Source organism: Notechis scutatus, chromosome 2 (assembly GCF_049901735.1).
Source record: "Notechis scutatus isolate UNSWTSFEM ecotype Mainland chromosome 2, rNotScu1.2, whole genome shotgun sequence".
Lineage (NCBI taxonomy): Eukaryota > Metazoa > Chordata > Lepidosauria > Squamata > Elapidae > Notechis > Notechis scutatus.
The window spans coordinates 16,649,789-16,789,730 of NC_142010.1; the positions used below are offsets into that span (position 1 = coordinate 16,649,789).

Sequence of the window (139,942 nt, forward strand, 5' to 3'; positions counted from 1 at the left end):
TCCCTAACAAGCAATTGATTATTAATGTGATAATTGGTGACTAACCAGTTTTAGTACTGACACAATGCCTCCGGTCCTTTCAGACAAAACTCCTCCAAGCGTTTTCTTAGTTCAGTAGCTGAATTTGGAGGGATTTTTTTTTTATCGCTGTTCTTCTGGTTGGAAAACAATTGTGAGTCAAAATCCATATCACCAAGTTATCTTTCCTTCTAGGTGCTAGCGTGGTTATCAAATAGCCCTGGAGTCAGCTGAAAATCTAGTCACCAAAGCTCAACGAGCGGTAGAAGAATATGCAGCAGAAGTGGTTGGTTACCACGATAAGTTCATACACTTCTCCCAAAAGGAACAGGAATTACAAGATGGGATAAACGCCATGAATCAGAAGATCATCCAGACCCAAATCCAATGTGATGAGCTGCTTGCTTTCCAAGGGGATGTTCTAATGAAGCAATCTTGGATCAGAAAATGCCTTGCACTGCTGGATGTACTGGCAGGCAAGGTTCATGTAGCTGCAGTCATGTCTCACCATGCTTGTTTCCCTGAGCTGCTGGTGGACATCTTAGGAGATATTGCACAAGTGATGGGTGAGAAGGGTGGGGAAGCATTCCTTGAGAATCAGAAAATCCAGGATTCAGTTCTGGAAATAAAGAAAGCAGTGAAGACTCTGAAAAGCAGAGTAGGAAAGAGCACATTGCAAGATTATTAATGTTTCCATGCCCTCCTTCCTGCTTTCATTAACATGACTGGGTAGAGGTGGTCCTCAACTTATCACCACTTGCTTAACAGCTAAACTCATGATCGATCCCCCCCAAAACTACTTATGACCCAGATTCGAAGTTCTGATGGCTGCCCTTCCCCTCAGTCAAATGACTCCATTTTAAGCTCTCAGCAATCCGCCCACATTTGTGGCTATTTGCAATATCCTGCGGTCCCGTGAACATGTTTTACAGCGATTTTACCAGAAACCAGCATTTCCTTTCACAAAACTGGCCCAGAGTAAACCATTGGGCAGGTTCCATTATAGTAATAGCATTTAGACTTGTATACCATTTCACAATGATTTACAGTCATCTCTAAGCAGTTTACAGAGTCAGCCTATTGCTTCCAGCAATCTGGATCCTCATTTAACCAACCTCGGAAGGATGGAAGGCTGAGTCAATCTTGAGCTGGTCAGGATCGAACTGCTGTCAGTTGGCAGAGTTAGCCTTCAATACTACATTCTAACTACTGTGTCCCCATGGCTCTGATTGGTCATAACTCAAGGATTACCTGTGTTCATTCTATTTACAAGTTTCTTATAGAGTGCCAATATGGAACTAAACATTGAAATGACCTACAAATTTTGTATGCATTCTGCTGGCATCGCTTTTCTCACCTATTTGCTTTGTAGCCATGTTGAAATACAACTTCAAGATAGGTTATCCATGAATGAATATTTTTCTAGCAGGTGCTTCCAAGATTAGATTTTTATTATACAAATATCCTCTTTATCACGGAGGTAGATGCTACAGTCTTCAGTTTGGAAACCTCTTGTGTTTCCTGGCCACTTGTGCCTTTTTTTCTTCCAAGAAAATACTTCTTTTCAGGCAAGAAATGTAGAACAAATGCAGAGTGTCTTTGTATTCCCACCCATGTTCTAATTCACTTTCCCTAATCTCCTTTCTGACTTAGCGTTTTTGGAAATACAAGTCCAACACTTCTGAACTTCCAGATGGGGAAGTCCATTGTAATAAAAATTGTATAGTTTGTACTTTTGATAACCCAAATGTGACTGAATGCTTGCATTTACTGGTTTATTTGCATTCCTCTGAACACTGAAAAGCGGTTTTCGTATATTTGTTGAAGCCTGCTTGCACAACAATAAATATGTTGGTTTTTAAAATGTCAAGGCTATTTGATGGAAATACTGAGGCTTTGAAAAATGCCAGATTTTCAATGACAAGCTCCCTCTTGCTTTATGAACATATATCCCTCTGCCACACCTTAACCTATCGACCCAAGTATCTTTTAGATGCAACTTCAACATTCCTTCAAGAGAGGAACAGTCCCATATTTGGAAAAATATCAGGTAATTTGACAGGTGACTAAAAGTGCCATCCCAGGCTCCTTTCACTAAGTCCCAACACCCATAAAACAGTATTTTTTTCCCCTCAGCAGATAAAACAGTACCTGCTAGGAGGAAAGAGAAAAGAGGTTCTCCATCAATAGCTTTAACTTGGTGTGTTTCAAACTTGGCAACTTTAAAATGTGTGGTCTTCAGCTCCAAGAATTCCCCAGCTTAAAGCTGCCAACTTTGAAAAACATTACTTTGTCATTCTCTGAATGAATAGCAACACCAGCAACCCTTAAAGGGAAAGGTGACTACAGAGGAGCATGGTTTGGAAATAAAAGATGGTTCATGTTGTTTATTCAGTTTATTAGATAAACTTCTTGATCATCCATGCAATGCTTGATGACACAAACCATTTAAGAGAGAAAAATATGTTCAATTTGGCTGGCATACTTTTCTTCTAGCTAAAGGAGGAAGGCATATTACAGACACTGACTATTTAAAGTGAAAAAAATGGGCATTCTGGATTTTGGAGCAAAAATGGGCATTCTGGAGTTTGTTGACCTCAAATGCTAAAGAGGATCTTACTTACATTATAATGAATCCCTTTTATCAAACTTCACATTGCTTTCATTGAATGATACTGAACAAAATTGCTGATTAAACGTTAAATGTCATAATGGATGAATAACTCAGATTCTTAGCAACAAAACTGTAATAAGTCATGTGCTATTTATTGCAGTATTACCAATATGACTGTTGTCAATGCTGGGCATCCCAGCCAGGTGATAGAAAGCAGAATTACAACACAACAATAATGAAAGTCAAAGAAGCGATAAAATGCATTTCAGGAATGATATTTTCTCCTTTTGCAAAACTCTTCCACCCACAGCTGTGCTTTTTCCTAATGAAAGCAAGCAAACTGAAGAGTCCACTGAGATTAGAAGTAGATTACAACTAGACAAACTAGATTTGGAATCCTCGTGTTCCCCCGATTAGTTTCTGGTTAGTCTTTTAAAAAAGTATTGTTTCTCAAACTTGGTAACTTTAAGACTTGCGGACTTCAACTCCCAGAATTCCCCACAGAGCCATGCTACCTCAGGATTTTTGGGAGTTGAAGTCCACACGAATTAAAGTTGTCAAGGATGAGAACTACATTTTTAAGAGAATAAGCCACACTTCCTTTTCTCTTAATTCACCGTTTTGGATCAGAACCATGGAAGCGGCCGTTTAAATATAAGTGTGCTGGCTGGAGTGTATATTTAGCTCAGAAATTAGGTGCTATCTCTTTAAGGCATTGCCTGCTGGGAAATGTAGTTCTTTATCACGTGGTTACATCTGTACCTCTGATTGACCACTGGGTCAGTCTTTTGATTGGCTGAGGAGCAGCCTCGATTACGAGTAAGCAAGCGAGGCTTACTTGAATTCCAACTCACCGATGGCTGCACGTTTCTCCATGTGGGGATGAAATCATTCTCTTTTTACCTACATGACTAAGATCAGAGTATTGATGCCTTCAGAAGAATCTTATCGTTTGAGTCATATCTACGAGAAGGATGCCTGAAATAAATCTAATTTGGATAATATCTTTCATGTCCAGGGGTCTTCAAACTTGACAGCTTTAAGACTTGTGGACTTCAACTCCCAGAATTCCTCCTCCAGTCATGTTAGCTCAGGAATTCTGGGAGCTGAAGTCCACAAGTCTTAAACTTGCCAAGTTTGAAGGCCCTTGGGTTAAACTGTCACGAGAAGTATGCAAGCAGAAGCAGAAACTTGGAGCAGAATAATAAGGTTCTCTTATTGGACGGGATCTATTCGTTTCACCCATCCCCGCCTATTTTAGTGCCCTTATATTTGCTCTTCTCCGTTTTCATTGGCTTAGCACTCGCAGATAGGCGGAGCTACTGCTTCCTCTCTTGGCAACCGAAGCTTTCCTCCCCTCCCCCCCCGCCTCCAAATTCCAATCCGGCCCGCGGCACTATGCGCATGAGCAGTTTGAGACCCTCGTCTGTTGACCGAACGTTAGAGACCGTTTGGTGAAGATTCGAAAGGGGCGGAGAGCGGGGGGGACGGACGGACGAGGAACTAACCAATGAAAAGACGGGAGGATCTGAGCAACCGGAGTTCCAGCACCTCACAGCCAATCAGAACACTCGCGCGTGCTGGGTGGGTTGAAACGTGGGAAAGGTGTGTCTTTAAGGGAAGCTGCTTGGAAGGGCGGACGTTGCCTTGAATCGCCCGTGTTTATTTCTTATTTGGGTTTATTGTATCTCTCGTTAAGAGTTGGGGGACAAAAATTGGAATTGAACTTAATGAGGCTTCATACGCAGGTAGCTATGAAATGTACAGCAACATAGCTAAGCAAAATACATTACAATTTAATGTGGGGGCATTGGGGCTGTCTGAATCGCCAGTACTGGTTAAGGGTACAGTTTATGCTGGATTTGCTAACCAGGATCAGAAATATATAAATTAACTGTGAGCCCAAAGCACTGCATGAAATGAAGTGATTGATGTTTTATCAGATTGTTTTAAATAACTGACGCTCATAAGATTCAGAAAGTTTAAAAATCCAATAAATGGGGTGGGGGGGAACATCCTGGAATTTCCCATATAGGAACTATAACTGAGAATCATGTGGCTAAAAGTAAAACCATGTTCCCCAATGTGGAGACTGCAGCTTCCAGTCATGTGGAGTCCCAGGTTGGTTGGCATAGCCTAACTAAAGCATCTGAGATTGTGAGGTTGGTGAGGCTCTGGTTTAGAGCAAGGGTCTTCAAACTGGGCAAGTTTTCAGACTTGTGGACTTCAACTCCCAGAATTCCTGAGCTAACAGGACGGGAGGAGGAATTCTGGGAGTTGAAGTCCACAAGTCTTAAAGCTGTCAAGTTTGAAGACCTCTGGTTGAGACTCTAAACCAGTGCTTTTCAATTTTTAAGATGTGTGGACTTCATCTCCTAGAATTCCCCGGTCAAGACACTCAAATCTGTTTGTTATCCTTCCATAATGGAATGATCTCAGCCAGTGTTTGTCTACCAGCAATAATAGGCTCAATGAGAAATAAATTGGAATGTATTCAAGCCAACTGGAATATTTATTTATTTTTGTAAGGGGGCATGATCTGGAAGATGGAAGCCTGCTCCTTTTCCAAAGAAAAAAATATATATGTGAACTCAGTGTTTCAAGTTGAGGCTTTTATCGGCTGAGGTTGATTGGGTAGCTCGTCTTTTTCTTGAAAATAACTGATTTTTAAACTGATGCATCATAAGGTTTCCTGCAGAATGCAATGTTGCAATGTGTGCTATATATGAAATATGTGGTATACGTGAAGTATGTGTGATATTTGTTTATAATCCTATAAATAAAATTTTCTGCCACCTTACTGAAAATTACACGGTATATGTGTACACACACATGTACACACATACACACATATCTGCATGTAATTTTCAGTAAGGTGGCAGAAAAAAATGTGTATAGGTTTATTTAGGAAAAAAAGGTGATTTGTCTGTTCTTAAATAGTTACACTGATTTCCTGCAGATTTCCAGATAAAATACTGTATAAAGCATTGGCTGTCCTCTTAGATACTTAAATTAGTTTAATTTTATTTAAGAGAAGAAAGATCATTTTTATATAATCTCCACTGCTCATTGCAATAACAGGAAAGTAAGCTATTTCTCTATGTCAATGTTTCTTAAATGTTTTTTCTTTCAGGATTCTTTCCCATTTTTAAAATTATGGAGAACCCCAAAAGAGCATTTATTTGTATGGGTTATATTTATTGATATTTACTATATTAAAAAAAACTAACTCTATACCCATACTTTGCTACAAAACTATGTGATCGGGCTTCGTTTTGGGGGAGGAAAATAAGGGGGGGGGGGGGAATTGTGCCATCAGTATTCATCTGGCTAGCATCCTGTCAGTGTATGAGAAAGTTGAGGGTTGTTTGGAAACTGAAACAGTATTTGCTGTGTGAGCAAGGAGGCAGCAAGGAGCCTGGGCATGGCTTAGCTCAACTGTTCTGTACTAAAGCTGGTTGCTGCTGTGAAAATAAAATGGAAACTGAAACTCCTTTCCTCTGCTTGTGTTTTGCATTTGGAAGAGATTTCTTTTCAGGTGGGAAAGGGGAGTAGAACTCCTTAGCATCAGAGCGTGTTAATAATAATATACAAAATACTAATGCTCTGGTGGTCATGTTGAAAAATCCTTTCCTAGTGAGCACCTAGAAGCCAAGAGGAATATATGTGCCAATTTTCAAGTTTATAGGCTTTACAGTTCTGGAGATTTTGTGATGATGCATGAGTGGTATTTTGCATATATATATATATATATATATATATATATATATATATATATATATATATTATATATGTATGTATGTATGTATGTATGTATATATATGTATGTATGTATGTATGTGTATATATATAGTATATAGATTAAAATTGATGCATTCATTGTTGTTACGGCTTCTCACGATTGTTTGATAGGATTTTAATATTGTATTATCTTTCAATATAGGCTGGCAAATAATTTTGATTTCATGGACCACTGAGAGGATCTTGGAATGCCAGGATCACCCTTTAAGAGACACTGCTTTATGTAATCCTTCTCAGATAGTGGAATTACCTGGAAATATACTCCTGAGTGCCATCAACTCACCAGATTGTGACTTGTGGTACATCTTCTGTCATCGAAGAGTCATTTGGTCTAGGGGTCTCCTGCTTAAGCAAAGGGTTTGACTAGAAGACCTCCAAGGTACCTTCCAATTCTGTTATTCTCAGTCATTGCCTTTAGGGTTATAGGGCATTTTTCCTTAATCAGGAGTCTAGCTTCTTTGGAGTCGTGCAAAAAGGCCTTCAATTGTAATAGATTTAATTAATTTTCACATGAATATTTTGTTCATTTGATAGTGAAATTTTCCTTTCTCTGTCGTATTCCTTTTCCCTTTTGTTTACTATCATCATATTGATTTTGCACCTTATTTTTCCCTTTCTTAAATGTTTTTTAGATCTTAAGTCCTTTAGTTCTCTCTTTTCTCTCTTCCTTCTTTCTTGATCAAATTCTGAGATTTATTAAAAATGGCTCCTTCCTTTCTTTCTTGTTCCTCTGCTGTCTTCATCTGTTGTAATGTTTGTTGATAGTTAGTAAGCGCCATTTCTAAAAAAAGAAAGCTTCTTCCACACCATCTTTACCATTTTTTTTTGCTTGTTCATATTCTTTTCTTAGTTCCTCAACAGAAAAAGCCATTATAAATCTTTTCTTTCTTTTCCCCTTCTTTCTTCTTACAACAACCAGAATATTCAAAAGAAAATAAAAAAATAAAGCAGTCCCAAAGTTATCAGTCAGTCCAAACCAAGGCAGAGTTCTCACTTTCTCCTTCTGGGGTAATATCAATCAAAGAGAAAGAAAGTCCAAATCTGTTTAAAATCTTATTGTAATATATTCTAGTCTTCAAATCCTTAAGGCATCTCCTCCAACAAAGTCTTAGCATACAAATATTTTCTTTTTAATCCTCTCTCTTCCCACTCATCGCTTAAAACCAATTTTCACCTAAAAAAAGGTTTCTTAATATCCAGTTATTTATTCCGTAGGAAAAGAGGGAAAGCTATCCTTTCAGCACCATCAAACTGCCGCTTTTTTCCTCTTCTGGCAGGTATTATTCAGAAAGTCATACTTTTCAGGAATTTTATTAAATATGTCTTAGAGTCCTAGGAGCCAAGAAAAACTTTCTCCTTTCAAGCACTTTCTCCACTTCCTCCTGCGCATTCTTACCCAGCTGCCAGCTTCTTTGTGGCGGCCATTACGGACCGCCGCTGCACCGCCCTGGGAAAAGGGGGTTCTACCGGCCGGGAGGGGTCTGCAACACCCCAAACCCCTCTCCGGATCCCCCTACCTTCAGCTGCCCTGCAGGGTGCCTAGCTCGCACCCGTCTGGGTCGGAGCCCCAAAGCGGCTAGCGGGCAGGGATCGCGCAGCCGCAAATCCCTGCCGCCGCGAAGCCGACAAACCGGAAGTCTCCAGTAAGGCAGAGGCTAGAAGAAGGGGGGTAGAAAGGTTTGTTGGGAGAAGAAAGAAAGGGAAAAGGTGGAGAAAAGCTACAATGTTTTGAAATTAAATGAAAAAAAGGAATTTTTTATAGATAATGGATAAAGTATAATTTTTTAAAAAAGATTTTGCGGTACATAAGATGAGATGGTAGTATTGTAATGGTTTAAGAGTTGATAAGAGATTAAAATGTTAAAATGTTTAAAAATGATTGGCTTTAAAATTTAATAATAGGGAGGTTTAGAATACTGTTTTAATTAAAGAGTTTAATAAGATTATGGTATTGATGTTATTATAAAATTTTTATTATAGTATTTGTTTTTAATATTTGGATTTATTGTCTAATTATGTATTTAATTATTTTGGATGTACTAGTTAGATAGAATGTACCAAGCAAAATCGGATTGGGTACTGGATGTTATCTTAAAGGTTAATTTGATTAACTTAGGGAGGAGATAGAAAGGCATCATACTCCTATTAATGATTTCAGGAGAAACTTATTTTCTTCTTTTTATAAGGAATGAGACAAAGGGATGATAAAAATGGACAAAAGATACAAATATAATGATTCAAACTAAGATGATTAATTAAGATAGAATTAAGAAGAGTGAAATATGTGGAGAAGTTAATATAGAAGGCTTAGAATGGTAAATAAAATAAGTAATGATATGTAAGATGAGTATGAATATAATTGAAGTCCATGAAGAGAGAGATACCTGGGTCCAAGTTACTTTCCAAAAGATTTTTTTATGTTTTGTGTGTTGTGTGTATATGTTTTTTTGGGGGAGAATTAGTAAAAGCTTGCAGAAATATAGAATGAGAATAATGGTAACTAAGTCAGAAAGAAATAGACAAATAATAATAATGATATTGAATAAGAGTAAAGAGAAGTAAAGAGAAATTGAATAAGAGGTTTTTGTATGTTATATGGAAATGGTTTAAAACAGAATCATAATTTATCTGACTTGTTAAATTTACAATGAAAAAAGGTTTAAACATGTAATGAATAATGATAATTTGTGTGTTTTAAAAATTGATAGTGAAATTTTGTTTTAATAATGTGTTTAAATAGTCATGAGTAGAATTCAAATTATTATTGCTCAGTGTATTTGTACATTTTGAAGGACCTTGAAGTGAGACCATGGACAAGAGGAAAGATTCAAACAAGCACCTGGACCCCCCTGCTGTGTTCCAGATTACAAGGCCAACTGGTAAAGAATCAGCAAATTCTTTCTTAGAGATAACCTAACCATGAGTTATTGCTATGGTTGCAACTTCTAAGCTAGCCTACTTAATGGATTATGTGTGTTCTGTAGAAATGTACCTGAAATCCACTAAGTAAATTTTCTAGATTATTTCCTGAGACTATCTACAAAGAGCATAACTTGCCAATTGTTATATTATGAGACTAATCCAGTTCTGGTTGCAGTTTAAAATGGTGCCTATAAAACCTTTACAAAATCAATTTGGCATAGTTGTTGAGGCACCAAGCTAGAAAATAGGAGACTGGGAATTCTAGTCCTCCTTTAGGCCCAAAGCCAGCTAAGCAACCTTAAGCTAGCCATTGCCTCTCAGCCCTAGGAGGCAGGCAATAACAAACTGCTATTGAAATCTTACCAAGAAAACTGCGGGACATGTCCAAGAAGTCACCAGAAGTCAATATTGACTTGACGATGTGTTTGTGCGCATACACAGACACGCACACCATACCCTTTAAGAAAACAGTCCTATCTCTGACCTCTGAAGATTTTCTGCTACAGTGTGAGAAATTGATCAGGTGGCCAGAAGAGCAAAGAGATATTTGTGTTTTCCATTTCTTTCCTGATTTCTTTCATCAAATAATTTTCTTTCCTTAAACTAGCACAACTGTTGTCTGTGTAAAACTTAAGATCCCCGTTCTGTGCTTTCATGAACAACTAATGGTTTTTTATCTGGTGTGAGCCTGGCTTAGCATTACATATCCAAATAGAAAATCATGGTCTTAGGTCTTTTCTGTGTTTTTTCCCCTCCTTAGGATTTACAGAATTGATTCCACCTTCACATTTCCAGAGCCAATCAGCACCACCTCCAATAGTATCTACTACTGGGCTCTTGGGGGCCGCAGCTTACCCTAACTGGGAGGAGATTGCTGAACTCCGACGAGAGAATTTGCGTTTGAAAGATGAACTCCAAAGATGGAATACAAAAGTAGATACGACAGAAGACCCAAAAGATAAAACCAGGTGAACAATTCTGTATTTTATTCATTTTCTCTGAACTTTGTTAATTCTGTGTTGAGCTGGGAGAGGAAACTATTAAGAAGCACATTGCTTTGAACTGTTTCTTAGCTAAAACGATGGAGAGCGGCACCTTCATTTTTCTCTAGTTTTGTTCTCTTTCCTTTGGACCCTATACAGGTAGTCCTCCACTTACTACCAAAATAGAGCTCAAAATTTCTGTTGCTAGGACAGCTGTTAAGTGGGGTATGCCCCATTTTACGACCTTTCTTGTCACAGTTGTTAAGTGAATCGCTGCAGTTAAATGAGTAATATGGTTGTTAAGTGAATCTGGCTTCCCCGTTGACTTTGTGAGAAGGACACAAAAGGTGATCACGTGACCCCAGGACACTGCAACTGTCATAAATACATGCCAGTTTCCAAGCATCTTGAGTTTTGATCACATGAACATGGGGCTGTGGGCAATGGATGTAAGTATGAAGAAAGAAAGAAAAAAACGGTTGTAAGTCACTTTTTTCAGTGCCATTGTAACTTTGAATGGCCACTAAACGAATGTAAAGTTGTGGACTACCTGTACAGAAGATCAAACCACTTATGGTCTCTTTGACTCGTGGCTTTTAGCGGGGAAATATTATGTATTCTGTTTCTGTTATTGAGTGAGCAGTTCCTAGAATTGTCCTTCCTAATGTAGAAAACAGATAATCAGAGTTGGAAGGGACCTTGTAGGTCATCTAGTCCAAACCCCCCCCCCGCCGCCCAAGCGAGAGACCCTACACCATTTCTGCAAATGTCAGTCCAATCTCTTCTTGAAAGTCTCAAGTGATGATGCTCCCACAACTTCCCAGGACAAGCTGTTCCATTGGTTGATTGTTCTGTCAGAAAGTTTCTCCTTATTTCCAGGTTAAATCTCTCCTTGTTCAGTTTCCATCCATTATTCCTTGTCTGGCCTATAGGAGCTTTAGAAAATAGCTTGACCCCCTCCTCCCTGTGGCAGCCCCTCAAATATTGGAAGACTGCTATCCTGTCTCCCCTGGTCCCTCTCTTCACTAGACTAGCCAGGCCCAGTTCCTGTAACCATTCTTCATATGTTTTAGTCTCCAGTCCCCTAATCATCCTGGTTGCTCTTCTCGGTACTTTTTGTAGAGTCTCAACATCTTTTTTATAATGTGGTTACCAAAACTGGATGCAGTACTCTAGGATTTATAGAGTGGTATTAGTACCTCACTTGATCTCAATTGTATCCCTCTGTTAATGCAACTTAGGATAGCATTAGCTTTTTTGGCTGCTGCTGCACACTGCTGGCTCCTATTTAGCTGGTTGTCCGCTAAGACTCCAAGATCCCTCTCACAGTTACTCTCACAGATGCCCTTCAGATTGTATGGACATCCAATACCTGGATTCACGGCAATAGTTATGCCGGCTGGACAATTCTATGAACTGAAGCTCACAAATCTGGAAGGTTGCAATCCAGATGGAGAAGTCTGCCTAGAGCAGGCGTGTCAAACTCAACACCTGTGGGCTGGATGCGGCCCACAGGGTGCTTAGATCTGGCCCATGAGGCCTCCCTGGAAACAGCAAAGGACCAGCCCACAGGCTGAAGGAAGGGAGGGAGGAAGGGAAGGAAGGAAGAGAAGGAAGGAAGATAGATAGATTATATTGAGAGGGAGGGAGGGTCTGAGGAAAATCCTGCCTTAGCACTTGGCCACCACAAGTGCCCCTGACACAAATGATGTCGAGTTGGCCATGCCCAGCCCGGCTACCCTCCCCTGCTCCCCCCCCCAGTCAAACACAACCCTGATGCAGTTCTCAGTGAAATAGAGTTTGACACTCCTGGCCTAGAGCATTCTCCCTTGAGATAGGAGAACATCCTGACATTTCCTCTCTTCTATTCAAGGTCCTTGGATAGGTTGGCTGAGCCTTCAAATGTGACCCTGGCAATGTCTCAACAGGCTGAAATCATCGCCCATCAGCTCCACGAGATCCAGCGGTTGGAGTCAGAAGTTAGTGCCCTCCGAGTGTCCTCTGCCCAACAGGAGGCAACCATAGCTGCTCGGGAAAGTACCCTGTCCAATCTCCAAGGAGAACTAACCTTCCTCAAAAGCCAGAACCTTACTGAAGTTGCTCTCCTGAAGACCCAACTGGAAGAAGTCAGGAAAAGTAGTCAGCAAGAGAAAGAGGCCCTAAGGAATGAATTAGAAGAGCTCAGGAAGCAAAATCAGTTGAAAACAGATTTCCTGAGGGAGGAACTGGAGTCAACCAAGGAAAGGAGCAACCATGAAATCACCCTGGCTCAGGGAGAGCTGCAGCAGATGAGGGAAGAGAGAGAGGTGGAGCGGAGGAGGCAGGAGGCCATGGTTCAAGAATGCCGACAGTCAGTGCTGAAAGAGTACCAAACAAAGGTAACTGCAGAATGAAAAATAGCAATAGCACTTAGACTTATAGGCCACTTCACAGTGCTTTACAGCTCTCTCTAAGCCAGGGGTCTCCAACCTTGGCCACTTTAAGACTTGTGGGCTTCAACTCCCAGAATTCCTCAGCCAGCTTTGATGGCTGAAGAATTCTGGGAGTTGAAGTCAACAAGTCTTAAAGTGGCCAAGGTTGGAGACCCGTGCTCTAAACGGTTTTACAGAGTCAGCCTATTGCCCCCAACAATCTGGGTCCTCATTTTACCCACCTTGGAAGGATGGAAGGCTGAGGCAACCTTAAGACCTTTCAGGATCGAACTCCTGGCAGTTGGCAGAGTTGGCCTGCAATACTGCATTCTAACCACGGCTCTCAACAAAACATGTTGAGAAATGATATTTTTTTTTTAGAAAAGGCATCAAATAAAATAAGTTGCAAAGCTCTCTGGAAAAAAAAGCATTGGAGAGCAGTTACAACAGTTTGTTACAACAGACTGCTGTAACTGCTTACAACAGTTTATGACTTACAACAGTTTGTTTAATGACCATTCAGAGTTACAGTGGCACTGGAAAAAAAAGTGACTTAAGACCATTTTTCCATACTTAACAACTGTTATAGCATCAACGTTGATCGAAATTCACGGTCTCGTTATCAAAATTCAGACGTTTGGCAACTGACTCATATTTACGATGGTTGCAGTGCCTCAGGGTCATGTGATCTCCTTTTGCAACCTTCTGACAAGAAAAGTCAATGGGGAAGCCACATTCACTTAACAGCCATGTTACTAACTTAACAATGGCAGTGATTCACTTTAACCACTGTGGCAAGACAGGTCACAAAATGGGGCAAAAGTCACTTCACAACTGTCTCGCTTAGCAACAGAAATTTTGGGCTCCATTGGTAGCTGTAACTCGAGGACTACCTGTAATTTCAAATAGAGTGATAGAAGTGAGCTTATGTACCAAGTCTACCAGCATCTCTTTTTCCTCCCACAGTTGGATAAGCTATCTGAAGTCTATGAAGCTGAGGCGACTTCCTTGAAGCATCAGATATGTGCATTCCAGCAGGATTTGGAAGCTCAGCGTAAGGAAGCCAGTCAGTTAAGAGAGAAAAAAGATACGCTCCAGAACCAACTCAGGTTGCTTTATTTTTTCTTCACTGCCTCTTCTCACAATTTTCCTTCCCTGGTACAGAGATCTTATTCAAGGTAGTCCCTGGTTTCTCTCTTCCAGTGTGACTGAGGCAGAACTGGCTTCCCAGAATGCTTTGGTGCTGCAGTTTAAGACCTACGTGGGGGAGCAGAAGTCAAATAAACCTGGTTTTGAACAGGAGCGGCTGATAAATCGAATACAGGTGAGATTATAAGGGCGACTGGTTTGGTCCTCTGACCCATCTGGTCTAGCGGTCTGCTCTTTTGATCAGCTCCACTAGGAAGCCCCTTAGGATTAGCTCCACTAGGAAGCAGATGGCCTTCGTGTCAGCCCTGAAGCCATTTTCCCCTGGCACCTTCAGGGCTGCTGATCCTGTGCCACCTGATCCTGTTCTTCTACCTCCTCCTGTGCCTGTTCTACTACTTCCTCCTGTGCTTCCTCTTTAATGGCTATTTGTGGTTTACTGATTTTATCTTTAGGGACTATTTGGGTGTCAATAATAACATCATTGCTGGATTCCTGTTCCAGTTTATCCCATCCAAGGTGCTCTAGAAATTTTGCATTAGCACTACAATAAACATGAGCTGTGCCTTGATCCCAAAATCTAAACGATCTATGGTTGGCCTCATAACCCACAAAAAATAACTTCTTAGCTCTATGTTGCCCTTTCAGTCTTACTTGTGAGGGAATATGCACCCATGCTGGAGCTCCAAATGTGTGTAAATAACTTAGATTTGGTTTTCTGCCATGCCAACGAGTGAATGGCAATTCTCCAGTTGTTGTATTAACTACATTGTTTAACACATGATTACTACACATTATGGCCTCACCCCACAGTGTTTCAGGTAAACCTGAATCAGATAACGTAGTGCGAGCCATGGCTTGTAATGTTTCCCCTCTTCGTTCTACAAACGAGTTATGTTGTGGTCTGTAAGTGCAGAACATTTATGTTCAACATCAGCCAATTTCAACATAGTTTGGAATCTTTTGTTAACAGACTCAGTCCCATTATCAGTTACTAAAGTAATTACTTTACTCCTCATTTTTCTCTCTGCAAGCCTTAGCCAGTTAAAGAAATGTTGGAATGTCTCTGTTTTGTTTTTCATAAGATAGCAGAAACCGTATCGTAATGGTCCATAATACTCAAAATATAACAGGCACCTCCTAAACTTGGTTTTTTAGGACCAATTATGTCAGCAAACACAACCTCTAAAGGTTCTTTGGTCTTAAATCCATTTAGTCTGTTTGCAGGAGTAACCTTACTTTTTTCTTGGCTACAAGCATTACAGTTTAAATACTTGATACAGGGTTTCAATTTTACTCCCTCTGACAATTCAACAGTTTATTTCAGCATTTTGAAATTAATGTGCCCCAGATGTCTATGTAATAAATGTATACATTCATCATGTGGCTTAACATTGTTATAAACTGAGTAAGCCATCTGCAATTGGTCATCATATATTACATATAAATCATTCTCTAATGTAGCAGTAATACTGTTATCCTGTTTCTCTATTATACAGTTATCTCCCCTAAAGGTTACTACATAACCAATATTAACTAAAGCCCTTACTGATAGCAAATTAAATTTCAGTTTAGGCACATGTAACATAGTTAAATGTTCACTTATACAAGAACAATATGCAGTACCTTCACCTGATGCGTTAATCATCCATCCATTTGCCAATGATACATGTTGTCTACTTGTGGACATCTTTATAAACCTGTTTCTATCTTTAGTAATGCATTGTGATGCTCCACTATCAACAACCCACAAATCATGATTTACAGTTGAATTGCTAGACATAGCTAAACTAACATTCTTCTTAGCCTTCTGGTGATTACCAGTATTGTGTTGTTTTCCCTTCTTACAGAATCTAGCCCCACAAGAAAAACATTTCCTAACAGTATAGGCAGTTGAAAACAAATCCACTTCTTGTGCTTGTTCCTTCCTCAGTTGGTCCCTACCCAGCCGTCTTCTTGCTTCTTCTAACAACCTTCCAGTTATGTCAGTCAATGTCAGTTTATCTCTGGGCAGGACTTCCAGTGAAGATACATAGTCATCATAACTTTCATCCAATGAGGAAAGAATGATGTAAACTTAATGCAGCTCTGAAAATATCAGTTCCTTTTCATGTAGCTCTTGAAAAGTTATTTTCATGAAGTTTAAATGAGCTAACATATCTCCACCTTTCAGAAGACGTGCTCTAAACAGTTTACGTGTAAGATGTATGTGTGCACCTACACTGTCACGAACATAAATCCTCTTCAAATTCTCCCAACACTTAGCAGCAGACTCTTCTCCACGAATATGGACTAGCTGCTGGTCACTCAGTGTTAGTCCAATTATACAAAGAGCTCGTTCGTTGTTCTGTTTAAAGTCAGCAAGCTTCTTGGCATCATCCTCATTAGATGGATCCCAAGCATTTACTTCCGGTGGGTCTTGAACTACATTTCATAAACCTTCTCTACGCAGAAGTAGACTGCACTTCATAGACCAGGAAACATAGTTTGTTCCATCCAACTGGGTTATCAGTGATAGACTTGTTGAAGTGACTTGTGCCATCTTTACCAGGATAGTAAACCACAATTAAACAGTAAACAGCTGTCTGTATACAGTACTGTGTATTCACAGTAATTCTCAGTTATCTGAGCTTGGGCCCATAACCAGTGTTGAGGTAATTCCCCGTTAGGAGAATGAGCGCATACAGGGAGACGTATTTGAGAGTAGTGTTTGAATAATACACATACACAGAACACAGATACACTGTACAGTAAATGTAGGTTTTTACTTCCAGAAACGTTAAGCAAAGTCCAAACAAGCAATCCAAAGTCATTCACAGGTAAGATCAGTCAGTTTTTAGTCCAGGGATAATCCAGTAACAAAGTCCAGTGTCAAAAACAGTTCAGTATCAGACTTACATCAAATCCAGAAAATATCAGTCAAGTAGGAAAAATGGAGGAACGGCAACTCTTTCCAACAGAAGGAAACAGAGATACACTCACACTCTCTTCTGAGACTAAGGCTAAACAACCCAGGTTTCTGGCTCCATCTTATGGCCGTTTGAGAAACCACACCTAATTGCTCTTAAAGATACAGTTTTAAAATGTTTATCCTGGTTTATATATTTCTAACCCAAATATCTGTTTGGTGACTTATATTCCTAACAGCTGCCACAACGGAGATGAGTAGTGCTGTGGGAACAGGAGGGAGGGAGGTAGAGATAGCTGGGGGATTGTAGCCAAAATAAAATTCTTTCTTTTGAGAACCAGGGACGTTCCCACCAGGTGCGAGGAGGTGGGATCTGAGACCAACTGACCCTTGGACTGTGACCGGATTGGACAACGTGATGGATTGCATAAGCAGGAGAAAGAAAACTTTACTTTTAACTAGGGGGAAACCAGAAGGGGGTTTAGAGTCGGGTTTCCCCCAGATGTGCCAATATGACATGACTAATAAATCGATACTTTGAGGAAGATGCCTGCTTTGGAGTTTTGATTCCGCTAGGTGTGTTAACTGGAACCCTGCCACTTTGAAGGCAGTCTCACTTCTGTTAAAGCTAACAGTCATAACGTTCCTTGAATTCCATGCCGATGGTTGTATGTGAAAATTGGTCAAAACTCACTTTTTCCCCAGTGTTATTGTAACTTGGAACGGTCACTAAATGAAGGATTGTAGAGTTGAGGACTACCTGGGCACCATTTTTCTTTCTTTTTGTTTCAGCAACTTGAGGATGAGAAGGGGGCTCTGAAAATGACAGCTGAACTTCTGCAAGTTCGTGTGGCTTCGTTAGGCGATATCTTGACTCTACAGGAGACCGAGCTTGGTAAAAAGGTGGTTTCATTTGATCGCTTTAGAAAAGTCCGATGTCTCATCTAATCGGGGTTTAGAATATAATGATCCATACAGCATTGCTGTAAAACCGGTACTTGTAATGGAATATAAAAGCCTACACAATGTAAGATCTGGATACTGTACTGCAGGGTTGTCAAACTGGATTTCATTGAGGGCCGGATCAGCATTGTACCGTATTTATCGGCGTATAACACGCACAGGCGTATAACACGCATCTTCATTTTAAGAGGGAAATTTCAGGAAAAAAAATTAAATTTCTAAATAAAAACTTTGAAGCAAAATAAGGGTAGCTCAGAACTTTTTTTTTTATTAATATTATTACCACTTATAAGGTAAATCAGTGGTCCCCAACCTTTTTGTACCAGGGACCGGTTTCAAGCAGAAAATTTTTGCAAGGACCGGGGGAAGAGAAGAGAAGGAGGCTTCGCTCTCTCGCTGCTCCACCATCCAAGGAAGAAACTGCTTCAAAGAAGCGGGGGCTTTTCCTGTCGCCGCAGCTATTCCGAGCGCCCGCTTCACCCCCACTCCCACCCGCGCGCTTCAATCCACAGTGTCCCATTCTGCCTGCCTGCCTTAGTTTCTGGTTGTTTGGGAGCAGCTTCGGCTGAGAATAATAACTATTCGCCTCTTTTACTCAGCCAAGCTGTTCCGATTCAACCATTAACGAAGGCAGGCAGGCAGGCAGAACGGAGCACTGCGGGCGGGCGGGCGGGCGGACGGGGTGGGGTGGGGAGAACGGGCGCTTCAGGGAAGCTGCGGCGACAGGAAAAGCCCCCGCTTCTTTGAAGCAGTTTCTTCCTGTGCTGGTGGAGGAGCGAGAGCGACTGAGAGAGCTGACCCAGAGAGAAGGACAGGCTTCGGTTGCTTCCTCCCTCCCCTTCTTTCATTTGTGTCCTTGATCCCCGATCCCAGCAGCATTCACCGAAGGCTTCTTAACATTATCGGGCGTATAACACGCATACATCATTTGCCCCCTATTTTCAGGGGGAAAAAAGTGCGTGTTATACGCCGATAAATACTGTAATACTCTTCCATGGGCCAGCTTGGGGGGGGGAGGGGGACAGGATGGATACCTCCTGGAGCACCTTGCTGGCCAAAATGGGGCGGGTGGGGAAGTGCACTCCCTATGCCACACGCAGTTCCACCCCCCCATGCTCTATTTTGGCTGCCAGAAGCATCGAGGGCCGGTCCTTTGCTATTTCCAGGCTGGCACCGTGGGCCAGATTTAAGCATCCCGTGGGCCGTGAGTTTGATACCCCTGTCTGTGGTGGCCCAAGCACTCTGCTGGCAAAAACGAGCTCCTGAGCTCCGTTTTCAGCTGCGATTGCCTCCTGCAACCCTCTGCCAGGAAGAAACAGAGCTCAGTTTTCACTGACAGTGGCATCACGGGCCGGTCCAGATCTGGGCCCCAAGCCTTGAGTTTGACACCCTGCCATAGAATGTAAGAGCTAGAGGGGACTTTGTCGATCGTCTAGTTTTGTGATAGCGAACCTATGCCATGCATGCCAGAAATGGCATGCAGAGCCATCTCTTTGGGCACGCCAGCCGTCGCTTGTTGCTCTCGTGGGTTTGGGGCGGCCAGTCTTCACACGTGCAGGAACTCCAGAAACCGGAAGAGCAGCTTTCTTGCACGAAACATTAAAATTTTGGAGGAAGGGATGTAGCCCTGCTAAAATTGATGGATTCCCAGGGGCTTTCATATCTGGATAGGTTTTGAGTTTTGTTGAATGGAAGCTTTATCTTGCATCTGAAAAGTCTAGCATTTAAGAGAACAAGTCTTTGGCTTTTTTCTATATGTCACCAATGGTACACTTGTCCTTCCTGGTATCTGAAATCATTCCAAACAGAAGGGGATGATGTTGGATGTCTGAGTTTGTGCTTTATCTTCTCAGGTGCATCTCCAGGACCCTCTCCGGTCGGAGTCATCTCAAAAACTTCAGGGCCTGCTGACCAGATGGCGGGAGAAAGTATTTTCTCTCCTGGTGCAGCTGAAGTCACAGGAGCTGAGCCATAGAGATGACACTAAACGTTTGGAGAAGAAGGTATGGTCTATCCATGAACAGGGACTGCGGGCTTGAGCGGATTGGAGTACACACAGAAAACACCAGCGATTGTGCATTTTGCAAATGGGAACTCCTTAACTTATCAGGCTTTGTGGAGGCTAAGTGCCCACTGCCAAGAGTTCGATCCTGATGGGGCTCAAGGTTGACTCAGCCTTCCATTTTTCTGAGGTTGTTAAAATGAGGGCCAAGATTGTTGGGGGAAATATGCTGACTCTGTAAACCGTTTAGAGAAGACTGTAAAGCACTGTGAAGCGGTATATAAGTCCCAAGTGCTATTGCTGTCTGTTTAAATTGATGAAATGAATATACTGATCTTCCCATTGTGTTTATTGGGAAATAAACCCCCAAATGGAGCCTGAGCACTGTAAACTAGAATTTCTAGGTTTGTCGAGAAAGTTTTTGGTGGGGGTGGAGGGTGGGGAGAGAATGCTGAACACCTAGATTTTCTGATGAGATGTGAATGGTGGATACGAAAAATTATAATTGCCTTGGGCAATAAAAGTACTTAACACTATGTGGAAAGGCTCTTTATCTTGCTAGTTTTAATTAATGAGGTTATATGAAAAATTCATGAGTTGAATCTGGTTAGCGGCCAAGAGATCGGACCTGAATCAAGAAATGTATAGATTTTGCCTTTAACCATGATTTACTAGGCAATCCAAACCATGACTTGCTAGGCAAGCCAATTTCAGCCTCAGCTCCTACATTATCTGCATTAGAATACGTTTGAATCAAGAGTGCACAGCCTCTTGACTCCCAAAGCTTCCCAAAATTTTCTGAAAAGTTATCACAGAACTGTATGTTTCAACGTTACAGAAGGGGGGAAGTTATTAAAAACTATTATGGGCTGATCATATTTATACAATTGTTTTCATGTGATAGGTTTTGATCATAGCTGTGCCTTTGGCTTTCACTGGCTCCTGTGTTATTTGAACTGGAGCTCACAATATGCCCCTTAAATTGCCGATCTGGCATTTTGGTTTATTGTTTCTTCTGTTTTATTGTTTTATTCATCTTTGTTTTTATAGTCTGGTGGCAGATGTGTGAGGAGTGAAATATATAAGGCATGTAAAAGATTTCGCGTGCCTTTACATGCTTGGAAGTACATTATAAAACTCAAGTAGCATTGTACCTATTCTTTGAAAAACTGTAAATCCTCCAGAGTCTCTTTGGAGTTGGGCAACCTTGAAACCCTAAAAATAAGAGCCAATTTAGTATAGTGGTTAAGGTGCTGGGCTAAAAACCAGGAGACCGTGAGTTGTAGCCCCACCTTAGGCATGAAAGCTGAATGCATGACTTTGTGCCAGTCACCTCTCAGTTCAACTCACCTCACAGGATTATTGTGGGAAAATCAAGGAAGAAGGAGTATTATGTATATTCACTGCCTTGAGGTACTTATAAGTGGATAATTCACTATCCCCAGGTGAAAGAGATGGAAGAAGACGTGGCTTCTAGAGAACAGAAAGTAGTGTTGTTGCTCCACAGTCTTGAGGACAAAACTGCTGAAGCGGATATGGAAAGAGTAAGAAACAAGGTAATCTATTCTCACACAACCTATCTTGAAACAGAAAGATTTGTGACAACAGATCCCTCTGTATTATTTGGAAATGGTTGTTCCAGGAGTGACCGATAGTAATTGGTAATTGATGGGAGAAAATAAAAGGAGGAGAATTAACTATGTTTTAGGAGAGAATTTCTCAGTGGAAAGTATAACCACCGTAGAGAAGGGCTTTAATTTTGCTTAAGTGCAGTCTACTTATTCTCTACTATTCCATTTGGATAACCAGAGTTGGTGCATTATAATTGTGTTTTATATTCTTGATTGAACAATTCACTTTCCTATGGAGGAAGGTGTTCTGAAAGCTGAGTTGGAGGAACAACTCAACAACATTCACTGCAATGTAGCCAAACTAAAAAGCTTATAACAATCCTTAGATTGAGGGAAAGGTCTTTCTATTCTAGTTACCTTCTGCCTTGCACTAAGAATTGGGGCTTTTTGCAAAGTTCCACATAATTTATTTTCTCCTTGATTTATTATTTGAGCAACATGCTGACTGGCCTTAGCGGATTATTCTGTTACAGTCGTCCACTGTTTTCATTCTTTGGATGTAAGAAGATATGCAGACAAGGAGCTGTCTTCTGTGGGTCTGGAGTGAGTTATAGGAATCACTTGGAACTGACTCCCAGTGCACTGAGGATGGGCAGATTTCAAGCGTGATAGATGAAGAATGGCAGGGCCTTCTTTTGTTAATTCAAAATACTGATAGTCTTCGATGAATGGCTACAATTGAGCTCAAAATTTATGTAAATAACAAATTTGTTAAGTGAGTTTTGCCCCATTTTACCACCTTTTCTTGCCACCATTGCTAAATGAATCATTTGAAGTTGTTAAAGTTAGTAACCCGGTTAATAAGTGAATCTGGCTTCCCCATTGATTGTCAGAAGATTTGAAAAGGTGATCCCAGGACCCCGAGACACTGCAATTATCATAAATATGAACCAGTTGCCAAACATCTATATTTTGATCATAGGACCACAAGGATGCTACAACGATCATAAGTGTGAAAAATGGTCATAAGTCACTTTTTTCAGTGCTGATCCAACTTTGAACAGTCACTAAATAAACTGTTGTAAGTTGAAGACTTACAGGGAAATCAGGTTCTTACAGGTTCTCTTGGCAGCATAAGATTGGAGCAGTTCAGTTGTCACGTTTTCCTATTATCGATGGCTCAGCACCATTTTGGGTCTTTCATTTAAACAAGGAAGAGATTCTAAATGAGCGTGCAATTCTGATCCTTGGTGCTTCCTGCATTCCCGTGAGAGGTGACCCTTCTTTCCTCTCAGAATTTCACCTCTAACATTCTTTCCAATCAAAATAGATGATAGCAGTCCCTCCTCCTGAATAAAGAAATGGCTGTGCCAAGAGCAATCCGTGTACTTTCTATTGCTATTTGTTAGGGAAAAGCTGTTAGGAATTCTTGGTAGCCACCCGAAGGTGGGAGGTAAATAAAATAAAAAAGTAGAATTGATCAAGCAATTGCACTTAGACTTACATACCACTTCAGAGTGCTTTACACTTACGCTCTAAGTGGTTTACAGAGTCAACCAATTGCCCCCAACAATCCGAGTCCTCATTTTACCTACCTCGGAAGGATGGAAGCCTGAGTCAACCTTGAGGTGGTCAGGATCGAACTCCTGGCAGTGACAAGAGTTAGCCTACAAAGCTGCATTCTAACCACTGAGCCCCCATGGCTCTAATAAATCAAGGAGAGTCAACCTTGAGGCGGTTAGGCCACTGTTTCCACTGGCGCACCCAGAAACATGGTTAAAATTGGAACTTAGAATGAGAAAGATAGTTATTTAGAGCCTTGGTGGCACAGTGGTTTGAGTGCAGTACTGCAAGATGCTACTGTCTGCTGGCTGACAGCAATTTGGCCGTTCAGATCTCACCAGGCTCAAGGTTGACTCAGCCTTCCAGCAATAGCAATAGCACTTAGACTTATATACCGCTTTATAGTACTTTACAGCCCTCTCTAAGCGGTTTACAGAGTCAGCATATTTGCCCCCAACAGTCTGGGTCCTCATTTTACCCACCTCAGAAGGATAGAAGGCTGAGTCAACCTTGAGCCTGGTGAGATTTGAACTGTCAAACTGCAGCTAGCTGAAATAGCCTGCAGTATTGCACTCTAACCACTGCACCACTTCGGCTCTCTTCCAGCCTTCTGAAGGTAAAATGAGGACCCAGATGGTTGGGGACAATATGCTGACTCTCTAAACTCCTTAGAGAGGATTGTAAAAGCACTATGAAGCGGTATATAAGTCTAAGTGCTATTGCTACTTATTTAATTATTATAGTTATTTAATTCTAAAATAGGGCCTTGTAGTAGCATTAAGAGTTTCTACCTTGTATGGTATATTCCCGTGATGGCGAACCTATGGCACGTGTGCCACACGTGGCACAGAGAGCCATTTGTGCCAGCATGCGAGCTGCAGGCAAACTTACCTCACTGGGCATGTGTGCACCTCACAGCTGATTTTCGGCGGGTTTGAGGCCTTTTTCGGCCTCCCAAAGGCTTGAGAAAGGCTTCTGCAGGCTTTGCAGGCCGAAAATTAGCCCAGTTTCATCACTTCCTGTTTTCCGAAAATACCGGAAGTGCAGTGCAGGTAAGGGGGAGGCTGGGTGGGTGGGGATTGCGCGTGCATGCGGGGGAGGGCGAGCATTGCCTTCTGTGTGCTGGCACGTGAGCACAAGTGTGCAAGCGCGCACACAATTTTTGGCACAGGAGCCCCAAAAGGTTAGCCACCACTGGTATATTCTGAAGAGATCACAAGAATTCATGTTCTGGCCTGTTCAACAAAGAACCTTCCTTTTCTTACAGACTCTGCAAGCAGAGATGCTGCGCTCCAACGAACAAATGCATGGTTTTCAACAGAGGGAAGAGGCTGGTGAAAAAGCCCTTCGGGAACTGGCCGACTTTGTCAGCAGGTAATGGGGAGAATGGATCCTGGGCTTTTCATCAAACACCGATTCAGTTTATACAGGTAGTCCTCTCCTTACAACAGTTCGTTTAGTGACTGTTCAATGTTACAATGGCACTGAAAAAAGTGACATGACCGTATTCCTGTTTAATACCATTGGAGCATCCCCATAGTCACATGATCAAAATTCAGACGCTTTGGCCACTGACTTGTATTTATGACCGTTGCAGTGTCCCAGGGTTCATGGGGTCACTCACTGTTGGCCACCTTCTGACTAGCAAAGTAATCGGAGGAGCCTAATTCACTTAACAACCCATCGCTAATTTAACCATTGCAATGATTCATTTAACAACTCTGGCAAGAAAAGTCATAAAAAGGGGGCAAAATCTACTTAAAGCAAATGTCTGTCTCACTTAGCAACATCAATTTTGGCCTCAGTTGTGGTCATAAGCCAAGGAGTAGCTGTAGCTTTTTGCTGGCTTTCTCAGCTACATTGGCCTCTACCTGATGCTGTAGGGTGCCTTGCACTCTCTCTCTCTCTCTCACCTTTATCCTTATAAAATTATTTTGTTATTGCAAAATAACAAAAAGTAGACCTTGAATAAGTAGACCTAGAGCAGTGGTGGCAAACCTTTTTCGGCTCCTGTGCCAAAAATTGTGCACGTGCTTGCAAGCTCGCGTGCCAGCGTGCAATGTGCACCCCCCTTACGCATGCGCATACAATCCACCCACCTACCCGCCGCCGCCCCCTTACCTGCACTGCACCTCACAGCTGATTTTCAGCCGGTTTGAGGCCTTTTTCGGCCTCCCAAAAGCTTGAGGAAGGCTTCTGCAGGTTTCTGCAATCTTTGCAGGCCAAAAACTAGCCCCGTTTCGTCACTTCCTGTTTTTCCGAAAATACCGGAAGTGACAAAAGGGGGCTAGTTTTCAGCCTGCATAGCTTGTAGAAGCCTGCAAAAGTCTTCCTCAAGCCTTTGGGAGGCCAAAAAAGGCCTCAAACCAGCTGAAAATCAGCTGTGAGGCGGACACATGCGCAGTGAGGTAAGTTTGCCTGCAGTTTGTGTGCCGGCACAAATGGCTCTGTGTGCCACCTGTCTCACGCGTGCCATAGGTTCGTCATCACGGTCCTAGAGGAAAGGCACAATATACTGTAAATCTGATAACAGATTAACTGTCTTCGGTGGCACCTCTTTCATTTTTGAGACATTTTATTGGACAATAATAAACTATGGGATCCACTGTGATTTTTACTCCCCTTGTTTTTTGGTCTTCTCCCTTCTTAATCATAAGAAGAGCCATCTAGGATCACTGAAGCTGACTCATCTACTCTAGTTTTTTTCTATCTGGAATATTTACAAGGATGGACAGGAGGGCCTAGCCCTTTTCTCTTGTTGCATCGTAGCAGCTGGTATATTAAAAGTATGCTTATAATTTTGGAGATGGTATCAGTAGCATAATGGTTCATGAATTTGTCCAATCTTTTAAAAACAATTCACGTTAGTAAAATAATCCACGTTGACAGCAGCAGATTCCACAATTTAATTATCTGTTGGGAAAAGAAGTGCTTCTGATCCAGAGGGATCCTGACTCTCTCTGCATTTAGTTTCAGTGGATTATTTTAAAAACCTAGTATTGCAAGGGGGAAATGTTCCTAACTTACATATTCTGTATCTTGAATGATTTGATGTCTGTATCCATACTTGCCTTACTCCATGTTAAAAAACTGTAGTCGTTGTAGTTCTTCATTGGAGTACGATAGTCCTCGACTTGCAATTGAACCCAAAACTGTGGCTAAACAAGAGAGTTGTTAAATGAGTTTTGCCACATTTTATGACCTTGTTTGCACAGTTGTTGAGTGAATCGCTGCAGTCTTCCAATATTTGAGGGGCTGCTACAGAGAGGAAGGGGGTCAAGCTGTTTTCCAAAGCACCCGAAGGCCAGACAAGGAATAATGGATGGAAACTGAACAAGGAGAGATTCAACCTGGAAATAAGGAGAAACTTTCTGACAGTGAGAACACTCAACCCATGGAACAGCTTTGCCTTCGGAAGTTGTGGGAGCGCCATCACTTGAGACTTTCAAGAAGAGATTGGACTGCCATCTGTCAGAAATGGTGTAGAGCAGAGGTGTCAAACTCAATTTCATTGAGGGTCACATCAGGGTTGTGGTTGACCTCTGGGGCCAGGTGGGCATGGTCAGATTGGGTATGGCCAGTTTGATGTCACTTGTGTCGGGGGCACCTATGGTGCCCCAGGCGGGCTGGTGGGATCCATTGTCTCCAGCGGAGGAAGGCGAGACCAGGGAGAGCTCCATTTTTGCTGGCAGAGGCACAGCGGGCCAGTCCTTCACTATTTCCAGGGTGGCCCTGGAGGCCAGATCTGGCCTCCAGGCATTGAGTTTCACATCCCCGGTGTAGGGTCTCCTGCTTGGGCTGGGGGTTGGACTAGATGACCTACAAAGTCCCTTTCAATTCTGTTAGTCTGTTAAATAGCATAGTTGTTAAGTGAATCTGGCTTCTGTATTGACTTTGCTTATCAGAAGGTCACAAAAGGGGATCACATGACCCTGAGACACTCCAACTGTCATAATTATATGTGAGATGGGGATCCTACAATGGCCTTGTCAAAACTGGTCATAAGTCACTTTGTTCAGTGTGGACGTAAATTCTAACAGTCACAAAAAGAATTGTCGTAAGTTAAGTTGAGGACAATCTGTACTTCTGAGCAATGTTTTTTTACTTGCCTTTTTTGCATCTTTTCCGACTCTGCAGTATTCTTTTTCAATTACTGACAGAATCAGTCCAATATCTACAATACGTTCTGTCAATTACCAGCTAATCTGGAGATTCACATTCAGTTTTAGGAGATTGTATATACGCTGAAGTGCGGAAGGGCCCAAATTCCCCATCTGGATGTTTGTCACCGTTGGGGTAACGTCTCCTGCACACTGAAATAATTCACTGACTGAATATACCCTAGGGAAGTGTCTCAATATTAGAATACAATGAAAGTGTAAAAATAATTCATTACCATACATACACATCTGTTACCTGCTAAAGAAGGACAACTGGTTAGGAAATCAGTAATTAGACTGTTCTTTACAAGACATTCCCAGTTAATTAGACACTGTACTTTGCGAGAGTTAATTGATTTTAAGTACAGATAGTAACTGGTTTAGAGCCTTGGTGTATATTACGAGCCTTCTACTTTCCAAGTTAGAGATCCCATACTTCTTGGAAAAGTTTTGAAATTCAAACCAATTGCTTTTTAGGCTAAAGCAGCAGCTGATGGGGCAGGAAGAGAAATGGAAGGCAGCTTTGTTGCGGCTTCTGGGCCTGGGAAATAGGGTCAGTTTTGCCACCAAAAGAGTTGATATCATCCAAGGTAAGCTATGGAGCCATCTGGGTATTATTGATCTTCACTGTGATCTTGACTGGCATGTTTTCTTTCATTTATTTATTCAATTTCTATAGTTTCCCATCTCGATTTAATTAATTCTTTATACCAGGGATGGGGAACCATGGTCCTTTTATATCTGGTGGACATCAACTCCCATAATTCCTTAGTTAATATGATTTAACGATTTAGTGATATAGTGATTTAATTGTATAAAGCAGGGGTGGGGAACCATGGCCCTTTTACATAATGACTGGTGGACTTCAACTCCCAGCATTCCTGAGCCAGTCCTGCTGACTTCCCGTAGTATAATGGCTCAAGACTCTTGGGAGTTGAAGTCTCCCAGTCATAAAAGGGCCATGGTTACTCACCTTTGCTTAGTTTATACCAGGGGTGTCCAACCTTGGTAACGTTAAGCCTGGAGGACTTCAACTCCCAGAATTCCCCAGCCAGCAAAGCTGGCTGGGGAATTCTGGGAGTTGAAGTCCTCCAGGCTTAACGTTACCAAGGTTGGACACCCCTGGTTTATACCATTAAATCATTACAGATAGTCCTTGAGTTACAGCCGCAGTTGAGTCCAACATTTATGTTGCTAAGTGAAACATTTAAGTGAGTTCGCCCCATTTTGCGACATTTTTAGCCACAGTGGTTAAGTGAATTGTTGCATTTGTTAAATTAGTAACACGGTTGTTAAGTGAACCTGGATTCCCCACTGACTCTGTTCTTCAGAAAGTTACAAAATGGCCCCCAGGACACTGCAACCATCATAAATATGAACTAGTTGCCAAGCGGCCAAATTTTGATCATGTGACCATGGGGATGCTGCGATGGTCGTAAGTGGGGAAAATGGTCATAAGTCCCTTTTTTGTGCCCTTGTAACTTTGAACAGTCATTAAATGAACATCAGTTGACAACTACCTGTACATTACTTCCCGTACAACAAGAAAAAACAATTCAGCTGTGATTTTACAAAACGTTTGTTTTGAATTATTGCTTTCAAGTAAGCTTCCTCCTCTTCTGGTGGGTGTTATTTTTAGAAATTTGCTGGTATTGTCAGTTGAAGGCACTGAAATGGAAATTCTAAACATTTCTCTTGGCTTATTGCGATACAAATACTAATTCAAATAAAGGAAATTCCCTTTGTGCTTTGTTTTGTTATAATAGTACCGAGTATTGCAACATGTTTCACAGAGAAGTACAGGCCTTCTTCTCTCATTATGGAGTGCAGGACATGAAATTTTAAAACTGATTCCAGTTGAGTAGTATAAAAAGCATTTTAAGCATGAATATTTAAACATTGGATCCAATTATCAAGTGAGGTGGTGGATTTGGATTCCTGCATACATAGATAATCCTAATATTAAACATTTATTTTTGCTGGCTGGTCTGGTGAAGTCAATAAGGAGCAGAAAAATCTGAGTTCTAGTCCTACCTTTACTGGTTATTTTGGATCACTCATTTTCTCTCAGCACCTAGGAAGAAGACAGTGGCAAACCTCTTCCAAAAAGGTAGTCTAGAATATTGCAATTATCCTTGCAATTAGCCCAATCAAGTTTGACTTGCACACATAAATATGTATAAGTATACGTGTATCCTGCCACAATGTAACTATGATCGGTAATTTATAATATAATATTTGTAAACTGTAAAAACAATTAAAATATTTGTGGTGTGATATAAAATAACGCCAGCAATGAAGATAAAAAGCAAACAGGGACAAAAATAAGATAATGAAGATAAAAAAATCAAACAAGGACAAAAATAAGAGATAACTGTGGTGCATTGTGTACGTTAACGATCTCCAAAATAGGTTTGATGGACTACACCTTAACCATGGTGCGAAATAAATGCAAATAGAAATTTTACCTTCTTTATTAAGCTATAGTTTGTGGAAGCCATAATATTAAACTGATATTAACCAGATGACGAACTTGTGGTATGCCAGAAATCTTTCCCTTGTTTAAAACCATTACAGCTGCTTGCTTACCACTTCTTATCCAATTATTAGAGTCACCTTTGGTGAGGTGGGCAGCATTGTTGGATGGACGGATGGTTGGATAATTGCAGTCAGTGATGGCTGTCAAAACAAAACTTGATTACTGTGATCCACTTAGAGTGCTTATTTTTTGGGAGCTTGTCTTTTGGAGTTTTTTTTCACCTCACTGGTTAGATGGCATAGACCAGGCTCCCCCAACCTCTGGCCGTGGCCCACTAGCAAGCTATGAGCTGTTTGCAAGTGGTCTGCGGAAATGGCAGCCGAGCATGTGCCCATGCATCTTTACTTGCATGAGCAGCGGGCGAGTGTGTACACGCACCCTCCATTTGTGTGAGTGGCAGGTGTGCAGGCATGCTGCTCACACAAATGGAGCTGTGCGCATGCATGCGCTTGCCAGCTGCTTGCGCAGAACCATCCCTTCTCCCTCCCCACCAGTCCATAGAGCCAGAAACTCTGTGGAACTCTGGCCTAGACACTGGCATTTGGACATAGATCTTTTTATCATTTATATTTTATTGTGTTCTACTGATTTAGATCAGGGGTGTCAAACTCAAGGCCTGTGGGCCACATCCAGCCCGCAGGGTGCTTAGATCTGGCCCGCGGTGCTGCCCTGGAAACAGCAAAGGACCGGCTCGTGGAGCCTTTGCTGCACATGGCCCCCCAAACTCAAGTTTTCTCTGTCAGAGGGTTGCAGGGGGCCGTTGAGGCTGAAAACGGAGCCCTGGATGCCCACCCTGGCCACGCCCACCGCAGCCACGCCCAACCACGCCCACCCAGCCCCACAAGGTCAAACACAACCCTGATGCGGCCCCCAATGAAATCGAGTTTGACACCCCTGATCTAGATGAAATGTTAACATAGATTACTAGTCCATATGTGATATGCCATACGCTAAATAAATACATAAACGTTGCCCCCTAATTTGGGGTATTTCTTTTGTGGAGGATTGAGCTTATTGTCATTGAAACGATCACTAATTATTGTTTCTTTTCATCTTCAAGTAAAAATAACTCTTTCAGACTTTTGTCTATTCGGGAGTCAGGGATAATTTTCTTTTAATTAAATGTAGTTGTGTAATGAGATGGCTTCCTGAACTTTGGTATTTCTGCATTCATTCAAATAACCTTTCTATTTCATATGATACGCTCCCTTCCCACGCTGCAATTATACACTTACGTACATCTCGGTTCAAGCAGCTTATTTTTACAGTTCAGTTTCTGTTTTGCGTTCTAGGGCTTGTATGTCGGAAAATAGCACTGGCAAAACTTCAGCGAGAAGAAAAACACATCGCAGGGAGAGACCAAGAGTAAGTTCAAAATTCCAGGTTCCAGAAATAACTACTGTAAAAGGCAGGTTGGTTAAGTTCTTAATAATTCTGTATGTTTATTTAAAGGGTCAGTGCCAATTATTTTCTCCACTCTTTTGCATATTACAGATTATTGTGACTCGGGTATTACGTATGGATATTGAGGCTGTTAAATTGAGGCTGAAAAATTCAGCGCATATATGGCTAAAATGGAGTTTTGAGTTCCAACCAAGTGCTATACTTTATTACAAATAGCCCAGCTGTCAGGATTCCGGCAGTTATCCCCATTTAAATCATGAGTCTCAAGCCAAACTTCCAAAACTTCAAAAGGATTTATTGGGAGTTAAAATGTCCAGCGCTGCCTGGGTGTAGCTGTCTCTGAGACACATAATTCATTGTTACCCTTAACCTTGGTTTTCCTCTACCCCCCGGGTGTATATTAATTCATATTCTCCAATGGGACACATCCATAGCCAAGAATCATCAATCATGTTCTCTAGTTAGATATTCCCCGCAGAAACTTCGGTCACCTAGTTACTATCTTTGAAAACTATTTATGGAATGCACTTTCAGTTTCCAAGCTGCCACACTGCTCCTTCCCTCCCTTTCTGTTGGCAACTCTAAAAAGACCATAGAAATATTTTATGAGTTGACCCCATCCTTGTGTTAGACCTCCTGTAGGCCCAAGCACCCATTTGTGCCCTCATACAGCTCTAGAATGGGGTGACATTCTGTAACTTTTAAAATTTCCCCCTCGTATGCAAAAACGTGGCTAAAAGTCCCCATCTGTTGATTTTTCATCCAGATCCCTTTACAGGACACAAATATGGTGAAATCTCGACACCCCGAAAAAGGTTTCCCATCCATATACCCATATGGTGAATTATATCAGAGAGAGAAAAGCTAGAATGAATGCCTCAGATATTTTGAGGGCAGGTAGTCCTCGAGTTACGACCACAATGGAGCTCAAAATTTCTGTTGATACGTGAGACATTTGTTAAAGTGAGTTTCACCCCATTTTACGACCTTTCTTGCCACAGTTAAGTGAATCACTGTAGTCGTTAAAGTTAGTCACATGGTCGTGAAGTGAATCTGGCTTCCCCATTGACTTTGCTTGTCAGAAAGCCTTAAAAGGCGATCACGTAGCTCCGGGACACTGCAATTGTCATAAATGAGTCGGTTGCCAAGCCTCTGAGTTGTTTTTTTTTTTAAATAAAGTTTATTTAACTTTCATACATTTAAAACATTTAAAAAACAAGGAAACAAACAAATATATATACATATATACATTTTGCAGCATAAATTGAACATTTTTTCCCCCTAACATTGGCGTGATCTGCCTCGTTACGGTACCTTCTTCGTTCTTCTAATGCTTTAATTTCACAAAATATTTTATGATTAAATGCACGTGCCAAGCCTCTGAGTTTTGATCACGTGACCATGGGAATGTTGTAACAGTCGTAAGTGTGAAAAACAGTCAAAAGTCCCTTTTTCCAGGGCCGTTGTAACGCTGAACAGTCACTAAATGAACTGTTGTAAGTCGAGGATTACCTGTATTTGGGAGGTAGAGCTAAAAACCAGAACTTCTAAGCGTCGGCGCAGTTAAGTCACAATATAAACATTCACAGACAAGGCCAAATTAGAAAGCCCCAAGTAGGATTCAACAGTTCTCTTCGCCCTTTCTTTCCAGGATTCAGCCATCGTATGAAGACCTACAAGCTGAGTTACATATGCTGCATGACGAACGAGACCGACTCTCTGCAGAGCTTAAACATGGGGCTCAATTGATAGAGAAGAAGGTGGCAGAAGCAAGAGAGAGAGGTGTTTTCTTTACTATTGTATTTCAGACAGTTGGTGAAGGCTGGTGTTGTGGTTTGCCGGCAGCAGGTGCGGACGGCTGAGGTCTCAGAGAGCGAGGACTCAGATGAGGGGCCTGTGTGTGATGCAGGGATGGGGCCAGGACCATCAGGGAGTGGAATGCTGCCTTCGGAGATTGTGGAGGCTGGCAGCAGTGATGAAGAGGTCCCCGAGGAGCCTGTGCCCAGTGCGTGTGCACGCAGGGCTGCTCAAAGGAAAGAGCAGCTGCAGCAGCATGGGTGACTCAGGAGTAAGGCTGCAAGGTGATGGCCCCTCCCTTAAGAGATAAAAGCCAGCTGAGAAACTGGAGTTCTTTGCAGGAAGCAAAGAAGTTTTTGCACTCAAGCCTTGTGGACATTCAGACTATCTTGGCTGGTGTTTGGAGACTCTTTTTGTTTGAAATATTTCTTGGCAACTTTATCTAGTGTTCTTGGCAGCCTTGCACAACCTTGGCAAGGCTCGTTCTTATCAGAGACCATTAGTTTGAAACAGCTTTTTAACCGGGAAGGAACAGAATTTGTAAAGAATCATTAAAAGGTTTTGCTGTCACCTCTATTTCGTGTTTGTTTCCTTAGAACAAGGTTTGGGTTAGAACAGCTGGCAAGATATTCCACACAGATCAACATTTTAAAAAATGGCCAAGTGAAAAAAATATATATGCAGTTTTAGCCTGTTCTTCACCCAGAGATACAAGAAATCTTTCACATGGAAGAAAATTCATCTGTATCCACAGCTGAAATCTGAAATAATGTGGCAGCGAGGCCTTGTTTGTTCACTGAAGCTTCCCTGATTTTAAGGCTGAATTGAACAGCTTTTTCCCAAGTTCTGGGGAAGGGATATAGCAATATTGGTCTGCTGTCTCCTCTTCTCATTTTAACCCTTTCTTTTCTCTCTCTCTCTTCTTCTACCAAACAGTGGAGACTGATCTGAGCAAAATGAGGGGAACATTGCAGCACCTGCAGGAGACGCTAGAGGCAAAGACAATGGTAGAGCAGGAACTGAGGCAACAGTTGGAGGCCACAGAAAAGCAACTGGAAACAACCAACAGTGAGCTCCAGAGGACTGCTGGAGCTGCAGATAGTTTGAGACAGGAGGTGGGGCAATTAAGAGGAGAGTATGAGAGAGGTACGTTAAGTTCTTCAGAGATGGGAAGAATTTATTTCTAGCGATAAATAAAACAAGCTCTTGCATTAGAAGGTTCTTTTTTTTCCTATTATGATGAGTTAGAACTAATTAGAAATTCCTGTAGCTGCAGGAATGCAATTGTAACACCAAAATGCATCGAGAGCTATAGCTCTGTATTAAGATTTGTCTTGTATCTCAGGTATATAATCTGTAAACTGAATTTATTGTAGTGCATCGGAGACTTACTCCTAGACTTACTCCTTCCCAAAATATTGGATCAGTCCCTTCTGTCCTGAATGTGAACAATTGTGGGTTTTTAAAAGCTTTTTTAGCTAAGTTGAAGATACACCTGAGATACGGAGATTTTTTTTTAAAGGTTCAATCTATTTGAAGTCCCTCTTAATGGACACTTGGTTTTTCCCCCCTGCTATTATTCCTTCTGAGATGGTTAGGTCAATTTTTCAGGCTGACAGAACGTGATCAGATTGGAGGGACTTCCAAAGTCTTTTCCAAGTCTTTCATTTTATAGTATTTATTCTGACTTCCCAGATGCAGTAATATTCTCAAAAACTACCAATGATGTAACAACAAAATGGCTATTAATATATTCAATATATATTGAACCACAGTGGTGCTGCGGTTAGAATGCCATACTACAGGCTACTTCTGCTGATTACCGGCTGCCAGTGGTTTGGCAATTCAAGTCTCACCAGGCTCAAGGTTGCCTTAGCCTTCCATTCTTCCGAGGTGGGTAAAATGAGGACCCAGATTATTGGAGGCAATAGGTTGACTCTGTAAAGCTGCTTAGAGAGGGCTGTAAAGCACTGTGAAGTGGTGTATATAAGTCTAAGTGCTATTGCTATTGCCATAATGGGTGCCCCAACAGTTGAATATATATACTAGATGGGCCATTCATTGCTGGAGTCCTTACGGGGTGTATACAAAATCTCTGAAACTGTCCTAGTTAAAATATAAAAATTATATAATTGAGATTGGAGGCTTATTACCTATGAGTGATGGATAGGGGTAGGTATAATTAATGAACCTGATGAACAATTATGTATAACGATAAGGGCTCTATTTCAGTTCAGTAGTTGCATTTGAGCATGGAGAGCAGGCGGTGGCAATGATGAAGGAGCATTCCCCAACAGCAGAAATCACATGGAATCCGGGGTATTAAGTTTAGAAAAACAGGGGTTACGAGCAGTACTGAGGGGCATTTATTTAAGGTCAATGCCATTTTTTCTCAGCCCTGCAGGAAAAGGTATCAGAAGTTGAAACGCAACTGCGGAAGGATCTCTCAGAAATGGAAAAAGCACTTAATACAGCTCGGAGAGAGCACGCCAAAGCAGGTAAGAGTTGTCATACTGTCGTCAATGGGAAAAGGCTGAGGATGTTTTATCTGTGGCAGAAATATTTTAAAAAGCCTTTTGTGGTAAAGGGATAACAAGATTTTTTTACACAAGGCCAAGCTACAGTTAAGGTTGCAAGACGGACTATTTGGGTCCATGTTAAAAAAAAATCTTAAATTTATATGCCACTCGTCTTACTATCAAGTGACTCTGGATGGCAGATTGCAATTCAGAGGGGAAATCTTGGAATGACCTTTATCTGAACTTCCAAAGAGCTACTGTAGATGGCCTGTATCAGTTGACTGACCTTAGGGCAGTCAGGTATATGGTGGCAAGAAGCTTGTGTTTCTCACTCTCAGCAATTCATCTTTAAATGTGCTTATATCTTTAGTGGTTGCCCTAAGGCAAGCTGAACGGCAGGCAGGCAGAGACAAAGCAAGGAGTGAGGAACTGGCAAAGATTCAGGAGTCTGCAACACAACAGGAAATGGCCCGTCTGGAAGGACGGCTAAAAGAGCTTGAGAGGGACAAAAACGTGTTAATGGTATGTTCAAGCAATAAGGGGGAAATGGCTTATCCCATAGCTGGCTTTTCATTAAGATTGCTTCCTTCCTCTTACAGGCCACCTTGAGGCAAGAAGGGCTATTAGCCCAGTATCGACAGAATCGGCTGTCAGCAGTCCCAGCTAAATCAATTGGAAAGACAGGAACTAGTCCTCCATCTAAAGGTATAGATTTGTTGTCTGAGAATTCTATTTTTTCCCTTTAAAAAAAATTATCATAAAAAAGAAAACACAAAACAGTAAAACAAACAAACAAAATGCAACAAACCAAAAGCATATATTCATATTCTATCTATCTATCTATCTATCTATCTATCTATCTATCTATCTATCTATCATCTATCTATCTATCTATCTATCTATCTATCTATCTATCTATCAAAAAGTAGTCAACAGATTAAACTAAACATTATACTAATCTTCAAATCCCTCTGTTATTATATTTAGCTCATAGAAAGTCCACCACCGTTTTCCAGTTTCTTATAAAGCTGTCTAATCCATTATCTCTAAGCAAAGCAGTTAATTTTGTCATCTCTGCTAATTCAGTCAATTTGAAAATCCATTCATTTTTTTTCCTGTGCTATTTCCAGTTAACATAAGTATCACATGTTGCTTCCTGTAATCCTTTGCAATTCTTATTGTTAGCTTATTTGTAAAAGTTTGAGAGTTTTTCCTAAATTTTAGTGTTCCCTTTTTCTTCTGGCTTAAGGATGTTTGATCCAGGATTTTGTTGATGTCTTCCTGCCCCTAACACATATCCTTAAAGATTTTTCTTTTCACAGAATCCCTATTTGCTGTGTTGGGTGACTTACAAACTCTAGGAGCTGCTATTTTGGAGGAGGAAGTGCGTGACAAAAATACAAACATCATTGTGGACATTTAAAAATACAATGGGAAGATATTGGGAGAAGCAAGGATGAGAGAACAGATATTTGTAATAAAATTGATGTAAATAAATTTATATTTGAAATGTTCGGTTTCTTTTATCAAGTTCTGATTATCTCATAAAAACTATTTTTGGATGGGGAAAAATAGTTCAGGACCTGTTGTTACATAACACAGGCCTATTCCTTGCTATATTGTTCTTAACAATAGATTAATCAATTACCTTCAGTTTTAAGGCAACTGGGATGATTTCACCACAGCCACACTAGAAGCAATTAGATGGTTAACTTCTTTAGATATCAAATTATAATATCCATTCCATTATAATTCTATAGCTCCATATTATGGTGATTTTATAATGGTCTTACTTTAATATATTATCTCTTATATTGTATTGTTCATATATCTTACAAACACACACACACACACATTCTGAAATTTTATACTAAATTTGTATTTCAGTGTGCACAAACTCTGTAAATGCCATATGTTCAATAAACAAACATTAGATTCAGTCTGAACACTTACTTTGCTGGACCAGATAAAAAAGAAATAAGAAGTTATGCTCTGAAAGGAATTGTCAGCAAGATAAAAGAGAACCAGTTACTCTCTAGAAAAAACAAATAACACATAGTACCATTTAATTTCTTTAAGACAACCAGCTTTCTATTTTTTGCTACCGCTGCTTAAGAACCTCTGCTAATAAATTAAATAAGCTCACCATGCTTATTTAATCATGTTTACCATTTCCCCACCAAAAAAAGATCATTACAGCTCCAAATTATAAACCTTCCCTCTCTGACCATACCTCTCTTGATTTGTTTTTTTAAGGAATTGTTGCTTTGGGAAAAGCAGAAAGAATTGAAAATGGAGATTCCACATCCTAGTGCTGCCAAGCATTGGGAATAGGGAATTTCATCCTGTTTCTGCCTACTAGAGGGATTGGGATACTTAAACTTTATCCTTAACCATCTTTGGATTTGACTGAATCTTGATTGGTTTGAATGGTGGAAATGTGTGTTCCGATGCTCCTGTCTTGCTTTGAATAATTTCAGTGTGTTAAACATACTAAAGGCTCAAAAGTTGTTAAGCACAGATCATTTTTATTTTCTCTCTAGCATATCCAGCATTTATGACACCTGCTGTATTTTAAAAGTATCTAGGGCCCTATTCCATCTTTTGTACATTACTTTTATAGAGAAATAACTGTCTTCCTCTGTTTACTAGGAAGAGGGCAGGGTGAGGCCCTTTAGAAATGGTTGCCAGCCTGGTATTTCCCTCTTTGCTACTTATTTTTTCTAATAAGAGTGTGGGAAGACAGAAGAGGTTGTTCTTTTGACTGTTGACTGGTGACCCCCCTTAAATAACAAAATAACTGAGTTGGTAGGTCCAACTCTCTGCTCAACTGGGTAAGGAGGGGGGGGGGGGGGGGGGGGGGGGGGGGGGGGGGGGGGGGGGGGGGGGGGGTCATTGAGATTCCCATGTCACATCACCTCCCCCTGACCATCCTTTGAGGATTTCAACTTACAACCCCAATTGAGCTCCAAATTTCTCTTGCTAAGCGAGACATTTCAGTCAGTTTTGTCTCATTTTACTATCTTGCCTCAGCTGTTAACTGAATCACTGCAGTTGCTAAGTTAGTAACACAGTTATGTAAATCTGGCTTCCCCATTGACTTTGCTTCTCAGAAAGCCTTTAAAAGGTGATCACGTGGCCCTTGGACACTGCAATCATAAGTATGAGTCGGTTGCAAAGTCTCTGAATTTTGATTCCATGACCACGGGAATGTTGTAACGGTCGTAAGTGTGAAAAGGTCATAAATCAGGTTTTTTTTACAGTGATCACAAGTCACTGGGACACAGCAATGGTCACGAATATGAATTAATTGCCAAGCAGCTGCATTTTGATCACCTGATCATGGGGATACTGCAAAGGTTATAAGTGTGAAAAATGGGTCATTATGTCAAACGTCTATGGAGCTTCTCAGTCATCCAGGTCATGTCACGGTTGCCCCAAAAGTGCTTTTCCTTTTTTTAAAAAAATATAAATTTTATTGTAATTTTTTCCTTAGTTTCCTTAGTTCCAATTATACAAAGTCTTTGCATACTGGTTACATCCTGTCTCTCTTTTTCCCCCTTCCATCATGTTATACATCTTAATTAAGTCTATCATACAACATATATAACCCAAAGGTCCTTCTTTTCAAGAGGCAACTGGACTTTCTTGGTTTTTCTTTGAAGACCCTGAAGAAGCTTCTTGGATGAGAAGCAAAACGTCTTCAAAGAAAAACCGGAAAATCCGGTTGCCTCTTGAAAAAAAGCACTTTGGGGCCATAAGTCATTTTTTTTCAGTGCCAGTTGTAACTTTGAACAGTCACTAAACGAAGTAAATCGAGGATTCCTGTTACTTGGCAACTTTCTAGCTAGAAAGCAAAGCTCGGAGGGGCGGGGCCAAAGCGGCCCATCCCGCCAATAGCTATCGCTCCTCCCTCCCTCCCCCGCCCGCTTCCCGCCCTTCACTTGCCCGCCACCCAATCGCCTTCCGCCGGCCGAACGCGCCAACGAGGCCGAAGCCCACCCTGACGCTCCCACCAATCAGAGCCTTCCCTCCGCCCCAGCCCGGCGTCGGGCCTCGCGCGCTTATGCTCGCCGACCCGCCCTCGAGCCTTCCCAGCCAACGGGGCAGCAAGGCTTGCTCATCGAGCGGCCAATCGGCATCGGAGGCTACGGCCTCTCCTCCTTCCACCTCGCATCAGCCGGGGCCAATCGGAAGGCAGCGCGCGCCGCTCGGAGCGCCCGGGGAGCGGCTTTTGACAAGGCGAGAAAGCCTCGGGCCGAGAAGCGAAGCGGACGAGGAGGATTCCAGAAGAGGGGAATTCGAGGCGTCGCCAAGGAGACGGCTTCCCTCCCCCCCAAGATCGCTCGTTGCTAGGGCGACGCCCGGGTTCTAGAACCGAACCGCGTTGCCGGGCAGAGCGGGGCGTGGATGTTCCAGAACGCTTGCAAAGGAAGGGCGCTCGACTTCGCGGCCGGGCAAACCGGAGTGCCCGACGACCACAAGACATCTGCAATTCATTCCAGGATCCTCAGCCTGCTGAGAAAGCCGAGAGCCGGTTTCGAGCCGGTCCACCGAGAGATCTGCGTCTTCCGAATTTCCCGAGGATGCTCGAAGAAGCCCGGCGGGGCTGATTTCCACGACCTCGGGACCTGCGGGCGTGGTTTTTAAGGATCGCGGATGATTTATTGTCCTGGCAGTGGAAACCTGGAACCTTCCTGCAGAAGGCGTGGGGGGGGGGGGAGACTTCCCCGCAAGGATTCCCATGGCGAGTTGCAGACACGGGTGTTGTTGGCACCCGCAATGCGGGGTCAGGAGCCAGTTTGCCTCGAAATTGCTCTTGAGGGAAATAATTGTCCTTTAAAAAAAAACGTCTGAAGCCGTCTTGAAACGCGTGTCGGGATGAGATGGAACGGGTTGCAGGACTGGAAAAAAACTTGGTTTTTTTTTTTTTTGGCAGTTAAATCAATGGGGTTTAAATCAAGGAAGCTGTGCTGAGGGAACAATCCACCCTGACTTCCCCCTCCTCTTTCAGGTAGAGATGAACCTGTCATGACACAACAGCCTGGGATTCGGGACATTTTGTAGCCATCCCAGTTTGCAATTGACCTTAATCTCTTACATCCAGTGCTGCTGCTCCTTCTGCTTTTCCCTTAAAAAAACAACAACAAAAAGTTTTCACAGCTGAAAGTCAACTTGCCGGCTTGCAGGTAGAAGTGACTGAACCCCTGGCCAGATCCAGCCATGCTTTCTGAAGCTCTGCCCTGCTTCCAGTTACTCCGGATGGGCCCGGCCTCTTCGGGGGATTTGCCAAACCGGGATCTCTACACTTTCCGACCTGCCACGCCCAGCTGCGTTTATCGTCTGGGTCGCCGAGCTGAAGTGTGTGACATCATTCTGGTGTCCGAGCAGAACCCGGCCTTGATCTCCCGGGTCCATGCAGAGATACACGCAGAACGGGATGCTGGCAGCATGGCGGGGGAGTGGCGAGTGGGCCTGGTGGACTGCAGCAGTTATGGTGAGTTCTTGTGAACGCAAAAGTAGACCTTGACTGACAACAATTCAATTTAGTGGAGTGCTCAAAGCTCACTAAATGGACTGTTTAGTGTTCAAAGTTACAGCAGCCCTGGAAAAAGTGACTGATGACCATTTTTTACACTTCACGACCGTTGCAGCGTCCTGGTGACCAATATTCAGATAGATGCCTGTGCGACTGACTCATACTTATGACGATTGCGGTGTCTCGCGGTCATGTGATCACTTTTTGCGGCCTTCTGACAAGCAAAGTCAGTGGGGAGGCCAGATTCTCTCTTAATGATTGTGTTTGGTTAATTTGACAACTGCAGTGATTTACTTAACGTGGCAGGAAAGGTCATAAAATGGGGCTAAGTTTACTTAACAAATGTCTTGCTTAGCAACATAAATTTTGGCCTCAATTGTGGTTGTAAGTAGCGGATTACCTGTATTGTGCTGCTAAATCCTGGCCTCGTTTGTTTACCCCACCTTTATTGTATAAATAGCTCAAGATGGCCAACACACATAATACTTTTTCAGCCTCCTTATTTTCCCACAACAACAACCCTGTGAGGTGGGTTGGGCTGAGAGAGTGATTGGTCCAACTCAGGCTTTCTTGGTTTCAAGCCTTAACCACAACACCAAAGAGTTCAGACACTTCTTCCTAAATGTGTTGAATTTGAGCGTGGCTGGATATTTTGAGGGTTAAGAATTGCTTTTATTTATTCATTTATTTCGAGGACTTCAAAACAAAACCCACAACTCAGAAGTTGAATAACTGCCTAGACCAGTACAGTTAATATTTATATAAGGGGAGTCAACTTTATACTTTAAAAGTCAAGTTCATTTCTGAAGGAGAAACACACATTCCAAAAGGCCTGAAACAAAATACAATACAGGTGGTTCTCAACTTACAACCATAACTGAGCCCAAAATTTCTACTGCTATGTGAGACAGTTGTTAAGCGAGTTGTCCCATTTTATGACTTTTATTGCCACAGTTGTTAAATGAATCACTGCAGTTGTTAAGTTATTAACATGGTTAAGTTGAGTCTGGCTTCTCCATAGACTTACCCATAGATCAGAAGTTTGCAAAATGGGTTTGTGTGGCCCTGGGATACTGCAACTGTCATAAGTGTGAGTCAGTTCCAAGCGTCCGAATGTAAATCGTGACAATGGGGATGTTGCAACGGTCATAAGTGTGAAACATCATAAATCACTTTTTCAACGCTGCTGTAACTTTAGACGATCACTAAGTGAACTCTTGTAAGTCGAAGACTACCTGTACAGATATTCCTTGACTTAACAATCATAATTGAACTCAAAATTGTGGTTGTAAGTCTTACCTGTCCTTAAGCAGGTCATCACAGGCTTGGCCTAATTTTACAACTTTTTTTTTTTCGCAACAATTTTTAAGTGAATGCTGAACCCATTGTCTGCACCCATTGCCAGAAACTGGAAATCAATGCTAATTTCTCACAGAAAACCATCAGGTCATGTGAGAGTGGGATAGCATTTATTATTGTTGTTATTATTAATTGCACCGTCAGCCAGATGTTCAGACTGGGTTTGGCATTTTTGTCTACCTATTGAGTCCTTCCCAAGGACCTGGGATAGGCAAATCTGGATGTTTGATGGGGTTACCGATATCGCCACAGGACGGAAGCTGTTCCAAGTAAAGCTGCCTTCTGCAATTGACTGATGGCAAATTTGTCAATGCCTATGGTGTTCAAATGGTGCTCCAGTTGTTTTGGGACTGCACCCAAGGTGCCTATTACTATTGGTACTACCCTTGCTTGCCTTTGCCATAGTCGTATTCTATTTCTATTTGTAGGTTTTTGTATTTTTGTTATCTTTTCCAGTTCTTTCTCTTCTATTCTGCTGTCTTCAGGCACTGCCACATCCACTATCCAGACTTTTTTGTCTTTCTTATCGACAAAATAATTATTATTTAATCTTTATTGAGATTCACAGCCTTTGGGGCTGGTTATTATTATTTTTAGTTAATCTTTATTGAGATTCACAGCCTTTGGGGCTGGTTATTATTATTTTTAGTTAATCTTTATTGAGTTGGGGCTGGTCATTATTATTATTATTATTATTATTATTATTATTATTATTATTATTATTATTATTATTATTATTATTTTTAGTTAATCTTTATTGAGATTCACAGCCTGATTGGCAGGGCTGGTTGATAGTTCAACAGCTTAAGTGCTAACCAAGAACCTAGGAGCTGTTAAAGTAGTGTCGGACGATATAAGCTGTTTCAAGTAGGGTAGTTTTTTGTAGAATCAGGTTATTCAAGTCTGATAAATTCAGAATTTCTAAATAGTGAGGTAGCTCTTGAGGTATTGCTCCAAGGGCCCCAATTACAATTGGGATAACACATTATTGTTGTTATTATTATTATTATTATTATTATTATTATTATTATTATTATTATTATTATTATTATTATTATTATATTATCATCATCATTTTTGTGTTTGTTGTGTTTATTATGTTTATTACATAAACCATAACCACTCTGGTCATAGACCAGAGAAAATAAAAACACTCAGTAAATATACAATTTTTAGTATGATAGCTAAAATCTATGAGAAAATCCAGCCTGTCAAATTACACATGGTCTAACTATACTAAAATTAGAATTCATAAACTGTGTCGCCCATAGTAAGTTTAATACTAAAAGAGACAGGAATAAGCAGTGCAAAGGGTTTGCCACATTTTTTGAATAAAATAGCAATGGTGGATTAGTCTTGTGTTTCCGACGAATCCCCCAATACTACTGCGCCGAATCTAACCACCTGCGCTGTAGTTATGGACACAATTGCTTAACAGCCGGTCATACGTTGAGGACTAGACTACACATAACATTTTTCCTCCCTGTGTAATTATCTTTTCAGGTACATACATCAATGCTCTCCGCATGTCCCACGGCCAGCGGGTAGATCTGAACGATGGAGACCTTCTGACTTTCGGCCATCCTAGCCCGGTGCCTGAGGGTTGCGTGTTGCCACCGCCCCACGGCAACTCTGAGTTTTATTTCCTCTTCCAGAAAGTCCGTGTTCGGCCGCAAGACTTTGCAGCTATCACCGAACCCAAAGCCCCGTGGGCTTCTTCCTCTGGTTTCCGGCCAGTGTTGCCTTCCGACAACCATCGCATCCGTCCCCTGTCCCGTCATTCGCCCACCTCCCTCTCGTGCCGCCCCAAAGCCACCCTCATCCTCAGCTCCATCGGCAGCCTTAGCAAGCTGAAGCCCCAGCCCTTCACTTTCTCTCTGAGCCGGAGCCAACGCACAGATCCTCCCGCCCAGCCAAAACCATCCCGCAATCGCCGTAAGTCGGTTCATACGGTCCTTCCTGAACTGGAGGATGAAATTGCCCGTCTGGAAGAGGAACAGCCACCCCCAGATAAAGAGCAGCGCTTGGGGACTTATCGGTGTTGCCAGAGTAGCAGTTTGAGGCTCCAGCGAAGAGTGCAGGAAGGGAGCAAAAACACCCCGGAAGATGTAGAACCAAAGCTTCATATCACACCGAGCGGGTGAGTCCCTTTAAGTTCTATCAGGGGTGGGATTCTACCTGGTCGGACCGGTTCTATAGAACTGGTTGTTATGATTCTGCCCAGTTTGGAGAACCGGTATATTGCGCCAACTGGCTGCCCCTGCCTCTTCCCTCCCTGCCTACTCACTCCTTACCTGGCATGCGCGCCATCAAACTCACCTGCTAAGTTGCTATTTTTCCTCTATTTTTCCCCCGACCATCAGCTGTTCTGCTGTGCCGGGAGATTTAGATTAGCTAGAAAGCAGGAAATCATTGGATTTCTTGCTTTTTAGCTAATCTAAAAGCAGAGCTGAATCTTCCTTAGGACCGAAGCTTCTATTTTTCAGTGCAGATTCTGGTAGCAGATTGCAGAAAGATAGATCTCTAAGTGAATCTGTGATTCTGTGAGCAACTCAATCTGCCTGCCTGCTTTGCCTGATTTTGGGTAAAAGTTGCTCTTTTTTTAATAAAAAAAATAAAAACCAATATTTACATACATGGTGTGTTGTGAGTTAATTTTGTGAGTTTGCTTGTAGCAAATTTTATGAGTTTATTTGCAAGCAAATTTTATGTGACAGACTCAGGTAGCAGATTGCAGAAAGATTGATCTCTAAGTGAATCTGTGATTCTATGAGCAACTCAAACTGCCTGCCTGCTTTGCCTGATTTTGGATAAAAGTTGCTCTTTTTTAAATAAATTAAATATTTACATAAATATTTACAATATTTACAATATTTACAAGCCATGCCCAGTCAGCAAGCCATGCCCAAGTCACACCCACAAATTAGGCCACGCCCACAGAACCGGTTGTTAAGAAATTTGAATCCCACCCCTGAGTTCCATGTTATATGCAACATTACTTTTCTTAAAGGAGCATCGTTAAAGATGCTGAGCGTGTCAGCTGGAAAACTGACAGACTGGGCTCGAGTCCTTGCTCCTGCAAGGAGTGAGCTTCCGTTCCTTACTCCAGCTCCTGCCAACCTAACAGTTCGAAAGCATGCAAATGCAAGTAGATAAAACAGGTACCACTTCGGTGGGAAGGTAACAGTGTTCTGTGTGCCTTTGGTGTATAGCCATGCTAGTCAGATGACCAAAGAAAATGTCTTCGGGCAATGCTGGCTCCCTCGGCCAAGAAACAGAGATGAACACCGTGCCCTGGAGTCGGACACGACTAGACAGGGAAACCCTTACCGTTTTTTATTTCTCTGAACAAAATACTTCTGTCTGAGAGGCACCAGGCTAGAAACCCGGAAACTGAATTTTAGTCCAATCTTGGGCAAGAAAGCTAGCTGGGTGACTTTGGGTTTAATCACCAGAAGGCTGTGAGTTCTACTCCTGTGCTAGGGATGAAAGCTGGCTGGGTGACCTTGGGCCAGTCACTCTTTCTCTCAGCCCAATGCACCACCAAGGATGCCTGGCCTGGGAATGGAATGTGAAACTACTTTAAGAAGTGCCCAGCTTCAAAGCGTTTCCCAAAACACCAAGTAGTGATGCTATTGGACACTGTTGATCTGGTCCAGGGAGAGGGGCCAAGGAAAAGGGCAATACTTTTGCATGGCAATATTCAGATCTAGCCTTACTTTTGATGCAACTACTTGCCTTGGAACCTATCTCTTCAACCACATGGGAGTCGAGGGTCTTTCTTTCCTAAGGATCTAAGTTGGGGCAAGTCTGACACCATCTCGGGAATGCGCTTGGGTTCTCATGATGTGTTACAAATATGTCATCTCTGTTTTTTGGTTCTTTCCAGGAAGCGTCGTGGCCGGCCTCGGAAGAATCCTCTGGGGAGCGCTGCCCAGGTTTTCTCCCAGACTCTGTCTTCTCTGGAGCCATGTGCGGCTCCCCGGTGCCGCCTTCCCCAGGATGAGATAGTGGAGTGGGTTCAGTGCGATGGCTGTGACGCCTGGTACCACGTAGCCTGTGTGGGCTGCAGTTACAGTGTGATGAAAGAGGCAGATTTCCGGTGTGTTGCCTGCCGTTCATAAGGCCAGATAATCCTCCTCAGGATCCCATCAGTGACCGGAAAGAATTCTTTTAAAAATAAGATCCCTGATGGCGACGCATGTGGACTACTGAAAATTTGCACAGGGTAAGCTTTCCTTGGGAAGCAGGTATTGAATAGGGTGAACTGTGAGTACGTGCAAAGGAAACCCCGTAGATGGAATTGGGGTGAGCAACCTTTTACACGTAGTTATCCGTCCTGTTTCTTTGGAAATCATCGCCTTGCTGAGAAACACGCCAAGCAAGCATTTGTGGGAATGTATCATGCTGTCAATTGCTACCCGATAACCACCTGGAGAAAGTCAGTAAGAGCCTGAAGATCAATGAAATGGACCCATTTAGTGCAGAGTCCTCTCCTTGAGGCTCTCGTTTTTCAAGCCCTGCAGAAGATGCGCAGGGAAGAGTAATCCAGATTATCCGTTGACTTGGACAAACAAATTCATAAAACAGCCGAATATTCATTCCCAAGGTCAGACTGGCACCAGTTTTCTGATCGCACCAAATGGATCTGTGCCTTACTTGCAACGGGGGAAAAAGGCGTTTGTGGAAACCACCAGCTGCTTCCTGGAGGGTCAACCCTGTTGGCCCAAACACAGAAGAAGCAAACTTGGGAAGGCAGCACCTAGAATTGTTTCTCCGGATTTGAGATTTGGGGCTTTTCAAATCTTCACTAAGTTCACGTATGGGACGATTTTCCAAGAACAGGGTATATGCTTTGAAAGAGGGACACCTTCTGCTGTCTTCCTTAAGCCTTTGGGCTTGGTGCGATGGCAGATAAGGAAGCAAGCATGGAGTTAAAAAGACGAAGAAGTAAATGAAAAAAGACCCCCACGAGTTCTAAATCCCAGAGAGATGAATGGGTTTACATTCGAATTGATGAGGCTGAGGCTGGTACCATTCACCATCTGCTTTGTCCGTATTTAAAGCGCCTGCGTTTGCTTGAATGTTACACCAAAAGCAACCAGGAAGGAAAGATTTTTTCTTTCCTCTTCCCTTTGCACCCTCTGTTCTTGCCTCCCGACACTGGGCTGAGTCTAGTGGGGAATAGAAGCGGAGGATTATTACTCTTAGCAATCGCTTTTTGGCTTTTAAAAAAAAGCTTCTTGCACTTTATAACGCAAATAAGGAAGAGACACACAATGGAGCGCTCCTTCTAATTTAACGTAGCTCCTCTTTAAAAGAAGCAGGCTGGCCCAGTATTTCTCAACCTTGGCTGCTTTTTTAAGATGTGCAAGCTTCCATTCCCAGAATTCATGGCTGGCTGGGGAATTCTCGGAATGGAAGTCGGCACATCTTAAAGCGGCCAAGGTTAAGAAATACTAGTCTTGTGGCACCTTGGGAAGGCAAGTGTCCTGCTTTGTTGGTCTCAGAAGGTTCCTACAGCATTATCCTCAGGGTACATTGTGTATATTTGCAGGCGGAGAGTGAAGCTACTCTTAAGAAAATGAGAGGCAAGCAGCGAGCCTGGCGGTTTTCAAGGGAGACCAAATCCACAGGCCCTCCCGGATCAAACGATATCACAGGCCCCTCTTCTAGTCAAGATGGCAAACTGCCAAAGTTTAGACTCTCAAAAGTTTGTTGACCAGTGTTTTATTTGTCTAAGGGTTCTTTGCACCTGATAAAGGGGTGAAGTGGGGGGTCAGTTGCTGTTTTTTTTTTTTTTAAAAAAATATATCTTTCTTGAAGAATGCTCAGTAGCCTTGATTTCTAGCATGGAAACGGAAACCCATTTTTTAAAAATCCGCCCGTAAGCCTGTAAAGCAACGTGGCAGGTTTTCCTAAGAAACAGACAGATGTGTGCAGATGTGTATGCCCAAGGCCTCCCAGGTAGATGAGGCACTTCACTGAACAGAAAGCTGGGAGGGGTACCATTTCCCCTTGGGGGAGAAATTCTACTAGGTCCGTGATGGTGAACCTATGGGACGTGTGCCAGGGATGGCAGTGGGTATGTGCATCATCCCCAGATGCTCTTCTGGTTTCTGGTGTGCACATGTGCGTCGGCCAGCTGGTCTTCGTGGGCGCCGGAGCACTGGAAAACGACATGAAAATCGACCAAAAAACAGGCCGTTTTCCACGCCTTTTTCAGGCCACTTTCAGGCTGGGTTTTTTGAGCCAAAATGGCCAGAAAACGGCCCCCAAAACAGCTGGAAAACAGCCTGAAAAATGGCCAAAACCAGGCCATTTTGGTCTGAAAATGGCCTAGAAAAAGGCCCCCCAAATGGCCCAAAAACAGGCATTCGCACATCAGCCAGCTGGTCTTGTGTTTTCCAGCGCTCTGACACGCACACACGCACACAAATGCACACACATTCCGGTTTGGCTCGGTGCAGAAAAGGTTCGCCATCACTGTACTACGTAGTTAGATCAGTGCCAGGGAATCTGTTGGACAGCAGGTCCCAACCTCCCTCAGCGATAACATCTGGGGGCTACACAACTTGGAACGAAGCGAACCGAATCTTCCAGCTTAGGAGTCAAGCCACAGAATGAGGAATCTTCAACCTGGGGAAATGCCAGAAGCAGGCGCCATTTTTGGGGGAATCTGTTCAAATGCCAAATACAAGCCTTCTAGCAAAAGAAATAACAAGATTTAAAAAATGGAACCCGTCTCGAAAAAGGATGTTTGCCATAAACCAGAGTTTCTGCCTTGTTTTCTGAAAATGTCTCAACTTAAAGCACTTTGCAGTTAAAAAAAGGCAGGCGATTCTTAAGCTTCCGTCCTGTTTCCATTCACTATCCGGCTTCACTATCCGGCTTAGCAGCAGCACGTATGCTAGCATTTGCTGCCTCTACCAGCTCTGGGGGTGGGGTGAAAATCTGCTTTTTAATATGCCAAAATGAAAAATAAGCTACTCCTGTTAGGTTCACAGGGAAATTGCTGCCACAGAAGCCAACAAGAAAATCAACCAAAGACTTCTGTAGGTTTAGGAAAGGGGCATTCATTTTTATTATTATTATTATTACTATTCTTGTGCACTTGGCAAGGTTGTTTTTGTCTTTTTAGGGGGAAGGAAGGAAGGATATCCTTTTCCTATTAAAAAAAATGTTTCTCATCTTGCAACAGGCTTGATCTTAGCATTGAAATAAACCTAAATTGCAAACTTAATGGCTGCGTAAATGTCATAAGGCTGATGTGTTCAAACTAAATTCTCTTTCCTTTCCTTGAAAAGGATTGTCAACTCATAAAACATTTTGTATACACGTTTTATAGTTGACAACAGAAAGAAGGGGGTGGGAGTTTCAAAGAGCAGACAGCAGTGTGGAATCGAAAGTACATTCCATTCATATTTTCCTCAGAGAGAGACTGATTAGAGGGCTGAAGCTTCTGCCAGGGAAAAATCTAATTGGAGAGCATAATCAATGACTCTTGGCTATGGACGTGTTTCATTGGATGATACACCCGAGGGGTGGGCTGGGGGAAGCAGGATCAAGGGTGACAGTGAATTACACATCTCAAGAGTTAGCTACACCCAGGTTAGTGCCGGATGGAGAATGGTAGCTTCCTCATTAGTTTTGGGAGTGTGGCTCGAGGCTCATGATTTAATTGGAGTAACTGCCGGAACCCTGACAATGATCTTACGGCAGTAGAATTACGGGGGTTTCACCTGTTGAAAGAACGCTCAACATTACAAAAGTTCACAATTACAGGTGGTCCTTGACTTACGACCACAATGGAGCCCAACATTTCTGCTGCTAAGTGAGACAAATTGTTAAGTGAACCTTGCCCCACTTTATGACCTTTCTTGCCCCATTTGTCGACTGAATCACTGCAGTTGTTGAGTAACATGGTTGTCAAAGGAATCTGGCTTCACCATTGACTTCGCTTGCCAGAAGGTCGCAAATAGTGATCACATGACCCCAGGACACTGCAACCGTCATAAATACGAGTCGGTTGCCTGCATCACAACCATGGGGATGCTGGAACTGTCATAAGGGTATAAAACAGTCATAAGTCACTTTTTTTCAGGGCAGTTGCAACTTCCAACAATGACTCTTGGCTATGGACGTGTTTCATTGGATGATACACCCGATGGGTGGGGTGGGGGAAGCAGCCATGTTCTAAGTCGAGGACTAACTGTATAGAAAACTAAATGTGCTGCACACTGCATTCCTCCTTCACCCCAAAATATAGGCGTCTGGATTCAGACAGGTGTGGATAAACAATGTGGAAGGACAATCATGTTAATCTACAGAGCGGTATTGTAAGCCATAAAATCTATGGCCACAAGGTTTAGCCTAAGGTTGGAGTAACCACTGATGCCTTGATTTGCAACAGTGATCCCATAACCAGCGCTGGTGTTGCATACAAACTAGGCCAGGGGTTATCAAAACTCAAGGTCCGTGGGCTGGATCCATCCCCTTAGATCTGGCCCATGGGGCCCGCCTTGGAAACAGTGAAGGACCGGCACATGGTGCATCTGCCAGAGAAAACAGCTTGGGAGGGGCGCATGCTTGTGTTTTCGGCTGCGATGACCTCCTGCAACCCTCTGCCAGTTAAAATCAGAGTTTTGGGAGGCCGCACACAGGCCGCCCAGTTTAGATTTTAGATATTTTTAGATACTAGATATTTAGATTTTAGCACAGCATTCGACAAAGTAGACCACAACCTACTTCTTTGTAAGTTGGAAAAAAGTGGAATGGATAGCACCACCACTATGGACTCGCAACTGGGTGGCAAATCGTACTCAACGAGTAGTCCTTAATGGGTCTAAGGTCTACATGGAGGGAAGTAAGCAGTGGGGTGCCACAAGGTTCCGTCTTAGGCCCAGTACTCTCCAATATCTTCAACGACTTAGATGAGGGAATAGAAAGGGAACTTACCAAATTTGCAGATGTTACTAAGCTGGCAGGAATAGCTAACACCCAAGAAGATAGGCTCAAGATCCAGATGGATCTTGACAGACTAGAACACTGGGCCATATCTAATAAAATGAAATTCAATATAGAGAAAAGTAAAGTCCTACACTTAGGCCTTAAGAAAAACCAAAAGTACACATATAGACTGGGTGAAACCAGGCTCAATAGCAGTAACTGTGAGAGGGGTCTTAGTGGACAACCAGCTAAATATGAGCCAGCCGCTGCCAAAAAATCTAATGCAATCCTAAATTGTATTAATAGAGGGATACAATCAAGATCAAGGGAGGTACTAATACCACTCTGTAAAGCCACACATAGAATATTGCATCCAGTTTTGGTCACCACGCTATAAAAAAAAATGTTGAGACTAGAAAAAGTAGTTTAAAAAGTAGTAAAATCCCACCACTGCCGGGGAGGGCTCCAGGAGGCTATTGTGGCCGAAAATGGAGCCTCAATGAGTGGCGTCGAGCTGGCCTCGCCCACTCCATTCCCCCCAGGTCCAACACAACCCTGATATGACCCTCAATGAAATCGGGTTTGACACCCCTGAACTAGGCCATTTGAAGTAGTATGATGTCCACAGGACATGAAAACCAAAAAGGGTATTTGGCTGATTTAATTGTGGCCAATGGATTATGATCAGCCAACCTTGATACAAAAATACTTCCGATTTTTCAAATAAATCACCCGTGTCACACTTGATCAGCAATAATTTTTTTAATAGAGGCCTCTTATGTCATGCAAACAATGGAGCAAATTAGAAAAAATCAAAATACAAAGATAAATCATACGAGTTTACGGTTAAAATAACACAAACCACCAACATTCTTCTCCCATGCCAGATACAATAGTAACGTTATGAAAGACAAATGAGGAACGGGGTATGGCTTTGAATATTTATTGCTAGCTTCCTTTCCACGTTTAGTTTTGATGGGTTGGCCTGTTTTTGAATTTGTAGCAGGGCAGGGAGGCAAAATGGAGCACCTGGTGCTTGAAAGAATATCCTGCTCAAAACAGATTTTATACCATGCGTTCTTGTGTCTTAAAAGATTATTGTGGACTTTCAGAGAGGGAGACGATGTGTATCCAGCCTCTTGCATCCTCTAAAACAGGGGTCTCCAACCTTGGCTACTTTAAGCCTGGAGGACTTCAACTCCCAGAATTCTGGGAGTTGAAGTCCTCCAGGCTTAAAGTAGCCAAGGTTGGAGACCCCTGCTCTAAAATCTGGGCATTGTCTAAAATCTAGGTGTTTTTTTGTTTTTTTTGACGATTGTAATGGCAGCCGAGGCCAAAAGGAGAATGTTTTCTGGGGACACCATTAAGGCCTCTCCATCTTGGGGTGTCAGGATGGACAAAGAACCAAACCAAGATTTCAGGAAGCTTTTAAAGACTTGATTGGATCAGACACAAGAATGCTGTTGACATAGCTCCCCTTTTGAATAAATTTTGTACTAAATGATAGGATGGGGAGGGAGAGAAAAAAAAGGGGGTGGGGGCAAGAAAAAGAAAACTCGAGTCCTTTCTACCTGCAAGGGAGATGTGTTCCACAAAGAAAATGACAAAAGCCGTGTGGTTTTGAGGTTCACCAAGAAGTGAACCTCAAAAAATCGCCTGGCTTTGTGTTGGATAGTTATGAGAACAAAACCCCTTTTATAAGCATTACCGTCTCAACATGCGTTGATTAAATGTGGGCAATGATACCCGATTATGGTCAGTTCCCGACTATCTGCTTGGTCCTTTAGGGACAGAAGCATCTGGATTTGGGGTGGGTAAAACTAAATAAAAGACTAGCTGTTAAAGGATCCTAGAGAGACCAAAAAGGGTTGGAAATGAAAGCGGCTTTTAGAAGCAGTTTTTGCTTTATCAAAAGACACGTATATAAAAAAAGCATTGTAAAATATTTTTAAAACCCTGATTAGAAAAGCCTTACCAAGACGTTTTGTATCCCTGAGTATAAAAGAGGGTCAAAGGCCTGAGCTTTTGAGCCCTTCCTTTCCTAAAGGATAACAAAGCCAAGAAAGAAGAAAGAAAATGGCTGGAGGACCTCCCTGAGATTAAAAAATTAAGACGCCGAGATTTGCTGGACCGGCTCTTCAGCTGGAATGCATTGGGTGGCCCATCACAGCTGAGGTCGAGGCGGGAGCGATAAAAACTTCTCCTTCGTGGAACTGGGGCACATAAACAGCAGCAAACGTAGTTGTGTTGTAGCCCTGAGGCGGTGGAGGCAGCTGGTGGACGGGGCCAAGACCATGGGGCGGAGCTTGGAGCGGCCCATGAGGACAAGCTTGGGGTAGAATGGGGCCATCGGACTCATCCCGAGACCCAGCTCCTGAGTTGCGCTTGCCCTTCTGACGGCGGTTGCAAAACCAGACACGGACTACCTACAGGGATGAGAGACAGGAGACAAAGCACATGTAAGTTGTAGTAATAGCATTTAGACTTATATACCGCTTCACAGTGCTTTTACAGCCCTCTCTAAGCGGTTTACAGAGTCAGCATATGGCCCCCCAACAATCTGGGTCCTCATTTTACCGACATCAGAAGGATGGAAGGAAGGCCGAGTCAACCTTGAGCCTGGTGAGATTCGAACTGCCGAATTCCAGGCAGCCGACAGACAGCAGAAATAGTCTGTAGTACTGTGCTCTAACCACTGCGTCACCACAGCTCTTAGCAAGAACACTTGAGACTTATATACTGTCCCATAGTGCTTTATAGCAGGGGTTCCCAACCACCGTCCGCGGACCGGCAGTCCGTGGAACAAGTCCTACCGGGCCGCTGGTTTGCTGGTCACCGCCATCTTTTTGATGAAAAAGTGCTTCCGGTGAGCTTTTCCGGTAGAAAGCTCACCGGAAGCACTTTTCATCAAAAAGATGGCGCTGCTTCCAGTGAGCTTTTCTGGGTAGAAAGCCATTTCTACCCGGAAAAGCTCACGGCACTGGCGCCGCCATCTTTTTGATGAAAAAGTGCTTCCGGTGAGGTCACCGGAAGCACTTTTTCATCAAAAGATGGCGGCGCCCAGCTAATGCCGTACCGGGCGCGCCATAAAAAGGTTGGGGATACCGGGCCGCGGCATAAGAAAGGTTGCGGATCACTGCTTTATAGCACTCTTGATTTACAATGTCCCCAGCACTCTGGGCCCTCATTATACTGACCAAGGAAGGATGGAAGGAAAGATGGGTGGAGCTGTTCAGGATCGAACTCCTGGCTGTGGGCAGAGTTGGCCTGCAATCGCAATTAGACTTATATACCGCTTCATGGTGCTTTACAGCCCTCTCTAAGCGGTTTACAAAGTCAGCATATTGCCCCTCCACAATCTGGGTTCTCATTTTGCTGACTCGGAAGGATGGAAGGCTGAGTCAACCTTGAGCCTGGTGAGATTTGAACTGCCAAATTGCAGGCAGTCAGCAGAGGTAGCCTGCAGTACTGCATTCTCACCACTGCGCCACCAAGGCTTATGGGGAGGGACAGATCACTATGCTAATGCTCTCTGCAATGGCCTTCTCCCCATAGCTCCTTGCACAGCCCATCCTCTAGAAGGGCTCTGCATGGCCTGCCCTTTGAATGTTGCAACAGCAGAAGAAACTCTTGAGGTTTATCTCTGGGTTTAACAACCCTACATCTACTGAACAGGGCGGCCATAGCTCTCTCAACACTTAGTTCCTATCCTTGAAATGGGAGTCATGGGAGATTTTAAATGACAATGCAGAACTGAAGAAGCTTCTTGGATGAGAAGCGAAATGTCTTCAAGCAAAACAAAGAAAATCCAGTTGCCTTTTGGAAAAAAACAAAAACAAAACACCTTTGGGATAGCCATGATCTATATAACTGAGAATCTCCACAGACAAATGTTGAAGGGGACATCCCAATTGGCTTCGCACGTTGCAATCAAGCCTGGTTTATTTCATCAGGTAGAACTTGGGTTTAATAAACCACCAATGATTCCATTTCCAATGAAGGAGAGTGTTTGTAGCTCAGGCTTGAAATGAAGAGTCCTTGCTGGTCTCAAGAGTTTGGTTGTTTTCTTGCAGGCATTTCATTACCCAACTAGGTAACATCATCAGTGCTAGTCTGATGATGTTACCTATTCCGGGTACTGAAACATCTGCAAGAAAAACAACCAAACTCAGAGAGCACCAAGGACCCTTCACGATTCAGTCTGCACCAGCTAAGCAATAATCCATGGTTTCCAGCTGGCAATGATTAGATTCACACAACACAGTAAGCTTAAAAACAACCAGTCATATGGACCGTAATGAAATGTGAACCCAATGAAAACAAGGCCATAATAAAGCTTGTCAGCTTTGTCAGAGTATATTCATGAACTGGAATAGAGCATGGTAACAAGGTCAGCCAATGAATAGGCATAGCAACTAAGTCAGCCAATGAGGACTGTTTGGGAACTGAAACTAGAAGTAGCCTAGGCGTGGCTCTCTATTAAGCTCTGCAGCTATGTTAAGATCTGTCTATTGAAGATGAAACTGCTTCTCTACTCTGCTGTGTGTCTTGCTTGCCTGCTGGACTAAAATGAAACTGATGTCTGTTTCTGAGCTGAAGTTGAGTTGCTGTTCTGTTCCGAACCTGTAACATGTCTGCTTCTATTTGAGTTTGCTCCATGTTGGAGAAATCTACAACTGGTATTGTAAAATTTACTTTATATGTTTATAAAGAAGTTAAATGAAACCTCAGCCATCTGTGTTTATTTTTCTGGTGCTGAATTTACACTGCAATACTCCGAACAAGCTTTCCAAGGGATTTGCTCTCTGCCAGTTTCATCCACCTCAGAATTGTGGTAATGATAAAAGACCACACCAGAGTGCTTTGGACATGCATCAGATACCAACACAACAATTTGTAGCTTGAGTGCTGTGTCATTAGTAAATGAGCAACAAGGATGCAAAATGGCCACAACTGATATAATCCAGAAGACCGAGCACTCTCGGAATTGTCCTTCCTTTCTTCAGGATTAGAATCCAAACCATTAGATGAAAGCAAATTGGGAAAGAGTACATATAGTAGATTTGAAATATATATGCAGGAAGTCCTCGACTTACGACCACAAGTGAGCCCAACATTTCTGTTGCTAAGTGAGACAGTTCTGTGAATTAGGTGGCTGGAAATATCCAGAATGAACTATCACTCTAATCTTCTTTGGTCCCAGGACAGAAAAAGAATTTTTAAATTTCTCATTGTTTGCTAAGGCAAAAATAAATAAATAAAAGTGTTTTGAAATACAACCCACTTAAACCGGTCAATTGGCAACTATCTCCATGTCTGATGACAATGACTTTTACAATTTAACTCTTGTGTGGTGACATGCTACTGAATCTCTCTGCAATTCCTTTCTAAAAGATGATCCTGACCCTTTCCTAACAAAGGAATATCTTGTGTTATGTTCACACTTTTTTCCAGCTCTACAATACACTTTTGGGAGTACCCAGAATGGAGTTGATCACTCTTATCTTCTTTTTTGGCCTCAGGACAGAAAAAGAATTTTAGTTTCCCATTTTTGCTAAGGCAAAAATAAATAAAAGTGTTTTGTCCTTTTGGAATGCAACCCACTCAAAACTGGCAACTGGCAACTATCACCATGTCTGATGGCAATGACTTTCACAATTTAACTCTGGGTGGTGACATGCTACTGAAGAATTCCTTTCTGGCCCTTTCGGAGTATGGGTACATTTGGAATACCCAGAATGGACTATCACTTCTTCTTTGGCCCCAGGGCATAAAAAGAAGTTTAATTTTCCATTGTTTGCTAAGGCAAAAATAAATAAACATATAAAAGTGTTTTGTTCTTATGGAATTCAATTCATTCAAAAATGTCAGTCTGATTTCTTCCAAGCTCTGAATCAAAGTGTGCCCACTTTTGAATCAGACATCAAAATCTGACCCTGGAGAGCTAGGATTTCGTGCACCGAGATGGTGGCTGCTTTGGGGGAAATGCAGTAAGACGGGAGGAAGGGGTCACTCACATCCTTCTCCAGGCAGAGGTCGTCAGCAATCTGTGAAATCTCCTGCAGGTTAGGCTTGGGGCAGCGCAGAAAGTACGACTCGAGTGAACCCCGCACGTTGTTCTCAATGCTGGTGCGCTTGCGTTTCCGAGCCTGGATCATGGCCGACTCCATGGAGCACAGTTGCTGCACAGAGGACGAGAGCTATGTTTGGGATCACCGCTTGGAGCGCACAACAACCCCTTCTGACCCACCCAATTAAGACAGCGCCTTCTCCACTTCCGCTTAAACTTATCACAGCCACGGAGGGAGCAAAAAATAATGGCTTCGGATGTCACAGAACGAAGGCAAATATACGTGTCCCAGGATAACGTTGCAGGATCCAATCTGGGTCGGTCACCGGAACCAGCGGTTTTGTCTTCCGAGTGTTCGGACTCATGCTGGAGACCCTCTGCTGGTTCCGGTGACCGACTCAGATGGGGTCCCGCTTCAGATTATCTCCAGCATCTGCTACTTACAAGATTAAGCAATTCTATGCTGTGATAAGTCCCATTGCAACAATCTAAATGTCTCCCTTGGCTACCTTTTGGTTTTTTTAACCCTCTATCTTTGTCATTTCTGAATAGAGGTAATGTTCGACTTATGATCACAGTCAAATTTCAGCATTTCTGTCACTAAGCAGCACAGTTGTTCTGTGCATCACACTGGAATTTATATTCCTTTTTTTCGCCATGGTTATTAAGCGTAGGGCTGCAGATTCACTGTTAAGTGTGAGCCACGTGGCCATTAAGTGAATCTGGTTTCGTTAACTTTGCTTTCAGAAGTCAGTCGGGAAGGTCGCAAAAGGCGATCACATGACCAAAGGATGTTGCCACCATTGTAAACGCATGATGATTGCTGATGCCTGAAATTTGACCATGTGACCATGGAGGTTGCCGAGGCGGTTTTTAAATCACTTTTTTCAATGCTGTTGTAACTCTGATCACTAAATGAACGGTTGTAAGTCGAGGCCTACCTGTCCTAGCACCCTAACATTATCTCATTACCCCATTCAAACCTGCTGCCCTCTCTCCTCCATTTTGTAAAGCTCTCCCTTTGACCCATGTTTCAATGAGCGACGTATCCAAACTGGATATTCCTTTCACCTTCAAACCTACGAATCTTTCTAGTCGCCAATTTCCTCCACTCTCTCCAATTTTGCAACCTCCTCCTTCCAAAATTTCTTTCACACGTCAAGTTAAATGAGCAACTCTGCTAAATTAAGTCCACCAGATACTTTTAGAAAGCTCACAAGCTCACATAGGTGGTTTATTGCCCTGTTCTACTGTTAATCAACCAGCTGTTATTTAAAATCTGCTACCCATGATTCAGGAAAGAGTAAAGGTAAAGGTTCCCCTTGCACATAAGTGCTAGTTGTTTCCGGCTCTAGGGGGCGGTGCTCATCTCCATTAACAAAGCCAAAGACGCTGTCTGAAGACGTCTCCATGGTCATGTGGCCGCCATGACTAAACAACGAAAGCACACGGAATGCTGTTCCCTTCCCACCAAAGGTGATCCCTATTTCTCCACTTGCATTTTTACATGCTTTTGAACTGCTAGGTTGGCAGAAGCTGGGACCAGTCATGGGAGCTCACTCAGTTACGCGACGCTGGGGATTCGAACCGCTGACCTTTCTGATCAACAAGCTCAAGCGTCTTAGCCGCGACCACAAAGTAGTAACCATGGATAACTTGGGGTCTACTTGAAATTGTCTAGTCCCCTTTCAAAATTATCTAAATTGGCAACTATCACCATGTCTGATGGCAGTGACTTTCACAGTTTAACCCTGGGTGGTGACATATGCTTCTGAGTCTCTCTGGAACTCCTTTCTAAAGGGTGGTCCTGACCCTTTCCTAGCAAAGGAATATCCGTGTCATGTTCATACCTTTGTCCAGCTCTACAACATACTTTTGGAGATTTCAAAGTCGATGCAATATTCCAAGAGTGATCTTTCCATTCGTTGTTACATTTAATTCTAAATTCCATTCTCAGTGATTCCAAGCATAGAATGTCCCCTTTTAAAGCAGCAAACTGTGAGTTAACATGTCATCCACCATGATCCCCAAATCAGGGCCCTCTCAAGTCCCAACATTGGGTGTGCAAGCTGGATTTTTCGTGCCAGTGTGCGTCAATTTTCATTTACATGTATTGAACTGCATTTGCTTCTCTGAAGTCCATTCACCAGCCTGGAAAAATCCTTATGGGATTTTCTGTACTCTCATTTATATTTTTACTATCCTGGATAGTGTCTCATACCGTCAACAAATGTGGTCTCCTTATCTTACTGTTCACCTGAACATATAGAAACTATTTAAAAAGCAATTGAACCATGAAGGACTCTTTTCGAATCTCTAATTTGAAAAAGGTTCATTTTTATTTTTCTGTTTTTCTAGGCAGCATCTCTCTTTTATCTAATGACTGTTGAATTTTGATTATAAACTTTATACAAGAGAAACTCAAAAGCTTTTTGAACACCCAGGTATGCTGTCTATTAAATTACCCCTATCTATATTTTTGCTGACATCTTAAAAAGAAAGTGAATGAGACAAGACTTTGAGGGGGGCATGTTAGTTATTTTTCAGCAAGATTTGTTCGGAAAGTTAAAACTTCCTCTGTCAACTTTTTACCCAGAATGGACATAAAGCTGATTTTTAATTAATCCATTAGGCTTCTCGCTTCATTTTTATTTCAGTTCATCAGATTTCCTTCTTGTTCTACATCAGGGGTGTCAAACTCGCGGGCTGCGGGTTGGATGCATCGTGCACTGGCCACACCCACACCCAGTTTAGCGAAGGGGAAAAATCACGATAAATCATGTGACAATAATGGGATGGTGCGAGTTTCACACCCCTATTCTACATCTTCAAAAATGAAGGCAAGAATAAATACCTTTATTTGGTTTCTCTGTAATTTCTTCTCTCCTCTTTTAGTGCACCTTCAAATTCTGTCTTGACTTCCTGTTCACTTCCCTTTCCACAATATGCATAGCATTTTATTGGTCACTGTGTCTTTTTTGAGTTGAATTGTTTTGTAATTTTTATAAAATGCGTATTTTTGGCTATTTCAGTTTGCGTAATTAAAAAGTGTGGATTTTAATGCTGTGGTGGCATATTTACAGAACATTCGATTGATTACTAAGGAATTAAGGAACACAATTAGAGAGCTTCAAATATTGACATGATCGAGATTCCTCTAGACTGATCATACCCTCCTATAGAACCATTCAGGTCTCAGTGAATGAATGAATGAATGAATGAATGAATGAATGAATGAATCTGCAGAAATACTGAATGGAGGACGCTGATTCGTATAACCAAACTGCATCTTTGCTGAGGAATATAGCAAAAATTCATCCAATTTCCTTTGCCACCGCAACTAAAATCTAGGCACTGCAATTTTTTCACCAGCCTGCTCTTCCCATGCTTAGAACGTAGAATCACAGGACTGGAAGGGACCTGGGAGGTCTTCTAGTCTAACCCCCTGCTTGAGCAAGGGACCCTATATCTTTCCAGACAAGTGGCTGTCCAGTCTCTTCTTAAAAAGCCTCCAGTGATGGAGCAACCACAACTTCTGAAGGCAATCTATTCCATTGGTTGATTGCTCTCACTTGTTAGGTGTAGGATGAGGGTGGTTCATTCTCTGAGATTGTGGGTTGGTTTCCGAACATTTCATTACCAGGCTAGGTTAACTGTCATGCCCCTGTCGGAGTCTGACTCAGAGGAGGAAGCCGAACAGGTGACAGGGAGTGAGAGTGTGGCTCCTTTGGCTGTGAAAGAAACTGGGGAAGGGCAAAGTCCAGCTGGGCAGAGCAGAGCAGGGGAGAGGTAGAGCAAGGAGAGGGAATTCAGAGGAAGACCCCGGCCTACCCCCCTCTTCATCCTAGGACATGCAGGGAGGAACAGAGAAGGGAGCAATGTGAGTGGCATGGCTTACGGGGGAGGAAAGGGCCCTGATTCCCTTCATTAGCTGCAGCTGGGAACACAGTATTTAAAAGAGGAAGCTGCACACAGCAAGCTGTTGGGAGCAAACTTTATCTTTATCCTCTGACTTTATCTTGCATCGTTATGGCTTATCTGTGTTCCTGTCGTCTACCCAATTGTGTGAGTTTTGCTGTGCTTTCAAGTCTGAAATTCCTTCTCCTGCCCTGTCAAGCTAATTACTTCAGCTTGGTTTGTTTGGATATTTAGTTACAGTTTGTATGTGCCTTGTTTTGGACTGAATTTTCTACAGTGAAAGGCTGTTCCTGGGAGAGTTTTTCTCCAGCCGAAGGTAACCTGGACATTGGGGGCAAAATTGGAGATAATAAAGGGACTCTTATTGTTTATATGACTGTGTTGCCTTTGTGCTATGCCCCGGGTCTTCACAGTAACATCTTCAATGGACACTCCTATTCCTGAAGCCTTTATAAGTAGAGGAATACTGACACTGATATCCTACAAACTGAAGATGTTACCTAGCCTGGTAATAAAACATTCTGAAGCCAACCCACAAGCTCGCAGAATGAACTTTCACCCTCAAAATAATATGTATTCCTGCTTTTATTTGGCGTCAATCTCATCATTTAGGAGATGTACTGAAAAACATTCCAATGAGCAGATCCTTTGAAATAGCAATTTTTGTGTGTGATGTTCTGGATCACCCCAATTCTGAATGGTGCTCTTTTCATTTCAAATGTTAAAACAAAACCCTTTAAATTTTATACTCCTTGGGAAAGAGGGAAGTTCACATTTGCCTAGAACTCTCAACAAAATGCCATTATTAATAATTATTGGAACCAATGAATAAAACTTAGTCTCCCAAATGAAGAATTCGTTCAGGTCCTGGAGACAGGATAGCCATCCATCCATCCTAGGAACTCACCTCCTGCAAATTCTCGTTACTGTCAGCCTCTTGAAGCCAACGCTGAAGGAGGGGCTTCAGTTTACACATGTTCTTGAAGCTGAGTTGCAAAGCTTCGAAGCGGCAGATGGTGGTTTGACTAAACATCTTCCCTGCATGAGTTAAGTGGAAAAACAAGAACAACCAGGTCGATATTTAGAACAGGAATCTAGTACAGGGGTCTCCAACCTTGGCAACTTTAAGACTTGTGGACTTCAACTCCCAGAATTCCTCAGCCAGCTGGCTGAGGAATTCTGGGAGTTGAAGTCCACAAGTCTTAAAGTTGCCAAGGTTGGAGATCCCTGATCTAGTAGGTCAGATGTTGACTCTATGGGTCTCGATCTCTCAGTCTCATTGACTTCAAGGGGCTTTTTGTAAAGCGTTCATGCTTTGTAGCAACTAAAGAAAAACAGGGAATATTCAATATTGTTGGCAACTACTTTGCTAATAATTCAAGTGTTGGAAGAATCTTTGAAAGCCATCTAAGCCAACTTCTGGCCCAGTGTGTTTTCCATACATTTTAGATTCAAATGCACCAATTATTTTCAGTAAAAATCAAAATAAAATTAGACTGTCTGCTTCAAAGAAAGGAAGGAAGGAAGCAAAGAAAGAAAGAAAAGAGGGAGGGAGAGAGAGAAAGGAAGGGAGGGAGAGAGTGAGAGATAGAAAAAGGAAGGAAGGAAAAGAGAGAGAAAGAAAAGAAGAAAGGAAGGGAAAGAAAAGAAAGAAAGAAAGAAAGAAAGAAAGAAAGAAAGAAAGAAAGAAAGAAAGAAAGAAAGAAAGAAAGAAAGAAAGAAAGAAAGAAAGAAGAAGAAAGAAAATAGATAAGATTCCAGGTCACAGAAAAATTCCTACAACAAGAGTAGACAGTGAGAAATGCCTCTGAAAGTGCTATAACAAGAGATTTAATTGATTGGATTAACCAACACACTTAAAAAAAATATTTCCCTGGAAATTAGGTGCCAGTTACAACTGTTAATATAAAAGCTATAAAAGGAGCATACTTTGTTAGATAACAATGCCTTTAAAGAAGAGATGTTTCTCACTATGGAACTATTGTTTGGACTAATGGGTCAACCTTATCAGCAGATCAAGATTAATTCCAATTCAATGCAACACATCTCTTTAGGTCAGAGAAACAAAAAAGGCTTCTCTCCAACTCTTTTGTTTCACAAGTTCTATCATTCTGAGCCAGGGCTCTTCAAGTGCCACAGAAAGACTCTTAATCTTAGTTGAGACAAAAAGTTGAGTTTCTTCTCATCCTAGTAAAAAAAAAACCACACACACACACACACACCCAAAAAATGTTCATTTATTTGATAGTTTACAACCCTAAAAATTCAAGAGCTTGTACCTACCATACAGTAAACCCAGAGCCAGTCCTACGTCTGCCTGAGTGAAGCCCAGGGTAATTCTTTTGTGCTTCAGTTCCTTAGCAAATTGTTCCAGCTCTTCTGTGGTAGTTGTTTCCTAAAAGGGAAAAAAAAGCAAAGAAAAAGAAGCACTTTGATTGATAGCTGTCCATTTCAAGACAGCAATAAGGCCTTTTTGATGCACACTCATTTTTCAGAAAAGTTAAAACTTTTGGCTAAATGTCTATGGAGTTTCTCAATCATCCAGGTCATGGTTGCCCCAAAGGTGGGTTTTTTGTTTTGTTGGGTTTTTTTTTGCAAAGGGCAACTGGACTTCCTTGGTTTTTCCTTTGAAAATACTTCGCTTCTCATCCAAGAAGCTTCTTTTATTCAGTTCAGAACTGAATAAGCTTCTTGGATGAGAAGCAAAACCTTTTCAAAGAAAAAAAAATAACCTCCAAGAGAAATCCAGTTGCTTTTTGGAAAAGGAATACCTTTGGGACAACTGCTCTCCCTCATCTGGAATTCGTTTGGGCGATTTTTAAATTTTTTGCTCCTACTAGCTCATATACTGTATATTTACTTATTTTTTTAAATTGTAAAAAAATAAAGGGGGGGGGGCAGGTTCAATACCACCTTCCTATATAGAAGCTCCCTGAGTGATTTTGAACCAGTCACTATTTCTGGTTTGGTTCTGCAACCCAACAAGACAGACACAAACTTCAGAGGATAATTAGGACTGTAGAAAAAACAATGGCTACCTTCAATCGGGACCTGTATACTGCACGAGTCAAAAAGAGGGCTGTGAAAATATTTACAGACCTCTCACATTCCGGACAAAAACTGTTTCAGCTCCTTCCCTCAAAACGAACTGCCCACCAGAACAGCTGGACACAAGAACAGTTTTTTCCCGAAAGCCATCACTCTGCTAAACAAATAATTCCCTCAACACTGTCCAATTACTTACAAAGTCTGCGCTACTATTACTATTCATCTTCTCACCACTCCTTATCACCCATCCCCTCACATAGGACTATCATTAAGTGTTGTACCTTATGATTCTTGACGAATGTATCTTTTCTTTTTATGTACAGTGAGAGCATTTGCACCAAGACAAATTCTTTGTGTGTCTAATCACACTTGGCCAATAAAGCATTCATTCATTCGTTCATTTCTTACCTACAACCATCAGGGGGAAACCTGATGAAGAAGGGATTGACATCTAACCATTAAACAAATGTTAATATATATTATATTATATAAATATATATAAATGTACTTTTATCCTGATTAGTATAAAAGGGAGATTGTATATGTACCTACATGATGCAGTGTGTGTGTGTGTGTGTGTGTGTGTATACACATTACATCATATAGGTACATATACAATCTCACTCTTATACTAATCAGGATAACACCACCAAACTGGTTTTAATTCTCATAATCTGTTGTAAGAGTCTTGAATGAAAAGATTCCGTGCCAGACAATGGGTAGTTTGTAAATCAGAAGAATCCAATGGATTCCTTTCAAATCACTAGAAATCAATCACATCAACAGATCTTCAATGCTTCTTCATACCTGAACCTCTCCCTGCTGGAGTGATTTATTAAATTTCTTGCTACAAGGCAGAGTTCAAGCTCAGGTATCACTTTCATTGTTTCTAATCTATTTCTTTCTCACTCTTTGGAGCAGTCACAGTAGATAAATCTCCAGCAGACAATTCCAATCTCCAGCAGACAATCCCGGGGACAATCACACATTTATGATAAGAAAAGGAATCCAAACCAACAGGCTTGGCTTTTTTGTGTGTGTTGCTTCCAAAAATAGTAACCACCCAATCTTTCTAGCCCGGAGCTTACTTAATTGCCCATCAGAGTTAATCATATCTACTCCAGAAGAAATCTGCCAGGTTTTTTCCCCCGTCCCCTCAAGCTCACATTCTCCTTAACTATCAAGTACAGACTCCAAGGGATAGTTAAAATAAGACTGTGGAAAGAACAACTGCAACCAGCAATTGCCTTCCACGGAAGACTTGTATATTGTGTGGGTAGGAAGGAGAACTGGGAAAATATCTGCAGTCCCCCTCACATCCTGGACATTGAAGTGCTTCAACCTCTTCCCTCTGGACGTTGCTATAGGGCACTGCAGGCCAAAAGCAATGCCATCCCTCTGCTAATTCTCACCATGCTGTCTAATGTCGATGCATGCATACCCTTGAAGTAGGACTGCAATATTATTATTTAGCCTTTTGGTTATCTTCTTTCCTTTCCTTTTTATTGGTATTAAAAAAAATAAGTCTGTGTATCTAATTACAGGTCTGTGTATCTAATTACACTTGGCCAAATAAAGTATTCAATTCAATTCAATCCGATCCAATCCAATCTTGTTTCTGCTACAAAAATAGCATGATGGCTAGCATGATGCTTGATTCTTCAATCAACCAGAATAAGGGAAGGGAACTTGGAGATCTCTGAATCCAGGCCCTTGGCTCAAGCAGGAGGCCCTATAGTGCCGTTTCAGACAGGTGGCTGCCCAGTCTCTTCTTAAAAAAACCCCAGTGATGAAGCCCCCACAACTTCTGAAGGCAAAGCTGTTCCACTGGTTAATTGTCTTCCCTGTTAGGAAGTTTCTCCTTAATTCCAGGTTACTTCTCTCCTTGATTAGTTTCCATTAGTTTCCTGTCCTGCCCTCAGGTGCTTTGGAGAATAGCTTGACTCCCTCTTCTTTGTGGCAGCCCCTCAAATACTGGAATACTGCTATCATGTCTCCTCTAGTCCTTCTTCTCTCTAAACTAGCCACACCCAGGTCCTGCCACCATTTTTCATATGTTTTAGTCTTCAGGCCTTTAATCATCCTAGTTGCTCTTCTCTGCAAGTTCTCAGAGAATCTTTTCTGATTCTGCCCGGTCTGGGGACTGTGAAAGGGGGTTTGCAGAGGGTATGGCTCCTCCTGAGATCTATTCCGCTCCAATGATCTCTTGCAGCAATTAGCAGCCTACATTCTCCAGTAGAGTGTTCTCCACCGAACTCATCGTGAACTGAGACGAGCTGGAGACTGTGAAAGTCGAAACCTCAACCTTGGAGGGTTCAAAATTTGGAAAAATCGAGCAAGGTAACCACGCCTGGAAGCTTATACTCCTTAGAAGTAGCCACCCTACATCGTGCAGGGGTGAAGAACAAGCCAAGGTCCAAGCCCAAGTTCCTTCCATAGGCTGGAGGCCAATCCCAAGGTCTACCTCGCCCGAGGCAAAAAGAGGATGAACTCTTTCAAGGCACCAACAAAAGTGCTTTGAAGTGACTTTAGCACTACAAGTGGCTCCCCAAAATCCTTAGCCAGACATTATTGGGAGAGGGGGATGGTGTTGGAAGCCCCTGGGGGAATGTCGCTTCCAGGGAGGAGGGGTAGGAGCAGGAGGGGTCTGGATTGAAAGCCCCAAAGGCAGGATGGAGCAGACAAGATAAAGCATCTGCAAGGGTTGTAGGGCAGACATCAGATCCACAAGGGTGCATTGTTTGTATACGTTGCCAAAACAAAAAACAAAAGGCCAGGGAAAGCCATAGCAGATCCTCCTGATATGGCAAACTTAATACACAGGCTGAGCTTGAGTTGGCCTTAACCATATGGTTTTCACTGTGATGTGAAAACTAGGTACCGTATAAACCATGGTCTATGGCTTAAGTGAACCAAGATGCTATTGTTTGTTCAATGAACTATGATCTTCTGGTGCAGGTCTACCTTCATTCATGGAAGCTCACTCTGCAAATTTGATCCCAACTCAACCTAATCTCTTCCCTCTCTCTCTCTCTCCCTCCCCCCTCTCCCTTCTCCCTCTTTTTCTCCCTCTGTCTCCCTTTTTCTCCCTCCCTCTCCCTCTTTCCCTCCCTCCCCCTCTTCTCCCCCCTTCCTTCCACCCTCTCTCTCTCTCTCTCCATTTTCCTTTTTCTACTCCCTCTTTCCAGCTCCCTCCTCCCTCTCCCTCCCCCCCTTCCATAACATAAGAGCACCTGTCTTTTGAATTTACATTGTGAAAATCTGCATTGATCTTATCTTCAGTATTGGCTGCGGGATTGCTATTGGGTGACCAAACCTTATCTCTAAACATACTCTGGATATTTTAATATTTAGAAACATAGAAACACAGAACACTGACAGCAGGAAAAGATCTACTAGTGGTTCATCGAATCTGGCCTTTGAGTTTGTTTTGTTTATTTATTTGTTTATTATTTTAATGTTTTATTTTTATTTTACTTTTCATTCCCTTAATATAAGTAGTCCTAAACTTATAACAGTTCGTTCACTGACCATTCAAAGTTACAATGGCACCGAAAAATGTTATTTATGACCATGTTTCATACTTATAACTGTTGACGGCATCCCCATGGCCACATGTGATCAAAATTCAGATATTTGACCACTGGCTCACATTTATGACAGATGTAAGTGTCCCCGGGGTGTGTGTGTGTCATGTGATCCCTTTTTACGACCTTCTGACAAGCAATGTCAATGGGGAAACCAGATTTACTTAACAACCATGTTAGCAATGTAACAATTGCAGTGATTCACTTAACAACTGTGGCAAAAAAGGTTGCAAAATGGGGCCAATTCACTTAACAACTGTCTCACTTCATAAGAGAAATTTTGGGCTCCACTGTGGTCGTAATTGTGGTTAAGTTAGTAACAAGGTTTGTAAGCTTGTGACTAATGGCTTCCCCATTGACTTGGCTTGTCAGAAGGTCACAAAAAGGGGACCCCCCCGGGACATTGCAACCGTCATAAATATGAGTCCGTTGCCAAATATGCAGATTTTGATCCCGTGATTATGGAGATGCTGCAATGGCTGTGTGAAAAGCGGTCATAAGTCATTTTTTTTCAGGGCCGTTGTAACTTTGAACGGTCACTAAATGAACTGTTGAAAGTCGAGGACTACCTGTACAGTCGTTCAAATATTGCAGTAGTTTTTTAGTTTCCCTTCCCTTCCCACTTGTCATTTCTCCTCTAGGCTAACCCCACCAACTGTCCCTCATCCTTTCTCCACAGATCATAATTTTCCACGCTGGTGATCTCTCTCTTGCTCTAAATTCATTACAAATTGTCCCCTTTCCATTTAACGATCTGGAGCCAGACCAAGACACAGAACTCTGGGTAAGGTTTGATTAATGCACAATAAAACGGAATACTTTAATTTGGAAGCTATCTGTCAGGTTTATTCCTTATTCCTCAGATTCAGAATAATGTCAGGTGGTGCTCCATTCAAAATCCAAGAAAGACACGCTTAGACTCCATTAATTAGAGAAAAGATATCTTTTACTGGAAATCAAGTGGTAGCATCAAAGGAATTCTGAATCTGAGGAACTGTGCGTGAAAACCACATATACAAAGTGATGGCAACGTTCCCAACCACAATAGTTCAAACTGTCCATCCGATTAAAGTTGTATATATTGTCATGTGGGGCATCTTCAGGTGGTGATGCAGGCAACCTGTCCGTTGACCTTGGCCTGTTTTGATAAAGAGTTGCGCCTGCGCATAGCACAGCAAAGAAGCATAAACACGAACGTTTTTCCCCAACTTATACAGTTCATCTCTAAACCTCCAGTACATTTCCCACACCCACAAAGCCTGATTATTTCACCCCTCCCCCGTTACTATGGCAGCCGAAAGATGCAAAGCAAAGGAAAGAAATCTTGAAGGCTGATAATATTTAATTTAAAAATGCTAGTATTCTTAACACAACCTTTTTTGCAGTTGGATGGCACTGCTGATTGACATTTAGCTTAATCTTAATTAATAGTCCCAATGTTTCTCCTATTACAAGGTATAAATATTCTTCATCCCACCTCTGTGTATTTGAACATTTTGGGGTACAGGAAATACAGCATTTAAAATTTTTATCTGCTAAACTTCACTTCTTAGTTCAGTTGTTTATTCTACCAAAAACCATAGCATTCTAGATTTTTTTTCTTTCTCTGAATTATATTTAGCAAGCCAAGTTTGGCTTTTTGAGAACCTTCTAACTCGGCCTTCCCCAACACATTTTGAATTACGAGTCTCATCACCCCAGCTATAACTTCAAAGAGTAAAAACAAGCTGCACAGTACTCTAAGACATCTAAATATCCAGACTGAGAAACAATCATTTCAACAATTGATAGAAATGGTGAAGAATACTTTCACGCAGAGAAACTCTCAGTCAGAATATTGCTCAGTTCTGAGGTACAACCCAATGAATCCATCCAAGGTTGACTCAGCCTTCCATCCTTCGGAGGTCTGTAAAATGAGGACCTAGATGGTTGGGGGCAATAGGCTGGCTCTGAAAACCACTTAGACTTATATACCCCTTCAGAGTCCTCTCTAAATGCTATTACTATTCATCCCTGTTAATTCTAATTTGATTGATCCCTGTTCATTCTAATTCTCTTTTTAGTTTTTTTTAATGTTTTTGCAGCTTTTATTTTATTGTAAGCAGCGGATAGCAAGATGGGCAACACACACACAGAGCGAAATATCACTCATGCATCATCACAAAATCTCCAGAACCGTAAAGCCTACAAACTTGAAATTTGGCACATATGTTCCTCTTGGCTTCTAGGTGCTCACTAGGAAAGGATTTTTTGAATTGACCATCAGAGCATTAGTATTTCGTATCTTTTTATTAACATACTCTGATGCTAAGGACTACTATTCACCCTCCCCACCTGAAAATAAATCTCTTCCAAATGCAAAACACAAGCAGAGGAGAGGAGTTTCAGTTTTAGTTTCACAGCACAAAGCAGCTTTAGTACAGAACAGTTGAGCTAAGCCACGCCCAGGCTCCTTGCTGTCTCCTTCTTGCTCACACAGCAAATACTGCTTCAGTTTCCAAACAGCTCTCAACTCTCTCACACTCTGACAGGACACTATGCTGGTAGGCAGAGGCAAAAAAAATTTCCCCTTATTTTCCTCCCCAAAAACTAAGCCCGACCACATAGTTTTGTACCAAAGCACGGGTATTTAGCTAGTAAATTTAATAAAACATCACCACCATCCGAGGTTCATCTACCCAACTGCTTAACCATAGGGGGAACTGGAGAGAGAATATTCTTTTTGTCAAGTTTTTATGCTGTTTTTTTTTTTTAAAGAAGTACACCTTTCCATCCCCCAAATCAGAAATACATTCCTAGGTTTATCTACTGCGATCTGTGTTTTGTTTTTATTGTTTACCTAGAGGAATAAGCATCAACTCTCCAATATTTATAAACGTTGACTTTAATTTCAATACCCAACTCTGATGGATAGCTCTTGGAGTCAAGCAAAATTCAATGGATTTGAGAAGACCGCTCTTCCTGTCTGGTTCTGCAGCAAACAATCTGATTACAGACAGAGATTTGGGAAGATTGATAGTACTCCGTCCAGTTATTATAACATTAGCAAGGGGCTTGAAAATCCATTTGACCAGCTCCTGCTCAGAAATTCAAGTTGGATTTCTTGGCTTTGTTGGTAGATCTTGACTTGAGAACAGGGAAAGGGGGAGGCATTGAGTTGCTTCTTTTCTCTGGAAACAGTGACTTTAAAAAAAAAAAAAAAAAAGAAATGCCACACAATTACTTTCTCTGGGCTTTTGAGAGCGGGATCACAGTGTTTCATTAATTAATGTTCCCCAAGGAATGAGAAACTTCAAAGTGTTTTACTCAACCAGGCCAAGGGCTGATCTGGTCCACCACTCTGTATCTCACAGTAGGCAGTCAATATACATTCCAAAAACACACAAACATGAATAGAGGATTGACAGCCCTCCTACACAGTAGCTCCCCAGCAGCTGCTATTTCAGAATAGCAAACAGCCCTGAAGACCGACAGCTGTTGATTTTTCTTGTCTTTCTCGGACTTCTCCAATCCTCTCCTTAAAAAACATCCACACTGATGACCATCACCACCCAATGGCTGTGAATTTCATACCAGGCATGGCATAAAAAAATATTCTGCTCATTGATCCTGAATCATTCCACTATCCAGAGTGACTCAGGGCAGCTTACATAATCTCCAAATATGATTATGAAGTTAGAAAGAATGCAAAAAGAAAAAAGAAAGAAAAAAGAATGCCAATGAATGAGACAGTTAGAAAGGTTGTCCTATATGGAAAGGCTACAACAATTGTGTTTTCTCTGGCTTAAAAAAAAACAAACTTCGATAGCTTAATAGAACAGAATTCTTTATTGGCCAAGGATGATTGGACACACAAGGAATTTGTCTTTGGTGCATATGCTCTCAGTGTACATAAAGAAAAAGATAAAATATATTCAAGAATCATAAGATACAACATTTAGTAATAGTCATAGAATAGAATTCTTTGTTGGCCAAGTGTGATTGGACACACAAGGAATTTGTCTTGGTGCAAATGCTTTCAGTGTACATAAAAGAAAAGATACATTCATCAAGAGTCAAGAATAGGTTACTAATAAGCAATCAAATCATATTAGGAAACAATAAAAAGTTGTAAAGAGACAAGCAACATGGATATAGTCATAAGTGGGAAGAGGTAGGTACTAGTAAGGATGAGAAGAATAATAGTAATACAGTCTTGCTAAATAGTTTGACAGTGTTGTGGGAATTAGTTGTTTAGCAGAGTGATGGCATTTGGTCAAAAACTGTCCTTGCGTCTTGTTATTCTGATGTGCAGAGCCCCAAAGCATAATTTTGAGGGTAGAAGTGGAAACCATTTATGTCCAGGATGTGAGGGGGTAATACGAAATCAATGAATGATATAGAAAACAGAAATGTTTTATTCCTCCCAGTGTTAGAATTCTGTGTCACCCATTGAAATGAAATATTCGGTGATTCAGGATCAATGAGCAGAATAATTTTTATGCCATGCCTGGTATGAAATTCACAGCCATTGGGTGGTGATGGTCATCATTGTGGATGTTTTTTAAGGAGAGGATTGGAGAAGTCCAAGAAAATACACACACACACACACACACTCAACAATAATGAATGAATGAATTCTTTATTGGCCAAGTGTGATTAGACACACAAGGAATTTGTCTTGGTAACTATCTTGGTAATAATTATTGAGATACTGAGAGCAATGTCACCATGTGACAACAATGCTAAACAGGTAATCCTTGACTTACAACAGTCCATTTAGTGACTGTTCAATGGCACTGAAAAAAGTGACACATGACCAGGTTTCATACTTATAACCATTGTGACATCCCCGTGGTCATGTGATCGAAATACAGATATTTGGCATCTGATTCATATTTATGACAGTTGGTTGGAGTGTCTCGGGTCATGAGATCCCCTTCTGTGACCTTCTGACAAGCCCAAGTCAACGGGGAAGACAGATTCACTTAACAACCAGGTTACTAATTTAACAACCACGTTGATTCACTTAACAACTGTGGCAAGAAAAGTTGTAAAATGGGGCAAAACTCACGTACCACATTTCAATGTAAATTTTGCAACATAAAACTTTGGTGGGCTCAGTTGTGGTTGTACGTTGAGGACTACCTGTACCGCATGGCTAGCTTGTTGCAAAACTGGCACGGATTTCACATCTTGCTGTGTAATACAGATGTCATAAACTATGAACAAATCACAGTCATGTCAAAACCTCCCATAATTCCCTCCACCACCAGCCTGTGGGGCACCAGGTTGGGGGACATTGATGGGATCCTGTCTGTTAGCAAAAAAGGGGTTTTTGTCACAGCTGATATGCAGGAGAACAGTATAAAAGATAAATACAGGGGTCTTCAAACTTGATAGCTTTAAGACTTGTGGACTTCAACTCCCAGAATTTCTTGTGTTAGCTCAGGAATTCTGGGAGTTAAAAGTCCACAAAGTCTTAAACTTGTCAAGTTTGAAGACCCTTAAGCTAAAACTTTTATCAGTCTGCTTGGGGAGGGGGAAACCCCACCCCTTGCTGCAGTCTCTGAATTTTAGAAGCAAATCAGAAGAATTGTAACTCATTTTACAGTGTGGTTTTATACCCACTATAAAGCCTAAAAGGTGGCCCAGAGCACCATAGTTTTCATATTCACACGATGGCTTTTGGTTTTGTTTTGACATGCCAGGTTAGGCTAACTCAATCAACTAGAGATTGATGTATAGCTTATTCACTGATCAATTGAATAAATCCAGCTAACTTGGGTGAGGAAAAAACAGCTGGGACACACAAAAGAAGCAGCAATTAATCAAGAAATCCAAGTCAACTGAGCATATTTCCTAAGAGGAAATCTTAAAGGAGCTTTTTAGTTTTAAAAGGTAGCTAAGAGTTTTAGGCAGAGGTTTGTCCTCAGAGTTTGCCACTTGGCTCCTGGATGGTTCCTTATCAAAATGGGTAACATCTTCAGTCGGATTTGGGGTGAAGTATCTTGTTCATTTATATAGGTCCTGGATGGTTGCTCAGTCTTGTGATTCAACCAGTTACAAGATCAACTGGCTGCCCAGGACCTATATAAATGATGGGTCCTTGATCCTCTCAAGAGCGTGCTTGTTTTCTCATAGATGTTTCATTACCCAAACTAGGTAACATCTACCTAGTTTGGGTAATGAAACATTTGCCAAGAAAATAATCAAGCTCAGAAAGCACCAAGGACCCCTCATGTCAACCCTGAGCTACAAATATTCTCCTTTATATGGTACCTGTATGAAATAACAAGACACTTCACCCAAAACGCCGCTGAAGATGTTACCTAGTTTGGTAAAGTAGGGAGTTTGGGAGTCAAGCAGTAAACTCACCTCTGTCTAAATCTACAATGTGACCTACGGGATATTCTCCACAATTTCTAAAGGTAGTTAAGTCTTCAGTTCCATTGGAAACTTAAAGCCCAATAGAGGTTAGAAGAAGAAAATAACTTTCTCTAAATTCTCCAGGAATTTATTAAGAAAAATATTTTCTCTTACTTCTTCAGAAGTTTATAAGCTCTGCCACTCAAGCCCGGCTTCTTGACACTCTCTGTAATTGATTTTATTAGTTGACTTCTAACAGTAGCTGTTGGGATTAGGAGGGGCAATGATTTTATGGACCTTAATTAACATTTTTATATGCTGCTTCTCATTAAAAAAAACCTCAAAGCTGTTTGTAACATTAAACACATCCTGGCACTAATTAATCACCGTTAATCCACCAGGGCAGTAGAATCTGAATACTAGTTCTTGAATGGGGAAAAAAGGGAAGCTGTTGGCTTTTACATCCTTTCTCAACAACTAAGGCACAGGATACTTGATGGAGTAATCCGACACAGTTTTGCTATGTAATTACTTTTAAAAGAAAGAGGGCTATTTAGAGCTTTATCTCCAAAAGTTCAAGGGTGTAAAGAAACAGCTGATGGATTTTTTTAAAGGGGGAAACTAAAACTACCTTTTTTCAACTTGAATCTCAGTAATCACAACTCTCATAATTTCTGCCTGCTTCTAATTTGTGACACCTTAAAGTAATTGCGCATTATAGCCTGAGCTTTCATGAGCTTCCATTTCCAGTGTATAAATTATGAACCTGGATCGATTTTTTTTTCAATTTCATTTTTTTCCAAATTCCACAACATCCACTTTCCCATTATATATGTTTCTAATGTATATATTGAACAGGTGGGTGTGGGATTGAAGAAAAACCCCCAAAATACAGATTTACAGAAGACCCATCCTAAAAACATCTCATAGTGTTATCACCAAACACAGATACCATGGTCAGCTTGGTTAGTATTCAACTCAGTGAAGAGATTTGTGATTTAGCATGTTATGTAGAACCACTGGCAACTAAGATTCAGTGTTTTGGACAAAACCCAAACTGGCTAATTAAGAAACCAGGTTAGAAGACAGTCATTGAGCTACAAACTAATTCTACAGTTCTGGTTTACAATATATAACAAGCTAAGACAGAGTTAGCTAATTTGCGTTTCAGTCTTGCAAACCCAACCACTTATTTATGTTTCAATATAAACTTAGAGATTCTCATTCAAACATGACCAAAAAAGCACCACCTGGGGGGGAAAAATTGCTTTCTTTATGGTTACAATCATGAAATGGTAGCAGGACATAGTACTATTTTTGCTGAGCTGGGATCTAAAACCCTAATTGCAAATCTTCCAGAGACTTAAAGGACTCCAACTTTAACAGTTTTTACCGGCTTGGAAATGGTATCCATAATACTTATCAAGGAGTCCCAACAGAGATCATGTTTTATCACATTTTGTCCTACCCAGCAACAATAATGCACAGCCAGAAGCTAGCCACTCCATAATAAATGTGAAGTCCCAGAGCCAAAGGTGTTTGTTCCAAAAGGCAACTGGACTTTCTTGGTTTTTTTCCTTTGAAAACATTTTCGCTTTTCATCCAAGCAGGTTTTTGGATGAGAAAGCGAAATATTTTCAAAGAAAAAAACACAAGAAAGTCCAGTTGGAAAAACCACCTTTGGGACAACCGTGACCTGGATAACTGAGAATCTCCAAACATGTGAAGTCCCAAAGCACTTCATACAATTCCTCAATCCTTCATTTGCTCCCCACATTTGCCTAACAGTCTCCAAAGCCTCAAGCAGATACAAATGCTAAAACCCTTTGCTAAAATCTTCCGCTAAAATGCTCTGCTAAAACAGACACTACACCCAAACAGATCAAACCCAGGGTTGTTATGTGAATGAAGGGGAAAAAGGGGGGCTCTTCCGCAGGATTGCAACACCACAGCTGGATGGGATGAGATGCAATGAAAAAGAAGAAAAAAAGAACATCTAGGAATGCCTTCCCATCCCAACCAGCAAGTTTTAAAAGCAACCTTTAGCATCCTGTAAGGAAAATGAGCAACTCAAAAAAAAAAAAAAGACACAATTATTCTTTATTGGCTGTGTGTGATTGGACACACAAGGAATTTGTCTCCAGTGCATAAGCTAAGATAAGTGCATATCCATACAAGCAACAAAGTGATGGAATATCAATATCATAGATACCAATAGAAGCAGTAGGAAAGAGTAGAAGATGAGAAGTATAATATCAATGCAGTCCTATTATACTATGATCTTCAACTGTGTCCTGGTCCATTTTTAAAAGCTGCTAATTTCTTAATCTTACACTATAACTCCACTTTGAGAAGCGCGTTGCAAAACGCCAATCCTACCTCTTCTTCACTGCCCTCTTCATCTTTCGCTTCCTCCGAGGCCATCTGCTCGCTGGGGGTTGGACTAGCATCGGTCCGGGGACTGTTCTCCGCGCTGCCCACCTGTTCGGGCTGGCTGGTGGGGCTGCTGGAAGGCTCGGAATCCGGATTGGGCGAAGCGGCTTCCTTGGTGTGGTTGTTGCAAGAAGCCGGACGGGCCTGGGCCGGAGGGACCGAAGGGACCAGACACCCACCGGCCCAGGGATGCCCTCCGTAATAGGGGCCCGCTTGCTCGAAGTCACGCTCGACTTTGATCTCGGCCTTGGAAGCCTGGCAGGCTTCTCCGGACTGAGCGAGGGCATAAGGGTTTACCAGGATCCCGGGAGGGTGGCTCCAGGCCTCCCCCGCGGCAGGGAAGGGGTACCAGGTGCGAGGCATTTCGCCCCCGCCGGGATAGGGCTCCCCGATCCCTCCCTGGTGGGGGCCGTAATCGGGCTTGAAGCCAAAGGCCTGCCCGGCAGTGGCCCCGGCGCTGAAGGCTTCGGGCAAGAAGCCAGGCGAGGTGGTTTCGTGCTGGGGAACAGCCGGGAGGTTGCCGAGGTGCAGGCTTTGCACCGGGAAAGGGTAGGAGGAGCGGCCTAGCTCTCGTCGCAAGGGCCCCGCCATGGGTGACCGGGCTAGAAAGGAGACCCTGCTTTGCTCGGAAAGTTAAGCCGAGATGCCCCCGGGAAGAAATTGGGGGGAGGCCGAAAATATCCCTCGGACGGGTTGGGTTGAGCAAGGAAGGAAGAGATGGGAGCAAGCGGGGAGGTTGTTAAAAGCATCCAAGCTCTCCTTCCCTGGACGGCTCAGCTGGTCAGCTTTGCTTCTTCGAGGGTAGCAATGGGGAGACCCCCCCCCTTCCGACCCAATGTTTGGGGAGAGCGGCAGGGAGCAAAGGGGCGACGGAGGATGCAGCGGCCGCCCCCGCTGTCCCGTCCCTGCAACTCAGAAAAGCTCTCGAGAGAGAAAGGCTCAGGGCGCCGTCCCAAGACGGGACCCCGATCCTTGCAGGAGAAGTCAAGTCCAAGGGGGAGAGGGCTGAGCCTCTGTCCTTAGCCCAAGAGGCGAGCCAGAGCCGGGGCAACGTCCAACAAACTCCCCCAAAGGCCGAGCAGGGAGCCCCACCGCCCTGCAGAGTGGAGATTGCTTGCACCAGGACAGCTGGAAGGGTCGAAACCCTCCTGGAAGGGACCCGCCCTCCTGCTTAAAGTGGCCCTGGCCCCACCTCTCCTCCAGGTATTGGCCAAGAAAGGCCCCGGGCCTTCCCAGCTCAGGGGTCCGGCCCAGCCTGCGGATGCCTCCCAGGTGGGCCTCTTCAAAGCCCAGTCAAGGGTGGGATCCAGGGAGACACACACACACACACACACCCCACTGCCATCCTTGCACAAGAGATCTTGGGCTGCCCTGAGGGAAATCTAGGCTGGAGAGGATGGGGGCAGTCCCAAGGATGGCTTCAAAGCCAAGGGAGGAAGGGTAGGGGGGCAAAGGGGCCACCGAGGGCCTCAATCCAGGGAGAAGTTAGGGGGTGATCCAGCTCTTGGGGTCCCTGAGAGAGGAAGGGGTGCTTTCTTTCCATGCACTAAGGGTATAATAGATGCATAAATGAGGCTTTTCCAACTGGGCTTGGAGCTTTTCCAGAGGGGGAAGGGGCTGCATCTGTTGGATAACTGCCTTTTACGCTGCAGTCCAAAAGAGAAAGAACCTTAAGAGTGAGAAGAAGGTGGGGGAGGGCAACTTATAGCTTTGAAAGCAGTAACAAGGGCTGGTTTATTTGGAAGGAGTTTCCTTTTACTTATTTACAGGACTTCCAATCTGTGGCCATGTGTATCATATCTAGGCAGCTCACAACAAGGAATAAAAACATCTCCCCTCCCCCAACAATTTGCTTATATTTATGCCTGCAATTTCCCATTGAGATCAAGTTAATGTAGTAGAGTGTATTCTAACCTCTCAACTATTTCAGGGAGGCTGGTTAAGAATTGGTAGTTGGTCCAAAATGTCACAGCTGTGGATATTTAGATCTGGTTTGCCTAGGCCATATTAATTGTTGCAGAGACTGGGGTTCCCTAATTATTATTTTCCCTAATTATATATATATTAATCAAGGTTTATAAATTATCTCATATGTATATATATATGAGATAATTTATAAACCTTGATTATAGATGTCTCAAACCCTGAGATTATGCAATTAAGGTAACCCAAACAGTTAACTGCATCTTACTCAGTTCTACCTCCCTTTAAGAAGCTTTATTTTCTCTCTTCTTTATACTATTGTTAATTTACTTATAGGTAAAGGAGTCCCTGCGACTGGTAGTTGCTAACCTTAGAGGGCTGTGCTCATCTCTGTTCCCATTTACTTATGACCCCATCCAAAATATATTCAAAATTAAAACCTATTTAGGTCAATGGAACTAGAAAGTGTTAGAAAGAACCCTTGCTAGTATCTAACTGTGTTTAGGAATGGGATATTTCAGCTGCAATCTTATGCAGATCTGTGTTTTTTGCAATGCAATTCACCGGTGTGTAACCTTACCTATTTACAAGGTAATTCTAAAGTTGGAATTTAGCATAATTCTAAATCGTTTATTCACAAGTAAGCATTACAGCCTTCTCTGGAGCTTTATACTGTCCAGGCAACTTTAATAAGGTCACAGCCTTAAAATTAAGTTGTATATATTTTTTTTTCTAGGATGTAAGCTCTGCTGAGTTCAATCATTCTTTCTCCCAAGTGAAAACGAATAAAATAGCAGCTTTATTGTTTGGGATCCTACTGCTTTGTATTCCATGTTTGTATCACAGAAGAAAACCCAAGAGGCTAATAATAAATATGGCGGTAGCTTATAAAATTATGAAAGTATGCAAGAAAATAACAAATGCTACAGAGACTTTTTCTTCAATTTTAAATGGAAAATTCATAAACTTGAATCAATAGGTAGGGTCTCATCTGTACAAGCACTGCCATCCCAAAGCTCTGGATCTTATGTGTGATTATTGGAAGAAATGTACAGCTTGAATACAGTGCTGTGCAATTTCAGTAGGATTTGTGGAATCTCTCCACAACCCATCACTTTAAAAAAAAATCTTATCATGCTTATAGACCTTTGAATTAAGTTTGTTTCACAAAGGGACCAGGAAGAATTTTTTTTGAGCAATTAGGTCCAAATTGTTGCAGCTGTTATTTATAATTTCCCTGCCTTCTCCGCCACCCCCTTTCTTGATTCCTTTTATATTATGTCACTTATACCTGCAGTATTAATTTATATTTTTATTTGCATAAATAAGGGAAACGTGGTCTGGGTGAGCTCAGAAATCCTAAACTTCAACTTTTGACTCAGTTTTTGCAACTTGGATGCAGCTGTGACCTGAGAAACTCCACCATTTTAATAATCTTATTTGCTTTTTTGGAAGTAAATTACTAAATTTAATGGGTTACTTTGGAGTAAGCACATTACAGCATTATTTGTATCCTTGGGACGTGTTGGATGGCAGCAACTATAATGATGAGAATGTTATTGAGATTGAGAACTGCAACCTGCTTTCAGAGTGTGATATTGGGGAATGCTTTTGAGGGATTTCTTTTGAAATAAGACCAGGAATTCTAGTATGACAGATAGACAAAATGGCCTCTCAGCCTAGTTTCCTACCTTGTACATAATCTGATAAATATCTGTTACATTGCGCCCCACTTCATTTTAAATTATTCTTTCCTTTACAAGCAGTCAAGAAATACACCACAGAGAAAGAGAGAATTTTCTAATTGTATTTGTTGCAAAGGAAATCAGAAGCTTCCTCTTTCTAATTCTTTTTGTCTCTTTTTTCCCCTGACCTTTTGCTTTTTTATGTTTTCTTTATTCTGTCTTGGTGTTAATTTTTCTCTTCTAAAACTTTTAATAAAATTAATACTCTGTGTAGCTTCAGGAAGGGCATTCTAGCCAGTAAATGCTCAGTTTTATCCAGTTGCCCCACTCTACACCTAATTGAGGAATTAGAGTCATAAAGGGAGTTTTATGTATGGAAAAAGGGGGGATCTTTAGAACACCAAATTGATTGTGACATATCAATAAATACATTAACTTGTAGAGTCAGCCCAATATAGTTAACTTTATGAAAAGTGAAGAAATGCTTAATCTGCATTTACAGAAGCCCCGTTTTATCTTCTCTTTCCAGACACCTCTGAGGAGTGCCTCATGTGATTTACTTTCACATTTTCCCATACAAAGGCTCTGTGAAGTAAATGAGGTTGAGGAAGAACCAAAGGTAAACTCAAAGGTAAAGAGAATAGTTTTTTTTCCCTGTCTGCTTTATAGATTTCATTACACTTTATTTTTAGAAATGGTTTTCAACATCCTTTTAAAAAGGTTTTCAATTTTATATTCTTTCATACCCCATAAACCATTTCAGTAATGTGTATGTACTTCAAAGGAGAAATGTAGGGAAAAAACACACTTTTAATGTAAATAAATAGAAAGGAAGCTTTCAGTTTGAGCCAACCTTACAGGTGAAACCAAAGAGTGATATCCCACTGTGCCTTCGATAAGATCAGAGGAAAATGGTTGTGTAAAGTGAGATAGGCTGAGAAAGAATTAACCTAAATTTCAGCACTCTAGGCTTTTTTTTTATTATTTTTTTTTTTTTTTTTTTTTTTTTTTTTTTTTTTTTTTGTTTTTTGTTGGGGGGGGGGTGTTTGTGGGTTTGTTTGTTTGGGGGGGGGGGGGGGGTTTATTTATACCTCCGTTTCATTCCTTACAGGATGGTTGTTACAGGAAAAAAATAGGAGGAAGAGACACTTGTGTTCCTGAAGGATGTAAATCAGATTTGTAAAACAGCAGGAGATTGTTAAAATAACTAATAGAGTAATGCCATGTACCAGTGTTTCTCAACTTCAACAACTCCCAGAATTCCCTGTGCTGACTAGGGAATTCTGGGAATTGAAATCCACCCTTCTTAAAGTTGCTGAGGTTGAGAAATATTGCTGTAGAGGTAGTCCTTGACTTACAACAGCTTGTTTAATGTCCATTTAAAGTTACATCGACACTTAAAAAGTGGCTTATGCCCATTTTTTCACACTTAAAACCATTACGGTATCCCCATGGTTATGTGATCAAAAATTCAGATAGATGCTTGGCAACTGACCCATATTTAGGACGGTTGCCATATCTCAGAGTCATGTGGTTCCCTTTTGTGGCCTTCTGAACAGCAAAGTTAATGGGGAAGCCAGATTCACTTAAAACAACCATGTTACTAATTTAACAAGTGCAGTGATTCACTTAACAGCTGTGGCAAGAAAGGTCGTAGAATGGGGCAAAGCTCACTTAACAAACATCTCAATTGTGTTCATAAGTCAAGGACTATCTGTATACTGTTAAAAACATCTAATATATGAAAACTAGCTGGGTGACCTCAGGCCAGTGACTCTCTCAGCCCAACTCACCTCACAGGGTTGTTGTTCTGAGGAAAATAGGAGGAGGAAGGTGTGTTTGGCCATGTTTGGTGCCTTGAATTAATTTTATACAAAAATAATAAAGGTGTGATATAAATAAATATATGCTGTGGCTGCACTAGCCCTTTATTGCAACAAGCCATAAATCATGAAACAAGTGTTTTGCCTCAGTACTATCTCCAGCATAATCTTTACGACTCAGGCTGCTATGGAATCAGGATGTAATGGAATCATTCCTGAATCTAGAGCTAGATTGGATTAGCTCCTTAATTCTGGCAGAGATGGGAAGTTTTTTTTTCTAAAAAATTAGGGGTGACAGCAGTATTCAGCTATTTGAGAGGCTGCCACAAAGAAGAGGGTTTTTTCCCCCCAATATTTATTTTCCAAACACCAGAGGGCAGGACAAGAAACAATGGATGGAAACTAATCAAAGATATAATCAACCTGGAATTAAGGAGAAACTTCCTAATAGTGAGGACAATTAACCAGTGGAACAGCTTTGCCTTCAAAAATTGTGGGTACTTCGCCATTGAAGGTTTTTAAGAAGAGACTGGACAGTCAGTTATCTGAGATTGTACAGGTTCTGGACTAGAAGACCTTCAAAGTCCCTTCCCAGCTCTGTTGTGTTCTAAAAACAAATTCCCCTTTCTCTCCTTACTTTCAGAAAACTTGTTTTGATACCTACTGTTGTCAGCTTAAAAGATGAGTTTCACAGTAAGATTTCACTGGGGGGAAGGCATAGAAAAGACCTGCTTGCAAAACTCACCTGCCTACTTTGACAGTCATCAAACTTAATGTAGTTTCAATTAAAGTGATGGATTGCATTTTTAAGGCAATGAATTATATGAGCCTCCATAATGTAGGCTCCCGTGTTTGCTCTTAAATCAGTCCAATATCAATTGCCTTGCCACGTGAGCCTTTCGGGGCACCTGAAATTAGACCTATTAAGGAACAACCTGCCTTAAAAAATAAAAGCTGATGGATATTATTATACCTTAAGATATTAAAGATCATGATTTAAGATTCCATTGGGGGGAAAATAAAAGAACTAACTCTCCAGAGGATTTTTGGTGAATACATTCAACAATTGCAATCTAGGGTATATATATTTTTATTGTGCAATCAATACTTTTGGGTCTTATACTCTTGAGGTAAATGCCAGCTTACCTTCCCACCCTTAAAAACCTTCCTCCTGTTTTAAATGTCCCAATCCTCCCCAGGGGATTCTTAACCCTAACCACTAGGCCCCATGGCCCCCCAGACATTCCAGAAGACAAGACAAGGCTGGTTTGGCCTGGCTGGTTAGTGCTCATTGGGGACTTATAAAGTGAAAAACCCCAGCAGATAGCTGAGAGATAAAACCACAGGAGTCAAGGTCTCTTCCTCTTTTTTCTCAGCCCCTCCCTCCAGGACAATGTATCAAAGGGCCTTCAGGCTCCATTGTCTTGCTAAATGGGCTGTCAAGTTATCAATTGCTCTTCTCAGGTCCTTGATGGCTCTCCTGGTGGGTTGGTTTCCTGGACTCCTATTTTCTCTTGCCTACGGGGGCTGCAGCCTCCCCCTCTTCCTAGCTCACTTCCAAAAGGATCCATCAGCTTCCCCCAACAATGAGGCATTCACACCTCCCTGCTTTCTGACAGTGCCTCATCCCCAAATTTATCCAACTCTAGTTGTAAACAACCTTCATCCTCTGCCTGACAAAAATCAAGGTCATTTGTGCTCCTGCAAGAGATCAGGCTCTGCTGTACCTATCCAGTGCATTTGTTATTTTAATTTTAATGTTGAACCGATGTCCCATCAGAGCTAAGAGGTTGAGTTACAAAAACCAGATCGTGGTCTTAAGCAAGCCAGTCTCTGGGATTAAGCCCACCTGTCTGCAAAGAATCCAAAGCAGGTTTATTTGGCAGAGGTGTAAGATTACAACAAGATCCAGATAATATTTGCAACAGCTTCTTGTATAAGAAGCAAAATGTTTTCAAGGGAAAAAACAAAAACAAAATTCCAGTTGCCTTTTGGAAAAACACCTTTGGGACAACCATGACCTGGATGATTGAGAATCTCCATAGACTGGTGTGTGTTGTGCAGGCCCATTGATTGCCATTTGTTTAGGGTTGCATATAGTGTGCAAACCAGGAAACTTGGTTAATTCACTAAATTAAGGCTAAATCAAACTGAGATGGGCAAATTGTTACAAATATTATTTGGATCTAGTTGTAATCCATACACCTCTGCTAAATCAATGGTCTCTTTGCAGAAGCTTATTGGATGAGAAGCTAAATGTTTTCAAGGTGGGGGGGAATCCCAAGAAAGTCCAGTTGCTTTTGGGACAACACATCCTAAGCTACAGAAAAGCTACCCAAGATTAAAACTAATTGAGGATATTGTACAAACTTGTGTGAATGCATCTGAGAAATATAAAGAAGAGAGTATTGTACTATGTATTTCACCTTGAGCTGGAAGAAAGGTGGGGTGTGGTTCTTAAATAAATACAAATCACACAAAAGAGCTCAAGCGTTTCTAGTATTATTACTCAGGTTACAAATCTATATTTACTGCAATATGCAGCTTTATTTACCAACAAGGCCAGCTGAATAATATTCCAAAATCTGTTGCCATTGTGTTGAGTTGTGACTCTTTTAGAGTTGCTGGTTGGAATGAATGGACTCTATTGTCATACATATGAATGCTAGTAAGGGAAGTGGCTATGGAAAGTAGAAGTGCCTTAGGGGGTGTGCTGAGGAGGTTAGATGCTGGCTTAGAATCCTGGGAACTGATTTCTAGTCTCGCCTTAGCCATGAAAACTGGGTGAGTCAGTGAGTTTGGGCCAGTTACTCTTTCTCTCAGTCCAACTTACCTCACAGGGTGGTTGTTGTTGGGAAAATAGGAAGAGGAGGGAGTATTAGGTATTGTCACCATCTTGGTCTACTTATAAAGTAATAAAGATGGGATAAAAATAATTTTAAAAAAATAAAAATAATTAGGAAGGCTGACAACAATTTATGGTGATTTAAATCAAGCACTGGCAATAAATATAGAATATATCAGGGGGAGGAGTTAATTTATAAAAATATTTTTATATCCCAATCTCAAGTTAACCTATAAGACTGAAAGAAAAAACCCAAATATAATCTTGGGTTTTCCCCATCTTTCCCCTGATATATTAGCAGATCTTGCTTCAAGCCATAACAACAGGCATCAAAATCAGTGCAGAATCTTTAGGACCCTAGATTGAAGAATGACTTGAGTAGGGGGTTTTGCAACCTCAGCAAGGTTAAAATGTGTGGACTTCGGTTTCCAGAATTCCCCAGCCAGCCATGCTGGGAGCTGAAAGTCCATAATACTTTCGTCCTCATTTCATAGCCATATTTTTGATCATTTTATGCACAGGTGACAACAAGTTTGAGATGGAATGCTGAACCCTCCTCCCACAAATCAACAGATACTTAGAGCAGGGGTGTCCAAGCTTTGCAACTTTAAAACTTGTGGACTTCAATTCCCAGAATTCCTCAGCAATAAATAGTAGCTATTTCTATCTTCATTGTGCTGTATTAACTGACGTGGAAAAAAACAGACTTAAATATTCAGGTATGTAGCATTCTACAAGAATTACAGTTTTTTTTAAAAAAATAACTTGATCAGTTAACATTAGCGTACTAATTTTTTACAATGCTGAGTTGCCTTTTTATAAATGTCTCCTGTGTATTTCTAACATTGACTCTTCTTCCACAAACTTAACCATATTTCCAGCTGAATATATTCACCTCTTCAGCCTTCCTTTTCTTTTTTAAAGGAGAAATAATTACTGAACTCAGATTAGAAGTATTTTTTTTTTTTAGTTCCAGTGGGTCATTTTAGATTTCAAAACCATGTGGTGATCATATTTACAACAGGATTGCCTTGTTGGCTGGGGAGTTGAAGTCTACATACCTTAACATTGCCAAGGTTTAGAAACGCTGCTCTAGTCAATCCTGGTTAGTATAATGTTGAACAGGTGTTTGGATTAGATGACGCCTACTAAGTCTCCTTCCAATTCTAATTCTATGATATGTTGCCTCCATTTGCCTTAGATAATCAATGCTCTGTAAGCTGTTATCATATCTTCAAGAGATGACAATCCCTAAAACAGCTTACATCAGCTTTCTCTAGGTTTTAATGTTCCTAATGGGCACCTTTAGCCATGCTCACAGGGAATTCTGGGAGTTGCAGTGAAACAAGCCACATCCCATTGTTAGGGTGGGGAAGCCAGTGAGGAGAATGATAGAAGATGTGAAGAGAAGTTGAGGTAGCCACTACTGCAGGGGTGGGTTTCTACCGGTTCTGTCCACCTCTGGACAACTGGTAGCTCTGAAGAGCAGCAGACATAGAACTGGTTCTATGTCTGCTGATGTTTTTGCCCACCCGGGCTCTTACCTGATCTTTATTTCCTGATTGTTCAACTTCAGCTGCCGAATGAGGCATAGCTGCAGTTAAAAAAAACAAGAAATGAGGGCTGTTTCAAAGGCTGCTTCTTGCCACACAGCATGCTAATGACAATTATGACAATTAACAGGCATGAGGGGCTCACAGCGGGCAGGGAAGCTCGTAAATCCCAAACTGGTAGTTAACCCTGTTGTATCCCACCCCTGCACTCCTGTCATGAGTAATGCTATGACAGCTGCAGTGCTATAACAGAGCAGGAAAAGTGATGCAGCATTGGTTCTTCTACTCCAGCATCAGCTGAATCCAACACATCTGGAATGTGCCTATTCATGAAAAGCTGGTCCTTGCCAAGAAATGAGCGGTTCTTGGTGCTCTCTGAGGTAGCTTGTTTTCTTGTACAGGTTTCATTATCCAAACTAGGTAATACCATCAGTGCTAGTGAGAGCAACCCCCCTCCCCCCTTTACTGCCACTGCTGATGTTACCTGGTTTGGGTAATGAAACGTTTGCAAGAAAACAAGCACGCTCAGAAAGCACCAAGGACCCCTCATTTCAACCCTGAGCTACAAATATTCTCCTTTATTCTTGCCAAGAAAGCCCAAGCTATCTCCATGTCTGCTGTCTTCCCCATCGTTCAGTGGGTTCAGTTTTTTTCTTTGTATATTTCTGTGGACAGCTTCACTTTTATTGGAAAAGGAATCTACCCTTTTGGAAATAGGCCCAATTTTAGATTGTTTCCCTTAATAAGTAATTGAACAAGCATAATGTTTTTGACTCATTTATTTAACTGGGTTTTCTTTATCTAGTTTGAGGGCTTGTGCATAGCGCTATTGTATTTTAGGTGATATTTATGCAGAAATATTGAACATTCATCAAAGGGAATCAAGCTGTCAAAGAACACGGTGGTTGGAGACCATCAAAGCTGACACTGACCATAGCATGGAAACACTTAAAGAACTAATGCAAGATCAGAAGATGTGGAAAGACCCGGTCGACAGAATGGCCAAGAGTCAGACACAACTAATTGGATAACATCACAATCATCATTGAATATTCAGAAGGGTTCACAAACTCTTAAGTACCCTTGTTTTCTCTTTTGGAGTAGAGTTTCATTAGACACAGCCCAGAAAAAGTCTGAAAAGTAGAAAGGCAGGAGATAAATGGAATCTACTTTAATTCAATCTAATGTACCCAGTACTGTTTACAACCTCTCTCCCTATCTTATACCTTATATCAATTTTTGCTTGTTTGTTTTAATCCCACTCGACTTTCATGGGATCTTATCAATGCCATCCAATCAAGATATTTTTGGACTTCCTTTTTCTTTTCATGCATTCATTTTTTCTTTCGTTACCCTGCAATTTGATCTCCATACATATATTCTCTCGGACTAAGCCACTTCAGTGTACTTCCTTTTAAGTCAATTCCTTTTGCATTCAGTCCTCGCTGATTTTTGATCTTTTCTTTCTACACATCAGACCTATGATGGCAATATGAAAATTTTGAAATGTTTTGACATCTGGGTCTCTCTCTCTCTCTCTCTCTTAGAAATAACTAAGGAGGGTAAAAAAAATGCACCAAAGACAACCGAATTTGCCTGAACATGCCCAATGTAGGAACAGCAATGTTTTGATGATCAAGAATCACACTTAACACTTTTAATCTCTCTCCTCTTTTGCCCCATTGTTGGGGAATGACACAAAGTGGGTCGGGACTGCTCCTTTTCAACACTGGTTTTGGGGAAGAAGTTGAAACTGGGTTAAGCTTAGTTTGGGGCTTACACTTGTTCTAACATGATGGGTTGTCCCAAAAGTGCTTTTCCAAAAAGCAACTGGACTTTATTTTTTTTCTTGAAAACCTTTCGCTTCTCACCTAAGAAGATTCTTCTTGGATCAGAAGGAAAACATTCTCAAGAAAAACAAAAACAAAGTCCATTTGCTTTTTGGAAAAGCACCTTTGGGACAACCATGACCTGGACGATTGAGTATCTTCGTAGACACATGGTCTCCAACTCCCAAAATTCCCAAGCAGCATGCACAGCTGCACAGATGTTGAAAAACAATGAAGGATTTTGCTCTGAGCTTTGCCTGAGCCCACTTTCTTTAAAAGGTGGGACTGGCACCAGAAGATTGGGACATTTGTCCAGAGTTGCAGTGTCTAAAGCAGAGAGGAAGCGATAAAGTATCCATAAGCCAATGGTAAAGTAACCATGGATATATTCTTAAAGCACAAATCTGCTGTGATGTAGGCATCTTTGAAGATCTAGCTCTTGAAGAAGATCTGGCTTTCCCGCCAGATCTTTGGAGAGTATAAAGGAAGGAATCCCTCTTGGATTTTGTACATTTGTTTCCTCCCCCCCTCCCCTTCTTGTAATCTTTTATTATTATTTTTGTCTCTTGTGATACTTTTGGAAAACGTGTTTTTACTTCTGAGTCGCCTCAAGGTTGGGTAGTGTATACATTTAATAAATGGATAGGTGAAAGTTGAGGGCTTGATTGTCTTCTCTCCCCAACATTTTACAAATGAAAATAAGACCATCCTTGTAACAACTCCAAAGGATCACATGCAAGATAGCTCTTCAAGTTAGTTTAGGTTAACCTGTTGATGGAGCTCCAATCTTTTGAATGCTTTTGACAATAATTTGCTCTTTACTTGATTTTAAATACCACAGTAAGCATTATCCCCCCCCCCCCCCAAAAAAAACAATAGTAGAATGTAATTACCTGACAAATTGTGCTATGTCATGGTTTATTTAACTGCAGTTTGTTGAAAAAATTACAATTGTTTGGTTTGGCACAACACACTAAAGTATATGTTATAGTCTGCAAACCACAATAAGCTAGTTTGGGATATCATGCTAGGGTATAACCTGTTTTGTTTTGGCATGGCTTAATTATGCTAACTAAACCAGAATTTCAGAGTAGCTGATACAATCATTTTGTGCATTCTTCTCAGCTTCCAACTCTGGTTTGTTCTGGAGTAGACAGAAGCTAACATTAACTTCAGAGGAAGCCTGTATAGTCGGTTTAATGCAGGAAATGCCAAGATAAGGAGATTAAATTCATCCACAAGATAGGATTCCAGTTTAACATGACATACAAACACAGCCTACGTGGGATCAGAGTTTATCTGCACTTTGGCTGCTGAAAAATGGTCCTCTATAATAGAAGGTCCTGTGCCTCACATGCAAATACTTGTGTACACGTGTTCCTGAATGAAGAGTTATCAATCCTCATCTAAGAGACTGGATGTTTTAAGAGATGGAAAAGAAGTCAACAATAACTTTCTAGTAACTCATATTAGCTACATTTATTAAGGTATCTCCTCAGGTCTCCAAAATAATCATTTTTAATTTCATATTGATTATATTTTCATTAAGTTAAATTTGCAAACGTGGTGAAGGCATTGAGCTAGAAGTAGGGAGATCCAGATTCTAGTTCCCTTTCAGCCACAAAGCTTCCTGGATGACTTCAGGCCAGTCATTCTCTTACAATTCAAAAGAATGAGTTGGAAGGGACCTTGGAGGTCTTCTAGTCCAACCCCCTCCCCCTGCTCAGACAGGAAACCCTATACCATTTCAGACAAATGGTTGTCCAATCTCTTCTTGAGTACTTCCAATGTTGCAGTATCCACAAGTTCTGGAGGCAAAGCTGTCCCACTGTGGTGGTGGCATTTTGAGGGAAAACTAAAGGAGGAAACACTACTATATGTCTTACCTTCTCAAGAAAAGGGAGAATATAAAGCTAACATATAAAATAAATTAATATAGGGGAAATTGTCCTTCAGAGATCCCCAAAATTTTGCATTCCTACTAGATTTACTCAACTACAATCTGTCAGGTTCAGCTGAGCTTCTTAACTTACAGCCCCTCTCAAGGTGGTTTCCAGAGCCAGCCTATTGCCCCCAACAATCTGGGTCCTCATTTTACCCACCTCGGAAGGATGGAAGGCTGAGTCAACCTTGATTGAGCCTGGTCAGATTCGATCTGCCAAATTGCAGCAGGAGTAGTTTGCAGTATTGCACTCTAACCACTGCGCCACTGAGGCTCCATAATACAATAATACAAAAGTATACATACAATTAACCTACACATAATTCCTGCCCTTCTATTGTGACTTGCTACTGAGAGCCAATATTGGCTATTATTTTCTATGCTCTCCCCGAATGTTCTTAGTTACCTTTTATTTCCATATTCTACCCAATGTCCGTTTGATTTAATTACCCAGCAAGTCTTCAAGGTGCACCTTTATTCAGGAAACCATTCCACACTTCCTTCAAGGTGATACTTCTTAGATTGGTTGGACTACTACTTCCATCAACCGATGGGGAATTTTCAGTAGATCTATTCCATGATAGAAGTGCCATACTCAGGAAAACTGTCTTTAATCCCGCATGCCTGGCACATGCCTATTCTTTACCAGCTTGGATGAGTCAAAGCAGGACTTGATAAATTGAAGTCGATGACATGGGGTAGCCATTTTTTTCCTTTCTATTGCCTCCTCTGCCATTCTACACCAATTTGGGGCACCCCTCAATGAGAGGAATAAAGCCTCAACCAATATCATAACCATTGATAGCAGCAACAGAAACACATTGTAAATTATTGCTATTAGTTCAACTCCATTCAGTTGCAAATGTGCTAAGCTGTGCTTTGTCTCATCATGGTTTCTTGAGCAAAATCCAATGGGCTAGGATTACACAAAGCCACACATTAGGCTTTAAAACAATAACAGTTTACATAATATATGGAATCTGCATTGCTCAATTCAAATGAACATAGGAAAGAGTGATTTTCTGTCTTCTGGTAGGCATGAATATTTTTGCAGTTTAATTCCAGCAACTCTACATTAAGCCAAAATTAAAGGGGAACATCCTTTTTTTTCCCCTGAAGGCAAATTTAAACTTATACGTGAATTAAAAAATATATTTAAAGGCAAAACCCAGTATTTTTCAAACTTGGTAACTTTAAGATATGTGGATTTCAACTTCCAGAATTCCCCAGCCAGCCATGCCCATTTGTTTATGAAGAGGATATATGTAAAACACTGTTTCTCAACTTTGGCAACAGATGGGTGGACTTCAACTCCCAGAATTCCCCAGCCTGGCTGAGGAATTTTGGGAGCACCCATCTGTTGCTACAGTTGAAAAACATAGATATATGGAGGATCCAACATTGCCAGGCCTGCCCCCATCTAGAATAACAGCCATTCCTCATTTGCAAATGAATTTCATTTTTCCACCCCATATGGCTTAGTTCTGTAAGAATAAAGAGGAATAAAAACTCTGAAACAAGTTTGTCTGCAACACCGAATGTATATGGTGTGCCCATGTCTGCGCACACAATCTAGGTAGACTACTCCAAATTAGTGGATCAGGAAGGAGAAACGGTGAACCCATTCACAAGACAGGTGTAAGACTACAATGCTGTTTAAAGTAGCAAATTAGAAGGTCTTGCATACTCCCCTTTCTCTCAGGGAATGCCTTTTTTTAAGACAGGAAGAAACATGCTATGACACATGATCACACTACTTCTCAAAAATAGGCTCATGCTTCTCTAATTTAGAACGGTGTTTTTACATCTGCACATTAGCTTGGAGTGGGAATTCAGCTGGAACCTGATACAGGCGTGCATGTGTGTACACCTGCACACATTGAGGTGTTGTATGTCTTGAGGCCATGCAAGCTACCCAGTGGTTTTGCATTCCATGCATACCCTTGTTTACGTTTGCACACATGGAAAAGAGATCTGTGACATGATGCAACCCACCAGGAAACGAGCCAATTTCATGCCTGAACTGGGGCAGCTGTGGCGTGATGGTGCAGCTCTCCTTGTTTGACCAAGGTTCGGCACAATACAGGTTGAAGGTGGGAAGGTGACCAATTGGGCATCAACTTATGTAGAAGTACAACCTATTTAAACAAACTGCTCAATTGCTATTTAGGTCTTTGGGGATGAAAAATACACTATGGTATCTGATACTATACCATCTAAGGTAGGGGTCCCCAACTCCCGGGCTGCGGCCCATTACCAGGCTGCATCCCATTCGGAACCAGGCTATACAAGCAATGGGTGAGTGCCCGCAGCTCCATTTGCACCAGCAACAGGCGCTCATGCTCACAGGAAGCGCTCCATTTGTGCTTGCGCCGATCGCTTGTGCAAATGGAACTAGATGCGTGCGCCTGCCACTCCCACGGAACCATCCCCTTTCCCCCTGCTGAGGAGCCACCAAGCCAAAAAGGTCGAGAACCGCTGATCTAGGGTACCTTAAGTGCTATGTTCCTGATGCTCATAACAAAGTTGCAGCAAAATAAGGCACGGACCCCAAAACACATCCATGGGGCTCTCATAAGGAGCAAATGAAAATGAAAACTTATTACAAATGAAAACTTATTTCATGGCAATTTCTAGCTAAGAGGATGGGAATTCAATTGTCCCAGGACTTACACATCCGAAGTATGAATTTGGAACGATCAAAGGATCATGTCAAGGCAGAGACATGAATCGGTTAAAAAAAAAAAGTTATTTCAGTGTTTTGGATTCCTCCAAATCCTCCTTTTGTCTTGACCATCTGACTTCAGTAGATGAAAAATAATAAGAAAAAACAGCACACTGACACACAGTGGGAGAGATTAGGTCTCTGTGTTGGGGATGGGATGATGTTCAATGAGCATCTTGTCCCCAACAAACTTTTGGGAGTTTGTTTGCAGTCCCGAAAAAGAAGCCCTCTACAGAAACATCGTATTGCTGTTGCCTCTCCTTCCTTTATATCATCCCAAAATCTGTTGCCACAAACAAAGCCACCTATGAAAAATCATCCAAGTAGAGAAGACTAGTGTGATCTCTTGGTCTTGTGATCAATGACCCCAACATCTAAGATAAGTCAGGTCTGCAGAGGAAGCCATAAACAAACAAGATTTGGATGGCTATACGTGTTATTATGTATAAAGGTAAAGGTTCCCCTCACTCATGCATGCTAGTCGTTTCCGGCTCTAGGATATACTCTTATATATCTGTATATAATACTCTATATATAATATTCTATATTATATAGGGAGCGCATGACATCCAATCCACGCAGGGCATCTGCTGCCTCACTCTCTGGTTGTCAGATAGTTGAAGAGGAAAAACATCATTTTCAGCTGGCTCAAGGATGGGTGGAGAGAACTTCAGGAATGGTGAGTCTTGCTTCTCTTATGTTTTGGCTGCTGGGTTGCAAATGGAATATTTTAGCATTATTCATTGCTTAAGACTCTTAAAAACAACAGCATGGTTTCATAAATACATACATAAATAAAAACCATCGGGTCCTTAGCCCCAGTTTTGTTGAACTTGCAAGCTAAAGCTCACCTAGAAGGAATGGTGGTGTAGGAGATGACCAGGCTGAGCCTGAGGGAGGGGTCAAACCGTCATAAGTCATGAGTCCTTTTGTCCCCACAAGAGATCTAAGTCCAACCCACCTTGAATTCCTTTCTTAACTCCCGCACATTCCCTTAACGGACACTTGGCCAGATTTTTCTCGAGAGCTTAAGCTTGCAATACATCTTTATACTCATTTGAACTGCCTGAATCTCCTGATCTCCTCGGTGCTTGACAGGTGGCCTCAAATAGAAGTATGCATTTTTTCCCCCCATTTAAAATGATATCTATCCAGCAACAGCGCCCAAATGACTTATGCAATTGGAGTGGGACAAGGGCTGTACCAACCATGGAGCGAAGGGAGGCAGGAGACTTAAGTTATCATCATGAAAATGTAGCAAATTATATATTGTTGCTATTATTAATATTATTGCCGAGGAGAGGCGTTTTGAGGGATTTTCCGCCTCTGTTGACACGACAAATTGGCTAGCTTGTATATTATATACAGTATGTATATGTCTCGTCCAGGAAAGAGTGGACACCACTGATGAGCGAAATGCTTTGGGCCACTCTTAGACCTCTAAGCGTGCCTCTCCATTCTCTTTTTGTACATGACAAATGAAGTCTTCTGCTCCTTAAATCTCCACAGCTAGATTGGGTACAGTAACAAACCCTCCCAGTTCAGGAGTTGATGGCATCAGGAGAGCTTGAATCAAGATCTCCAAACGATAATGGGAACTTCCAGGGTAAAAGTTCATTGTCAGAAGACCTTCAACTGAAGCAAAGCTATGATAGAAAATCTCCTAAAAGCCTGAAAGCATTCCCGTAGTATTAGCATAAGAGGATATAGGAATAGGTGGGGTGGATATGATCTTCCCTCAAAGGAAGAGGACGGACACACGGCACTTTGGGGGACGTTTGTAAGTTTGACTCTTTCCTACGTGGATCCAGAAGACGGCAAGATAAGATGAAGGAAGAAGGAGAACAGGAGGGTAATTAGGGGGGACATCGGTGGAGGGTTGAGGTGTCGAAAAGAGGGTTGTGGATCTCCATTTCTCCACTCTGAAAAGAGAAAAAGACACTAATTTAGTCAAAGCGTTCTTTTAAAAAAGGGAAAATGCAAGATTTGGGTCAATGTCTATTACATTGCCATCTCCGTCAGTGGAGAGGCAAACTACAGGTTTGAACACACGTCCCTTTGAAAGCAGTGAGATCAGCCCAACCTACCTCACAGGGTTGTTGTTGTTATGGGGAAAAGAGGTGGAGGAAGGAGCATTGGGTATGTGCACTGCCTTGAATTAATTATAAAAATAATAAGGGCAGGATAAAAACAAATAATCTTCCCATGGATATCACAATAGCATCTCAAAGGAAAATATTTTAGGTTAACTTTATCTTCCAATGCAGGGAAAGTTTTCTTTTCTTTTTTCTTTTGCTAATCCTTTTGTAACTCTGACTAACTTCTTTTGCTAATCCTTTTGTAACTGCATTGAACTCTGAACTCTTATCATATGAAACGTATATAACCTGGAGCTCCACAACCTGTGATTCACAGGCAAGATATCCCCAGCCTCTTTCCTCCATTCCTTGGGGCCATCCATAATCCAGCTATTGAAACTGATGGCAAACTGTCCAATTATGATGGGGTTTTCCCCCTATTTCAAAAGTAATTAGAAAAACAGATGTGATTTAATGCTTCTATTTTATTAAAAGGAAAAGGGAAAATACTAAGAGAATCAAACATTGTGTCATTACTGCTTTCACATGACAACGCTTCCAACTACCTCAAAGGCTTAAAATATTTTTTTACCAAGGTCTGGCTATACCTAGAAAAAGGTTTCCCACCTATACATATTAACTGTTTTGGTATATTCAATTAATTCCTCTAGAGCTGTGGCTATCTCTGTATATAGCTATTTACTATTACAATGCTTAAAAGGCAGCACATCTTTATCAGCAAAAATAGGCAGGGGATTTCCCCCTTTTTCCCGCCTTTTTCTTCTGTGTGCTCTGTATGCTGTTTAGATTTACTGCGTGATGTTCCTGTGTTCCTGTCTATCTTGCCTGCTGTATATATAAATGTAAAATGTATCTATTTATATAAAACTACAAAATTCATGTTAGTGTCTCCGACTTCATTTGGACACTTGCTGCGCAATTCCCTGACAGGATCTTTGTCAGCAGAAATAGGCAGGGAAAGGATGGATGGATGAATCAGAATCAGAACAGAGCTGGAAAGGGGCCTTGGAGGTCTTCTAGTCCAGCCCCCTGCTTGAGCAGGAGACCCTATACCGTTTCAGACAAGTGACTATCTAGTCTCTTCTTAAAACCCCCCAGTGATGAAGCACCCACAACTTCTGAAGGCTGAATGAAAGGGTGGACGAATGGTGGTTTATAGCCTTATAACTAGGAATAGTTTCTCGGCTGTTCCTAAGGGTATGGATTGGGGCCAGGGGGAGCTGAGGACTGGAGTGTGTTAAGAAGTCAATGCAAAACATATCCCAACAATCTCAAAGGGAGTATGATAAAGTTAACACATTACTAAAAAAAATTTCAAAGAAAAATTCAGTCCAGTATAAACATTCTCTTGAAAGTCATTCTAGTGCCTGTTAGATGTAAGGCCTCCAGAACTATTTAAAACATAAAAAACTCATTCAAATAATACTGATCAAATTGCATGAAGGGTAGCCTCAGAAGCGCATCGACTGCTTATTGAGCAATTTGGCTAAGAACTGTCTGCAGAGGTGTGTCTCCACTCCAGTTGTTATTGTTTAGCAGCACACCTGGGGCTTTGTTGTCACCTCTTGTCTAGATTATGTAAAATGTGGGCCTTGCTTATTCACTCAGATAAGTAGGATATGTCTTGCTGAACTAAAGCTATTAAAGGGTGTAATTTATATATTTACTATCTTTGTATACCCCTTCCCATTATTGCAAATACAGGTAATCCTTGACTTACAACCACAACTGAGCCCAAAATTTCTGTTGTTAGGTGAATTTTACCCCATTTTACTTCCTTTCTTGATACAGTTGTTAAGTTGTTAAGTGAATCACGGCAGCTATCAAGTGAACAACATGGTTAAGTGGACTTCCCCATTGACTTATCTTACTACTCATAGGAAGTGAAAGAAGCTAACATGCCTGGAAGGATTTTCTGACCAAACCCTTGTAAAATGTCGGGGCAGGGAGGCACAACCTTGTTCACTTCACTAATACATTTTAGGAACTCATGGAAAGCTCTGGGATTAACAGGCCAATCAACCATAAACCAAAATGCCCTCCACAAGAGTTTTTGTTGATCTTGCTTAAAATGAAAGTGGGCTTTTCAAGCAACTTGGCAGCAGAAGATACTGATAGTGGTCTCCTGATAGGTAGACCACTGGTTATTGTGCGATGATTTCATGTCTCTCTTAGGGCTCTAATATTTTACTTGCCTGGAAGGTGGGATTTTCTAAGGTATCAAAATAAACTGGTGTGCATTTTGAGGGGTGATGATTTGCCTCCAGCAGCAAGAGGTTTTTAAGATGGGACATTCCCACAGCCCGTTGGAAGTCATCTTTGTTGTTCAGCACAGACTGAATGTACATATCCACGAGAGCCTGATTGGTCTAGAGTAGTGGTGGCTAATCTTTTTGGGCTCCTGTGCCAAAAATTGTGCACATGCTTGGCACACTCGTGCTCGTGTGCCAGCACCCAGAAGGAATGTGCCCCCCTCATGCCCTCTACATATGCATGCGCAATACCCACCCACCCCCTTACCTGCTTTGTGCCTCACAGCTGATTTTTGGCCAGTTTGAGGCCTTTTTCGGCCTCCCAGAAGCTTGAGGAAGGCTTCTGCAGGCTTTGCAGGCCGAAAACTAGGCCCATTTCATCACTTTCAGTATATCCAGAAAAACAGGAAATGGCAAAATGGGCCTAGTTTTCAGTCTGCAAAACCTGCAGAAGCCTTCCTCAAGCCTCTGGGAGGCCTAAAAAGGCCTCAAACCAGCCGAAAATCAGCTGTGAGGTGCATGCATGTGCAGTGAGGTAAGTTTGCCTGCAGCTCGCGTGCCGGTACAAATGGCTCTGCGTGCCATAGGTTCGCCATCATGGGTCTAGAGGTTAAGGATCCAGGCTAGAAAACAGGAGACCATGAGTTCAAGACCCGCCTTAGCCATTAAAGCCAGATGGAAGATCGTGGGGTAGTGACTCTCTCTCTCAGCCCAACAGGGTGGTTGTTGTGGGGAAAAGAGGAGGAGGAAGGTGAGTTAGATATGTTCACCACCTTGCTGTTGTTGTTCTGTTGCTAAGTCGTGTCCGACTCTTTGTGACCCCATAGAATCATAACATGGCAGGCCATCCTGTTCTCCATTGTCTCCTGGAGTTTCCCCAAATTTCACTGTCTAACTATCCCATCCTCTGCCATCCCCTTCTCCTTTTGCCTTCAATCTTTCCCAACATCAGGGTTTTTCCCTTGAGTCCTCTCTTCTCATTAGGTGGCCAAAATATTTGACTCAACTCACCACCTTGAGTTATTTGTAAAAATAATAAAGGCAGGATACCAATACAGGTAGTCCTTGACTTACCACTTGCAACTGAGCCCAACATTTCTTTTGCTAAATGAGACATTTGTTAAAGTGAGCTTTGCCCCATTGTACGACCTTCCTTGCAGCATTTCTTAAATGAATCGCCGCAATGATTAATGTAGGAAAAAGATCATTAAGTGAATCCAGCTTCCTCATTGAGTTTGCTTGTCTGAAGGTCGTAAAAAGGGATCACCTGACCCCACGATCCTTCAATCATCATAAACATGAGCCTGTTGCCAAGCGCCTGAATTTTGATCACAGGATCATAGGGATGCTGCAATGGTCGTAAGTGTGAAACGCATTCATAAGTCACTTTTTTCAGTGAGTTGTGGTAATTTTGAACCGTCACTACACGAACTGTTATAAGTCAAGGACTACCTGTACATACATACATACATACATATATCCATACATACGTACCGGAGCCAATCCAGGACATTCATATACAGTGTAGTCTCCACTTTCACTCTCTGATTCTATAGGGTTCTGCTCCACTGTTTTGGGAGATTGTCTCCTGGGGAGAAGGACACAAGATAAAGTGATGGAATGTTAAAGAGATACAGAGTCACATAACAGATAATCAGAGTTGGAAGGGACCTTTCAGGTCATCTAGTCCAACCCCCCGCCCAAGTGAGAGACCCTACACCATTTCTGATAAATGGCAGTCCAATCTCTTCTTGAAAGTCTCAAGTGATGATGCTCCCACAACTTCCAAGGGCAAGCTGTTCCGTTGGTTGATTGTTCTCACTGTCAGAAAGTTTTCTCCTTATTTCCAGATTGAATCTCTCCTTGTTCAGCTTCCATCCATTATTCCTTATCTGGCCTTCGGGTGCCTTGGAAAATAGCTTGACCCCTTCCTCTCTGTGACAGCCCTTCAAATATTGGAAGACTGCTATCATGTCTCCCCTGGTCCTTCTCTTCACTAGATTAGCCATGTCTTCATCTATTAGCTTCATCAGGTAGACCAGATTAAGAAGTCAATTTCACAGGAAGGCTGAAGCTCTTTTTATCGAGATCAGCCACAATGACAGAATCTTGCAAGTCTGGTTGGGATGAAGCTCCTCCTGCTTCTTATACTCCAGTGAATTAGGGTGTGTGTGTGTCTGTCTCTGTCTGTCTGAGCTACTTCCAAATGTTGCCTTGTTCTGGATTTAAAAGTGTTTCAGCTCCTTTTGCCTAGGTTCCTGTCTATCTGTCAGCCCTGCCACGTCAACACATTAGATGAGCAAAATCTACCTTGTTGTAAGTTACGTTAACAGAGTCTTGCCAGTGTGAAAGTACAAACACCCCACTGCCAATTTTAACTTCTTGATTCACTCAAGGGCATCTTTCCTAAGTGTCTTTCTCTGACTGTGAAGCCACTGGCAGCTCCTCCCTTTCTTATCTGATTGTTTCCCGGTCCACAGATTCCATTACAATAGCTCAAACAAGGCCACCTTCCTTATTGTCTACAGTGCACCCTGCCTTAACTGGAATTAGAATCCCCCAGTTCCATCATCCCCAGATAGCAGGGAAATATAGAGGAAATATAACTGTGGGAGACACTAAGCAATTAGACTACTTAGCCTCAATCTCCCCAAACATAGTACAGGTAGTCCTCGACTTACAACAGTTCATTTAGTGATGGTTTGAAGTTACGATGACACTGAAAAAAGTGACTTATGACAGTTTCTCACACGACCATTGCAGCATCTGCATGGTCATGCGATCAAAATTTGGACACTTGAAAAGTAGCTCATATAATGTCTCAGATAAGAACAGAAATTTGGGGCTCATTTATGGTCGTAAGTCGAGGACTACCTGCATAAGGGTCTGGCCATTTGTGCATGAGAGCAGGAGCTGATTCAAGTAAATCACTTTTTAATATATAAACATTGATTAGAAAGCGGTGTAACAAAGAAGTTCCTACTACGAATATGTTGTTTCAGTTGTTTTTGGAAAAAACTGTTCTAATTTATACTGGTTTTAATTTTTTTCGCTTTCTTAAACATATCAAATTTTAAACAAATGTATAAATTTCACATCATGTGATTAAGTATTGCACACTGGATACATACTACTCCAGGTCAAAGACGGCTAATGATAACAGGGTAGGGAGTGAACATACATTCTGTGACAAGGAGAAAACCATGCTTGAGTGTTGTTTTTTTAATATCTTATCTTTGGTGTGTGTGTAGATTTGTGTGTGATGGAGTGTGCACCGTTGTGCAAACACATGTTGTAATATTTTCCCACCTATGGTTTGACAGTCACTTTAGATAAAACAGCCTATAAAGTAAGTAAATAAGTAAATAACTAAGTAAATCCTATCAGAAATAGTGAATTCCTTCTGAAGTTAAGTGTCTCCTAAAATGATCATGTGTTTGTCTGCTCGGCGTTGGGAGATCTTTTCTGTGACAAGGAGGAAATGATGCTTGAGTGTTTTTTAATATCTTCGGTGTGCGTGGAGATTTGTGTGTGACAGAGTGTGCACCATTGTGCAAACACATGTAATATTTTTCCACCTATGGTTTGACAGTCGCTTTGGATAGAACTGCCTATAAAGTCAGTCAGTCCTATTAGAAGTAGTGAATTTTTCCTGAAGTTAAGTGTCTCCTAAGTGATCATGTGTCTGCTCAGCAAGGTATCTCTTTCCCAGCTCTGGAATCAAATCTTTTAAAGATATCGCCAACCTAGAGATCTTTTCTCTTGAGGTAAGAGAGAGATCAAAGTTCAACTCTCCCTTGTCCTCCCGCAAGCAGCCACGGTCTTTCAAACTCTGGGACTTGCTCCGTTTCTCGCAGCTCTTCCACTCCCTCCCACCTTCAGGGAAAATTCTAGAAAAGAACACTTACTCCTCACCAGTAAGAAGTTTCTTCCGATGCTGATAGTGGTGAACTTGACAAGACTGTGCTAGCCTGGAATCCATATACTGAGAAAAATGAACAGGAGGTGATTAAGGAGACCCTCATGAGACCAGGCAAACCATCTAGTCAAGCATCCTCCACCAACCCAATGTCTCTTTTGAAAGCCCATGAGCAAGACAGTTATTATGATGGAATGTTGTCCGGATTCCCAGGAGGGAAGGGAGTACATGCCAGAGTAGCAATCAACAGACAAACCAATTTAAAATGGCCTGTGATGGAGAAAAGGGGTGAAAGCCTCTCCTCTTTTACTGTTCCTGGAATATATGTCTTGGGGTGCAAGTAGCTTGGCAAGATTTCTGTCTATGGGTGAGGAACAATAAAGAAAAAAATGTTTAGAAGAGGCTCAATATGTCTTTCCTGATTTTTGGAGCCTGTAGGCAATAATACCAATTCAACCTAACGTCAGGATTACTTCAACCGATTCGACTTCATGCTAAAACATATCCCGGGGGTGCGGGGGGGAGAACTTTCTGGCTGATGCCCTCCTCTCGCATGCTCCAGTATAAATGCAAAAGGGAAGAGGTCATAAACGCCATCATCCCTCCTACCCAAATAGCTGCCCGCCAGATGACAGCGTCGCGATCGGCAAGACCAACCTGCAGACGACTTAACCACGAAATTAAAAACCGAACTGCTAGCAGACCGTTGGTTCCGGGACAATCAACACATCTTAACGAAAAGACATGACCTAGCGTGGAAAGGCACAAAATTCTACATCCCAGAATTCCTATACACTCTAGTCCTTCAGAGGAGCCACAAATCGGCAGGATACTTCGGGTTCTTAAAGACTTTACACTTAGCTCGGAGGCAATATTTTATGAGTTGACACCTAACTCCGATCTCTGGGACATTATCCAACTGTCATGACCACTAGAATATCTTCTGGAAACTTTGATTTTGGGTTTTATCGATTAGATAGATTTGTTGTTACAGAAATGGCTAGTTTTTTATTATTGTGAAAAAGTAAAAAGTTGAGGGGTAGATCTTTAATGCCTTATTTTACTGTACCAAATGAGTCAAAAGTCTTTTTTTTTCCTTTTTCCCTTACTTTCCCCCACTATCCACTTCCCTTTTTTCTTTCCTAATTTCTCTAATAGTTGCTTTTCTATTCTTTTTGTATGTCATATTATAAATTAATAAAACTATGAGAAAGCAATGACTACTAGAATCTCCTCCTCCTCCTCCTCCTCCTCCTCCTCCTCCTCCTCCTCCTCTCCATTCTATTGAACACAATTTACTAAGCCCCATTTGGTTGAGTTCATACGATACAACATGAACTATGATTTCCAGACCGTAAAGACTGGCTTCACACAACATGCTACAGTTTAACAGGTCCTAGAAGCAAGGCCTTCATCTTTCATTAACAAATTCCATTTTGCAAAGCCAACATACTGCACTGGGTTGATGGTATCGGTACTGGTTCCCTCGAGTAGCTGTGTATGCCATCTTTTGGGCCAAACGCACTTCTTTCTGAAGCCTGCAAATTAATCATAGATGTTTTGAGTGAAATACAGCAGCAGCAACAAAAAAAATATGAATAACTCCAATGCATTGTTCTCATTTTCCTGATTCATACATCATTAAATCTGCAGCCCAGTTCACCCTCAACAATGGGGAAAACAAGGAATGAAGGAATTTACTAAGCATGGGCAGAGTTTCTCCCATGTCAAACATGAGAATAATGATCGTTATAATAATGGAAAAACAATATATGAAAAGGGGGAAGATCAGATTCATACCTGTACCAGCAAATGGCTGCAACCACCAATCCAGAGACTCCTGTCACTGTGCACATGACCACAAGAGCTGAAAGGAACACAATTAACTCTTCGAGTGTTGGACCCGCAAGGATATGACAAAATACTACTTTGCTAGCTTTGCAAACATGAACATTTCACCATTCAGCTCTTCTCGTTTCCCTCCCATCTTTTCTGATTCCTTAAAGAAGACTAAACTAATGCCAACAGGTGCAAAAAGCAGCTTTAGCATTGACAATGAAGTCACCAAAGTGCTAGATAGCTTCTGCCATTCAGGATCAACCATCCACGGTAAACAAGCAGTCAAGAAATATACTGCAGGCTAGCACTTGATAGAGCAGCCATGAAGGCCCTGGAAATGATACTTAAACGTCGTGATGTGTCTCTACCTACAAGGATGAACAAACCATGGTATTAATAGAATAACAATTGGAAGGGGCCTTGGAGGTCTTCCAACCAGGGTTCTCCAACCTTCGCAACTTTAAGACTTGTGGACTTCCCCAGAATTCCTCAGCCAGCTTTGCTGACAGCCCTCCCTCCATTTTTTTGCCTTCCTGGGATAAAAAACGACCCCACTAGAGGCTCCTCGGAGGCCAGAAAGGCCTCAAAATGGAGCATGGAGGGTGCTGCATGCCCCTCCTATGCTCTTTTTTCTTCCCGAGCCCCAAGGGAGCCTTCTGCGAGAAAAAACAACCCCCCCCGAGGCTCCCCTGAGGCCAGGAAGGCCCAAAAATGGGGTGGGGGTGGAGCTGCCCCCCAAAAAACCACACCCACCCAATCACATGACCATGCCCACCTAGCCACGCCCACGCCCACAGAATCAATAGTAAAAAAAAATTTGAATTCCATCACTGATCTGGACCACATGTTAAGATCTAGTTAAGTTGATGTATTACTCGTGCCTATATATAAGGATCTAGTCAATTAATGGTCAGCACTAAATTGGTGCTAGGTAAGAGATAACAGAATTCAAGATGGGTTAAACCTAGCAATAGCAATAGCACTTAGACTTATATACCGCTTCACAGTGCTTTACAGCCCTCTCTAAGCGGTTTACAGAGTCAGCCTATTGCCCCCAACAATCTGGGTCCTCATTTTATTGACCTCGGAAGGATGGAAGGCTGAGTCTCAACCTTGAGCTAGTGAGAATTGAACTGCCAAACTGCAGGCAGCTGGCAGGCAGCAGAAGTAGCCTGCAGCACTGCATTCTAACCCCACTGCGCCACCGTGGCTCTCCTTATGGGAATGTAATAACTCTTGGCTGATTACTGTCTTGACTCCACCCCCCAGACTCTGCCTGTTCTTTTCCGACGGTCAATCAGTCAGTCTACTCACTAAGAGTCACAGCTTTATTCATGTTAGCAACTGGAGGACGCGACCTCTGCTTGAAGTCCACTCTCACTCTCCTTGGTGGTGTGGTGGCTGAAATTGGAGTGATTTCATGTGACTGAGAGGAAACTGGAGAAGTGTTCCCAGAATAGGAGACACTTGTTGGCTGAGAAGTCGGGAAGTCAGTCTGAGAGCTGGATGGTTCAAATACCTCAGTAATGCCTGTAAAATTTAAAAAAAAAACATTAATTTTAAAGAATGCCATTTTTTTTTCTGCCTGCTTTCTATTCGCTGCTGTTTAGTTAGTACCAGATCCTGCAAATTTCTCTGAGGGACAAGTCTTTGCAATAGTTTCATTAATCTAACAGCAGAACTAAGCCTAAAATTTGGCAATAAGCCAGGGGTGGTATTCAGCAGGTTCTGACTAGTTCTGGAGAACCGGTAGCGGAAATTTTGAGTAGTTCAGAGAACCGGCAAATCCCATCTCTGACTGGAGGACATTTTACAGTCTCCTTCCCCTGCCACGTCCACCAAGCCACGCCCACAGAACTGGCAGTAAACAAAATTGAATCCCACCACTGCATTAAGCCATTCTAAACATTTTGGAAATTCAGTCCAGTAAGCAATGTTGCTCAGAGATGATAAAGAACTGCCAAGTGTGACATTCTGCCTTTAGTCTATGAGCCAATTTTACTCTAGGCAAGAAAAATAATAAAAATAATACACATCCCCATCCATTCAGTTGTTTTCCTCCAGATATACAGTAGTAGACGGATTGCCTGGTGTCTAACTTTCTATTCCTATTTGGCTGTTCTTTTCTTTTTTCTTCTCTTCTCTTCTCTCTCTCGCTCTCTCTCTCTCTCCCTCCCTCCCTCCCTCCATCTATCTATCTTGGAAGAACTAAAGGCCACTTCCTTCAGGGTTGTTTATGCAAACTCTCAGGTACTGTTTTCTGTGGGTTTGGAACAGGATTTCTCAACCTTAGCAAATTTAAAATGGGTAGACTTCAATTCTAAGGAATTCTGGGAGTTGAAGTCCACTCATTTTAAAATCATTAACTTTAAGAAACATTGCTGTGGAAAATGCTGTGCCTTTTGATCGAGAGAGAATGTAAATTCTTGCCTGTAGCTCGTATGCTTTTCCCTCTTCCTTATTGTCCCTGCCTTTTATCCTTTTGTCATCATTATTATTATTATTAGTTAATCTTTAGTGAGATTCACAGCCTTTGGGGCTGGTTGGTAGTTCAACCGCTCGAGTCCTAACCAAGGACCTAGGAACTGTTCAGGTAGTGTTGGAGGATATATTATTATTATTATTATTATTATTATTATTATTATTATTATTATTATTATTATTATTATTATTATTATTATTATTATTATTATATATTTAATGAGATTCACAGCCTTTGGGGCTGGTTGGTAACTCAACAGCTCAAGTCCTAACCAAGCACATAGGAACTGTTAAGGTAGCATCAGAGGATATAAGCTGTCCCAAGTAGGGTGTTTTTTTTGTAAAATCAGGCTATTCAAGTCTGATAAATTCAGGATTTCCAAATAGCGAGGCAGCCCTTTAGGAATTGCTCCAAGGGCTCCAATTACAATTGGGATAGCACACGATTTCTTTTTCCAGCAACTTTTTCCAGAGTCGTTCAACTTCAATTTGTAAGTCCCGATACTTTGCGTGTCTACAATTCGTGCATCATCAGGTATTGCAATGTTAATGAACCATATCCTTTTCTACTCAACTATTGTTATGTCAGGCATGTTGTGGGCCAAATGCCTGTCCGTCTGAATTCTGAAGTCCCACAAGATCTTGACTTTTTCATTCTCCAGAACCTTCTCAACCTGATGTTCCCAGTAGTTGTTACTATACTCAAATCCAAACTTTTGGCATAGTTTCCAGTGAATGATTTTAGTGGTTATGGCATTCTAAGTAGTCAGTTTGTGAAATTTTACTGCATCCACTGATTAAATGGTCAACTGTTTCATCTTTCTCATTTACAGTGGTGGCATTTGCTGTTGGTGGTGACATGCTGAATCTTTGCCTTCATGCAATTTGTGGCTAAGGCTTGTTCTTGAGCAGCCCAAATAAAGCCTTCAGTTTCTTTTTTCAGTATTCCTGATTTTAGCCAATTCCAAGTAAGCTTTTGGTCAGCTTTGCCTTCCATACTTTTCAGGTATTGGCCGTGCATAGCTTTGCTTTTCCATTTTTCAATTTGCTTCTATTATTATTATTGTTATTATTATTATTGTGGTTGCTGTTGTTATTATTATTATTATTATTATTATTATGGTTGCTGTTGTTGTTATTATTATTTTACATTTCTTGCTGTTTAATCAATAAGCCTAAGGAATACTGAACTGAACGGGTTGTATGCTTGTTCTCATCTGGATGCGGGGAGTGACTGGGAGAATGCTGGATGCAGTTTGAACTGGAAATGGTCTCATTTTCCAACACGGCTAAGAGATAAAAATAGATAGTGGATAAAATCATAACACATATTCAATCTTACCCAGGCAGTACAAATGTCAAAGAGCAGGTAAATAAAATATATAGAGAGAGAGCGGAATGCTTTAGAGAGAGGCTGGAATGCTTTGCACCAAACTTTATTGGAAAATAGACATTGCCAAGTAGTTTGAGGTGTGGGGTAAAACACAATCCAAATTCTATGCCAAAGTTTCCATGACAGTGGCAATCAGAAGGTGCCACATGACCCAACGATCTCTTGAAACATGAATCATTCCAAGGCATGGCGTTATTATGCAAATACTTAGAAAAGAATGCAAAGTAGACTCTAATCTTATACATGTATCCTTGACCACAAATGACCCCAATTGAGCACAAAATTTCTGTTGCTAATCAACACATTTGCCCTTGTCTTGCCACGGTTGCTAAGTAAATCACTGTTGTTGTTAAGTTAGTAACCACAGTTGTTAAGTGTGTTAAGTGAATCTGGCCTTCCCATTGACTTTGTTGGTTGAAAGCTGGCTTGAGAAGGTTACAAATGGTGACCACATCACCCTGGGACATTGCAACCATCACAAATGCATACCAGTTGCCAAGTGTGCAAATTTTGATGACATGACTATGCGGAAGCTGCAACAGTTGTAAGTGTGAAAAAATGGGCATAAGTCACTTTTTCCAGTGCCAGTGTAACTTCAAACGGTCACTAAAGGAATGGTTGTATGTGAAGAACTATCTGTATACAGACACTTGCCCTGCCAGGATTAGGGGGCGTGCAGTGGTGGGATTCAATTTTTTTTACTACTGGTTCTCTGGTGTGGCTTGATGGGCGTGGTTTGGTGGATGTGGTTTGGTGGGTGTGGCTTGGACGTGGCGTGGTTTGGTGGATATGGCTTGGTGGGCGTGGCAGGGGAAGGATACTGCAAAATCCCCATTCCTTCCCCGCCCCACTAACCTGCTTTCCAGCTCCGTTCTCCTGTGCAGGGCAACCAAAGAAGTCCCAGCCAATCAGCTGGGACTCGGGAGGCAGAGAAGAAATGGGGGCGGGGCCAGTCAGAGGTGGGATTTGCCGGATCTCCCAACTACTCAAAATGTCCGCTACTGGTTCTCCAGAACCGGTCAGAACCTGCTGAATACCACCTCTGGATGTGTCTGCGTGTGTGTATGTGTGATTTTTCTCCTTGGGAGCTCCTTGATTAATCTGCTTGATTGTTTGACATTATTAAAGAGAATTAGGTCCCTGGTGTTGTTCCTTGCGTTAGATAAGGAAATAGTATAACGTCTGGAAACACGCCAAATAATTTGTTCCCTTTTGGGGAAAGAAACAAAGAGTTGGTGAGTTTACATACCAGGTACGGTGGTCTCTATGGTGGACAGCTGCAATGCCTTTTCATGCTTAGCCAAAAGGTAACGCAAAAGGCCCGGCAAATCTTTAGGTCTCTTCTGAGTTTTGAGTTTGCTTTCTGAAAGAGAGGAAATGGAGAAGGGAAGTGAAGGCACTAAACACACACGTACACTACACTAACACTGGCAGGACAGGGGTTTAATGTTTGACATTCAGAATCATGTTGATGTTGAGACTCTGGAAAAAGTGCAAAGTAGAGCAGGGGTGGGATTCAAATTTTTTAACAACCGGTTCTGTGGCTGTGGCTTAGGTGATGGGCATGGCTTGGTGGTCATGTCACTGGGTGGACATGGCTTGGTGGTCATGTTATTGGCTGGGCGTGGCCAACTCAATATCACTCACATCGAGGCAGGCATCTCCTCGCCTGGCCTCATGACTGTGGGGATGCTGCAACAGTCATAAGTGTGAAAAACGGTCATGTCACTTTTTTCAGTGCCATTGTAACTTTGAATGGTCACTCCACACAAACAAAGTACCAGCAAAGGAGGGTTAAAAAAACTCCAAGAAGTTCCTGAGACAGGAAGTCTAGTCCTGCCAAGAATGTAATAAGGCTTAACAGAGAGGCAGTTTCTGTAAGCAACACCAGAATGTTTCCTTCCTGCCTTCCTTACAGGATTAGGCCAGTAATTTCTTCTAACAATCGGTTCTCAGAACTGCTTAGAATGTTAACAACCGGTTCTAGCGAATAGGTGCGAACTGGTAGAATCCCACCCCTGAAGTAGAGCAACAAAGATGATTAGAGGGCTGGAAGCTAAAACATATGAAGAGTGGTTGCAGGAATTGGGGTTGTCTAGTCTAGTGAAAAAGGACTAGGGTGGCAAACCTTTTTCGGTTCCCGTGCCGATAATTGCACGTGCGCTCGTATGCCAGCACCCAGAAGGTAATGCGTGTTGCGCCCCCCACACCCCCTGCGCATGCGTGCGCGATCCGCCCGGCTGCAAACCACGCACCTGCGCCTATGCACATGATCCCTCTGCTGCGCGCCATGCGTCTGCGCATGCGCAAGCAATCACCCCCCACGTGTTGTGCATCTTTGTGCATGCGCGCTTGATCCCTCCGTACACCACACATCTCTGTGCGTGCAAGCCCCCCACATGCGCTGCACGTCTCTGCGCCTGTGCATGTGTCTCCCACACACCTCCCCCGTGATGCATGCCAGATACCGACAATCAGCTGTCAAGCGGCGGTGGCCCGCGCGCATGTATAGTGGGGCTCTTCCGGGTGACCTCTCGTGTGCCAGCAGAAGCGGCTCAGCGTGCCACTTCCGGCACATGTGCCATAGGTTCACCAAAACGGGACTAGGGTGACATGATAGCAGTGTTCCAGTATTTGAAGGGCTGCCACAAAGAAGAGGGGGGTCAAGCTATTCTCCAAAGCACCAGAAGACAAGAATCAACGGATGGAACCTAATCAAGGGGAGAAGCAACCTAGAATGAAGGAGAATATTCATGACAGTTAGAACAATCAGCCAATGGAACAACTTGCTTTCACGGGTTGTGGGTGCTCCATCACTGGAGGCTTCTAAGAAGAGACTGGACATCCATTTGTCCGAAATGATATAGCACACAGAAGAGCAACTAAGATGCCTGGAGACTAAAACATATGAAGAACAGTTGCAGCAATTGGGTATGGCCAATCTAGAGAAAAGAAGGACTAGGGGGGAATGTGACATCAGTGTTTCAGTTATTTTAGAGGCTGCCACAAAGAAGAGGGGATTGAATTATTTTCCAAAGCACCAGAAAGCCAGACAAGAAACCATAGATGGAAACTAATCAAGGAGAGAAGCAACCTGGAATTACGGAGAAACTAACAGTGAGAACAATTAAGTAGTGGAACAGTTTGCTGTAAGAAGTTGTGGGGGCTCCAATCACTGGAAGTTTTTAAGAAGAGGCTGGACAACCATTTGACTGAAACGGTATAGGGCTGTGATGGTGAACCTATACCATGAGTGCTGAAAGTGGCACGCAAAGCTATCTCTCCGGGCACGCCAGCCATCGCGCATTGCTCTTCTGAGTTTCTAACGTGCATGCGCTGGTCTTCACATGCATGGGAGCACTGGAAACTGGAAGATCAGCTCCCTAGAGTGCATGCGTGTGCCAGCCAGCTGGTCTTCACGCACACATGCATGTTAGAAACTGGAAGACCAGGTGGCCGGTGCGCATGCGCGTGCCAGGAAGCTAAGCTTCCGGTTTCCGGTGCTCTCGCAGGTGCTGCTCTTCCGGTTTCTGGCGCATGCATGTGTGCGCACGCACTCCCGTTTCAGCACTCGGCGCCGAAAAGGTTAGCCACCACCGGTATAGGATCTCCTGCTTTGAGCAAGGGGTTGGACTAGAACACCTCCAAGGCCCCTTTCAATTTATGACGATGAAGATGGTGACGATTCTTCCATCACACCAATTGCTAGCCTACTGCACTGCTTTGAATCGTGATGTTTGCAAAGGGAGTTAAGTAATAAAACCAGATCTCTACTCAGTTGGATGTGTAGTCAAGAGGAAATGAAGAGAGGAGCTGAAAGATGTGAGAGTCACAAGAAAATGTTACCGTGGAAGGAGTCAACCTTTACAGGATATTCCCTGACAAGAAGTCTTTGACTCACAATCATAACTGAGCCTGGCAGTTGAATCATGACAGTTGTAAAACCGTTCAACGTGAATTTTACAACCTTTTTTTTTTCTTTTTGCAGCAGCGGTTGTTAAGCAAAGCCATTGTTTGCTATGGGGCATTTTTTGCGAGAAACCAGAAGTGAATGTTGGTTTACAGAAAAAAAACCATTGTAAATCACAGTCATGTGACTGTGGGGCACTGCAAACAGCCATAAATGCGGGCCGGTTTCCAAGTACCCAAACTGCAGTCACATGACCCCCGGATTAGGCACTTCAGAACTGAGTTGTAAATAGCTTTGGGATGGTTCATTGTAACTTTGAGTAGTCACTAAGTGACCGGTGATAAGTCCAGGACTACCTGTACATTGTGGCTGAAAAATTCTGGAATTTTGTTCGACCCGTGGCAAATCATTGCCTGGTTAAACACAGGGGAACAAAGGCAATAGTTTCACCAGGATACTGTGTGCCTTTAAATCAAGGCTCTCCTAACTTGACAACTTTAAGATGCAATTTAAATTTACCATGAAAGAAATAGACTAGTATAGCTATTTCAAGCAAAGCAAAAGCAGTATGCTCCATATTTGGGTAGACCAGGTTGTCTCACTGGAAAAACACTTTTAAGATGCATGGACTTCAACTTCCAGAATTCTTCAGCCAGTTATGCTAGCTTGGGAACGCTGGGAGTTGAAGTCCACAAGTCTTAAAAGTCATCAAGTTTGGAGATTCCTGATTTAAACAATGGGTTCATACATACTGGGTCGAGCAGAAGCAATAGCTGTCAGGATTCCTGCAATTACCCCAATTAAATCATGAGTCTCGAGCCAAACTTCCAAAACTAAACAGGATTTATTGGGAGTTAACATGACCTGGGTTTAGCTGACTCTTAGACACATAATTCACCCTTGACCTTGGTTTTCCCCCACCCCTCTGGGTGTATCATAATTCATATTCTCCAACGAAACACGTCCATAGCCAAGAGTCATCAATCATGTTCTCCAATTAGATTTTTGTCCGGTTAAAAACTTCAGTCACCTAGTTACAATCTCTGACAAACTATGAATGGAATGCACTTCGATTCCAAGCTGCTGCACTCCTCTTTCAAACCCCTTCCCCACCACCTTTCTGTTGGCAACTATAAAATGGCCATAGAAATGTTTTATGAGTTGACAATAGCCATGAGGAACAGGAGGAACAGCTGCAATCAAGACAATTGTCAGATAAAAGAATCGGAGTCTGGTACAGACCTGTAATGTGAGAAAAAGCTTATCTGACAAAACCCTCCCTAGTTCTTCTGGGGGGAGGGGAGGGTGCAAATGTATTCAGACTTGTAGGATTGCATTACCTTAACCTTATAACATTAGCATTCATAAATTTCCTATTCTGGCCTATCTTGAAGGCACCATGCACCTAAGTCGAGATGTACCTGCTTCTTGTCAGAAATTTTACCACTAAAAATCTGAACGGAAGTCGAGTGGAACATGATGAAATTTAAGTATTGGAAAAAAAAAAAAACCACACAAAAATTCAACCACTCATCCTTTTCTTGGGCAGTTAATTTCACCGAGCCCTCTTTTATTAGCTGGTGGAAATAAAATTGCCCATTTTATGATGATGGTGATGAGTTATGACAAGCAATATAAAATCACTTCATAAAAAATAAAGAGGTATGTAGACCCTTCTCCTTCCACCACAAAACAGCCCCCTTTTTATTGGAAGAAAGACAGAAATCAAAGGAAGAGAATACAGAGTTTTCATTTGTTCCTGCTTTGACCCAGGGCTTAGATCAGAGAAAAAAATTAATGTATCCAGTCTTTACAACGTTGGCAGAATTTTCAACTCCTATTCTCTGATTTTGACCAGTAGCTTCTGACCCTTTAATAATACGCCATTCTCCAAGTGGAGGTACAGAGAGCGGAGTGACAGATTTGCAAGGTCATCACTTGGAGAGAAAATCTCTTTGGGTGTCAGAGTCCTAACCAGCTCTGAACACCACTAGTAGGAGCTGGCTATGGAACACTTTATAAGCCATGATCAGTGGCAAAGATGGTTGCTGGGAGCATTTTTTTCCAGCCCACTTTGCATAGTAATGGCCAAAAACTTCCAACTGTAAACCATTCACACAGGTATGTTGACCTTCAGCTGTGAAGACAACCATGTAAAAATTGCAACCCTATTCAGTTTTCCTGCTTTGTTTCTTGATTTTTGACATTAACAAAATAACAGAATTGGAAGGGACCTTGGAGGTCTTCTAGTCCAACCCCCCTGCTCTGTCAGGAAACGCTACACCATTTCAGACAAATGTTTGTCCATTTTCTTCTTAACAGCCTCTAATAATGGAGTCCCCACAACTTTGGAGGGAAGTCGTTCCCCTGATCTGTCAGGAAATGTCTCCTTAGTTCTAGGTTGCTTCTCTCCTTGATTAGTTTCCATCTATTGCTTCTTGTCCTGCCCTCGGGTGTTTTGAAGAATGGTAGCCCTTCAAATATTGGAACACTGCTATCATGTCACCCTAGTCTTTCTTTTCTTTAGACTAGACATCGCCAATTCCTGCAACCGTTCTTCGTATGTTTTAGCCTCCGTTCCCCTAATCATCTTTGTTGCTCTTCTCTCTAAAACCTACAGACTGGTTTTGGATGATGTTTTGGAACTGAAACATAGGTGGGGCTGGCTTAGTGGCTCTTGATTTTTGTCCACAAACTGTTTTCTCTCTGGCTCCCTCCATGACCCTTTGGGCTAGCCCAGAGGCCCGGGGGCCAGATTCAGCCTGTGGAGTGCTTAGATCTGGCCTGCAAGCCATCCTGGAAACAATGAAGAACCAGCCCACTGTGCCTCTGCCAGGTAAAATGGAGCTTAGTAAGGCTGGATGCGCCCCTCCCAAGATCCATTTTTGCTGGCAGAGGGCTGCAGGAGGCTGTCGCAGCTGAAAAGTTTGAGAGCCTATTTTCAGTGGCAGAGCGCTCAGGCCTCCACAAGTGCACCCAATACAAGTGACGTCAAGTTGGCCATGCCCCCTGTTGAGGTAATTCCCCGTTAGGAGAATGAGTGCACACAGGGAGCCGTAGTGAGAGTGGTGAGGAATAACACACAACCAGCACACAGATACACTGTATAGTAAAATGTAGGTTTTTACTTCCAGTAAACAGTTAAGCAAAGTCCAACAAGCAGTCCAAGTCATACACGGTTAAAGCAGTCAGTTTTTCAGTCCAGGGATAATCCAAAATCAAAGTCCAGTATCAAAAACAGTTCAGTAATAGACTCACATCAATCCAAGTATAATGACGATCAGCAACAGTCAATAGGGAAATATTCAGGAAACAGTGAACATCAGAACATCTACTAACTAGCAACTATCAACAACAGGACTAAACAACCCAGGTTTCTGGCTCCATCTTATAGCCGTTTGAGGAACCACACCCAATTACAATATTAGCATTCCCTTAAAGAGACAGTATTAAATGTCTATCCTGGTTTATATATTTCCAACCCAACCGTTAGGCGACTATCAATTCCTAACACCCCGCCAAGATCAAACACAACCCTTATGTGGCCCTCAATGAATTTGAGTTTGATACCCCTGGGCTAGGCCATCTTCCTAAAATATGTCTTTCAAAGGACAAAGGTGAGAAAATAAGGAGAGTTAGGATGTACAGAAGAGATGCAGAGAATGTTGGATGTTTACAGTAGTGGTTAAAAATTAAGAGAAATTATTTGTTTTGTTTTGGGCCTTTGAGGGGATTGATTCCTGGCAACTGCCTTGACAAGTCCCCGTAGTTTTCTTGGCAAGATTTTGGAAATGGTTTGCCATTGCCTTCTTCTTCTACCTAAGGCTGACAGAGAAGGACTGGCTCAAGGTCACTTTCAGTCTTCTGGTTTCTAGCCTGTTGCCTTAACTACTACTCTAAATTAAATCTCCCATTCCTCTTATATATCTATATACCACTAAACTCTCATTGTCATGACCTTTAACATAGCAAAACACGTACTTCACCTCCAGCTCGAGAATCCAAATAAAATTCTAGGTTCATTCCGTTTCCAAAAATCTTACTGTTTATTGAATACACTGCATGGTCATGTCAAAGCAAAACTAACTCTGAGATTCCCAGATACCAGTTCATAGAATTAAACAATAATTTCCCCAGCCAAACCCCGCAACCTCTCATGTAGCCCATGTAAACAAGTTCACTTTGTTACGGGAACCGTCTGCTTCAACTCCACACCTGCTACAGTGTCCTTGAAAAAGTTTCAGGCTCTCACGGTCTTCAGTGGAATCACAGAGGTTAGGTTAGGTTAGGTTAGGTCCCCCTACTTAGTCTAACAGCAAATTGAAATGAAGAGGCGTGTAGCTGTCCAAGTTTCACTCCTGATAGCAACAATTTTTGAACCAGGATACCTCAAACAGGCTAACTTACAGAACATCTCCAAAATCCAGGACCCATGACTTTTGGGGAATAATATTTGGGAAATCTGTGGCTGCTTAACTGCTACTGACCGCTGCTATGCTGCTGCTGCAGTCACATTATCTTCATTTTCTATGCTCTGTGACAGTTTCCCAGCCAGTCTCATAATCCTTTGCTCCCTACCGCACCTAGCAGCATCACTTACCTGCCTACTGGGAAAGGGAAAGAGAGAGCAGGAAACGGGAGGGAAGGGAACTCAATGGCGAAACTGGCAGGAAGTTGAGTTTCGGTCCTGTTCCCACTACTGGTTTGCCTGGGTCATTCTGTTGTTTCTCAGAAGTAATACCTCCAAAATAACGACACAGCATCGAATGCTCTGTTTAGTGGCAAATCTTACTCTCCTGAAATGCTATGGTAGATATGTAGGAGAACAATCCATGACTCTGGAAGATTTTTACCATCAGAGCTCTTATCCTTCAACATAATTCAAGAGCACCCACACAATTTAATACTGGAATTCCATGATTTAGTGGGGGAGAGACATATTTTCCCATGCTTTTTCCCAGCCAGTTTCACTACGATCCTCACAAATGGATTTTAGCATCTCCAGAGAAGCATCATTACTATTTTTTTCTTCCTTTAGTGCAGCAGTTGATTGAAAGTTAGGTTCCACTACTAACCTACGCCCTTTATTAAACTCCAGGTTGAAAGTTCTCTTCGCTGTCATGAACCACTTGGTCAGGTTGCCTTGCTCTTCCCAGTAAAATTTTGGAAAACTCTGACCCTGCTGACCCTTCAAGCTTTCAAACCCCACAGGACTTACCATGCTTGGAGCCTTTTTTCGGCACACAGTTTCCATTGGCATCCTCTTCGTGACCGGGGAAGCAAGAGCCGCAGCTTGGGGCCCCATCTGGTCCGCAGCCCATTCGCTGGTGAAGTAGGCAGTTGATCTTGTACCTGGCAGGGCACAGGGGGTCTGCAAAAAAAGAGCACACAAAGGAACGAGGAACACTTTGCTTTAAGGATAATGACATTGGTGTCCTCCATCCACTCGTGTCCGAATGTTGGTCAGGGTCTCTCCACAGTTTCCGATCTTGGCCTGGTTTCCTTTTTACTCTGAATTCATCCCAAGATCGTTGCTTTCTTCAGTGAATTGCCCTGCATGGCATCGGCCCAAGTAAGTGAGGTGCACTTTCATGATTTTTGCCTTCTAGGGACAAAGCTTTAAGGAAGGAAGGCCAATTCCCTGAAGTTCTCTGTGCTTTGCCAACAAGTTTCACTCTCAGTCCAAAGTACCTCCAACTCCTTCCCCATTTTCAGACATTCGGGAATGCTGACATTTAAGCTTCAGAAATTTTAGCAGTGGGTTCTCTGCCCAGTGGCTGGGTGGGCGTGACCATGGTGGGAGTGGCCTAATTGGTCTCCTGCACCACGGCTTGGAAGGGGCGTTTTTGCCCTCCTCGGGCTCCGGAGGCTTTCCTTGAGCCTCTGGGAGGGCGAAAACAGCCTCCCCGGGCTCCGGAGATCTCTCTGGAAGCCCGGAAACAGACCCATTTCTGGCCGTATTGAACTTCCAGAAGGCATTCCCCCCCTGCTAAGAGCCACGGTGGCGCAGTGGTTAGAATGCAGAACTGCAGGCTACTTCTGCTGACTGGCCGTTCAAATCTCAACCTGCACAAACCAGGTTGGTTCAGCCTTCCGCCTTCCAAGGTCGTTCAAATGAGGACCCAGATTGTTGAGGGCAAATATGTTGATAGAGGGCTGTAAAGCACTGTGAAGCAGTATATACGTCTAAGTGCTATTGCTATTCCCTGTGACGCCATATAGAAGTGGAAGGATCAGGATAGGAAGACTTATTTAGACTTATTTGGAATAGCAGACTTGGAAGGGACCTTGGAGGTCTTCTAGTCCAACCCCCTGCTCAAGCAGGAGACCTTACACCATTTCTGACAAGTGGCTGTCCAGTCTCTTCTTAAAAGCCACCTGTGGTGAAGCACCCACAACTTCCGAAGGCAAAGCTGTTCCATGGGTTGATTGTTCTCACTGTCTGAAAATTTCTCCATATTTCCAGGTTAAATCCCTCCTTGATCAGTTTCCATCCACTATTCCTTGTCTGACCTTCAGGTCTTTGGAAAATAGCTTGACCCCTTCCTCTCTGTGGCAGCCCCTCAAATATTGGAGCTCCCTGGGTTGACCAAACAAGGCTAGACGACATGTGGAAACAGTGTCAAGAGAAAATAAATAATTGCATTATCTTGAATCATGCTATGTGTGACAAGGCAAAGCTTTTCCTCAGACCCTGGGAGAATAAATTATTTGTACTGGATAATCCTACCAGGAGAAAAGGCATTCCAGAATTTGAATGTTTGAAAGATCAAATCTTGGCATCCCACCTGTCTCACCTCTGAAAGGTCAGATTCCCCACCTTTCTCACCTCCACGACAGGTATACCTTTACTACCAGCTTTTTATGAAATATTGTAGAATCAATGACTAAGATGAGAGGCTCAAACTATTTTCCAAAGCACTAAAAGGCAAGGCAAGAAACAATGGATGGAAAATAACCGAGGAAAGAAGTTAACCGAGAATTAAGAAGAAATTTCCTAACAGTGAGAGCAATCAACCAAGGGAACAGCTGGCCTTCAGATGTTCTGTGTGCTCCATCACTGGAGGCTTTTAAAAAGAGACTGGACAACCTTCCATCTGAAATGGTATAGGGTCTTGTGTTTGAGCAGGGGGTTGGACTAGAAGACCTCCAGGGTCCCTTCCAGCTCTATTATTCTACATTTTCGATGTTCTATGACTTCAGTGCCATCCAATCATTGTTTTGAACTGTATCCAAAAAGAGACTGAAGAAATAGAGGGCACACAATTCTTTTAATAGCGATCCTTTCTGGCTTGATTGATTCCACTAAAATAAAAAAGATAATTTCCCCTAAAAGTCTGCAACAAGAGAGAGAGGCTGATCTATGAGACACCGGCGCTGAATAAGCTGCAGTTTTATTCTTTCCTCTCTCTTCAGGAGCTCCTTTGAAACAAAGATCCCCTTTGAAAAATACATTTGCGTTCCTCTCCATTTAATACTAGTGTATGCACTGATATAGGAGGATCGGTGCCATTGATAACTAAACCTTGGAGCAGGAGATCAGGTTGCTTTCTTCATTCCATCCCTTTTTTACAGGGCTGTTGTGGGCTTCCTCAGGCAGAAATAAAACTAGTCCAGCAGCAGCTAGCATGGCACCCTCGTATAGACATGAGCTGCACCTGTTGAACATCCCCCGGTCATCCATGTGTTAAAAAGTACTTCCTTTAAAAAAAGGGGGAAAGTGGCTAGTCCTCACTAATGGGTGAATTTGTGAAGTGGAACAAGGAGCTTTTGGATGGAGAAGGAAGGTGGCATGTAATGGGTGAGTCATGAGCTTTTGTTCTACCACCAAGCCTTGCACCCAGTGAATTATGATGATGAAGGTTGGTGAGAAACTTAAGACCTTTGGAAAGGAACGACTGGCTTCCTCCAGGGCAGAGACTTCTTGAGGGGGAATAAGCAACAATTCAGCTGAGACAAGTCTTTGGAGCCAAGACCAATTTCTAGAAATCTTATCAAGGACTCCACAATCCAAGTCCCAAATCGATTTATCACATACCCCTGAAAGGACAGGATCCTTGTGGTGTGGACGGAGTGGTGGACTTGAAGAAAGCAACATTAGATCTCTTAGAATGAGTTGAATAAGTTAAAGCCAGGCAAGATACAAGGAAGCCTCGGTTTCTTCTTCTCCTAGGACCCAACCCAGGTTGAAACTACGGCATTCTGTTTCTCCATCCAACCCAAGTAACCAGCAACCCACCTCCGTGTATTCCTTCATTCCAAGGCTTTGCCGTTCTCTCCTTCCTCCATTTATCCTTTCATCCCAAGGCTTTGCCGTTCTCTCTCTTTCGTAGCCTTTCCGCTCTGAGTGGACCATTTCTCTCTCCTTTTGTTACCTCCCCGCCCTTTCCCCCTTCTGCTCTTACATCGCCCTGCTTTTCTCTCCCTTCGGCAGTCACTCCCCCCCTCTCCTCTTCCCGAATCCCCCAAGTTGCACCCCTTCCCCACCCCACCTCCCCCCACACACCCCCAAGCAGGTGACCCCCCCCCACCTCACCTGCTTCCCAGTTGGCCCCTGTAGTAGCCAGGATGGCGAAAAATCCCAGCCATCCTGTGGCTTGGCTCAGCATCATCGCTTTTCAAAGAAATAAATGAATTGGGGGGAGGGTAAGTAGTAAGCTTTTGAGCGGGCTGTGCCCCCCCCTTTGCAGCTCTTGGCGGGGAGCCCAATACGAGAGAAGAACCTGCTGGCCGGGCCGGTGGGGAGGGACTGCGGATATTTATGAATGAACCACCTAGGATTGGAGGATGGATGGATGAGGAGGGGTGGATAAGGATGGAGAATTAGACAGAAGGAAAATGCCCCTGAACATTTCGCTCTCGGGAAGGAAGGGAAGGTACAGGAGACATTAAGATGCGCGGGTAGCTTTAGACTGACAAGTTAATTGGATGAGCTTTTACTAAATCTAATGGATCCAACTAAAATCAATGCACCGTTGGGCAATTAGAGGTCTGGGAATCGTCCAGTTACTATCTGGCTAGAAGAAGTGGGTGGGTGGGGGGGAAGCCATAATGTGATGTTCTCGTTGTACATTTTGGTGCCCACATCAAGCGTTTTATGCAAATGTTTTCTAGAATCCCAACGTCCCTATACCGAGGTGGACGGTCCCACTTTAAGGTAGCGTTCACGCTGCATTTCGGAACTAAAGTTTTCAAGATTCCCCATGGGATTTTAAAAGCATCCTGGTAATACATCTACAACAGAGGTGGTATTCAGCAGGTTCTGACCAGTTCTGGAGAACCAGTAGCGGAAATTTTGAGTCGTTCGGAGAACCGGCAAATCCCACCTCTGACTGGCCCCGCCCCCATCTATTCTCTGCCTCCCGAGTCCCAGCTGATCAGCTGGGTTTTCTTTTGTTGCCCTGCACAGGAGAACAGAGCTGGAAAGCAGGCTAGTGGGGTGGGGAGGGAATGGAGATTTTATAGTAACCTTCCCCCAGGAGGGGGAGGGAATAGAGATTTTACAGTATCCTTCCCCTGCCACGCCCACCAAGGCACGCCCACAGAACCGGTAGTAAAAAAAATTGAATCCCACCACTGATCTACAACTTGGCAAGTTTAAGACTTGTGGACTTCAACTCCCAGAATTCCTGAGCCAGCATGACTGGAAGAGGAATTCTGGGAGTTGGAGACCACAAGTCTTAAAGCTGTCAAGTTGGAAGGGCCCCTGATCTATACGAACAGAGACTCTGAGGAAAAAAAATGAAAGCTAAACTGATGTGAATCATACGATTTCAGTGGTATAAAAATCTATTCCATCAACGGTTAGCACCCACATGTAGCCCTCAACTTAACAATAGCTCAAAGTTACACCACCACTGGAAAAAAGTGACTTATGACCAGTTTTCTCTGTGGTCACGTGATCAAAATTTAGACACTGCTGGGCAACTGACTCGTATTTATATGATGGTTGCAGCATCCGGAGGGTCATGTGATCCCCTTTTGGCTACCTTCGAATCAGCAAAGTCAATGGTTCACTTAACAACCGTGTTACTAACTTGACAGCTGCAGTGATTCGCTTAACAACTGTGGCAAGGAAGGTCGTAAAATGGGGCAAATTCATTTAACAACTGTCTTAGTTTACTTTATTGTCATTGCACCTCATGCAACAAAATCAAGCACCATCTTCAGTGCACATCATGACCACGAAAATAAACACAAACACACATCCTTCACATTCCACACATTGAACCCCCAACACCACACCAACACTGCACTACATAGTAGAATTCAACAGAGCTACTGCCCTGGGTTAGAAGCTGTTTTTCAGCTTATTTGTCCTTGTTTTTACTATCCTGTACCATCTGCCAGATGGCAATAGTTAAAAAAAAAGGGTTCCCAGGATGAGATGGATCTTTGAGATTGTTTTGAACTTTCTTAAGGCAGCAGAAGCTATAACGCTCTTCCAAAGAGGGGAGAGGGCAACCAATGATCTTCTGGGCAATGACGTTAACCCTCTGGAGCGCTGTCCTATTTGCCACTTTGCAATTGGCAATTCCTCACTTAGGAATAGAAATTTGGGGCTCCGTTGTGGTTGTAAATCGAGGACTACCTGTGAGCAGTGATGCAGATATATAGTTGTAGTTCCACTCATGCCAATATAAGCTTGATATGATCCACAGGCCACTTTCTTTCTTTCTTTCTTTCTTTCTTTCTTTCTTTCTTTCTTTCTTTCTTTCTTTCTTTTTTATTTATTTATTTATTTATTTATTTATTTATTTATTTATTTATTTATTTATTTATTTATTTATTTATTTATTTGTATTTTGTGTTTCTGGATCACCTAGCTCCCTTAAAGATACTCTCAGCAATGTATTATCCTAGTGTTTCTCTCTTTTTTGTTGTTGTAAATTTTTTATTTTATTTTATACAAACAATCCATCTTCCATTTAAACACTGTCGTCTGGGTACAAATATCTTGTGCAATAACAATTACAGTTCATACATATTAATTACTTGATATTAATACTCTATTCTTACTTAATACTAATATACATAGTATATCTAATTCTTATAACATTCCCAATCTTAACATTTTTAATTCTTTTTGCATGTTTACTATTTTTCGCTAGTCTTCTTTAATTTTTGACTTCTATATTTATTCTCCAGCCATTGATAAAATAATTCCCATATCATATAATGTTCAGTTTGTTCCTTTTCTTTAATTGCTAGTGTTAGCCTATTCATTTCTGCAAATTCTAATATTTTCCTAGTCACATTCTCTTCAGTCAGAATCTCTTCCTTTTCTAATTTTGTGAAAATTTACAATTCTAGGACCCTAGTGTTTCTCAACCTTGGCAACTTTAAGACATGTGGACTTCAACTCCCAGAATTCCCCAGCCAGCTATGAATTATGGGAGTTGTCTTAAAGTTGCCAAAATTGAGAAACATTGTTTAATGACCCTATATACCATACATTGACCTGGAAATGCCTTTTACTAACTTCAGGGAAACATACTTTTGTCCTAGTGCACAATGATGCACTAAAAGTCATTCAATAGTGCGATGGGTGGCATATAAATTTAATAAATAAATACACAAGTCTGCATTTCTAAAACGAATGGAAACATAATTCTGTTTTTATGCATCATGGAGTTCCACTGAGCAGGAGTTGCTTCACCATTGCAAGGTACCAAAGTTATCCATAGAGAGCGCATTCTTATACACATCTATACAGTAATAAGCAAGCTCCATTGAGTTAATCAGAATTTATTCACTGAATAAATTTACTCATTATAGTACACCTTGAAAAGCCCACAAGCATGAACAGGATAGGATAGCAGTCTTAGGCAGTGAAACAACTGTTCTTTATTAGCATTTTAGTCTCCTGGCTAATGTAACATTGCCATATGCTAAATAAATACTCCCTGATAAGTGTTTATAATGTAGCAACCGAAGAACATATGAAGAAATCCTTTCAGATTCTAGGTTAATCCACTTCAGAGGTGGTATTCAGTAGGTTCTGACCAATTCTGGAGAACCGATAGCGGACATTTTGAGTAGTTCAGAGAACCAGCAAATACCACCTCTGACTGGCCCCGCCCCCATCTCTTCTCCGCCTCCTGAGTTCCAGCTGATTGGCTGGGTCTTCTTTGGTTGCCCTGCACAGGAGAACAGAGCTGGAAAGCAGGATAGTGGGGTGGGCCAGGGAATGGAGATTTTACAGTATCCTTCCCCTGTCACCAAGCCAAACCCACCAAGCCACGCCCACAGAAATGGTAGTAAATTTTTTTGAATCCCACCACTGAGACAAACATCAAAGTGCATAATTCATCCAAATTTAGCAAGGAGCAATTTTATATTTGGAAGTTTGGTACCAGAGTCACTGACTATATTCACACCTTAAACTATCTGGTTTGTTGTTAACTTAAAACAGGGCTATCAAACCCCAGCCCGCATGCACTGGCCACACCCACACCCGTTTTAGTGAAGGGGGAAAAAGTCCCGATATGTCATGTGACGCCGCTGTGACAATGTGAGTTTGACACCCCTGATTTAGAGGATTTTCTCACAAAGGCCAAGCTACAGAGGCAGTTTGGTGTAGTGGTTTAAGCTATCCTATCAAGGTAGAAATCTGGAGACTGTGAGTTCTAGTCTTACCTTAGGCATGAAGCTAGCAGGGTGACCTCGGGCCCTTGTCTCTCAGACCACAGAAGAACTAGGCAAAGGCAAACCATTTCCAATTTCAGGAATTAGTCTAGGCAGTCACCAAGTTTTTTAAAAAAAAAAAAACACTCAAAGGAGGAGAGAGAGAGAGAAAATGAATGAATGAATGAATGAATGAATCTATATCCCAAACATTCCCTGGCAATATTTTTCTGCCACATTCATTCACAATTAATTCAGCACCTTTGTACACCCGCATCTCACCTAAATGACGCATCTCAATAATGTTTCCTTTATTTTGTCCCCAGCCCATGAGTAAGAAAAAAATTAGTTAATCTTAGCTGTATCAATGTTAAAACTAGCATTGTTGCCCTTACTCCAGCACCCTTCAAGAGCTGTTTAAAGTATGGGCAATCTGATACATATTTTCTCACACTGCACTGGAGACCTTGTCAGTGACCAGAAACAGGTGTGATCACATCTGCACTTACATTTGTCTGTTTCAGACTGTTGCCACTCCCCTCCAGTCCCAGGACAATCTTGTTATTGCTTTTCTGCTGTTCTCTAAGGAAAGGGATGCAGCAATTCTGGGCCAGTGTCAATCAGAAGTGATTGGCAGCTGGCAACAAGTGCTTTAACTTGTTTAACTGTACAACTTTTATCTTAGAGGCAAGGCTGAATTAACAGAATGATGGAGTCATTTCCCTCTGCCATTGTCTTCTAGACAGAGCAGGGAGAAATCTGAAAGTTGACATTTCTATATAAGGGAAGGAAGGAAGGAAGGAAGGAAGGAAGGAAGGAAGGAAGGAAGGAAGGAAGGAAGGAAGGAAGGAAGGAAGGAAGGAAGGAGGAGGAGGAGGAGGAGGGGGTGAGTGAGTGAGAGAGAGAGAGAGAGAGAAGATAACAGAGTTATCATCAGCGTTGGAAGGGACCTTGTAGGTCATCTAGTCCAACCCCTCCCCAAAGCAGGAAACCCTACACCATTTCTGAAAGATGGCAGTCCAATCTCTTCTTGAAAGTCTCAAGTGATGGCACTCCCATAATTTCCGAGGGCAAATTGTTGATTGTTCTCACTGTCAGAAAGTTTTTCCTTATTTCCAGATGAAATCTTTCCTTGTTCAGTTTCCATCCATTATTCCTTGTCTGGCCTTAGGGTGCTTTGGAAAATAGCTTGATCCCTTCCTCTCTATGGTAGCCCCTCAAATATTGGAACTCTGCTATCATGTCTCCCCTGGTCCTTCTCTTCACTAGACTAGCCATGCCTAGTTCCTGTAATTGTTCTTCATATGTTTTAGTCTACAATCCCCTAATCATCCTGGTTGCTCTTCTCTGCACTTTTTCTAGAGTCTCAACATCTTTTTTATAGTGTGGTGACCAAACTGGATGCAGTATTCTAGGTGTGGTCTTACTAAGGTTTTATAGAGTGGTATTAGTACCTCTCTTGATCTTGATTGTATCCCTCTGTTAATGCAATTTAGGATTGCATTAGCTTTTTTTGGCTGCTGCTGCACACTGCTGGCTCATATTTAGCTGGTTGTCCATTAAGACTCCAAGATCCCTCTCACAGTTACTGCTATTGAGCCTGGTTTCACCCAGTCTATATGGGTACTTTTGGTTTTTCTTGCCTAAGTATAGGACTTTACTTTTCTCTACATTGAATTTCATTTTGTTAGATATGGCCCAGCGTTCTAGTTTGTCAAGATCCATCTATCTTCTTGGGTGTTAGCTATTCCTGCCAGCTTAATATCATCTGAAAATTTGATAAGTTCCCCTTTTATTCCCTCATCTAAGTCGTTAATGAAGATATTGAAGAGTACAGGACCCCACTGCTTACTTCCCTCCATGTACAGTTAGACCCATTAAGTACTACTCATTGAGTACGATTTGTCAGAGAGAGAGATCTAGAGTGCTGCAGTCTTGGCAGTCTTCTTGCCAATAATTCTTCTTGCTTGTTGCAGAGCTCCAACACTGCGCTCTCTCTCTCTCTCTCTCTCTCTCTCTCTCTCTCTCTCTCTCTCTTTAAAAGTTTGAAAACTTTATTTAGCTCAAGTTATGACATTATTTATTTATTAAATTTATATTGCCATCTATTCACCTATGGAGACTCAAGGCAGCTTACAGAATTGGGAAGGGAGGAGGAGAAGGAGGAGAAAATAATTTAAACAAGAAGATGTTTTAAAGAAGGAGAGGAAGAGAAAGGGGAGGGGGAGGAAGATGAAGACGTTTTAAAGGAGAGAAAGAGAGGAGGAGGAGAGAAGGAAGAGAAGGAGAAGAGAAAGAGGAGGAGGAGAAGAGAGGGAGAGGGAGAAGAAAATAAAGAAGAGAAGAACTAGGGATAGCCAAGAGAATCCTGCAACTAGACCTGACCAGTTTTCCAACAGTACCATAATTAATTATTATTTTCCCTACCAGCTAATTACATGCGGGAAAGGGATTACAGCAAAACTAGAGCATGCTTTGCCAATTGCATGTGGTGCATGCAAAATACACCATTCATCACTAAGTAACAACAGATGCAAGAGAGTGCTGTTGCCTATCAGCGAGAGGGGAGGCAAATTTAATTCCTTCTGCAACTCAATGTTGAGTGAATAACTCTTTTAACAAAGCAATGGGAACAGACCCCTGGAGTCTTGAGCAAACTCAGCAGTTAAAGCATATTGTGCAGAGTTTTAGATTCAGATGAAGTATTTAACCAATCATCATGGTTGATGTAATTGATATAAACTGAGAGCTGCCACAGAGAGGAAGGGGTTAACGGTTAACCTATTTTTCCAAAGTACCCTAAGGCCAGACAAGGAATAATGGATGGAAACTGAACAAGGAAAGATTCAACCTAGAAATAAGAATAATTTTTCTGACAGTGAGAACAATCAACCACTGGAACAGCTTGTCTTCGGAAGTTGTGGGAGCTTCGTTGCTGGAGGCTTTCAAGAAGAGATTGGACTGCCATTTGTCAGAGACAGTGTATGGTTTCCTGCTTGGGCAGAGGTTGGACTAGATGACCTATAAGGTCCCTTCCAACTCTTAATCTGTTAAATCTGTTAAAAACTGACACATACACACACCCCTCACTCTCTTGGCCTTTCATAAAAGCTTGTAGATTTGGCTTTGTCAACTTGCTAGGGGCTCACAGAGGAGCATACAAACAATGGGGTTGGTTAAGTGCCCATAAGTCCTCCTTTTTAACAGAATAGCAAAGTTGGAAGATACTTGGGAGGTTTTCTAGTCCAACTCCCTGCTAAAGCAGGCGATCCAATAATTTTAATTATTTTTGTTTTTAACTTTTTATTATGTTGATGAAGATTCTTAGTCATCCAGACAGACTTGTCCGGAAGTTGAATCATGGCAACTGGATGTCTTTTTAGTGTGAAAGGTTTCACTGCTTATCCAAGAAGCTACTTAGATAAGCAGCAAAGACTTGTAGATAAGAAAAAGAGACCATTTAGAGAGCAGATATGAGAATGAAGATAGATAAAATATAAATATGTTGAAAGTATGGATCCTATAACATTGAACTTTAAAGCACTGATTTTGAAAATAAAAGCCACTAGAGTTTGGGTAGATTAGCTTGAAAAGAAACAGGATGTGATACTCTCAGTTTTGCAATAGAATACAGTGCAGATATATTTTCCTTATTGTCTCTCCTTGCAGGAAGACTGAAAAGAACACAAAAATTTGAAAAAAAAACCAATCATTTCCTATGAAGATAAAATACCATATGTGAACAACAAAAGCATCCAAGTTATCCAGAAAAGACTATCTAAGATTGTTTCACTTAGTGAGCCTTGATAACTCTCTGATAAGATTAAAGGATCTGTAGACAAAAACAACTTTGAACATGGCATCCACATGATGTAATGGGGAAGTGGAAAGGAACACAAGCATTCTTCAAATAACTGTGAAGAAGATAAATGCTTCTTATGTAGCAATCTCATCATATGTTTCAGAGGCCCCTGAACTCTTAATGGGACATTAACTGCAAACTCCCTCACGAATGGAAACTTCTCAGCTAATTTCCCAGGTGACTTGATTTGAAAGTTTTGAAAACAGGATGGATGAAAAGGAAACTCCAATAGCAGATTAATTTCGGTGCTGGAGGCAGACATATTTAGTACCACCACTGCCTTCAGTCCACTCCCAGGTACATGGAAATGTGCAAGACAAGGCAACATTAACTACATCTTGCAATGGGGAGATTGCTTTATGAAAGATGGGTCACTATTCACATTGATGTCTCCTTTTGCATGGGGAAAAAAAAAGCCATTCAAAATGCTTCATCACTGGAGATTTCTAAGAAGAGATTGGACACCCATTTGTCTGAAATGGCATAAGGTCTCCTGTTTGAACAGGGGTTGGACTAGAAGACCTCCAAGGTTCCTTCCAACTCTATTACTCTGTTAACTTTTGAAAGTGTTATGTGGAGCAGTTTCTCCTCTTACACCAGAGGTGGGGGAACGATGGCTCTTTTATTACTTGTGGACTTCAACTCCCAGAATTCCTGGCTCTGAGGAATTCTGGGAGTTGAAGTCCACAAGTTATAAAAGAGCCATCGTTCCCCCACTTCTGTTTTATACCCTTTAAAACTATGTCTGGTAGGAGCATTTGCAGGAAGGTCAAAATGACAATATTGTCATTAATTGCATGATCAAATACCACCCCCTCAAATGGATATTATGAAGCCTGTAAAAAAAAAAAAAAAAAGACAAGCCTTTGTGCATTTGCAGACACCATTTTGACTTTTCTGATCTTCCTGGGGCTATCCATGTTCTGCTGCCGAGGCATAAATACCGGACTCTTCACTATAATGTAGGAAATACTCCTAGAGCAAGAAAGTACTTCTCTGATTGCATCTTTACAGGAGTTCAAATAATGCTCCCCATCCCAGGGTAGAGCTGGAGAAAGCATTCCCTGTTGAATTGCTGACAGGTTTGCACAACAGTTCTGATAAAGCACCCATGCCAGAAAGGAAAGAAAACCAGACCGCAGCCGCCCCAGCGTTCTCCTTGCTTCACAAGGCCTGGTGCAGCCATGTCATCTTTATTTCAACGCCAGTGGTTCCCATAGCAACTATTACTCTTGGTTGCCATACATTGTTCCAGCCTGGGCTCCCCGGTTGCCATAGCAATGGAATGACAAAGAGGAGGAGAATAAGCTTCACTGCTCTTGATGGAAAAAATGATGCAGTTATTAATGAAATGGGCAATAAAAACAACCATTTCCAGCTGAATATTGCGGGGGAAATTGGAGGGAAGAGGAATTCCAGGCTAATTTGGTTAAATTAAGTGGGATATATTGAAGAAAAAGTGGTTTCTGTTTATAGTGCCAAAGTGGCCTTGCCCTAAAATTTGACAGAGGAAAGTGGCAAGGAGATTAGCTATGATGACAGACAAATAACAGAAAGAAGGATGTTATTATCTCCTCCTCATGGCAGCTGAAGGCAGAAGGATCATGCTGACATACCTGCTTCAAGTTAATAGCAGAATTAATAACATGCAAGTAAGACAACACATTTCTACTGGAAAGTTTCCCCATTTTGTCTCCTGAAAGAAAAATTCATTGAGAAACCAAGGAGAATTCAAGGTTTGCCTTGCTTTGCAAAGCAATCACCATTAAATCAAACCTCTGCAAGCTTACTTGTGAGTAAGTCAGCCTCTTTTCCTTTCTCATAAATATATGGAGAGGGGGCCATGTTTATAGTATTATGACTGGCTATTAGAGCTGACATTCACAGATAGAGGACAGAGGGCATTGCTTCCCATTTTCTTTTCTGTAAGCGGGGGAGATGAAGAAAGAAGAATTGAGGAGGTATGGTAGAAATATAGGTCTGAATGCTCCAGGTCTCAGCCCAAGGAAATCATCCAACTACTTAATAGAATAGAATAGAATAGAATAGAATAGAATAGAATAGAATAGAATAGAATAGAATAGAATAGAATAGAATTCTTTATTGACCAAGTGTGATTGGACACACAAGAAATTCGTCGGTGCAAATGCTCTAAGTGTACATAAAAGATACATTTGTCAAGAATCATAAGGTACAACACTTAATGATAGTCATAGGGTACAATAAGCAATCACATCATACTAGGAAACAGTCAATATAAATTGTAAGGATACAAGCGACAAAGTTACAGTCATACAGTCACAAGTTGGGGGCGGGGATGGGTGATAAGGAGTGGTGAGAAGATTAACAGTAATAGTAGTGCACACTTTGTAAATAGTTGAACAGTGTTGAGGGAATTATTTGTTTAGCAGAGTGATGCCTTTCGGGGAAAAACTGTCCTTGTGTCTAGTTGTTCTGGTGTGCAGTGCTCTATAGCATCGTTTTGAGGGAAGGAGTTGAAACAGTTTATGTCTGGGATGCGAGGGGTCTGTAAATGTTTTCACAGCCCTCTTTTTGACTCGTGCAGGATACAGGTCCTCAATGGAAGACAGGTTGGTACTAATTGCTTTTTCTGCAGTCCTAAGACACAGACAGAACTAGGAATAAATAGTTATTGCCAGGAGAAGTAAAACTGGCATTCAATAGATACTAGATTGGTAGAAGCCATTCTGCTGTGGCTAAAGAATAGCAGATGGGACCTTGGAAATCTTCTAGTCCCACCTCCTGCTCAGGCAAGAAATCCTAAGCCATTTCAGATAGATGGCCGTCCAATCTCTTCTTTAAAATCACCACCGTTTTTAAGGAGTCCAAGAGCAGACTTCAAAGAAGCTAACTCAGATATTTTGCAACGCATTAAAGTATTGAAAGTATTTTAAAGTTTAAAAAATGCTTTGAAAAGTGACAGTGTTGTAGTTGTGTGTTTTCCTCATGTCCTGCCACGTGATGTTAGCATATACATTAACAGAGCTGGAAGGCACATTGAAGAGCTTCTAGTCCAAGCCCCTGCCCAAGCAGGAGACTCCATACCTGTGATAGTGAACCTATGGCACCCATGCCAGAGGTGGCACACAAGAACCCTCTCTGGGCATGTGAGCTGTCACCCCAGCTCAGCTCTACCACACTGTGCATGCGTGCCTCCCACTGGCCAGCTGGTCTTCGGGTCTCTGCCATGCATGTGTGGAGCGCATGCAGGGGGGTGCACACACGTGCAAGGGATGTGGGGGCACACACATGTGAAGGGGCATGGGGGTCACACGCCCACGCAGGGGGCATGCGCAGGGCATGGGCACATTGCATTTTGGGAGTGCAGGTGGGATGCTACCGGTTCTGCCCAGCTCTATAGAACCGGAAGCTCTGAAGAGCAGCAGACACCAAACCGGTTCTGTGTTTGCTGCTCTTTTGGTCCACCCGCCCGCCTGGGCTCTTACCTGTCCTTTATTTCCTGCTTTTTCAACCTCAGCTGCTTTGCATGGCACAGCTGAGGTTAAAAAAGCAGGAAAAAAGAGGCTTTTCAAAAACGCATCTGCATGCAGCGCTTATCAGCTGTCTGGGAGCACAGCTTTTCCAGGGGTGGGATTCTACAGGTTTGCACCTATTCGCTAGAACCGGTTGTTAACATTCTAAGCAGTTCGGAGAACCGGTTGTTAGAAGAAATTACTGACCTAATCCTGTAAGGAAGGCAGGAAGGAAACATTCTGGTGTTGCTTACAGAAACTGCCTCTCCGTTAACCCTTATTACATTCTTGGCAGGACTAGACTTCCTGTCTCTGGAACTTCTCTGGAGTTTTTCCCCCTCCTTTGCTGGTACTTTGCTTATGTGAAGTGACCATTCAAAGTTACAATGGCACTGAAAAAAGTGACTTATGGCCGTTTTTCACACTTACTACTTGCAACATCCCCACAGTCATGAGAGGCCAGGCGAGGAGATGCCTGCCTCGATGTGAGTGATATTGAGTTGGCCACACCCAGCCAATAACATGACCACTAAGTCATGTCCACCCAGTCACATGACCACTAAGCCACACCCACCACTTAAGCCACGCCCAGAGAACCGGTTGTTAAAAAATTTGAATCCCACCCCTGAGCTTTTGTTGTATTACACACACGCGCAGTGCGGTACGTAAGCAAAACTTAAGTACCGAACCAGTAGTAACACCGGTTGAATCCCACTCCTGGGGTGCACATGTACGTGCTTTGGGCATTTGGTGCCGAAAAGGTTAGCCATCACTGCTCTATACCATTTTGGACAAATGGCTTCAGATCTCTTCTTAAAATCCTCCAATAATGGAGTACCCACAACTTCTAAGGCAATCTGTTCCACTGATTAAATGTTCTCGCTGTCATAAAAATTTTCCTTAGTTCTAGGATGGGTCTCTTTGATATGTTTCAAGTTTGAAGACCCCTGCTTTATACTTACACACACACACACACCATAGTGCAGTAGTAGTGAAAGTGTTGAGCTAGGAATTGAGAGATCCAGCTTCTACTCCACCTCTGGGCCAAAAAAAAGTTGTTTAAAATATCTCAGGAAAAAGTATATCACAACAATCACCCATCAAAACAGAAGAGAAAAAACACAACAACAGCTAAATTGGGGAAAGGTTTGGTGGTGGCAGCAAAGTCTGTTGAAGACCTCCACAGAGCAATGTGATGCTTTAATGTTGGGAAGCCAACAATAAACAGAAAGGAAAACCATTACAGCTAAGCCTGGATTTTTAGCATCCATCAACTTCAAAGAAGAATAAAAAAGCACCATGAGACAGCATAAAGGACGTGCTATATGTTACCTGATTGTTCAAATGGTTTCCCCCCACACCGCTTGGTTGAACCAGGTTCTGTTGAAATGAGGACTATCCCAACTATGTTTTATAATTCAAAATATGTACAATATGTTTGAGTCTTGTGCCTATTTTCTAATGCTCTAATACAGGGGTCCCCAACCACCGGTCCGCGCACCGGTACCAGTCCGCGGAACAACTCCTACCGGGCCGCTGGCTTGCTGGGCGCCGCCATCTTTTTTTGATGAAAAAGTGCTTCCGGTGAGCTTTTCCGGTAGAAAGCTCACCGGAAGCACGCTTTCATCAAAAAAGATGGCGGCACAGCGCTTCCGGTGAGCTTTTCCGGGTAGAAAGCTCACCGGAAGCACTTTTTCATCAAAAAAAAGATGGCAGCGCCCAGCTGATGCCGGTACCAGGCCGCGGCGTAAAAAAGGTTGGGGATCACTGCTCTAATATATATCTAAATTTATCCTGTTCTGTAGCAGTTATTTCTGTCATACTTTTTATATGGGAGATTTCTCTCTTGGTCATTACCGGAAATTCTTGATTAAGACTGTGGTATCAAGACATGAATTTGTCAATTTGAATTGCCTTTCTTGAAAACTTCACTTATCCCCCTAAGTACAGGTAGGTCCTTGATTTATGACACTAAGGGAACCTGCCCATTACAATTTTAAGTCATGGTGGTTATAAAGCAGCTCTCCATGTGACTGACCCAATTTTACAACCTTTCTGTGGCACTCGTTAAGTGAATCCTGCCATGAAGTGAATCCACAGTTGTTAAGTGAACCCATCGTTCGCTATGGGGCATTTTTGCAAAACAGCAGAAATAATCACCAGGTTTTCTGCAAAAGTGTTGTAATTGAAGTCGAGCCACAAAGAAGAAAGCAGTTGAAGGTAGGAGAAGAAGCAATGGATGGAAACTGATCAAGGAAAGAACCAATCTAGAACTAAGGAGGAATTTTCTAACAGTGAGAACACTGTGAGAACAATCAACCAATGGACAAGCTTGCCTTCAGAAGTTGTAGGGCCTTCATCACTAGAGTTTTAAGTAGAGATTGGACAGCCACTTGTCTGGAATGGCATGGTCTCCTTTTTGAACAGGGGGTTGGACTAGAAGACCTCCAAGGTCCCTTCCAACTCTTATGTGATCTCAAGACACTGCAAATGTCTGTAAATGCAGGCCAGCTGCCGAGTGCTCAAAATGCAGACAGACGACCTCAGGGAGGCCAGTCATAGGAACTGGGTCATAAGTACTTTTTGGGAGGTCGATCATAATTTTGAGCAGTCATGTTTTGGTGAAACTGGCAAGAAGAGCCTGTATCCTGCTGAGAAAGCTCCGGATGCTGCTTACCAGATAACAGATAATCAGAGTTGGAAGGGACTTTGTAGGTCATCTAGTCCAACCCCCTCATAGCTTTGTAACTATCCTCCAAAGATAAAGCGAGTGGTATGTTTGAAGGAAATTAAATCTCTTTCAAATCAACCTCAACTCCTGCTGACTTCAAACGCCCCTGGCGGCATGTAGCTTGCTTGAAACCCGGCAACAGTGGCGGTCATTATCTTGTTTCAGGGTGTTTACAGTATTCAACTTCCCAGTCTAGTCTACACCTCTGGAAGCTTCTGATGGGTTCACATCCAAGTAGTAATCTGGTGGTTGATCTTAGCTGGCTTCAGAGTCCAGAGAAGATTAGCCATGTGCTGCCACCTATTGAGACAGTCGGTTTAGACAATGGAGTCTGTGCTTCCTTTTGTGGTGAAGAAGTTCAATTCTTTAATAAATTAGGTACCGTAATAAATGGAAACTTTAGCTACTTTTACTACTAACCTCGTTGATGACCCTCACTCTGTCAAAGACCTTGGAGTTCTCATAGCGAATGACCTAAGCGCCAGAGCTCACTGCAACAACATTGCAAAAAAGGCTTTAAGAGTTGTAAATCTGATCTTACGCAGCTTCTCCTCTGGTAATACTGATTTGCAAAGTAGGGTATACACAACTTTTGCTAGACCAGTACTTGAGTACAGCTCCGCTGTCTGGAATCTGCACTGTATATCAGACATCAATACAATTGATCGAGTCCAGAAGTATTTTACAAGAAGACTGCTACACTCCTCTCTTCGTAACAGAATACACACCACCAGACTTGAGATTCTAGGCTTAGACAACCTTGAACTACGCTGGTTAAGATTGGACTTAAGCATAGTACATAAAATCATATGTTACAACATCTTACCAGTTAATGATTATTTCAGCTTTAACCACAACAGCACAAGAGCACACAACAGATATAAACTAAATGTAAACCACTCCAAACTTGATTGCAGGAAGTACGATTTCAGCAACAGAGTGGTCAATGTCTGGAACTCACTACCTGACTCTGTTGTCACCTGCTCAAACACTCCTTTACCCTCAAACTAACCTCTGTTGACCTCCCCCCATTTCTAAGAGGTTTGTAAGGGGTGTGCATAAGCGCACAATCGTGCCTACCGTCCCTGTCCTATTGTCCCCAATTATTAGTTCCTATTTCATGTATTTAAACATGTTTATTATTTCTATTATATTGTAAAAATTTGACAAAATAAATAAAAAATACGTAGGATTAAGTAGATAATACAGGTAGCCTTCCACTTACAATCATTCATTTAGTGACTGTTCAAAGCAGAGGTCTCCAAACTTGGCAACTTTAAGACTTGTGGACTTCAACTCTCAGAATTCGCCAGCCAGCCAGGCCACAAGTCTTAAAGTTGCCAAGTTTGGGGACCCCTGGTTCAAAGTTACAACAGAACTGGAAAAAGTGACAATGGGGTCCTTACACTTACTACGAATACAGCATCCCCCAAAGGTCATGTGATCAAAATTCAGGTAGTTGGCAACTGGCATGTATTTACAATGGTTGCTGTTGTCCTGGAGTCATGTGATCACCATTTGAGACCTGCCTAGCCAGCTTTTGGCACCCAATGCCAATGGGCAAAGGTGGATTTGATTAATAACTGTTAATAACTTAACACTGACCATTTAAAAATCATGGCAATTTTTTTTCCCCAGGAGCTGTCTCCCGGTCATGATCAGACTCAGAATCCAGAGCCTCCATGTTCTAATAGTGCCTATCTTTGATCAGCTACAGGTGATTCTTGGCTTGGGAGGGTCTTTTGAGGCTGACATTTCACAGTCCTGCTGGAGAAGTTTCTTCACATTCGGAGTCATGGTCCAATTCCTGGATTTATGACAATCACCTACTTGTTCTATTTGTCATGACTGTAAGTTCAAGCACTTCATCTCATTGGCCAAAGTAGAGAATAAGTTAAGTGCAAGGTACTTTATGAAGAATATTAGCCTGGAAGAATCAGAAAGCCAGATTAGGACCTATCCTCCATGTGATCTGAATTACGTGCATATAGGAGGTTTCGTGTGATGATTTAACAGATTGGAAGGGACCTTGTAGGTCATCTAGTCCAACCCCCGCAGTAAGAATAATTTATCCTAGCTTCATTCAGGGTTTGTCATGAAGGCGACATCACGGGAGACAACATGGCAAAGGCAAGAAAATATAATACAGTAGTTACACTGTAAATATGAGGTTGAATACACTCCCCAAAACATGGAATTTGACTTTTCGTGATGAACTATTTCTTTGTCAATTCTGGGTTCAGCAGAGATGTTGGGAAGAGATGCATATTGTAATGTTAAATAGATCCAGGAGATCTATTGGTCTATCTTACTGATTTCTGAAATGTGCTTTTATTGGAAAAAAACATGCAACAAAGGAACAGCATTTCATTATAGTTTGGATTTAATAATAGATTGAAAGATTGGCTTAGTTTGTACAGGTAGTCCTTGACTTACGCCCACAACTGAGCCCCAAATTTATGCTGCTGTGAGACAGTTAAGTGAGTTTTGCCCCATTTTGTGACCTTTCTTGCCACAGTTGTTAAGAGAATCAGTACAGTTGTTAAGTTAGTAATGTGGCTATAAAATGATAACAGATAATCAGAGTTGGAAGGGACCTTATAGGTCATCTAGTCCCACCCAAGTGGGAGACCCTACACCATTTCTGACAAATGGCAGTCCAATCTCTTCTTGAAGGTCTCAAGTGATGGCGCTCCCACAGCTTCCGAAGGCAAAGCTGTTCCATGGGTTGATTGTTCTCACTGTCAGAAAGTTTCTCCTTATTTCCAGCTTGAATCTCTTCTTGTTCAGTTTCCCTCCATTATTCCTTGTCTGGCCTTCAGGTGCTTTGGAAAATAGCTTGACCTCCTTCCTCTCTGTGGCAACCCCATGAGTTTGCTCCCTGACATTGTGTCTTCATCAGCTTTGCTCACCACATTATTATTGTCTTCCATTAAAACATTAAAACGGCATTTCCACAATAGTTAACATTTGGTGTCACTCCTTGGTGGTTGATGAAGGGAAAAAGAACAAGATTGGCTTTTAACCCACAAATTGCATGTCAGGGAACCAATTATAGGATCAGAAAATCACTACATAGCAGCAACAGCAATTATTTTTATTATCTTTGGATTGATTCCACTGATTTTGCATGTGTTCTTTTTCTGATTTTTACATTTTTATGTTGTGATGAGTTAGAAGAAAATGTAACACAGAGTAAAAGTGATAATGGCAGTAATTAGGACAGTTCAAAAGTGACTTTCCTATGAAGAAAATTAACTCACAACAGTGATTCAATGTAATAAATAGAGAAAATAGGGAGTCCTTATATTAGTAATACAGGTAGTCCTCAACTTACAATAGTTCATTTAGTGACAGTTCAAAATTACAATGGCACTGAAAAAAAGTGACTTATGACCATTTTGTATGCCTACAACTGTTGCAGCATCTTCATGGTCACATGATCAAAATTCAGGTGCTTGGCAACTGGTTCATATTTATGATATTTGCAGTGTCCCAGGATCATTTGATCCCTTTTTGTGATCTTCTGACAAGAAAAGTCAATGGGACAAGCAAGCTTCGTTTATACGATCTGAAGAGAAACCAGAGTATCTCAGGACCAGGACAGACATGATAGCAATCTTTCAATATTTGAGGGGCTGCCACAGAGATGAAGGGTTCAAGCTGTTTTCTAAAGCACCTGTAGGCCAGACAAGGAATAATGGATGGAAACTGAACAATGAGAGATTCAAGCTGGAAATAAGGAGAAACTTTCTGACAGGGAGAACAATCAACCCATGGAACAGCTTTGCCTTCGGAAGCTGTGGGAGCGCCATCACTTGAGACCTTCAAGAAGAGATTGGACTGCCATTTGTCAGAAATGGTGTAGGGTCTCCCACTTGGGCGGGGGGTTGGACTAGATGACCTATAAGGTCCCTTCCAACTCTGATTATCTGTTATCATTTTATAGCCACATTACTAACTTAACAACTGTGGCAAGAAAGGTCACAAAATGGGGCAAAACTCACTTAACACTCTCACAGCAGCATAAATTTGGGGCTCAGTTGTGGGCGTAAGTCAAGCATTACCTGTACAAACTAAGCCAATCTTTCAATCTATTATTAAATCCAAACTATAATGAATGTTGTTCCTTTGTTGCATGTTTTTTTTCAATAAAAGCACATTTCAGAAATCAGTAAGATAGACCAATAGATCTCCTGGATCTATTTAACATTACAATATGCATCTCTTCCCAACATCTCTGCTGAACCCAGAATTGACAAAGAAATAGTTCATCACGAAAAGTCAAATTCCATGTTTTGGTGAGTGTATTCAACCTCATATTTACAGTGTAACTACTGTATTATATTTTTCTTGCCTTTGCCATGTTGTTTCCCGTGATGTTGCCTTCATGACAAACCCTGAATGAAGCTAGGATAAATTATTCTTACTGCATGGATGGCTTTCCCCTCTTATCCTAAAACGCTATCTAAGGCCAGCCAGAAGGTACGCAAAAAAACAACAACCACTAGATGTAATCATTTAATTATCTCAGAAGGAAGTCAGCTGAGTGAGAAACAAAACACAGGCAAGATAAGGATAGGGTTGGGAAAGGCCCAGATGTCTGACACTCTACCTCAGTGTTCCTCAACCTTGACACCTTTAAGATGTGTTGAAATGGAAATGGATTGCACCCATCTTAAAGCGGTTGTGATGGAGTGATACTGGTCTACTCTGACAAGCAACTGTTTTACTATGTTTCAGAGGCAGAGATCCTTCCCAGTACTGTCCCACAATTCATAATCTTTTCAACTGGAGATCATCAGAAATAAAATCTGTGGATCCTTTCGGTGATGTACTCCTCTGCCAAGGATGTACACAAAGACTCTTACAGAAGATGGTGTTTTCATCCCGGTGAAAACTGGGAAATGGTTTTAAAAGGTCCCAAAAGGTGCTTTTTTTTTCAAGAGGTAACTAGACTTTCTGGTTTTTCTTTGAAGGTGTTTCACTTCTCATCCAAGAAGCTTCTTCTTCAGAGCTGAAGTTGCCTCTTGAAAAAGCACCTTTGGGACAACCATGACCGAGATGAAGGAGAATCTCTCCATAGGTTTTATAAGGTGTTCTTCTCTTTCCGATCTGCAAACTACCATCCCTGGGGAGTCAGCAATGTTGCATATAATGTAGACTTTAAAGGGGCAGCCATCCACTGTGATGTGAAGCAGGCTGGCTGGGGAATTCTGGGAGTTGAAGTCCACACATCTTAAAAGTTGCCAAAGTTGAGAAAATTGCTCTAATCAAACCCACCTGGGGTACAAGATGTTTTCAATAAAGGCAAATCTGGCCCGGTGATCTAAAGTATTTTTTTTTTAATCTTGTTAGTTTTATTCTGCAGACATGGAAGGAAAGATTGAGAAGAGTTAGCTTTCCATGATGCTTTTCCTCCCAGCAATAAAATGAAAATTATTAGACAGGTTACAAAACATTGTTACTGCTGCCACACAGAAAAGTAGCTCTTTCTGACAGTTTTGCCCTTTTTGCTATGGATTTTTCTGGTTAGACTGTTAAAGGTTGGACACACTACTGAAATTGGAGACAGAGAAAAAAGGAGGTAGGCTAATTGCTGACTAGTAGGATTGGAGATTAATTGGTTTCCTTCTTACTTTTTCTAACTAGGTAAGTCTAAGGTTGTGTCTTTTTAAAGACAGTCAAAGATGCCAGAGAACTATTGAAGCAATTTCACTGATAGAAAAGGAAGGAAGCCTTTTCTACATTGTATGATATACTTTTTCTTACAACTACAGGTACTTCTTATGTCCACAATCGAGCCCAAAATTTCCATGGTTAAGTGAGACATTTGCTAAGTGAGTTTTGCCCCATTTTATGACTTTTCTAGCCACAGTTGTTAAGTGAATCATTGCATTTGTTAAGTTAGTAACATGGCTGCTAAATGAACCTGGCTTTCCTGTTAAATTTGTTTGTCGGAAGGTCGCAAAAGCTGATCATGTGACCCCAGGACACTGCAACCATCATAAATATGAGTCAGTTGCCAAGCACCTGAATTTTGATCACGTCACTGTGGGGATGCTGCAATGGCCATGTGAAAAATGGTCATGTCACTTTTTTCAGTGCTGTAGCTTTGAACAGTCACTAAATAAAGTGTTGTAAGTCAAGGACTGCCTATAGTTCCTGGACACTTTTCTCTGCCTGCTTTTAAAATCTGAACTACCTCATAATCTCAACAGGTGTTGCCTAAAAACCTAACCAGGATCAGATCATGGATTACCACAGAACATGATGCTAACAGGTATGTGTATAATAGTTTGATCCTGATACTTCTTGAAAAGCCTCATTAGTTTTGAAGCAAAAAAGGAAGTATCCAAAATATTAATACTAGTTTCTGATGATATTCACCATAATTTGTGTTAATTTAGAGGAAATCTCTAGAAATATTAGCAGCTT

The 139,942-nt window shown here is 42.0% G+C and overlaps 5 protein-coding genes across 8 annotated transcripts in view; 3 read left to right on the top strand and 2 right to left on the bottom strand.

The window, feature by feature from the left end:
• Positions 1-706, top strand: part of LOC113423880 (uncharacterized) — a 2,750-nt gene extending 2,044 nt beyond the window's left edge. The window contains exon 2 of the mRNA XM_087954143.1: positions 221-706. Within this exon, the coding sequence (XP_087810269.1) occupies positions 221-706 (486 nt within the window). The remainder of the gene's footprint in view (positions 1-220) is intronic.
• A 3,532-nt stretch (positions 707-4,238) lies between these two features.
• CCHCR1 (coiled-coil alpha-helical rod protein 1) lies at positions 4,239-36,834 on the top strand. Of its 4 annotated transcripts, none has more exons than XM_087954329.1 (19): positions 4,239-4,380; positions 6,576-6,812; positions 9,206-9,312; positions 10,116-10,323; positions 12,212-12,716; positions 13,716-13,858; positions 13,953-14,073; positions 17,596-17,706; positions 19,620-19,769; positions 21,214-21,324; positions 24,170-24,276; positions 27,540-27,652; positions 30,894-30,966; positions 32,657-32,787; positions 33,739-33,948; positions 35,199-35,300; positions 35,692-35,843; positions 35,921-36,026; positions 36,644-36,834. In XM_087954329.1, the coding sequence occupies exons 3-19, from the start codon at positions 9,243-9,245 to the stop codon at positions 36,742-36,744; spliced, it is 2,514 nt and encodes an 837-aa protein (XP_087810455.1). In that variant the 5' UTR covers positions 4,239-4,380; positions 6,576-6,812; positions 9,206-9,242; the 3' UTR covers positions 36,745-36,834. The 4 variants fall into 4 exon arrangements, with proteins under 4 accessions (XP_087810455.1, XP_087810458.1, XP_087810457.1 ...); XM_087954332.1 differs by lacking the exon at positions 6,576-6,812 and adding an exon at positions 5,162-5,257 and having other exon boundaries at positions 4,242-4,380; positions 9,226-9,312; XM_087954330.1 differs by having other exon boundaries at positions 4,246-4,380; positions 9,226-9,312.
• Positions 36,835-39,520: 2,686 nt separating this feature from the next.
• Positions 39,521-49,157, top strand: TCF19 (transcription factor 19). The gene is made up of 3 exons (XM_026685445.2): positions 39,521-40,818; positions 43,723-44,359; positions 46,109-49,157. The coding sequence occupies exons 1-3, from the start codon at positions 40,545-40,547 to the stop codon at positions 46,341-46,343; spliced, it is 1,146 nt and encodes a 381-aa protein (XP_026541230.1). The 5' UTR covers positions 39,521-40,544; the 3' UTR covers positions 46,344-49,157.
• Positions 49,158-53,215: 4,058 nt separating this feature from the next.
• POU5F1 (POU class 5 homeobox 1) lies at positions 53,216-77,163 on the bottom strand. The gene is made up of 5 exons (XM_087954064.1): positions 76,519-77,163; positions 63,440-63,551; positions 62,064-62,194; positions 57,186-57,350; positions 53,216-53,594 (listed from the first exon to the last, which is right to left on the bottom strand). The coding sequence occupies exons 1-5, from the start codon at positions 77,161-77,163 to the stop codon at positions 53,307-53,309; spliced, it is 1,341 nt and encodes a 446-aa protein (XP_087810190.1). The 3' UTR covers positions 53,216-53,306.
• Positions 77,164-93,668: 16,505 nt separating this feature from the next.
• Positions 93,669-119,399, bottom strand: LOC113423883 (neural proliferation differentiation and control protein 1-like). Its single transcript, XM_026685449.2, has 9 exons — positions 119,327-119,399; positions 116,009-116,161; positions 108,130-108,243; positions 104,321-104,536; positions 102,968-103,034; positions 102,621-102,705; positions 101,157-101,233; positions 98,743-98,836; positions 93,669-94,819 (listed from the first exon to the last, which is right to left on the bottom strand). Exons 1-9 carry the CDS (start codon positions 119,397-119,399, stop codon positions 94,754-94,756), a joined length of 945 nt encoding a protein of 314 aa, XP_026541234.1. The 3' UTR covers positions 93,669-94,753.
• Between the last annotated feature and the right edge of the window lie 20,543 nt (positions 119,400-139,942).

What these genes read in the sequence shown, in the direction of transcription:
- CCHCR1 (XM_087954329.1), top strand. Translation starts at nt 9,243, where the DNA reads ATGGACAAGAGGAAAGATTCAAACAAGCACCTGGACCCCCCTGCTGTG. An exon ending in CCAGATTACAAGGCCAACTG is followed by an intron (nt 9,313 to 10,115) that starts GTAAAGAATCAG and finishes TCCCCTCCTTAG; the next exon opens with GATTTACAGAATTGATTCCA. An exon ending in AAGAGGAGAGTATGAGAGAG is followed by an intron (nt 33,949 to 35,198) that starts GTACGTTAAGTT and finishes ATTTTTTCTCAG; the next exon opens with CCCTGCAGGAAAAGGTATCA.
- TCF19 (XM_026685445.2), top strand. Translation starts at nt 40,545, where the DNA reads ATGCTTTCTGAAGCTCTGCCCTGCTTCCAGTTACTCCGGATGGGCCCG. An exon ending in GGTGGACTGCAGCAGTTATG is followed by an intron (nt 40,819 to 43,722) that starts GTGAGTTCTTGT and finishes TTATCTTTTCAG; the next exon opens with GTACATACATCAATGCTCTC. An exon ending in CTTCATATCACACCGAGCGG is followed by an intron (nt 44,360 to 46,108) that starts GTGAGTCCCTTT and finishes GGTTCTTTCCAG; the next exon opens with GAAGCGTCGTGGCCGGCCTC.
- POU5F1 (XM_087954064.1), bottom strand. Translation starts at nt 77,163, where the DNA reads ATGGCGGGGCCCTTGCGACGAGAGCTAGGCCGCTCCTCCTACCCTTTC. An exon ending in GGCTCTGGGTTTACTGTATG is followed by an intron (nt 62,195 to 63,439) that starts GTAGGTACAAGC and finishes TAACTCATGCAG; the next exon opens with GGAAGATGTTTAGTCAAACC. An exon ending in ACCTCTGCCTGGAGAAGGAT is followed by an intron (nt 53,595 to 57,185) that starts GTGAGTGACCCC and finishes TCATCCCTGTAG; the next exon opens with GTAGTCCGTGTCTGGTTTTG.
- LOC113423883 (XM_026685449.2), bottom strand. Translation starts at nt 119,399, where the DNA reads ATGCTGAGCCAAGCCACAGGATGGCTGGGATTTTTCGCCATCCTGGCT. An exon ending in GCAGCCATTTGCTGGTACAG is followed by an intron (nt 102,706 to 102,967) that starts GTATGAATCTGA and finishes ATTAATTTGCAG; the next exon opens with GCTTCAGAAAGAAGTGCGTT. An exon ending in AAACTTCTTACTGGTGAGGA is followed by an intron (nt 98,837 to 101,156) that starts GTAAGTGTTCTT and finishes CCTTCTCCCCAG; the next exon opens with GAGACAATCTCCCAAAACAG.